This window comes from Grampus griseus, assembly GCF_964374135.1.
Source record: "Grampus griseus genome assembly, chromosome: 12".
Classification (NCBI taxonomy): Eukaryota; Metazoa; Chordata; class Mammalia; order Artiodactyla; family Delphinidae; genus Grampus; species Grampus griseus.
The window spans coordinates 50,655,911-50,800,089 of record NC_139006.1 but is presented as its reverse complement, the minus strand read 5'-3'; the positions used below and the strand labels follow the sequence as shown (position 1 = coordinate 50,800,089).

Sequence of the window (144,179 nt, the reverse complement as noted above, 5' to 3'; positions counted from 1 at the left end):
TTTCTTTGCTGAAGTCAAACCAAGTCATGCATTGGTTAAGGAGGACTGGATTTCCATCCTTCTGGATTGGATCCCCTTCCAGCGGCCCAGTGCACAGTGTCCTTGGTCTGGTTTGGCACACAGCTCAGTGCAGCTGCCCTCACCACAGGCACCAGCCTTAGCAGAAGCAAATGATGAGAGCGGCGGAAGGGAAAAACCATCTGTTAATGCCATCTCTGTCAAGGTGTTATAACTCCCCAACGAGGCAGGCAGTTTAGACATGACAAAACAGAGGCCTGGAGAGATGAAGGGCCTTGCTAAAGGTCCCTCAGCTGACAGATGGCCCACTTTGGATTTGAACCTATGATTATCTGACTTCCAAGCCTGTGCTCTTTCCACAGGGCCACTGTCTCCTTTCATAACTGACCGTTTCACTTTGGCCACTGAAATGGCACAACTGTGTAGAGACCGTGTCCCTCTCCTTCTCCCCTCTCTTGACAGGATGTGCAGTACAGTATTGCCTGATGTCTTGAAAGTGAAGGTTCTTCCTGGCCTATGAGGCAGGAGCTGAGGCCCTCAGGGTGGCCCCTCTGCCCAGGCTTATAGGGAAGTACCTATGTGCAACCCAGCCCTTCTGCCTTGGGACCTGTAGCAGCTCAACCCCAGAGTCCAAAGGTGGGAAGGGGGGGCTTTTGAGGGATGTCAGCCTCTCCCTTTCCCAAGTGTGTCCCCCTAGGGTAGAATGGGGTGCTTGCCTGAGGGGAGCCGGGCACTGGCCCTGCACACCCTGCTCATCTGCTTAGGTGGTGGACTTACTGGGGTTCCCTCCACCACGTGAAAAACAGAGAGAGAGTGTATGGTGAGAGCTGCCTGCGGAGAGGTCCCTAGTTCCTAAGAGTGAAGAGGCAAGATGGCAAAGGAACCCACCGCCTGGGAGCTGGCTTCAGAGGGCAGTTCCCACCCGACGCTATTGCTATGAGGTATATTTATCATTACCGTTGCTCTTTGTTCCCTTTTGTAGATCTGAATGCCTACCTGCTACCATTTCCTTTTAGTATGAAGAACTTCTTTTAGCATTTCTTACAGTGCAGGACTGCTGGCCACAGAGGCTCTCAGGTTCCATTTATATGAAAATGTCTTTATTTCACCTTCGATTTTTTGCTTACTTGTTTATTTTTTAAAGTATACAATTCGGTGGTTTTAGTATATTTACAACGTTGCGCACCATATCCACTATCTAATTCCAGAACATGTTTATAATCTCAAAAATAAACGCACATCCATTTCCAGTCGTTCCCCATTCCCTCTTCCCGAACGTTGTGCCAACCACTAACCTATTTTCTGTCTCTGGGTGCCTAATTTGAACACTTCACATAAATGGAATCATAAAATGTGTTCTATCTGGCTTCTTTCATGCAGCATATTTTCAAAGTGCACCCATGTTGTAACATGCATGAATAAGTACTTAATTCCTTTTATTAAAAAAACATTTTTAAGAGCAGTTTTTAGGTTCACAACAAAATTGAGAGGGAGGTACAGAGATTTCCCATATACCCCCTTTCTCCCACACATGTATAGCCTCCCACTTCACTCACCATAGTGGTACATTTGTTACCAAGGGTGACCCTTCATTGACAAACCATAATCACTCAAAGTCCATAGTTTCCCTTAGGGTTCACTCTTGGTGGTGTAAATTCTGTGGGTTTGGACAAACGTATAAAGACATGTATCCATCATTATAACATCATACAGAGTATTTTCGCTGCCCTAAGAATTCTCTGTGCTCTGCCTATTTATTCCTCCCCCCGACCCTTTCCCCTGGCAACTACAGATATTTTTATTGTCTCCATAGTTTTGATTTTCCAGAATGTCATATAGTTGGAATCCTACAGTAGGTAGCTTTTTCAGGTTGGCTTTTTTTCACCTAGTAATGTGCATTTAAGTTTTCCCCATGCCTTGTTTTTGGCTTGGTAGCTTTTATTTTTTAAGGGCTGAATAACAGTCCATTGTTATAATGTCCCACGGTTTATCCATTCACCTTGGTTGCTTCCAAGTTTTGGCAATTATGAATAGAGCTACTGTAAACATCCGTGTGGAGGTTTTTGTGTGGACGAAAGTTTCCAAATCCTTTGGATAAATACCAAGGAGAATGATTACTGGATGGTGTGGTAAGAATATGTTTAGTTTTGTAAGAAACTGCCCAACTGTCTTCCGAAGTGGCTGTACCATTCTGCATTCCCACCAGCAATGAATGAGAGTTCCTGTTACTCTGTATACTCACCAGCATTTGGTGCATTCCTTTTTGTGCGTGTGGTAAAAAACACATAAAATTTACCATTGTAACCATTTTAACTATACTTTAGTGTTAAGTATGTTCACACTGTTGTGAAAATACCCATTAAACTGCAACTCCCTTTTCCCCCCTCCCCCCAGCCCCTGGTAACCACAATTCTACTTTCTATTTCAATGAATTTGGTTACTTTAGATATTTCATATAAGCAGAAACATATAATATTTGTCTTTTTGTGAGTGGCATATTTCACTTAGCATAATGTCCTCAAGGTTCATCCATGTTAAAGCATGTGTCAAGATTTCCTTCCATTTTAAGGCTGAGTAATAATCCACTGTGTGATTATATCTATATCTGTCTCACATTTTGTTTATCCATTCACATTTGTGTTGCTTCTGCATCTTGGCTGTTGTTAATAGTGTGCTATAAGCATGGGTATGCAAGTATCTCTTGGAGACCCCTGCTTTCAATTTTTTTGGATATATGCCCAAAAATAGGATTGTGGGATCATATGGTAGTTCTATTTTTATTTTTTGAAGAACTTCCATACTGTTTTCCATAATGGTTGCACGATTTTACAATCCCACCAACAATGCACAAGTTCCAGCTTCTCCACATCCCTGTCAACACTTGTTATTTTCTGTCTTTTTGATATTACCCATACTAATGGGTATGAGGTGATATCTAATGTGGTTCTGATTTGTATTCCTCTGATGATTAGTGATGTTGAGCATCTTTTCATATGCTTTTTGGCCATTTATATATCATCTTTGGAGAAATGTCTATTAAAATTTGTGCCCATTTTTTAGTTACGCTATTTTATTTTTTATTGATATGTAGGATTTCTTTATATATTCTGGATATTAATGCCTTTTTCAGATATGCACTTTTGCAAATATTTTCTCCCATTACATAGTTTGCCTTTCACTTCGTTGATTTTGTCCTTTGACACACAAAAGTTTTTAAGTTTGGTATAGTCTATTTTTTTGCTCTTGTTGCTTATGATTTTGGTGCCATATCCAAGAAATCATCGCCAAGTCCAATGTCATGAAACTTTTCCCTTTTGTTTTCCTCTAGGAGTTTTATAGTTTTAGGTCTAAGTGCCTAAGTGCTCTAGCTAGGATTTCCAATGCTATATTGAAAAAAATAAAAGTGGTAAGAGCAGATATCCTTGCCTTGTTCCTGATCTCAGAGGGAAAACTTTCAGTCTTTCACCCTTAAGTATGATTGATAGCTGTGGGCTTTTCACATATGGGCTTTATTATGTTGCAATAATTCTTTCTTTTTTTAGTTTGCTGATTTTTTTTATCATGAAAGGGTGTTGAACCTTGTCATATGCTTTTCCGCATCAGTTGAGATGATCCTTTTTCTTCCTTCATTCTGTTATTATGGTGTATTGCATTAATTGATTTTTATAGGTTGAGCCATTTAAGCATTCCAGGAACAAATCCCACTTGGTCATGGTGTATACTCCTTTTAAAGTTCTGTTGAATTCTTTTTGCTAGTATTTTGTTAAGAATTTTTGCATCAATAGTCACCAGGGATATTGGTCATAGTTATATTTTCTTGTAGTGTCTTTATCTGGCTTTGGTATCAGGATAATGCTAGCTTCATAGAATGAATTTGGAAGTGTACCCCCCTCTTAAGTTTTTTTTGAAGAGTTTCAGGAGAACTGGTGTTACCTCTTTAAATGTTTGGTAGAATTCACCAGTGAATCTATCTGGTCCTGGGCTTTTCTTTGTTGGGAGGCTTTTTTTTTTTTTTTTTTTTTTTGTGGTACGCAGGCCTCTCACTGCTGTGGCCTCTCCCGTTGCGGAGCACAGGCTCCAGACGCGCAGGCTCAGCGGCCATGGCTCACGGGCCCAGCCGCTCCGCAGCCTGTGGGATCTTCCCGGGCCGGGGCACGAACCCGTGTCCCCTGCATCGGCAGGCGGACTCTCAACCACTGCGCCACCAGGGAAGCCCTGTTGGGAGGCTTTTGATTCCCTGTTCAATCTTTTTACTCAGTATTGGTCTGTTTAGATTTTCTGTTTCTTCATGATTCAGTCTTGGCAGTTTAAGTGTTTCTAGGATTTTATTCATTTCTTCTAGGTTAACTAATTTGTTGTACAACTTGGTGTACAATTGTTCATAGTATTCTTCTATAATCCTTTTCTTCCTGTCATTGTAATGCCCTCTTTCATTTCTAATTTTAGTTATTTGAGTCTTCTCTCTTTTCTCATAATCTAGCTAAGGATTTGATAATTTTGTTGATCTTTTAAAATTCAACTCAGTTTCATTCATTGTTTTCTATTTTCCTGTTCTCTAGTTTATCTCTGCTCTAATCTTTATTATTTTCTTCCTTATGCTCCCTTTGGATTAAGTTTTTTCTTCTTTTTCTAGTTTCTTGAGTTGTAAATTTGGGTTGAGGTCTTTCTACTTCAGTATAGTACTCATTTATACCTGTAAATTTCCCTCTTAGCACTGCTTTCACTGCATCCCATAAGTTTTGGTATGTCGTGTTTTAATTTTGACTTGTCTCAGGTATTTTATAATATTCCTTGTGAATTTCTATGTTGCATTGGTTGTTTAAAAGTGTATTGTTTAATTTCCACATATTTGTGGATTTTCCAGTTTTCCTTGTGCTGTTGATTTCTAGTTTCATTCCATTGTGATGGAAAAAGATACTTTGTATGATTTCAATAGTCTTGAATTTATTAAGAGTTGTTTTGTGGCCTAATATGTGGTCTATCCTGGAGAATGTACCATGTGCACTTGATAAGAATGTACATTCTGCTATAGTTGGGTAAAATGTTCTGTATATGTCTGTTAGGTCCAGTTGGTCTACAGTGTTGTTCAGTTCCTCCATTTGCTTGCTGACTTTCTGTCTGGTTGTTCTATCCATTATTGAAAGAGGGGAATTGAACTCTCTTACTAGTATTGTGTTTCTGTCTATTTCCCCCTTCAATTCTATCAAGGTTTGCTTCATATATTTAGGAGTTCTGAGGTTTGGTACATAAATATTTATAACTGATAAATCTTCTTGGTGAATCGACCCTCTTATTATTGTACAATGTCCTTCTTTGTCTTTTGTAATAGTTTTTGATTTAAAGTCTGTCTGGTTTTAGTATGGCCACTCCTGCTCTTTTCTGGTTACCGTTTGTATGGAATATCTTTTTCCACCCTTTCACTTTCAGCCTATGTGTGTCCTTAGATCTAAAGTCTCTTGTAGACAGCATGTAGTTGGATCACTTTTTTAAATCCATTAAGCCAATCTGTGTCTTTTGATTGGGGAGTTTAATGCATTTACATGTATTTAAAGTAATTATTGACAGGGAGGGACTTAACAATTGCCATTTTGTTCATCGTTTTCTGTATGTCTTGTAGCTTTATTGTCTTTCATTTCTTACTTTGTGTTTCATTTTTTTGGTAGTGATACACTTTGATTTCTTTCTCATTTCCTTTTGTGTATATTCTATAGATATTTTCTTTGTGGTTACCATTGCAATTAAATATCTTAAAATTGTAGCTTTCTGTTTTAAACTGATAACAACTTAGCTTCAGTTGCAACTCTATTCCTTTACAGCTTCACCTCACACACTTTGTACTATTGATGTCACCAATCACATCTTTAAATATTGTGTAATATAGATTTATGGTTATTTAAATTTTTGTCATTTAAATTCTATGCATTAAAATTACAATAGAAGAGGTTACTATATTTGTTCATGCACTTACCTTTATTGAAGAGCCTTATAATTTCAGCAACAGCTTCATGTTGCTGTCTATTATCTTTTCACTTCAACTTGAAGGACTCTTTTAACATTCCTTGTAGAGTAGTTCTAGTGCTAATGAAATCCCTCAGCTTTTATTTATCTAGGAAGGTCTTAATTTCTCCTTCATTTTGAAGGACAGTCTTGCCACATACAGTATTCTTGGTTGAGTTCTTTTCTTTTAGTACTTTGAATATATCATACTACTCCCTTCTGGCTTTCAAAGGTTATGCTGAGAAATCTGCTGATAATCTTATGGAAGCTCCTTTGTAAATGATATATTGCTTTCCTCTAACTGCTTTCAAGATCATCTGTCTTTGACTTTAGACAATTTGATTGTAATGTGTCTTGATGTGGTTCTCTTTGGATTTACTCTAGTTGGAGTTCTTTAAATTTCTTAAAATCTGTATGTCTATTTTCTTAGATTTGGGAAGCTTTTGACTGTCATTTCTTCACAGAAACTCTTTGCCCCTTTTTCTCTTTCTTCTCCTTCTGGGATTTCCTTAATGTGTACATTAGTCCCCCTGAGAATGTACCATAAGTCCCTTAGGCTATCTTTGGTTTTTTTAATATTTTCTTATTTGCTCCTCTGACTCAATAATTTCAAACGACCTGTCTTCACTTTTGCTAGCTTGGTCAAGTCAGCTGTTGAACCCCTCTATTGAATGTTTTTTTTTTTCGCTACGCGGGCCTCTCACTGTTGTGGCCTCTCCCACTGCGGAGCACAGGCTCCGGACGCGCAGGCTCAGCAGCCATGGCTCACGGGCCCAGCCGCTCCGCGGCATGTGGGATCTTCCCAGACTGGGGCATGAACCCACGTCCCCTGCGTCGGCAGGCGGACTCTCAACCACTGCGCCACCAGGGAAGCCCTATTGAATGTTTTTAAAAATAAATTTATTTATTTATTTTTGGCTGTGTTGGGCTTTTGTTGCTGCATGTGGGCTTTCTCTAGCCACGGCGAGCAGGGGCTACTCTTCATTGTGGTGTGTGGGCTTCTCATTGTGGTGGCTTCTCTTGTTGAGGAGTGTGGGCTGTAGGCACACGAGCTTCAGTAGTTGTGGCACACAGGCTCAGTAGTTGTGGCTTGTGGGCTCTAGAGCACAGGCTCAGTAGTTGTGGCGCACAGACTTAGTTGCTCCACGGCATGTGGGATCTTCCCAGACCAGGGCTCGAACCCATGTCCCCTGCATTGGCAGGAGGATTCTTAACCACTGCAGCACCTGGGACGTCCCGACTCTATTGAATTTTTTGTTCAGTTATTGTATTTTTCAGCTCCAAAATTTGTTTGCTTTTTAAAAAAAATAGTTTGTCTCTTTGTTAATATTCTTATTTTGTTCATTCATCATTTTCCTAATTCAGTTTAGTTGTTTGTGTTTTCTTTTAGTTCACTATCTTTATAACAATTATTTTAATTTTTTGTCAGGGAGCTCATAGATCTGCATTTCTTTAGGGTTAGTTTCTAGAGTTTTATTTTTTTTCCTTTGACTGACCAACATTTTCCTGTGTCTTTGTATGCCTTACAATTTTTTTCCTGAGATTTGAGCATTTGGAAAAAATAACCACCTCTCCCAATCTTTGCATACTAGCTTTACACAGGGAAGACCTTCACCAATCAGCCTAGCTGTAGGTTCTAAGACCTCTCGATTTTTTATCTCTTGGTCCCCTTGGTGTCTTCCTGCAAAGCTGCTGCTCTGATATGCTGCTTGCCTCTGATTTCAGCAGCTTCCCAAATTCTGGTACTGATCCTGTTAAACGCTCTGAATCAGGCAAGACAGAAAGCAGTCCCTCAGGCTGCTCCCAAGCAAGCCAGAGTGTTGGCTACATGGTCCATCTTTTGTTTCTATCCTGAGGGAGGAGCAAGGATTTCCTCTATGCTGTGCTACATAAAGGAAGGGGCATGAACAGGTGCATCAAACGTGAATTTTCCTACCACTTTTGCTGGAGTTCCTTCTTGATTTTACAATAGCCTGGTGCCGTAGCTTCTCAGTTGGTCTCTAGAGTTCTCAGAGAGGTTCTCTGTATATTGTTGTTAACTCAATGTCTTTGTGGGGGAAGGTGGACCTGTAGCTTCCTAGTCCACCATCTTGCTGATGTCACTCTCCAGTGGTTAATTCTTTTTTGTGACTGAATAAAAAAGAATTGTTGTATGGAGATATATTTTATTCATCCATTCATCAGTTGATGGACATTGGGTTATTGCCACTGTTGTATGGAGATATATTTTATTCATCCATTCATCAGTTGATGGACATTGGGTTATTGCCACTCTTTTGCTATTATGAATAATGCTGCTATGACTGTTTATGAACAAATTTTTGTGTAGACATGTTTTCAGTTCTCTTGGGTATAAACCTAGGAGTGAAATTACTAGGTCTCTTGCAGCAACATGGATGGACTTAGAGATTGTCATACTGAGTGAAGTAAGTTAGACAATCAGAAAGATATCGCTTATACGAGGAATGTAACAAAAATGGTACAAATGAACATATTTACAAAACAGAAACAGGCTCACAGACTTAGAGAATGAACTTATGGTTCCGGGGAGAAGGGTGGGTGTAGGAAGGGACAGGGAGTTTGGGATTGTCATGTACACACTGCTATATTTAAAATGGATAACCAACAAGGACCTACTGTGTAGCATAGAGAACTCTGCTCAGTATTATTTAACAACCTAATTGGGAAAAGAATTTGAAAAAGAATAGATACATGTCTATGTATAACTGAATCACTTTGTTGTACAACTGAAACTAACACATTGTTAATCAACTATACTCCAATATAAAATAAAAAGTTAAAAAAAAAAAGAAATTACTGGGTCTTATGATCACTCTATGTTTAACTTTTTAAGGAACCTGCAAAATGTTTCCCATGGCACCTGCACCATTTTACACTTCTACCAGCAATGTATGAAGATCCTGATTTCTTTATATCCTCAGCAGAACTTATTGTCTTTTTCTTAATAGTCATCCTAGTGGGTGTGAAGTGGTATCTTATTGTGGTTTTGATTTGTATTTCCCTGATGGCTAATGATGTTGAGCATATGTTCATATTCTTATTGGCCATTTGTGTATCTTCTTTGGAGAAATGTCTATTTGATTCTTTTGCCCATTTTTTAATTGGATTATTTGTCTTTTTATTGTTGAGTTGCAAGCACTTTTCATATATTCTGGATAAAAGTCCCTTATTGAATATATGATTGACCAATATTTTTTTCCCATTCTCTGGGTTATCTTTTCACTTTCTTGATGGGGACCTTTGAGAGCACAAAAGCTTTTCATTTTGATGAATTTCAATTTCTGTATTTCTTTCTCTTTTTACTGGTGCTTTTTAGTTTCGTATCTAAGAGATCGTTGCCTAATCCAAGGTAATGAAGATCATGCTTATGTTTCCTTTTAAGAGTTTTATAATTTTAGCTCTTACATTTGGGTCTTTTATCCATTTTGAGTTAATTTTTGTATATGGTATAATATACAGGTCAAACTTCCTTCTTTTGCATGTAGACTTCCAGTTGTCCCACTACCATTTGTTTAAAAAACTACTCTTTCCATTAAATTTCCCTGGCACTCTTGTTGAAAAATCAATTGACTATAAATGTAAGAGATTTTTAATGGACTCAGTTCTATTCCATTGATCTGTTTGTCTGTCCATATACAAACCCCACACTGTCTTGATTACTGTAGCTTTGTAGTAAGGCTGAAAATCAAGAGGCTTAACACTCCAACTTTTGTCCTCTTTCCAAGATTACTTTGGTTATTCTGGGCCTTTTGAATTTCCATATGAATTTTAGGATAAGTTTGTCAATTTCTGCAAAAAAAAGGCACCTGGGATTTTGATAGGGACTTATTGAAATTGTAGCTCAATTTGGGAAATATCACCATTTTAACAATTTTAAGTCTTGACTCATGAACATGTGATTTTTTTAGGTTCTCTTTCAGTGATTTTTTAAAAAAAGTTTTCAACGTGTAAGTCTTGCACTTTTTTGTTAAATCTATTCCTGAGTATTTATTTATTTTTGATACTATTTTAAATTAATTGTTTTATTAATTTTATTTTTGAATTGTTCATTGCTAGGGTATAGAAATACAACTGATTTTTGAGTATTGATCTTGTCTTGCAACCTTGCTGAACTCATTTATTATTTCTAATTTTTTTTTTTAGTGTACTCCTTAGAATTTTCTATATAGGAGATCATGTCATCTGCAAGTAAAGATAGTTTTAGTTTTTTCCTTTTCAATCTAGATGTTTTTTCTTGCTTAAGTGCCTTGGTTAGAATCTCCAGTACAATGGTGAATAGACATGGCAAGACTGAACAACCTTGTTGTTTGTTTTCCTGATCTTAGGGGGAAAACATCCAGTCTTTCACTGTTAAATATCATGTTAGCTGTGGATTTTTCATAGAGGCCCTTTGTTAGATTGAGGAAGTTCCCTTCTATTCCCAGTTTGTTGACTGTTTTTATCATGAAATGGTGTAGGATTTTATCAAATATCTTTACTGCATCTGTTGAAATGATCATGTGGTTTTTGTCCTTTATTATATTAATATGGTGTATTACATGGATTTCATATGTTGAACCAACCTTGCATTCCTACGATAAATCCCACTTCATCATGGTGTGTAATTATTTTAATATACTGCTGGGTTTGGTTTACTAGTATCTTTGGTTTACTAGTATCTTTTGTTGAAGATATTTTCATCGATAATCATCAGAGATATTTGTCTTTAGGTTTTTTCCTTTCCTTTTCTTGCGATATCTTTGTCTGGATTTGGTGTCAGGGTAATGCTAGTCCCATAAAATGAATTGAGGTGTTCCTTCCTCTTCTTTTATGGGACAGTTTGTGAAGGATTTGTGTTAATTCTTCTTTAAATGTTTAGTGAATGTACTGATTTAAAATAGTGTTTCCCCAAAATTCACATCTACTCAGAATGTCAGAATGGGACCGAATTTTGAAATAAGGTCTGTGTAAGTTTCCTGGAGCTGCCATAACAAAGTACCACACACTGAGTGGCTTAAACAACAGAAATTTATTGTTCTGGAGTTTGGAGCCTAGAAGACCCAAATCAAGGGGTTAGCAGAGTTGATTCCTTCAGAGGGTTGTAAGGGATAATCTGTTCCTTGCTTCTCTCCTAGGTTCTGTTACTCTGAGGTATTCCTTGGCTTGTAGATGATGTTCTGTGTCTTCTCATCATCTTCTCTCTATCTGTGTCCCTCTCTGTGTTCAAATTTCCCATTTCTATAAGGACATAAGGCATATTGGATTAGGGCCCACCCTAATGACCTTATTGTAATTTGATTACCTCTGTAAAGATGCTATTTCCAAATAAGGTTTATATTCTGAGAAACTGAGGGTTAGACTTTAACATATCTTTCTTGGGTGGACACAATTCAACTCATAACAGTATTGTAGATATAGTTAGCTAAGAGGTCAAATTAGATTAGGGTGGGCCCTCAGCCCAGTATATTTAGTGTCCTTTAAGAGGAGAGACACAGACGCAGTATAATGCCATGTATAGAAAATGGCAGAGATTGGAGTGATGCATCTACAAGCCAGGGATTGCCAGCAATCATGGAAGTGAGGAGAAAGGCATGACACAACTTCTCCCTCAGCCTTCATTCTCTGTCTTACCTCCTTCTGAGTATCAGATGCATGTGCTTGATTATCATGACTTTTCCTCTTTTTAAAAAATATCATTTTATTAAATGATATGTATAAATTTTTTATAATTACAGATTTTTATTAAACTGGCCACCTAATGAAGAACTAAGAAGAAATAATATTTTTCTGCAAAGTGCCTATTTATTACAGAACAATAGAAACAAATAAAAATTATTGGTTTACTCTTTCAACAAATATATATTTATTATCTATGTTCCAAGCACTATATTTGTCACTAAATTCTATCATGAGGTTTGGTTGTTTATACAGCTTATCATTTAGGGGTAAGATAGGGTAAACATCCAACTAATTATATGATGAAACATTTTGTTAAGAGCAACAAAGGAAAAGATTATATAGTGAATAAAAGGGGTGCCTGTTTGGAATTGTGTAGTCAGGGAAGGTCTTGATAAGGAAGGGGCATTTATTTAAGGTATGAATAATAAATGGAAAATAGCTGGTGTGTGTCGGACTTTTTAGGAAAATCAAGGCACAGCACATGTAAAAGCCTTCATGTGAAAAAGAGCTTGGTTTGTTGGAGGAACTGAAAGACAATGGTGGTTGGATCATAATGATCAAAAAGGAAAGAAACTGAAAATGATGTTGAAGAGGGAGATAGGCTTTTCTATAGATGATGCATTCTATTATTAACACAATTAGAAGCCACTATTTTTTTTAAAAATAATATTTTATTAAGTAAAGTTATAAATTTTATAAAAATTTTTCTTTTTATTTTTCTATGTATAAGTCTATCAAAATTTAGCAGTCTTTTTACAGGGCTTTTGGATGACGTTTGTTTCATTTACAAACTTAAACACCTTCAAATATTTAAAATGTCACTTGATAAATATTTCATTTTAATTGAATTATATAGTTGATTTACAATATTATATTAGTTTTGAGTGTACAACATAGTGATTCAAAGTTTTTATAGCTTATATTTCATTTAAAGGTATTTTAAAATATGGGCTGTATTCCCTGAGCTGTGCAATATATCCCTGTAGCTTATTTCTTTTATATATAGTACTTTGTACCTCTTAATTCTCTACCCCTCTCTTGCCCTTCCTCCCTTTCCTCTCCCACTGGAGAGGTAGCTAGGGAGGTAACTGGTAACCACTAGTTCTCTATATCTGTAAGCCTGTTTTTGTTTATTATATTCATTTGTTTGTTTTGTTTTTAGATTCCACGTGTAAGTAATAACATACAGTATTTGTCTTTTTCTGTCTGACTTAGTTCACTAAGCACAATGCCCTCCATGTCCATCCATGTTGTTGCAAATAGCAAGATTGTATTCTTTTTTGTGGCTGAGTAGTATTGCATTGTATATATGTATGTGTGTGTATGTGTGTGTGTGTATATATATATATATTACCATAGCTTCTTTATCCATTAATCTATTGATGGGCACTTGCTTCCGTATATTGGCTATTGTGAATAATGCTGCCATGAACACTGGAGTACGTGTATCTTTTTGAAATTAGTGTTTTCATTTTCTTTGGATCAGATTGCCTATCTCCAGTGCATTTACTTCTTCTGGGGTTTTATCTTATTCCTTTGTTTGAACCATGTTCCTTTCTCCTCATTTTGCCTAACTGCTGTTTTTATTTCTGTGTTATTTGTTAGGTTGGTTACTTTTCCCAACCTTGGAGAAGTGGCCTTTTGTAGATGTCCTGTGTGTCCGAGCAGCGCATTACACTCTCATCACCAGAGCCATATGCTCTAGGGGTGCCCTTTATGTGGGCTGCTGGTTGGCAGGGCTGGGACACGAGGTGGCGGGGTGCCGCACTGTTGTGGGGTGTTGGTCCTGTGGCTAGTGCTGGCCCACTGGTGGGCTGAGCTGGGTTCTCGGGTGGGTGGTTTGGGGGCCGGGCTTCCAGGATCCAGTATTGGCCTTTTGGCAGGTGGGGCCAGTTCCTGACATGGTTGGCTGCAGGGTCCTGGGTGTCTCAAAGCTGGTGCTGGTTTGCTGCAAGTGGGACCGGGGTGCCCATGGAAGGAGGTAAGCCCAGGGTCTTCCTGCTCTGCCATCTTGACAAAGCCCCTGCCTCTCAGACTGTCTCTTCCTCATCTTCTTCACTACCCGTGGTTCAGTTTGAAAAAATTTTATTGACTTGTGTTCACTGACCCTTTTTCTATTGTGTCCTATTTGATATTAATCTCATTCAATAAATTCTTTGATATTTTTCAGTATTAGGATTCTAATTTTCTCTTTTCTAATTTCTATATCTTCTGAAATTTCCCAATTTTACTATAGCCATTTTTTCAATATCTATTTTAAAAAAACACATACTTATTTTGAAGAGCTTGGCTGCTAATTCCATTATATAGGTTATCAGTGGGTCTGCTTTTCTTGACTATTTAAAAAAATAAAGATCACTTTCTTGTCTCTTTATCTATTACTTTTTCATTTTGTACTGAGCACTGTGACTGATGTATTGAAGAGATTCTGTTATCTTCCTCAGAAGACTATTGAGTTTTGTCCAAGAAGTCAATTAAATTATTGGCAGATCAACTTGATGTTCCAGAGGCTTGGTTTTACACTTTGTTGAGCCTGGTCTTTTCCCACTTGGTTCTTGGCCCTGGGAATAGCTCTAAATCCTTAAGAAAAATGGTCTTTATTCCTATGGCTCTTATTGGGTTTCAACATAAAGTCTAAAGTGTTTATCAGGCCCCTGGAAATTGGAAGAATGTGAACTTGAAACTTTGTATTCTTGGTACCAAGCAACCTCTAAGATCTCTGCTCAGATCTTCTGCCTTCCAGCTGTTTTCCCCTGGGCTTCCTGGAGTTTCATCCTGTACACACTTAGTTGAATAAGCCAAGGATTTGAGGAAAATTTTGTATGCAGGTTTGGGGGTTCCCCTATGGCTCCTTCCTGTTGGGATTTCCTCCCTCCATTTCCAGCCACTCTGTTTCCTTCTAAATAAGATCTCTTACTCCTCAGCGTAAGACAACAGTCACTGCCTGTATGAACACTACTTTAGTGAGCTGTGTGCATTGGGGATCCTCTCTGTGGAAAAGCTATATATATGTCATTTTATCCAATGAAGGTCCTGCTAAACAAGCGTCAAATCCCCTACTTTTTCTGTCTTTTGTTCACTCTCCAGGGCCTTCAAACTTTCTTTTTAAAAATTGTCCTGGGGAATTCCCTGGTGGTCCAGTGGTTAGGACTCTATGCTTCCACTGCAGGGGGGGCCCGGGTTTGATCCCTGGTTGAGGAACAAGATCCCACAAGACAAGTGACATGGCCCCCCTGCCCCCCCACCCCCCGCAAAAAATTGTTGTCCAGGGTCATTAACTTATTGACTTACTGGGAAGAGGTTTAGCCTGACCCAAGCTACTCTCACTTTGCCCGAACTTTTTTTAAATTCTTTTTTTTGTTAATTAAAGTGTAGTTGAGTTACAATGTTATATTAGTTTCAGGTGTACACATAGTGATTTGATATTTTTATAGATTATACTCCATTTAAAGTTATTACAAAATATTGGTTATATTCCCTGTGCTACACATTACATCCTTGTATCTTACTTATTTTGTATCTAGTAGTTTGTACTTCTTAGTCCCCTTCCCCTATCTTGCTCCTCTCCCCACCACTCTCTCCACTGGTAGCCACTAGTTTGTTCTCTGTATCTATGAGTTTGTTTCTGTTTTGTTATATTCATTCATGTGATTTATTTTTTAGATTCCACATATAAGTGAAAACAGCGTTTGCCTTTCTCTGATTTGTTTTACTAAGCGTAAACCCTCCAGGTTTATCCACGTTGTTGCAAATAGCAAATTTCATTCTTTTTTATGGTTGAGTAATATTCCATTTGTGTGTGTGTATGTGTGTGTGTGTACCACAGCTTCTTTATCCATTAATATGTTGATGGGCACTTAGGTTGTTTCTATGTCTTGGCTATTGTAAATAATGCTGCTGTGAATATTGGGTGCATGTATCTTTTCTAATTAGTGCTCTTGTTTTCTTCAGATATAAACCCAGGAGTGGAACTGCTGGATCATATGGTAGCTCTATTTTTTATTTTTTGAGGAACCTCCATTGTTTTTCATAGTGGCTGTACCAGCTTACATTCCTACCAATAGTGAAATAGAGTTCCGTTTTCACCACACCCTTGCCAACACTTATTATTTGTTGTCTTTTTAGTGATAGATATTCTGACAGGTATGAGGTGAAATCACATTGTGGTTTGTTTTTTTTTTTAAGAAGGGTAGTGGCTTTAAGACATTTAAGAGGCAATCACCACCAACTATTATATTTTCTTTTGTTTTATTGGAGTATAGTTGCTTTACTATGTGTTAGTTTCTGCTGTACAGCAAAGTGAATCAGCTATATGTATACGTATATCCCCTTCTTTTTGGATTTCCTTCCCATTTAGGTCACCACAGAGCATTGAGTAGAGTTCCCTGGGCTATATAGTAGGTTCTCATTAGTTATCTGTTTTATACATAGTAGCATATATATGTCAATCCCAGTCACCCAATTCATCCCACCCCCCCTTTCCCGCCTTGGTGTCCATACATTTGTTCTCTATGATATGCATTAATATAGGATATTTGTTTTGCTCTTTCTGACTTATTTCACTCTGTATGACAGTCTCTAGGTCCATCTATGTCTCTGCAAATGGCAAAATTTCATTCCTTTTTATGGCTGAGTAATATTCCATTGTATATATGTACAACATCTTCTTTATCCATTCATCTGTCAATGGACATTTAGGTTGCTTCCATGTCTTGGCTATTGTAAATAGTGCTGCAATGAACACTGGGGTGCATGTATCTTTTGGAATTATGTTTTCTCTGGGTATATGCCCGGTAGTGGGATTGCTGGGTCATATGATAGTTCTATTTTTAGTTTTCTTAGGAACCTCCATACTGTTTTCCATAGTGGCTGTATCAATTTACATTCCCATCAACAGTTCCCTTTTTTTTTAAGCAGGTTCCCTTTTCTCCACACCCTGTCCAGCATTTATTGTTTGTAGATTTTTTGATGATGACCATTCTGACTGGTGTGAGATGATACCTTATGGTAGTTTTGACTTGAATTTCCATAATAATTAATGATGTTTAGCATCTTTTCATGTGTGACCCAAGATGTGATCTATCCTGGAGAATGTACTGTGTGCACTTGAGAAGAAAACGTATTCTGCAGCTTTTGGATGGAATGTTCTATAAATATCAATTAAGTCTGTCTGGTCTAATGTGTCATTTAAAGCTTGTGTCTCCTTATTAATTTTCTGTCTGGATGATCTGTCCATTGGTAAGTGGGGTGTGGGGTGTTAAAGTCCCCCACTATTATTGTGTTACTGTCAGTTTATCCCTTTTTGGCTATTAGTATTTGCCTTATATATTGAGGTTCTCCTACGCTGGGTGCATAAATATTTACAATTGTTGTATCTACTTCTTGGATTGATCCCTGATCATCATGTAGTGTCCGTCCTTGTCTCTTGTCACAGTCTTTATTTTAAAGTCTATTTTGTCTGGTACGAGTATTGCTACTCCAGCTTTCTTTTGATTTCCATTTGCATGGAATATCTTTTTCCACCCCCTCACTTGCAGTCTGTATGTGTCTCTAGGTCTGAAGTGGGTCTCTTGTAGACAGCATATATATGGGTCTTGTTTTTGTATCCATTCAGCCAGTCTGTTCCTATTACCATTTTCTTAATTGTTTTGTGTTTGTTTTTGTAGGTCATTTTCTTCTCTTGTGTTTCCCTCCTAGAGAAGTTTCTTTAGCATTTGTTATAAAGCTCACTTTGTGCTGCTGAATTCTTTTACCTTTTGCTTGTCTGTACAGCTTTTGATTTCTCCATCGAATCTGAATGATATCCTTGCTGGGTAGAGTAATCTTGGTTGTAGGCTTTTCCCTTTCATGACTTTAAATATATCCTGCCACTCCTTTCTGGCCTGCAGAGTTTATGCTGAAAAATCAGCTGATAACCTTATGGGGATTCCCTTGTATGTTGGGTTTCCCTTATTCCCTTTCTGGCCTGCAGAGTTTATGCTGAAAAATCAGCTGATAACCTTATGGGGATTCCCTTGTATGTTGGGATTCCCTTATTTGTTGCTTTTCCCTTGCTGCTTTGAATATTTTGTCTTTGAATTTAATTTTTGTTAGTTTGATTAATATGTGTCTCTTATGATTGTTTGGGTTTCATTGATCTTTTCTATTGTTTTTTTGGCCTCAATTTTATTTATTTCCTTGCTGATCCTTATTATTTCTTTCCTTCTTCTGGCTCTGGACTTTGTATTTCTTTTTCTAATTCCTTTTGATGGTAGGTTAGGTTGAGATTTTTCTTGTTTCTTGAAGTATGCCTGCATCACTATAAAGTTTCCTCTTAGAACTGCTTTTGCTGCATCTTGTAGACTTTGGAAAGTTGTGTTTTTATTTTCATGTCTCAATGTATTTTCTGACTTCCTCTTTTATTTCTATACTGACCCATTAGTTTTTTATTAGAATGTTGTTTAATCTCCTAGTGTTTTTGTTTTCCCTGTTTTTCTTCCTGTAATTAATTTCTGGCTTCATACCATGTGGTTGGAAAAGACGCTTGATATAGTTTCTATCCTCTTAACTTTTTTGAGACTTGTATTGTGGCTTAACATGTGATCTATCCTGGAGAATGCTTCATGAGCACTTGAAAAGAATGTGTTTTCTGCAGTTTTTGGATGGAATGTTCCATTATGTATCTGTTAATTCCAACTGGTCCAATGTGTCATTTGAGGCCACTGCTTTCTTATTGATTTTCCGTGTGATGATCTCTCCATTGATGTAAGTGGGGTGTTAAAGTCCCCTACTTTGATTATATTATTGTCAGTTTCTCCCTTTTTGTCTGTTAATATCTGCTTTATATATTTAGGTGCTCCTATATTAGGTGCATATTTGCTTACAAATATTATGTCCCTTTCTGTATTGATCCCTTTGTATAAAGTCTTCCTTTGTCTTTTTTATAAACTTTTAAAAAAATTATTATTTTTGGCTGCATCAGGTCTTAGTTGCGGCACATGGTATCTTCAGCGTGGCACGTGGGCTCTTCGTTGTGGTGCGTGGGCTTCTCTCTAGTTGTGGCGTGCAGGCTCTCTAGTTGTGGTGAGCAGGTTCCAGAGCGCATGGGCTCTGTAGTTGTAGCACATGGGCTCAGTAGTTGTGGCTCGTGGGCTCTAGAGTGCAGGCTCAGTAGTTGTGGCGCACCAGCTTAGTTGCTCTGCGGCATGTGGGATCTTCCTGGACAAGGGCTTGTCTCCTGCATTGGCAGGTGGATTCTTAACCACTGTGTCTCCTGCATTGGCAGGTGGATTCTTAACCACTGTGCCACCAGGGAAGTCCTAGTCTATTAATATTTAAAGTGATTTTTGATAGGTATGTTCTTTTTGCGGCACGCCATTTTGTTATTCACTTTCTGGTTGTTTTTGTAGTTCGCTGGTCTTCTTCTTTTAGTCTCTTCTCTTGTGGTTTGATGATTTTCTTTAATGTCATGTTTGTGTTCCTTTCTCTCTAGGTTTTCTATGTCTATTGTAAGTTTTTGATTTGTGGTTAGTGTGTAGTTCATATATGTTGACCTGTAACCTATAACTGACCTATAACTGTATCTACTTGATCTACTTGTTTAAAAATGTTAAAACACATTCTAAAAGCTCTGCATTTTTTACCACCCCCACCTTGTTTCATGTTTTGTGTGGGTTTTTTTCTTCTATTTCTATTTCTTGGCTGTGCCATGCAGCATGTGGGATCTTAGTTCCCCAACCAGGGATTGAACCTGCGCCCTCTGCAGTGGAAATGCATAGTCCTAACCACTGGACTGCTAGGGAAGTCCCTTGTTTCATGTTTTTGATGTCATATTTTACATTTTCATGCTTAGCCATTAACTGTTTATTGTAGTTATAGTTAATTTTACAGTGTTTTTGCCTTTGTACTAGGATATTTAAGTGGTTGATCCACAGACTTTACTATATATTTGCCTTTACCAGTGGGATTTTTCACTTCCTATAATTTATTTCTTGTTGTGGCTTTTTCTTTTTTACTTAAAGAAGACCCTTTAACACTTCTGTAAGGTCAGTTTAGTATTGATGAACTCTTTTAGTTTTTACTTTTGTGAGAAGCTCTTTCTCTCTCCTTCAGTTCTAAATGATAATCTTGCTGGGTAGAGTATCCTAGCTTGTAGGTTTTATCCTTTCAGCACATTAAGTATATCATGCCACTCCCTTCTGGCCTACAAAGTTTCTGCTGAAAAGTCAGCTGATAGCTTTATGGAGCTTCCCTTATATGTGACTCTTTGTTTTTCTCTTGTGGCTCTTAGAATTCTCTTTAACTTTTGACATTTTAATTATAATATGTCTTGTTGTAGGTGTCTTTGGATTCATCTTGTTTGGCACTCTGTGTTTCTTGTACCTGGATACCTATCTCCTTCTGTAGGTTAGGAAGTTTTCAGCCATCATTTCATCAAATATATTTTCTACCCCTTTTACCCTTTCTTCTCCAGCTGGGACCCCTATAATGCAAATCTTAGTATGCTTGATGTCCTAGAGGTCCCTTAAACTATTCTCAATATATATATATATTTTTTCACGGTACATGGGCCTCTCACTGTTGTGGCCTCTCCCGTTACAGAGCACAGGCTCTGGACACACAGGCTCTCTCAATCACTGCGCCACCAGGGAAGCCCCTCAACTTTTAAAATTTGTTTTTGTTGTTCTGATTGAGTAATTTCTGTTATTCTGTCTTCCAGATTGCTCTGATTTCTTCTTTTTTTTTTTGCATCTTTACTGGAGTATAATTGCTTTACAATGGTGTGTTAGTTTCTGCTTTATAACGAAGTGAATCAGTTATACGTATGTTCCCATATCTCTTCCCTCTTGCAACTCCCTTCCTCCCACCCTCCCTATCCCACCCCTCCGAGTGGTCACAAAGAACCAAGCTAATCTCCCTGTGCTATGCGGCTGCTTCCCACTAGCTATCTACCTTACATTTGGTAGTGTATATATGTCCATGCCTCCTTCTCGCTTTGTCACAGCTTACCCTTCCCCCTCCCCATATCCTCAAGTCCATTCTCCAGTAGGTCTGTGTCTTTATTCCTGTCTTACCCCTAGGTTCTTCATGACATTTTTTTCCTTAAATTCCATATATATGTGTTAGCATACGGTATTTGACTTTCTCCTTCTGACTTACTTCACTCTGTATGACAGACTCTAGGTCTATCCACCTCATTACAAATAGCTCAATTTCGTTTCTTTTTATGGCTGAGTAATATTCCATCATACATATGTGCCACATCTTCTTTATCCATTCATCTGATGATGGACACTTAGGTTGTTTCCATCTCCGGGCTATTGTAAATAGAGCTACAATGAACATTTTGGTACATGACTCTTTTTGAATTATGGTTTTCTCAGGGTATATGCCCAGTAGTGGGATTGCTGGGTCATATGGTAGTTCTATTTGTAGTTTTCTAAGGAACCTCCATACTGTTCTCCATAGTGGCTGAACCAATTCACATTCCCACCAGCAGTGCAAGAGTGTTCCCTTTTCTCCACACCCTCTCCAGCATTTATTGTTTGTAGATTTTTTGATAATGGCCATTCTGACTGGTGTGAGATGATATCTCATTGTAGTTTTGATTTGCATTTCTCTAGTGATTAATGATGTTGAGCATTCTTTCATGTGTTTGTTGGCAATCAATATATCTTCTTTGGAGAAATGTCTGTTTAGGTCTTCTGACCATTTTTGGATTGGGTTGTTTGTTTTTTTGTTATTGAGCTGCATGATCTGCTTATAAATTTTGGAGATTAATCCTTTGTCAGTTGCTTCATTTGCAAATATTTTCTCCCATTCTGAGAGTTGTCTTTTGGTCTTGTTTACGGTTTCCTTTGCTGTGCAAAAGCTTTGAAGTTTCATTAGGTCCCATTTGTTTATTTTTGTTTTTATTTCCATTTCTCTAGAAGGAGGGTCAAAAAGGATCTTGCTGTGATTTATGTCATAGAGTGTTCTGCCTATGTTTTCCTCTAAGAGTTTGATAGTTTCTGGCCTTACATTTAGGTCTTTAATCCATTTTGAGCTTATTTTTGTGTGTGGTGTTAGAGAGTGATCTAATCTCATACTTTTACATGTACCTGTCCAGTTTTCCCAGCACCACTTATTGAAGAGGCTGTCCTTTCTCCAGTGTACATTCCTGCCTCCTTTATCAAAGATAAGGTGACCATATGTGCGTGGGTTTATCTCTGGGCTTTCTATCCTGTTCCACTGAACTGTTTTTGTGCCAGTACCATACTGTTTTTGTGCCAGTACCATACTGTTTTTGTGCCAGTACCATACTGTATTGATTACTGTAGCTTTGTAGTCTAGTCTGAAGTCGGAGCCTGATTCCTCCAGCTCCGTTTTTCGTTCTCAAGATTGCTTTGGCTATTCGGGGTCTTTTGTGTTTCCATACAAATTGTGAAATTTTTTGTTCTAGTTCCGTGAAAAATGCCAATGGTAGTTTGATAGGGATTGCATTGAATCTGTAGATTGCTTTGGGTAGTAGAGTCATTTTCACAATGTGGACTCTTCCAATCCAAGAACATGGTATATCTCTCCATCTATTTGTATCATCTTTAATTTCTTTCATCAGTGTCTTATAATTTTCTGCATACAGGTCTTTTGTCTCCTTAGGTAGGTTTATTCCTAGATATTTTATTCTTTTTGTTGCAATGGTAAATGGGAGTGTTTTCTTGATTTCACTTTCAGATTTTTCATCCTTAGTGTATAGGAATGCCAGAGATTTCTGTGCATTAATTTTGTATCCTGCTACTTTACCAAATTCATTGATTAGCTCTAGTAGTTTTCTGGTAGCATCTTTAGGATTCTCTTTGTATAGTATCGTGTCATCTGCAAACAGTGACAGCTTTACTTCTTCTTTTCCGATTTGGATTCCTTTTATTTCCTTTTGTTCTCTGATTGCTGTGGCTAAAACTTCCAAAACTATGTTGAATAAGAGTGGTGAGAGTGGGCAACCTTGTCTTGTTCCTGATCTTAGTGGAAATGCTTTCAGTTTTTCACCATTGAGGACGATGTTGGCTGTGGGTTTGTCATATATGGCCTTTATTATGTTGAGGAAAGTTCCCTCTATGCCTACTTTCTGCAGGGTTTTTATCATAATTGGGTGTTGAATTTTGTTGAAAGCTTTCTCTGCATCTTTTGAGATGATCATATGGTTTTTCTCCTTCAATTTGTTAATATGGTGTATCACGTTGCTTGATTTGCGTATATTGAAGAATCCTTGCATTCCTGGAATAAACCCCACTTGATCATGGTGTATGATCCTTTTAATGTGCTGTTGGATTTCTGTTCGCCTGTGAAGCCATCTGGTCCTGGGATTTTGTTTGTTGGAAGATTTTTAATCACAGTTTCAATTTCAGTGCTTGTGATTGGCCTGTTCACATTTTCTATTTCTTCCTGATTCAGTCATGGCAGGTTGTGCATTTCTATGAATTTGTCCATTTCTTCCAGGTTGTCCATTTTATTGGCATAGAGTTGCTTGTAGTAATCTCTCATGATCTTTTGTATTTCTGCAGTGTCAGTTGTTACTTCTCCTTTTTCATTTCTAATTCTGTTGATTTGAGTCTTCTCCCTTTTTTTCTTGATGAGTCTGGCTAATGGTTTATCAATTTTGTTGATCTTCTCAGAGAATCAGCTTTTAGTTTTATTGATCTTTGCTATCGTTTCCTTCATTTCTTTTTCATTTATTCCTGATCTGATTTTTATGATTTGTTTCCTTCTGCTAACTTTGGGGTTTTTTTGTTCTTCTTTCTCTAATTGGTTTAGGTGCAAGGTTAAGTTGTTTATTCGAGATGTTTCCTGTTTCTTAAGGTAGGATTGTATTGCTGTAAACTTCCCTCTTAGAACTGCTTTTGCTGCATTCCATAGGTTTTGGGTCATCGTGTCTCCATTGTCATTTGTTTCTAGGTATTTTTTTATTTCCTCTTTGATTTCTTCAGTGATCACCTCATTATTAAGAAGTGTATTGTTTAGCCTCCATGTGTTTGTATTTTTTACAGATCTTTTCCTGTAATTGATATCTAGTCTCATAGTGTTGTGGTTGGAAAAGATACTTGATACAATTTGAGTTTTCTTAAATTTACCAAGGCTTGATTTGTGACCCAAGATATGATCTATCCTGGAGAATATTCCATGAGCACTTGAGAAAAATGTGTATTCTGTTGTTTTTGGATGGAATGTCCTATAAATATCAATTAAGCCCATCTTGTTTAGTGTATCATTTAAAGCTTGTGTTTCCTTATTTATTTTCATTTTGGATGATCTGTCCATTGGTGAAAGTGGGGTGTTAAAGTCCCCTAATATGAATGTGTTACTGTCGATTTCCCCTTTTATGGCTGTTAGTATTTGCCTTATGTATTGAGGTGCTCCTATGTTGGGTGCATAAATATTTACAATTGTTATATCTTCTCCTTGGATCGATCCCTTGATCATTATGTAGTGTCCTTCTTTGTCTCTTCTAATAGTCTTTATTTTAAATTCTATTTTGTCTGATATGAGAATTGCTACTCCAGCTTTCTTTTGGTTTCCATTTGCATGGAATATATTTTTCCATCCCCTTACTTTCAGTCTGTATGTGTCTCTAGGTCTGAAGTGGGTCTCTTGTAGACAGCAAATATATGGGTCTTGTTTTTGTATCCATTCAGCCAATCTGTGTCTTCTGGTGGGAGCATTTAGTCCATTTACATTTAAGGTAATTATCGATATGTATGTTCCTATTCCCATTTTCTTAATTGTTTTGGGTTCGTTATTGTAGGTCTTTTCCTTCTCTTGTATTTCTTGCCTAGAGAAGTTCCTTTAGCATTTGTTGTAAAGCTGGTTTCGTGGTGCTAAACTCTCTCAGCTTTTGCTTGTCTGTAAAGGTTTTAATTTCTCCATCAAATCTGAATGAGATCCTTGCTGGGTAGAGTAATCTTGGTTGCAGGTTTTTCTCCTTCATTACTTTAAATATGTCCTGCCAGTCCCTTCTGGCTTGCAGTTTCTGCTGAAACATCAGCTGTTAACCTTATGGGGATTCCCTTGTGTGTTATTTGTTGTTTTTCCCTTGCTGCTTTTAATATGCTTTCTTTGTATTTAATTTTTGACAGTTTGATTAATATGTGTCTTGGCAGATTTCTCCTTGGATTTATCCTGTATGGGACTCTCCGTGCTTCCTGGACTTGATTAACTATTTCCTTTCCCATATTAGGGAAGTTTTCAACTATAATCTTTCAAATATTTTCTCAGTCCCGTTCATTTTCTCTTCTTCTTCTGGAACCCCTATAATTCAAATGTTGGTGCGTTTAGTGTTGTCCCAGAGGTCTCTGAGACTGTCCTCAGTTCTCATTCTTTTTTCTTTATTCTGCTCTGCAGTAGTTATTTCCACTATTTTATCTTCCAGGTCACTTACCTGTTCTTCTGACTCAGTTATTCTGCTATTGATCCCATCTAGAGTATTTTTAATTTCATTTATTGAGTTGTTCATCGTTGTTTGTTTCATCTTTAGTTCTTCTAGGTCCTTATTAAATGTATCTTGCATTTTGTCTATTCTATTTCCAAGATTTTGGATCATCTTTACTATCATTATTCTGAATTCTTTTTCAGGTAGACTGCCTATTTCCTCTTCATTTGTTAGGCCTGGTGGGTTTTTATCTTGCTCCTTCATCTGCTGTGTGTTTTTCTGTCTTCTCATTTTGCTTATCTTCCTGTGTTTGGGGTCTCCTTTTTGCAGGCTGCAGGTTCGTAGTTCCCATTGTTTTTGGTGTCTGTTCCCAGTGGCTAAAGTTGGTTCAGTGGGTTGTGTAGGCTTCCTGGTGGAGGGGACTAGTGCCTGTGTTCTGGTGGATGAGGCTGGATCTTGTCTTTCTGGTGGGCAGGTCCACGTCTGATGGTGTGTTTTGGGGTGTCTGTGGACTTATTATGATTTTAGGCAGCCTCTCTGCTAATGGGTGGGGTTGTGTCCCTGTCTTGCTAGTTGTTTGGCATAGGGTGTCCAGCAGTGTAGCTTGCTGGTCGTTGAGTGAAGCTGGGTGTTGATGTTGAGATGGAGATCTCTGGGAGATTTTCGCCGTTTGATATTATGTGGAGCTGGGAGGTCTCTTGTGGAGCAGTGTCCTAAAGTTGGCTCTCCCACCTCAGAGGTGACTCCTGGCTGCAGCACCAAGAGCCTCTCATCCCAACGAATTTGGGATGATTCGTTGTCTATTCATTTATTCCACAGATGCAGGGTACATCAAGTTGATTGTGGAGCTTTAATCCTCTGCTTCTGAGGCTGCTGGGAGAGATTTCCCTTTCTCTTCTTTGTTCTCACAGCTCCCGGGGCTCAGCTTTGGATTTGGCCCCACCTCTGCGTATAGGTTGCTGGAGGGCGTCTGTTCTTCACTCTGACGGGACGGGGTTAAAAAAGCCGCTGATTCGGGGGCTCTGGCTCACTCAGGCCAGGGGGAGGGAGGGGTACGGATGCGGGGTGAGCCTGCAGCGGCAGAGGTCGGCGTGACGTTGCACCAGCCTGAGGCGCGCCGTGCGTTCTCCCGGGGAAGTTGTCCCTGGATCCCGGGACCCTGGCAGTGGCAGGCTGCACAGGCTCCCCAGAAGGGGGGTGTGGATAGTGACCTGTGCTTGCACACAGGCTTCTTGGTGGCGGCAGCAGCAGCCTTAGCGTCTCATGCCCGTCTCTGGGGTCCGCGCTTTTAGCCGCGGTTCGCGCCCGTCTCTGGAGTTCCTTTAAGCAGCGCTCTTAATCCCCTCTCCTCGCGCACCAGGAAACAAAGAGGGAAGAAAAAGTCTCTTGCCTCTTCTGCAGCCCCAGACTTCTCCCCGGCCTCCCTCCTGGCCAGCCGTGGCGCACTAACCCCTTCAGGCTGTGTTCACGCTGCCAACCCCAGTCCTCTCCCTGCGCTCTGACCAAAGTCCGAGCCTCAGCTCCCAGCCCCGCCCGCCCCGGAGGGTGAGCAGACAAGCCTCTCGGGCTGGTGAGTGCCGGTCGGCACCTATCCTCTGTGCAGGAATCTCTCTGCTTTGCCCTCCGCACCCCTGCTGCTGTGCTCTCCTCCGCGGCTCCGAAGCTTCCACCTCCGCCACCCGCAGTCACTGCCTGCGAAGGGGCTTCCTAGTGTGTGGAAACCTTTCCTCCTTCTCGGCTCCCTCCCACTGGTGCAGGTCCCGTCCCTATCCTTTTGTCTCTATTTATTCTTTTTTCTTTTGCCCTACCCGGGTACGTGGGGAGTTTCTTGCCTTTTGGGAGGTCTGAGGTCTTCTGCCAGCGTTCAGTAGGTGTTCTGTAGGAGTTCTTCCACATGTAGATGTATTTCTGGCGTATCTGTGGGGAGGAAGGTGATCTCTGCGTCTTACTCTTCTGCCATCTTCCCCTCTGAGTTCTTCTGTATCACTTAATCTGCTGTTAATTCCCTCTGTGTGTTTTTCATTTCAGTTATTGTATCCATCAGCTCTGACTGGTTCTTTTTATATTTTCTAGTTCCTTATTAAAATTCTTACAGTGTCAATTCTATTCTTTCCCCTAGTTCAGTTAGCATTCTTATTACTATTGCTTTGAATTCTTTCTCAGGTAAATTATTTATCTCTGTTTCATTAGGGTTTTTTTCCCTTGATCTTTTGTTTGAAACATATTCCTCTGTAGGCTCATTTTAACTTTCCATGTCTCTATGAAATTAGGTGAAACAGTTACCTATCCTGGTCTTGAAGGTGTGTCCTTGTATGGGAGCATTCTATGCAGTCTGAGTGTGCCCAGTAGCTTTGGCGCAGAGCTGGTTCTCAAAAGAGCAAGAACTGCCTCTTTCCCTGGGGTGTTCTGGGAGCCACCTCTTTGGTGGGAGGTAAGAACGGAATTGGAGGGGCTAGAGCCAGAGCCAGGTGCAAGCTGGGGCCTTCCTATGCTCAATGGCTGTAACTGCTCTACTGGGGCCAGGGCTGGGGCCTAAGGGGATGGAGCTGGAGCTGCAAGGGAGTTGGGTTTCTCCCAGGTGTGGTAGCAGCCTCCACCTTGGTTTGGGATATGGCTGAGGCCTGAGGACTTGGGGCTACACTTCTGTGGTTTCACTTTTTCCCTGGTGTGCACGCCTTGGTTAGAGGCTGGGTTGGCGTAGGAGGGGTTGATGCCATGCCACTGAGCTGGCCCAGCCCCCTCCCACATGTATACAAAGCTCCAATGATGCTTCTCTCTGCCCTGGAGCTAGCTTCACTCCCTTCCGAGTCTGCGCAAGGACTGGTGCTCTCGTGATGGTCTCCACCCTGGAGATAGCCTTGCTCGCTCCTGTGTGTGTGCACCAAAGGGCTCGCTGGCAATGGCTGGCCAGAGGCAGGGCCGGGTCTGAGCTGGCTCAGTTCTCTCCAAGTATGCATACGCTCATTGAAAACTACAGCTTCTGCCTTAGTGGCAAGCAGCACCAGAGCAAGGGGGACTGGAGCCAGGAGCCCAGTGCAGGCTCGGGAGTGTGCTAGGGTGGTCCCGGCAAACTGGCCAGAGCCCCAGGCAGTTTTCAATCTGCTGCCTCCACACTGTGATCGGAAGTAAGCAAGTCCACGCATATGTTCTTCAAGAATGGGGTCTCAGTTTCCTATAGCCCTCAGGTAAGCCCCACTGGTTTTCAAACTCACTAAAAGCGCTCATCTTCCTGATGTCAGGCCCCTGTGCTGGCGTGCCTAGTAAGTGGCTGGAACCCCTCACTACCCGGGGAGGATCCCTGAGCCTGTGATCTCTCCCTCCTCTTCTGTATCCCCCACTAGGGGTGCAGGTCTCCACCAGATTGCTTCTTTTCCCTTCCTACCAGGCTCTGTGTGGATCTTTCTTTACAGCCTTGGTTGTGGAAGAGCTGTTCTGCTAGTCCCCACGCTGACCTGAGAGTCGCTCCATATGTATTTGTAGTTTTGATGTGTTTGTGAGGGGAGGTGAGCTCAGCATCCTCCTATTCCACCGTCTTTGTCTTCAGCAAACTTTTTTTTTTTTTAACATTCATACTGGGGACTCACTTCCTCTTTTATATAGTGATTTCATAATTTGTGGAGTGTAGGGAACTGGATATTTTTCAAAAAGACTTGTATTCTAATGATTCCCAGCAAAGGCCATAAATCTACTTTTTCTTGATCTGCAGACCTCATGAGTGTGGCATTAAACCCTTGATCTGGGTAAAAGCAGGCCTTATGATTACAGAGGTGGCACCATCCTCATCACCATTTACACTCGCAAGAGGGGCAGAGTTAGTCAACCACTTTTTGGTTTCCTTCACGAGGTGCCAGACTTCTTTACCTATCTTTAGGTGTAACTCCTCTGACTATCCCAGCTTTATGCATATCTTTAATTCTCCAACTTTGTTCAGGCCTAAGCTCCTATTCCCCAAACTCTCGTTACTATATTTTGTCCTTGGAGAGGAAGGGCTTTCATGTTTAGCAGTTACATCTGTGGCTTAAGTTTATGTATCCTTTTTTTCCCCCAGACATTAGGGATTTTCTATATTTTCTTCTGAGCTCAGCATCCCAATAGGAAATATGTTAGTTGTAATTTATTCAGCCTCTGGGTGTTTTGTAGCAGTGAAGAAAATCTTGCTATCTTCCTTATTTCCCCCAGTACTTTATTGAGGTATAATTCACGTACAATAAAATGCATATATCCTAAGTACACAGCTCAAAAAATTTTTAAAAGTTTATGCATGTTACCATCATCTAAATCACTTTATAGAATACTCCCATCATTCCAGAAAGTTCTCTCATGCTTGTTTCCACCCTGTGCTCACCCAGAGGTAACCACTCTGTATTTGCTTTGCCTGTTCTTGAACCTGATATAAATGTAACATGTCTAGCTTTCTTTGTTCAACATTTTTTAGACTTATCCTTGTTGTTCTATCAGGAATTCACTTTTTAAAATCGCAGACTAATATCCCAGTGTATAAATGTACCATTAGTTTGATTATCCACTAACTTGCTGATGGATATTTGGGTAGTTCCCAGTTTGGAACTATGAGAATATTCTTGCACAAATCTTGCTGTGGGCCCATATACTTGTCTCTCTTGGTTGTATCTGTGGACGTAGAGTCACTGAGTCATGGGGTAGGCAAATGTTTACCTTTATGAGGAACTGGCAAGCTCTTTCCCAAGGTGACAATACCAATTGACATACACCAGTTGCTCCACATTCTCACCATTCAGCAGGTACGCAGTGTGATTTCCTTGTGGTTTCATGGTTTCATCTTGCATTCCCTGATGACTGATGTTGGGCACCTTTTCCTGTGCTAATTGCACATTTGGATAGTTTCTGTGAAGTGTGTATTCAAGTCACTGATTTTTATATTGTGTTACTTTTGAAATGGCTTTTACAAGTTGTTTTTCTGCATATGAATCCTTTGTCATTTACATGTATTGCAAATGTTTTCTCCTTGGTCATGGCTTGCCTTTTTACCTTAATAGTATCTTCTTGATGAGAAGGGTTTAATTTTGGTGAAATTTATCAGTTTTTATCTTTTATGGTTGACATCTTTTGTGTCCTAAAATACCTGCCTATCCTGAGAGTCATGGAGATACTGTTTTCTTCTAGAAGATTTGCTTTGCCTTCACATTTAGGTCTCTGATCAATTTTGAATAAATGCACATTGCATTAAAGCATCAATGTTTGGTGTTTTCTCATACAGGTATCATTACTCCAGGTCCAACTGAAATCACATTCCATAACAACTTACTGAATTGCTTGGTGTTTTTGTTGAAAAGTCAGTAATTACATACGTGTGGATCTATTTCTGGACTCTCTATTCTATCCATTGATCTACGTCTGTCCTAACTCTAGTACCACACTCAATTTCTGTAGCTTTAAAGCAAGTCATAAAATCGAGTAAAGTCTTCCAACTTTTTTTTCTTCTTCAAGATTTTCTTGGCTATTTTGGGTCTGCTGCATTTCATGTATATTTGCCAATTTCTACAAGAAAGCCTCATATTTTGATTTCATTGGATCTGCAGATCAATTTGTGGGCAATGAGATCTTAACAGTATGTAGTCTTTCAATTCATGAACATAACGTATCGATTGCAGTGTTCCACAGTTTCTCTCAGCAATGTTTTGTTGTTTTCCGGGTAGAAGTCTTGCACCTCTCTTGTTACCTTACTTTTGAGGTATTTGACTTCTTTGATGATAAATTATATATTTAAAATTTAATTCCCAATTGTTTGTTGCTAGTGTATAGACAGTACAACTGAGTTTTGCCTCATATCCTGCAAAATTATCAGTTCTGATAGATTTATCAAGCAAACACTTCAAGAAATGATTTTCTGAACAGTAAAAAGTGATTCACTCTTTGTATACCTCTTTTTACAGTTATCACCTCAGAAATACTACCTTCTTTCTGATTTCCTTCTCCTTTGCAGAATATGTAATTCTGGAGTTAAATTTATTCTTGGTATAGTTCTTAAAAAATGGAGACAGCACCAAATCTTTACAGAGAAACCTTTGTTTTTCAGCTGAATGTAGAATAGGGAAATGAGGACATGACCTACATGCTGCCTTTTATTTGCAGAACGGTGAACAAAGTACTATTTTTCAAGATCCCAATTAGAACAGAAAGACATATTAAAATGGGTTGGGATTGGAGTAGGGTGAACAGATTGGTGAGATTCAAATTGTCCTTAACTGTCACATTTACGAATTATTCACTAGTCAAGTAATAATCCCATCTTTTCATCCTTTGCTTTCTTCTTCATTCATTCCTTTCTTCCCAATTTAATTTTTAACAGTGTTTAGCACACTGCCTAATCTACAAAGAGCTATAGAGAACAGAGATCTATTTTAACTTCAGATAAAACCAATGTAAAGCAAAACTATTCAGGAATATTTTATATTTTCAAAGTACTTAGGAATTCTTTAATTAGAAAAATAAAGGCAATGGGATTATCTATTGGATTCTAAAAGTAACCAAGAATTAAATCACTCACATCCCCCTCTTAAAAAAACACAACAAAACCTTAAATTACATTGCTGTTAAGTTTTCTTACAGTAAGAAATAAGACCAACCTACACTAGAGTACAAAAACCTGAAATTCTGAGCATGAAAATAATTTATTGATTAGACATCTGGTTTATTCAAGCATAAGGCCTACCAAAGATAGCATTAACACAGCTCATGGAATAGGAAAAAAACCCCATCCAGCACCTCCTTTGTCTCAGATTTCCTGGGGACAAAATTTGTGCATTCTGTACTACAGCCTCACCCTAAAGCATCCACATGTGCTTGATATTAACGAATAGGATATGAGAAACTTTCTGTACACTCAACTTGGCAAGCATCATTAGTGATGCAACAACATTTTTAGGCACAAGAAATAGCACTGCCTGCAGTGAGAGCCTTTGACAAAGAAAATATCATTAAATATAATCTTACAAATAGGAAGAAAAATATATGCACTTTTGCCAATGGACTGCTTTACGTATCAGGAAAAATGTCACAATCAGATTTTCTTTCGATAATTAAAACAATTTAATTGATACTCAACTTTAATCAATACTCAGGTTATCTTGTATTAAAAATCAGAAAAATAAAACAGATTTAACCTAAATGCAATTTAGGGAAGAAATGCAGGACTAATAATATGGAATAATAGTTGCACTTCTTCAGCTAACTCATTAAAAAATGCCAATTAAACATTTTCAGTCAAATTTTATTTAAAAAAAAAGCAGCAGATCAACATTACAATTCAAGAACCTAATCTAAATATGCACTTGACAATGAAGCACATCTGAGTATGGAGTGAAAAAAGTTTTTTCCAAAAAACCATCAAAGGTATCATCTCCAAATACCCAAATAATAAATCACTTCTGCAGGCCGTCTATTGAGTGGAATCATAAACAAAGAACAGAAGATTTATTGCTGTGAAAACAAATCTGTAGTACAGTAGTATGAATCTTGGGTATTTATTAAACATAGTCAGTTGAATCAAGTTAGGAAGTTGAAAATCTAATAAGAAATTTGTGTGTGAGAGAAAGTCTATAAGCCAGTTGACCCAAGAGCAACTGAGATATCAAACTTGTTCAGTGAAACCAGACATTATTTTAAATCTCCATTTTTTGAAGGCAATTAAAAATTACAATTCCAACAGCCCACAAACCAAATAAAAAAAACAACTGTAGAAAGCAATTAAAACTACGTTCAAGGAGCCACTTTTTCAGCTCAATTTCAGCACCCCAAGGAAAAAAAAAGCATCCATGACTATCACAGATGAAAACAGAATGAAATGTCATTGGAATCAGTTATTTTCCCCCACTGAGGTATAAAATCTATATAGAAATTTGATACTATACTATAACAAATTGTACTTCTCATAGTTCTGTTTTAATTTCCTTTAAACCCTGTTTAATATAGTCTTTTTAATTGTAAAAATGTTTTCATGATTCTGAATCTGGTTCCAGTTCTTTTTCATTTATTTTTATATCAATATTTAATATACTGGCTACCAGTTCTAATCAGAAAAAAAATCTTGGACATCTCTTCATTATAACAGCACATTCAGCAGAAATGACTGATGTGCAAGCAAACCATAAAAGGTGCAGCTCTCTGGAAAGCACATTTCGTAGATTGTTTCAGTCTGAATATTCTTTACAATGATTCTTGATGAAAGACTCTTAATCTTGTAAACATCAGTGTGCACAATCTCGCTACTAACGTAGTTTCACGTCCTTGGACAGGAAGGCCGGTTCACAGCTAGTGAAAGAGAGAGCAGTTTAAGTTTTAATGGCTGATAAACCTTAGATCCTGCAGGAGGAAAGCACTTTTCCTTTTTTGCTACTTAAGAATGTGGCAGAAATGTATGCTGAGGTAGCCCAGTCAATCCTTATTTTTTTCTTTGTTTGTAAATTTGGTCTCAGAATATTTCTGGAAGGGTTACATTTCGAAGAAGCCACTGCTGGGACCGGCTTCCATTGCAGTCTCTAATGCTGGGCACCTGGCTGTCCTCTTCTGTGGCTTTATCCAGGCACTGATTACTGTTCACATGCTGCAGGGTTAATTTCTGAAAATGACAGGAAAGAAGTCTTAATATGAAAGTGGAAAACAAAACCAAAACACCTCAACCATTTTTTGTGATTATGAAATTCCTCTGTAGAAAAGGGATTACTTAAGACAATGGAGAAATGTACCTGTGTAAAGACAGCATTAAGAGCTATGTCGGGGGAGAAAGGCACTGGGGGTACAGGGCATTCTGCTGGATTTGCAGTCAGATGACCTCAATTCTAAGTCCCAATTCTGCCATAAGCTCTGTAATACTGTGAGAAATTTTACTTTTTTGTGCTTCAGTTTCCTAAAAAAGTGATCAGATTAGTGATTTCTAATTTAGGATCCTCAACCTATTTTCAAAAAGCTATCTCAAAACTGCTTCGTTTTCCCATGATAAGGCTCTTCAAATTAATTCTGTGATTCCAAGTTTCAAGTCTTTAGAAACTCAGGTCTTTTTGAAGACTCGAAATCGTAAGATTTATACAACAGTCCTTAATAAGTGGCTGACAGATGTGGCTATATACCTTCCTCTCTACTTGTCTGCATTCCGGACTTGATGCTGTCATGCTGATTTTTAGGATAATTTCAAAAGAACATGACAGATGAGAGTTAACAGACACATACTGACCATACTAATGAATCCGATACCAAGCCCCGGTCAGGTGGAGAACTCCAAAGCAGCTATGTAGGCATCTGCATTAAGCGTTATCCTAATAAGTATGTATGTAACTATAAGGAAATATGTTTATTCACACATTTTTACTCACGGCTCTATTGTAATGTAATTCTTTTATCTCATTTAATTTTCATAAGGAACATTTCATTTTTTTTTTTTTTTTTTTTTTTTTACGGTATGCGGGCCTCTCACTGTTGTGGCCTCTCCCATTGCGGAGCACAGGCTCCGGACGCACAGGCTCAGTGGCCATGGCTCACGGGCCCAGCCGCTCCACAGCATGTGGGATCCTCCCAGACCAGGGCACGAACCCGTGTCCCCTGCATCGGCAGGCGGACTCTCAACCACTGCGCCACCAGGGAAGCCCGGAACATTTCATTTTCATAAGGCCTCTTTTGTACCTATTTGAACTTCAAACAAAGCAAAACCTAATGACTGTATACAGTACAGCTACTTTAGCTTTCAGTCACTTCTGTGTTATGCTCCATGTGGAAGCTGGCAAAAGGCAGTGCACATTCGCAGATGTCACAGTTTACTCTCAACACTGACTTCAGTAATATCGAAGGGTCAGTGTTAGATACTTTACTTTAGCTCCAATAAATGCATAACAAGAAGACCGGGAAGGGCTTCCCTGGTGGCGCAGTGGTTAAGAATCTGCCTGCCAATGCAGGAGACACGGGTTCGAGTCCTGGTCCGGTAAGATCCCACATGCCACAGAGCAGCTAAGCCCATGCGCCACAACTACTAGGCCTGCGCTGTAGAACCCATGCTCTGCAACAAGAGAAGCCACGGCAATGAGAAGCCTGCGCACCGCAACAAAGAGTAGCGCACCGCAACGAAGAGTAGCCCCCGCTCTCCGCAACTAGAGAAAGCCTGTGCAAAGACCCAACGCACCCATACATGCATACATGCATACATACATATATAAAAAGACCGGGAAAAGTCAGCATGGCTGGGGCTGTTTTTACTTTTATGCAGATGCTGTGTAGTTTGTTTTGAGGGGATGCATTTTGCAGTCAGACATTTCTGTAGTGAACCCCAGATTTGTCACATGTCAACAATATGCCCCTGAGCAAAAACCTCTCTCAGCCCCAGGTCCCTCATCTATAAAATGGGGACAAGAATGCTTCTAGAGCTGTGCGGAAATGTTAAGATAATGAACAGAAAGTGCCACCCAGCTCAGAGGCACTCATACAACATCCTGAGCAGCCACGGACACAGTCTGGCAGCCCCGAGAGCGAAGCACACAGCTTGCTGCTAAGGCCTTTGGTCATTTGTAAGACAAAAACAAAGCACTTTAAAAAGAACCCCCCAAACATTCCAGAAGGCCCTTCAAAGCTTCTCTGAGTGGCCAACTTCATCAGGCCCACTGTCAGTATTAATAAAAACAAAGAAGCACAACAAAAAACTTAGTTGGGAAATTGGTCTTTATCACCCTAATTTTTAAAAATGTCATTATTTCACTTATTGAGAATCATTAAAATAAACTTGTAACAAAGACAGAGGTTATTGATACATGCTGGGTATTTAACTGCTCAAAATTAAGACAGAATCCCTATAATTTCAGGAAGCTAACATCCCTTCAGGAGACCAGGACTCTGGTGAAGAGCCCTGTTCCAGACACAGCTCTCTGGCTGCTGACAGCAGGGGCACAGTTCTGTGGCTCGTGACTCTGTGGGGACTGTGGTCACCGTACTCAGCGGAGGATCCATCAGCATGGACTAGTTTCCACACAGAAAGAGTGTAACTAAGGCAACAGGCTAATTGTAACCTCTGAAAGGAGGATGAAAGCTATAGTTATCATTGCATAAAGTCCACCTGCAACCTAGAAAAAAAATAATTTGCCGCCCTCTACCCCTAATCTCTAGATATAACTGTGTTAAAATCTACATTTTCATTCCAGAAAGGACAGCTACAAGTAGTCAAAGCAAAAGAGCCTGGTGTCGTAAACTCTCTGCAATGTATACTATAAACAAGACAAAGATATAATATACAAATTTAATAGAAGACAGTATGGTATTGTGCAAAGAATCCTGGATTAAGAATCCCAGGTCTGTCTGAGATCTGGTAACACCATTTACCTGCTCTGTGACCTTGGGCAATTAACTTCCATTCTGGGCTTCAATGTCCACATGTATTAAAAACAATGTCCTGAATTTTATTTCTAGGGTTCCTTTGAAATCTAAGATTTCATGACTTTAGATTATACATTACTGACATAAGTGTTATTCTTCCAGACTGCAGTTTTCAACTGATGGAGGCAGGACAACTCTGATGGGCCGTCCGGAGCTCCCTGTGCAGTCAGCTCAGACTGTGGGACCCACATCGCAGCTTGACTCCTCCCTCTGCCAATTCTTCTGTCTCCCTTTTCACAGGTGTTGATCTAAAGGATGCTCCCTAATAAACATCCTGAATACGAACCTTGGAGTGGAGTCTGCTTCTGGGAGAACCCAGCCGGCAATACTAGAATTTAATCTCAGTGAAGACACCTTGCAGAGTGCTCCAGGGGTTTTAAAACTTTACACTCATAACTGGTTCTTTCAAAATATCCTAAATCACTTCTAGCTCCTTAATTTCTAAGCAAACATCTACTTCTGAATAACTGCTGTGGTAGACTGTGTATCTTATACACAGTCTGCCAATGGCCATTCCCACTCCCTGTCTCCTGGCCACATCACACCATAAAGACTGGAAATGCAAATGCCTGCTTTCCCAGCCTCCCCTTATGGCTGGGGGATCACTATGAGATGAAGTTCTGGCCCATGGGGCACAGCAGAGCCTGCTGCAGGGGATCCAGGAAAAGCTTTGGCTTTCCTGATAAAGAGCAATTCACGCAGTAGTGCAACATTCCTCTTCCCTTCTTCCTGTCTTGAGTTGGGTGTGATGGTGAGCACTGTAGCAGCCTTCTAGAGGCTACAAGAAAAAGCCAAGAATATTGCTGCAATGTTATCCCTGACATCACTGTATCACTGAATCCATGCCAGAAGCCACTTACATCCAGACTTAAGAAAAAACTAAACCACTATTTGTTCATGCTACTATAAATAGGTTTATATTACCTAATTAAACATACCATCATTCTTCAATGAACATATACAATTGGGAGGCTTTTTAATTTTCAAAATATTTTGGCTTCACAATGACTGTGGGGTGCCACTGGCATTTACTGTCTGGACTCAGAGATGCCATATATCCTGCAGGACCTGGGGCAGCTACATCCAAAATGGCAACGGCATGCACCATGGAAAACCCTGCAACAGAATATTCAGGCCACTTCCAACAGTCATATTAACTGAGCTACTGCTCGCTCGCTCTCTCTCTCTCTCTCTCTCTCTCTCTCTCTCACACACACACACACACACTTTTTTTTTAACTATAGTTTGATACTGTGAAGGGAGACCCAGGATTTATAAAACATGGTCTTTGCCCTCCAGGATCTAACTAATAGTGGAGAAAAAGACTGGTAGATAAATAACTACAAAGAAGCACAGAATTACAGGGGTCAGAGACAATTGTAATTAAGACAGAGAGAGCTAATTTCTGGCTGCGATCCACGGAAGTGATGTCAATTCTGGGCTCTCAAGAACAGGCAGGATTTGTTAGGCAGATGGAACTGTATGATCTTAAATGTAAAGTGGGAAAGTACAGGATACGTTCAGGGAATAGCTGGTCGAAGATGAAAAGTAGACCAGGGTTTGTATGTGATGCAGTATACGGAGAAAAGACAGCCAAAGTCACAACTTGGTTTGGGCATCTCCATTGAGGGGGTAGAATGAAGCAGCAGAGTGAGCCAAGCAGACAAAAGAAGTAGAGAAAAAGCTAAGAGAAGAAACTAAACAGTAGTGCATCTAAAGCCAATGGATACAAGGATTTTAAAAGAGCATCTGCTTAGCAATAGTAAATACTACAGAGAAGTTAAGAAAAAGAGACGAGAATGTCCTGGCTTTGCATCCAGGGGCTGTTTCTATATAGTGTCAGACCAAGGCAGAAGCCAGGTTGAAGAACCAGAGGCACAAGTGCCAGCCATTCACTCGCCATCATACGGCACAGGAGAAAAGTAGGATGGTATGTACAAAATAAAATAGGCAAAAGTCTGTCCCAACATGAAGAAGAAAACCAGTGCTTGTAAGCGGAAGAAAAAGAACCAGAGAAAGATATATTGAAGATGCTGGTGCTGGTTCCAGAACCATAGAGCAAAAAAGCATAAGTTGGGAGGTTAGCCAGGTATGAGGAAAGGAAGAGAGGTTTACTGGAGATGCTTTGATTGCTTTTAAGTACCGCTATTTGAGTACAACATATAGCAGGTGGGGAGAGGGAGTGGCTCCAGAGGAAAGCAAAGACAAATAGTTTTATTATATATGTCACTGAAAAATCACTGAGCCAGAGAATTTCGTTAATTAAATCTCACCTTTTACCTCAGTGTTTAATTCGGTAATTTTAAAAGCCTACTTAACCGTTCCATTTCTACCACAGTGGCTGGCAAAGCTTAAGGACATACGGAGGGAAGAGTGATTACATAGTAACAACAAGGACCCAGGGACTGGAGGCAATTCTAATTTAATTACTGGAGAGATTAAAACATGTTTATTTTACGTATATTGCTTTTCCTACCTGTCAATTCTTGGAGTATAAGAACAATTTGATCCATATGCAGATTCCACAAGAATTCACTCTTCTAGATATAAAATATTTTATACAATACACCCAATGACACCCAATTTTATTCCTATATTCAACTGGATAACTTACCACCGGATCATACTCCCAAAGCTGGTTGCCTTTTAGGTGGTGGCATTTGAGCATTGTGACTGGGCCATTAAGTTTGGAGACATCCAAGCAAAGGTCATCTGTTCTAATTTCTTTGTTGGCAGTGTAAGAGAAAACCTGAAAAACAAAAATGCACACATATAAGCTTTAACAGCAAAATAAATTAGCGTTTTATATGCCCAAGAATCTGGCAGAGAAAAAGACAAGTATTTCAAGATACATGCTTTTTGAACTTTATTAGTGTAATGGAGAATAAATAACTCAGAAAAGACACCACTATTTTTGCAGAGAGGAAAAAAAAATGATCTTAAGTTCTCTGTATATACGGAGTGTACTGTCAAGGGTTGTCATCTGTTTGACTAAAAAGGGCAGAATAAATCTCACGTACAACAATGTAAACACAGTTCTCAGAAAGGGCCTTTTACAAATGTTTCATTTAAAAAATAATCATTAGATTGAAGGCTCTATTCTCCTAAAGTCTTTATTATTTTCTCTTTAAAGGTAGGAAAATATTTCCTGAATGATGTCATGAAATAAAAAAGGAAGAAGATGAAAACAAATCCAAAAATTACCCCTTTAAAGCTTTACTAAAATACTCACCTGATTACCTCCCATACCGTGACAGTTAAAAATTCCAACTTTTTCATTCTCTTTTCTAGCCATGTTATCTAGACACTGATTTGTTTCCACATTTCGTATCTAGGGGGACAATGAATAATGAAAAATATCACGAGTTAGAGAGGTTAACTAGACAGACACATACATATCTAACACACACATTAAAATCAATCTAAACTTCCCACTAAATCTCTTAATTCCTTAGGTAAGGGCTATGAGTTGGGAGGGAAAAAAAATCACTGTCTGGCTATCTAAGATTCTGTGATCTAGAAAGGTCTTACTATTTATATAAGTAATTTTTGTGTTTCATGGAGAAATCCTTTAAGTTCTTTCTTTCTTTCATCCCAAACTGTTCTTCTATGATTTGTATTTAACTCAGTAAGCTCTAGTTTGCCTAATAATATAAAGCAACTTAACAGCTCCCTGTGGACACTGTTTGCCACCAAGATAAGGGGGCATTACTATTGATAACTACTTTGATGACTTTTTAGGAGGCTCAAGGTGGGTATTTTCTTTTTTTTTTTTCTTTTTTTTTTTTTTGCCGTACGCGGGCCTCTCACTGTTGTGGCCTCTCCCATTGCAGAGCACAGGCTCCGGATGCGCAGGCTCAGCGGCCATGGCTTACGGGCTCAACCGCTCCGCGGCATGTGGGATCTTCCCGGACCGGGGCACGAACCCGCATCCCCTGCATCGGCAGGCGGACTCTCAAACACTGCGCCACCAGGGAAGCCCAAGGTGGGTATTTTCTAAGCAAAGAACCTGGAACTTGGCTTAACTGGAAAGCCTAAGCATGGTGTGTAGTGTAAACACCATTCTTCCATTAGGTACTTGTCAGTTACATAAAAAAGTTGAATCAGTCATCTGAATTAGGAAGAATATTTTAAGCACTGATATATTTTTTTCCTCTGAACCACTACAGTTTAAAAGCATATGGCAAATTAATAGACATTTGTAAAGTTCTAAATCTGTTGTCATGGGTGGTACTGTCAGCAGGTAAGCCGGAAGGGAGAAGTGGGACAAACTATATCTGTCATGTCATGTAGATAGAAAAGGAGTAATTGTGTGTGAGAGAGAAACTGGGGGGAAAGTTAAAACCACAAATAACCCATTTATTTTTATAAACATGTATAGTCTACGTATTATTCCACTATTTTAATAAGGCACTAACAAGTCCAGACGCATTTTTTTCTTATAAAGATACAATAGCATAAGTATGAATAACTGTATTATTCCCAGAGGATCAGAATAAGAACTGGGGCTTTGGCAAAAGAGAGGCCTGGGTTTAAGTCCAAATGATCCAAACCCTCTGAGGACAATTTCCTAAGAGAGACTAGTCAGCTCTATGTTGAGGTTGGGTAAGACAGTGCATCCACACGCCTACTTCGGAGTCTAGCACGTAGTGGACTCAGAAACGGTAATAATTCTGTGCTGCCACCTTATCGCTAGTCAACTCCATCTGGCTATTCCATCAAAACCTCAAACTCAGTTCATGCAAAAACAGGATTTTCCAACTCCTTAATGCTAATACTTCTTCACCTGAATATTTCAACATACCCCTGCCACTCCACCCCTGACCCTGAGGAGTGCTACCTAAAACAAACATCCATCTTCATTCCTCCATATATTCCCCCCTTCCCCTGATACCCCTAGTTTTATTAATAATCCCACAAGCTGTCAAATTATTCAAGCTGGAAATCACAAGGCCTTTTTTTCCTGGGTGTGGCATATCACATCAGTATCCAGGAATTCTTTTACCACGTAATGCACATCATCTTTTTATCCGTTATTTTAAAGCAGAAACCTATTACCTCATAAATAGATTTTACAAAAGGTTTTATAGTTAGATACAATTTTACATAAAACACACCTTTCTGCACCTTAATGGATAATCAATTAATACTTGATGATCATGGCTATCTTACTTGACAAAAAATTTAGTTCAAATTTTGACAAGGTGAGTCTTTATCTCATATATTCATATAAAACAATTATCTCCTTATACTTTTGAAAAAGTTACAAACTCCCCAGTCCTTTGTTTTCATCAATTTTTTTCTTTCAAATATAGATGTAGAGGTTTCTCAAGAAAGGTGATAAATGTCACAGAAATGATTAGGGAAGAACCAACATTATCGTCAGCTTCTCCCTCTCACATGGAATGGGTTTTTTTGGTTAAATAATTATCTTTTATCAAACTTAATATAATAAAAATTAAAAAAATAAAATTCTCGGGCTTCCCTGGTGGCACAGTGGTTGACAGTCCGCCTGCCGATGCAGGGGACACGGGTTCGTGACCCGGTCCGGGAAGATCCCACATGCCGCGGAGCGGCTGGGCCCGTGAGCCATGGCTGCTGAGCCTGCGCGTCCAGAGCCTGTGCTCCACAATGGGAGAGGCCACAGCTGTGAGAGGCCCGCGTACCGCAAAAAAATAAAAAGATAAAAAATAAAATTCTCCCCAAATGTAATTGGACTTCCTATCACTCAGTAACTATCTTATAATAAATCAACTTTGGCTATTCTGTTTCCATAACTGATGTTGCTAAAAATTACAGCAAATAAATTACACTTACTCTGCACTAGGCATTGTTCTATGAGTTTTACCTGTAACAGCTTATACCACCCTTACACCATTCCTATGAACAATTCTGGACTGTTTTCTGACATAAGAGATCTGAGCCTCCAACCCTTGAGGATACTACTGACAACTAGATGTTAAAAGTAGAGTTCTCCAAGGATTGGAAACCATTACTTCCCAACAACTGTTTTGGTGACAATGAACCTTGATCAGCAAGACGTGGCCCAGCTGAGACGGGTGGTCAGAGAGTGGGTGGGCCTCTGGTGGGGCCTGATGGCACTTCTCCAAAGTGCAGGGGAGGGGTGGAGAGAAGCCCCGCACACTCGGTGAGGAAGGACCTTCTGTAGAAGGGGAGCTGTGATGTTTGGTCCCTGGGCAGAGAGGATTCTGTCTGGCTCAACGCATAAAGTGGCATCTTTGAGCTGCTCTTCAGGCTGGTTTTTCCACATGTTAGATTGCTAGCGAAGACAATTTTCAGGGAATATCCCCCTCCTTTGTAGTAATACATGTGGGCTACCTCACCTACAGAGTGTGTGAGATGATTTTTGAAGGAAATGAAAAACCAGGATGACTAGGGGTGAGTTTTGGGAACAATTCTGTTCTTTATGATGTCAGGAGGCAGGAGATCATTTAATAGGTTTCTTTGGTGGGAGTTAACTTTGAAGAGTCTTTGCGGAAGGGAAAAATTAGGAACATTAAAAAAAAAAGTTGAATCAGATGTTCAAAATGGTAATTCTATACAGCTTTAAGGCTATGTAACCAATTACCGGCTTTCTAGTGAACTATGGAATGGTGGTGATAATACTTGTTTCAATGTTCATATTGGAATGGAAATAGGTACCAGACTTGGTTACTCAAAATCTGACACTTAAAAAAAGTCATAACAATATATGAACGATGCAGTCAGGAGAAAATAGCCGCACTTTCAAGGTGTCTGGAGGCAGATGGGTAGGCATGAGAGCTCAGGGTTGGGAGACACGCAGAGCTGGGCCTCACGCCCGGCTCCACCTGCCATGTGACCTTGGCAGGTCAGTACTCTAAGACAGTTATTCCCAAAACCATGATTTGAACAACTGAATAAACTGTTTTTCAGTATCTGCCACTGAAAAAATGATTTTGTGATCAAGTATGTTTGGGAAATACCAGATTAACAAATTTGAATAGGTTTTCTTTACTGAAGGACTTCTCAAAGCCTTTTAACATAGACTCTTGGTAGGGATGGGGACTGATAGTACAGAAGGATATAATGCTGCTTTTTATAAAGCAGCATTTCCCAAACATTTTTGGCCATAAAATCCACCCCTCCTCCCCTATCCCTTGCCTTTCTAACAAGCACCTTGAGAGATATCAGACACCAGCATTCTTTAGAACATAGTAAGTGGGAAATGTTGCTGCACAAACCTCATTTTCTCATCTGTAAAACAGGGATAACACTCTCTCTCACATTTGCTGAGATCCCTTAGTGAGGTAACACATACAGAGACCCAGCAGAAACCGACACCTAGTAGGTCCACAATAGCTGTTGGTTCTCCTTAACTCAGGTGTACAACAGCTGTCACTAAAATATTATTTTCAACCTTATGAGTTGATGATTGTGAATGCACTCATTCCTGGGAAACCAGGAATGAAACCAGGCAAGAAATCAGAGCCTAAGTTTCTTGGTTTCTGCTATAGTCTCCTCCAGAATCCTGGCACCTTCATTAGGGTAGACAATGTAAGCAGTTAAAGGATTCTTAGAATCTACTATTACGGAATCTAGATTTACTTTTTCCCCTTCTGCCGTGAGGGTAATACTTGTTAGATACGAGAAAGGGTATGAGTGTTAGTCGTTAACAGCACAAGCTCTCAAGCCAGACTGCCTGTGTTCAAATCCTGTCTCTTCCATTTTGTGGTTGTGACCTGAGCCACGTTGCTTAAACCATTTATTTGTGCCTTAATTTACTTACCCGTGAAGTGGGGGAAAATAGCACCTATCTCAGAGTGCTGGGAAATGAGCTAATATTTGTAAAGCATCAGACTGGTGCTTGACATAAAGTTCATGCTCAGGAAATTTTAGGGTGGAAAAGTAAATGGTCATTCCATAAGCCTGGCTACACTGTTAAGAGTCTGGATTATTTGCTTTCTGTGTCTGCTGTTTAGACAATTCACCTCTTGGATTAACAACAACTAGATATCACAATGAAACACATTTATTCAGTTCCAGGTCCCTACAGGAGCTATGAGAGCCAGACTTTGTGGAGCCAGACGTGCTAAATGTACACATTCCGATTTCCCTTTCTGCTCTAAAATCCTATGACTTCAGGTTTCCCTGGGCCCTTGTAACATGACAAGAGGTACCTGATAGGCTAAATTCCAGTCCTAGCAAAGGAAGGCTCACAGAGGTGGAGCTATCACAAGCACAAGCTCCCTAGCTGCACTTTGGCTGGTGCTCGAGAACAACCCCAGTCCCAAAATCAGAGCTTCGACCTGACAGTGTGGCCTAGTATTAAGGACATAAATGCTTAAGACCAGCTGCTTAGTTACTAAGGTAATAACAAGCAGGCCACAGAGGGTAAAATCTGTTTCTTATATAGAAAGCCGGCTGGCAAGAGGCAGGTAAAAGGCAAGCTTGCCTAGGCAATCATCTACTGTGTGTTAGACAAGTGGCTCTTTGTAATATGCCTATATTCTGACCTAGCTAACAATGCCTAGGTGTTGTCCAAAATTGGGTCAGTTCTGAAAAAAAAAAAAAAAAGCTCCTCATTCTTTATTCTGAAGGCAAGCAACTGCTATCAATCTTCCCATGGCATCACCCACGCTGGGCCTTTCTTGACTGGAATGAGGCCCCAGCAAAGGGAATGGATACTCACTAATGAGACAAGGAACTCCGCATACCCTCGCTTGTTTGAGGTGACTTCCTTAAACCACAACAAAGTTCAGAGGCAGGGAGCTCAGGTCAACCATGAAGTAGCCTTAGGAACTACCAAGGACAAACAAGGAGTCTGTGCTCGCTCTGGCACTGGAAGACACTGCAACCAGGCTGATCAGTTTCTAACTCACCACCGCGCAGCTCCCCGCTGTGATCTAGCTGCTCTACCGCATCCTACTTTTCCACGTTACATCTCCTCCTCTTTCCCCCATCACCAACACCCGCTCTTTACTCTCAGCCAACGATCTTGTGTTCAGCTGAAGAAACAAAGCTCACCAGAGAAGTCCCTCACACTCCCACCTCAAACTACCAGCCTCCAGCTCTCAACCCACAATTTGCCTGACTTGGCCCCGGCCCCCACTTCCTTCCAGCTGCGTGGATGAACTGCCCACCCTCCAGCCTCTACCTCCACTGTGCACCACAGCCCGTTCCCCCACCTACTAAACGTGACTCCTGGACTCCTGCAAGCGGTGGCTCTTTTCTATCTTCACATTTTCTCTTTTGTGTCCTTGGCATCAGCACAGTTTCATCTTAGTAAAAATAAACAGAAAAAACCTTCTTTAACCCCATTTACCCCTCCAGCTACCACTCATTTCTCTGTTCAGCTTTACAGCAAAATTTCTTATCCACACTCATGATCTCCACTTCCTCTTCTCCTGATCTCCTGTGAAGCCATCAGAGATTCCGTCCCTACCGATCTCCACCGGAACCCACTTGACACAGTGAGATGGAGCCTCCTGACAGCGTCTCCCTCACCAATCCAACGGCTGGTTCTCAGGACTTGTCTCCCTCCTTTCTCTGCAGTGTTCCACACGATGGATCACTTCCCTCTTTCTTGAAGCAAGTCCTTCACTTACTGGGGCATCACTTTCTTGGTTCTTTTCCTATTTCAGAAATAGTAACTGTTTTTTTTTTTTTTTTTGGCCATGCCATGTGGTTTGTGGGACTTTAGTTCCCTGACCAGGGATAGAACTTGTGCCCCCTGCAGTGGAAGCACAGAGTCCTAACCACTGGGCTGCCAGGGAATTCCCTCTCTTCCTATTTCAATGCTCTCTCCTTCTCAGTCTTTTTGGCTGATTCCTTCTCACCTTCACAATTTCTAAATTGTGGAGTTTTTTATGGCTTGGTCCTCAGTCCTCTTGTCCATCTACAATACATTCACTCCCCCCGCAAGGTGCTCTCATAAAGTTTTGTGGTTTTAAAAACCACCTATATACTGCCAACCCCTAACTTTAGATCTCCATCGCAAACTTTTGTCCAAGCTGCAGGTTTTTTAATGCAAATATCTATCCACTATCTTTACCTGGATCAAATGTTAACATGTCCCAGACTGCACTGCTGAGCGCCTTCTGCACCTGCTCTACAGGCCTTCCCATCTCAGGAAGGCCAACTTCACTGCTCCAGAGTCTCAGTCAAAATCTTAATATAATCCTTGGCTATTCTTTTCCTTTCACCAATACACCAGTTCTACTCTTGTTCCCACAGAGTTCTTTTTGACATAGCAGACAATCTGATCCTTTTCAGTGAAAGTCTGCTCATCTCTCCCTGCAACTTCCCACCTCAGAACAAAACCCAAAGTCCTTACTATGGCCTACAAGCTCTATGTGATTTGGCCCTCACTACGTCTTGACCTTATCTTCTTCTGCTCTCCCCCTGCCCACTATACCCAGACAACTGGCCTCTCTGCTGCTTCTGGAATGTGCCAAAGTACATTCCTGTCTTAGGGCCTTTGCACTTGTTTTCCTTGTGCCTGGAACACTCTTTCCCCAGAAATTCATCTGACTTGCTCCTTCACTTCCTTCAGATCTCTGCTCAAAAATCACCTTATAAGAGAGGATTTTTTCAACTACTCCACATAAAAGAGCACCACCACTCCCGCCCACAAGTCATTCTATTCCCTTTGTCCTTACCACCACCTGACACCGTGAATATTTAAAAAAAAAAAGAAAAATCTGTCTTTCTCCAGAGACTGTAAGATCCACAAAAGCAGAGACTTTATTTTATTCACTGTATTCCCAGTACTTAAAATAGTATCTATCAAATAGTCCGTATGCAAATATTTGTTGAATGAATGAAAGGAAGGAAGAAGTGACAACCTCCTGCAGATCGGGGGTGGGGGGGCCGACTTTTCCTGAATGTCAGGAAGATTCAGTCCTGGGGTGGGACCTGGAGGTGGCCCTGTCCACACAAATCAACATTCCCTGTCGTGACTTACAAAGAAAATTTTGCCCTGCTATCAATTCCTGTCACAGAAGTGTTGAGTTTTTCTTTTTTTCTATTTGGATTCACATGCCTTCAAAAAGTCAATTTTATAATTTAAAGGTTTATAAAGATTTGCAATGAACTGCAGACAGACCCAGTAAAAACAAAGTTTCTTTACTATAAGCAATGCACTTTCATACAGTATTTCCTAAGCTATTAAAAAATGTTGGCCATAAGTAGCTAAATTGATTTATAAACCACTTCTGGGTTGTAATCAGAAAATTGAAAATCACTGCCTTGACCTAATAAAAAGAGGGACCTTGGGGAATTAGAAGATTATTAAGAAAGGAGAACCAGAATCTTTATGGCCCCCTGGCTTGAGGTATTGCACTGTAGTAAAGAAGAGGAAAAGCACTTTCTCAGTAGTAACACATAGTAGTCCAACACTTCTGCTCCAACAAGTAGAGGGAAAAACAGCTAAATTGCAGAAATCCTATTTTTGAGTCTATTAGAGAGCAATGGAAGCAATTAGGGTGAGGTGAACTATAATCCCAGAAAGGGAAGAGCCCTCCCTGGGTGAGCTGACAATCACCAGATGTCTTCCTCAGTAAGGACATTTGCTGATGGTGCAGGCTGAGAACAGGGTGTGGCCCAAAAGGGCCTTTTCCTTAAGGAAAGAGCACAGTGATGCTGGTTATGTGAAGGCTAGCATGACAAAATAAAAATCAGAGGAGCCCCAAATACGAGGCCATTCCCCTCATGGGACGTTTGCTGTGCTGTCAGTGGATGGGAACCTGTGGCTAAAAGTGAGAATGAAATCCTCCACATCTCAAGAGGGAAAACTGTCATTATATGTAGATGCCATGATACTATATATATAAAACCCTAAAGACTCCACACAAAAACTACTAGAACTGATGAACAAATTCAGCAAGGTAGCAGGATAGAAGATTAACATAACAGAAATTGGGTGCATTTCTTTACACTAACAATGAAATATCAGAAAGGGAAAGTAAAAAAAAACAATCCCTTTCAAAACTGCATTTAAAAAAAACACCTAGGAATAAACCTGACCAAGGAGGTGAAAGACTTATATGCTGAGAACTATAAAACATTAATAAAGGAAACTGAAGATGATTCAAAGAAATGGAAAGATATTTTATGCTCTTGGATTGAAAGAATTAATATTGTTAAAGTGGCCGTACTACCAAAGCAATCTATAGATTTATGCAATTCCTATCAAATTACCCATGACATTTTTCACAGAAGGAGAACAAATAATCCTAAAATTTATATGGAACCATAAAAGACCCAGAATTGCCAACACAATACTGAGGAAAAAGAATACAGCAGGAGGCATAACTCTCCCAGACTTCAGACAATTCTACAAAGCTACAGTAATCAAAACAGTGTGGTTTTGGCACAAAAACAGACATATGGACCAACGGAACAGAACAGTGAGCCCAGAAATAAACCTACACACCTATGGTCAATTAATCTTTGACAAAGGAGCCTAGAATACACAATGGAGAAGAGACAGTCTCTTCAGCAAGTGGTACTGGGAAAGTTGGACAGATCGCGACATGTAAATCAATGAAATTAGAACACACCGTCATATCATACACAAAAATAAACTCAAAATGGCTTAAAGACTTAAATGTAAGACATGATACCATAAAACTCTTAGAAGGGAATATAGGCAAGACATTCTCTGACATAAATCATACCAATGTTTTAAGTCAGTCATTCAAGGCAATAGAAATAAAAACAAAAATAAACAAACGGGACCTAATCAAACCTACAAGCTTTTGCACAGCAAAGGAAACCTAAACAAAATGAAAAGACAGTCTATGGACTGGGAGAAAATATTTGCAAATGATGTGACCGACAAGGACTTCCAAACTGTACAAACAGCTCATACAACTCAATAACAACAACAAAAACAGCAAAAAAAAACCCAATCAAAAAATGAGCAGAAGACCTGAATAAATATTTCTCCAAATAATACATACAGATGGCCAACAGGCACATGAAAAGATGATCAACATAGCTAATTATTAGAGAAATGCAAATCAAAACTACAATGAGGTATCACCTAACACTGGTCAGAATGGCCATCATTAAAAAGTCTACAACTAACAAAGGCTGGAGAGGGTGTGGACAAAAAGGAACCCTCCTACACTGTTGGTGGGAATGTAAATTGCTGCAGCCACTATGGAAAACAGTACGGAGGTTCCTCAAAAAACTAAAAACAGAGTTGCCATATGATCCTGCAATCCCACAACTGGTCATATATCCGGAGAAAACTATAATTTGAAAAGATACATGCACCCCAGTGTTCACTGCAGCACTATTTACAATAGCCAAGACATGGAAGCAACCTAAATGTCCATAGACAGATGAATGGATGAAGAAGATATGGTACATATATACAATGGAATACTACTCAGCCATAAGAAATAATGCCATTTGCAGCAACATGGATGGACCTAGAGATTATCATTACTAAGCAGAGTAAGTCAGAAAGAGAAAGACAAATACCATATGATATCACTTATATGTGGAATCCAAATTATGACACAAATGAACTTATCTACAGAACAGAAACAATCTCACAGATATAGAGAACAGACTTGTGGTTGCCAATGGGGGGTGTAGAGGAGGGATGGATAGGGAGTATGGGATTAGTAGATGCAAACTATTATATATAGGATGGATAAACAACAAGGTCCTACTGTATAGCACAGGGAACTATACTCAATATCCTGTGATAAACCATAATGGAAAAGAATATGAAAAAGAATGTGTGTGTGTGTGTGTGTGTGTGTGTGTGTGTGTATAAATGAATCACTTTGCTGTATAGTAGACATTAACACAACACTGTAAAGCAACTATACTTCAATAAAATTAAAAAAAAAATCTTCCACAGCTCCTGGTGCTTAGGAGACAAATTCCTGCTAGACAGAAGACCTGAAAAAATAACAACTGGTTCCCCCCACTGAACAAGGTGGGAGGCTAAAGTATACTAATCTCAAAACCTCAGAAAGGCAAAACTTTCAGGGTTGAGGAGACAGAGACCCCTCCAAGAAACATACATGAGCCAGAAGTGAACTAAGTCTTCCCTAAAACTGCAACCCAGCCCCACCTAGCTCAATCTTTGTTATGGATTGAATTGTGTCCCCACTCCAAATTCACATGTTGGAGTCCTAACCCCCAGCACCTCAGAATGTGACATTATTTGGAGATAGGTTCTTTACAGAGGTAATCAAGTTAAAACGAGGTCATTAGGGTAGGCTTTAATCCAATATGACTGGTGTCCTTATAAACAGGGCAAATTTGGAGACAGACACGTACACAGGAGAATGCCATGTGAAGATGAGGGCAGAGATCAGGGTGACGCTTCTACATGCCAAGGAACACCGATGACTGTCGGCAAACCACTAGAAGCTAGAAAGAGGCAGAGAACAGATTCTTCACAGACCTCAGAAGGAACCAAACCTGCCCACACTTTGATCTTGGCTTTCCAGTCTTTAGAACTGTGAGACAATACATTTCTGTGTTTAAGCCAGAAGTGGTATTTTATTATGGCAGCCCTATGAAACTACTAAAACCCCTGACTTGATCAGACCCCTGGACTAAAGAGAAGGACCCATTTAGATTTCCTACACACAGAGCACAGCTTTGGCTGGGAACCAGAAAGAACGGCTATCGACATTCTAGGAAAACAGTGGGACAGGGCACAAGAAATACTTCCTTGTGACCATCCTGGTAGTTATACCAGAAGATAAGAAGGCAAGACTCTCTCACACCATACCCTATATCGTGGGCACCCACAAAGATTAAAAAGGCCAAACTCCAAAGCACAACTAATTGTGTTGGCTAATTATAAGCACTAATAAGTAAATTATTTCAGTTTCAAGAAGATCTGCTGCTGAATTCTAAGAGCAATGACTAAAGGCATCATCAGAGATAAGTATGCTAACCAACAGTCTTTGCAACCTCCATGCCCACACTGAGATTTCGGACTCCCAAGGGAAAATAAATGGGTGTTAAAAATACAACTTATTATAAATGGTCTTTCAAGTTTCCTTGTCAGTTCTTTACAATTTATCTTTACTTTGAAGTTCCTCACACTTTAATTTGGGCTAATTAATGCTAGGACATTAGCTTTAGGAATATATGGTTTCAACTAAATGGGCCAGTTTGTTAAAATAAGAAGTCTATCAAAGACACTAATATACTGTAACAAAAGTCCAACTGTGAAAGGTGAGAGGTAGAGCATTCTTATTTTAACAAAAATATAACATGATAAAAAATTAATAAGTAGACTGCTTCAACTAACAAGAACTTTCTCACATTTGAGGTAACTTTAATATGAAGGTACTCCCTTGTTAGAAGTGTAACCTCTATTCTTTTTTATAAATCAGTGAGAACATAATAACCACACAGAATACACACACACACACACACACATATTTTTTTTACCTCTCCCAAAGAGAAATAGTGACGTGGAATCTGAGAATCGGGATAGATATTCTCTAGGTACCAAGAGAAAGGTCTGCATTGAAGTTTGTGTCTTAGACCAAGTCTTGATGATATATCTCCATAATCTACCTTTGTAACACCTGTTAAAAGAAATAAGTGACTGAATTATTAATGTTCCGTTAGGTAACACATTTCTATTTATATATTGCATCTAAAAAGCCAAACAGGAAAAGTAGTATCATTTTGGTGATGTGTGACTACACAAGTGACATACCATAAATCCACCTCCCAAAGTATAAAACAAGGAAATATATGTGTTTTTCAAAGAAAAATTAAATTTATCTGAGAATGATATATATGCTAATAATATTACATACAAATGTAAGTTATATGGGGTCAGAAAAGTTTAATATTTGTTAAGGCAAAAACAAAAATAAAGACCAATTTTGCCCAAATATGAAACAGAGGTTAAACAGAGCAATTGTTTCCAGTCAGGTTTCTCTCTCACAGCTCACTGAATTGTGTGCGCTACCACTGCACAGTCTTGTGGTGATTGAAGAGGATGGAATGGTAACAACGCCAGGCAGATTTATAGCTGATGGAACAGCTGTTGCCACAAAACTCAGAAGAGCAGAGAAAAACTTCTGGAGAGAAGTCCCTGGAGGCATGTTACAGGGCTCTGCACTGGCCTTCAAATACTTGACGCTTTCATATACATGTTAAATGTTGCAGTTAGGTTTAAAAAAAAAAGAACATGGAAAGCACCTGGACCAATAGTGACTTCTGCAAGACTGGATCGTGTATTGTTACTGTTAATGACATATACCAGGCATTCTGCTAAGCACCTTCTATACGTATGTGACTTCCTTTACTCCTTACAACAACCTATGAGGTAGGTGTCTGGCCTCTGCTCAGAGGTTCTCTTCCACTCCTTCTTATCTCTATTCAGAATGCATTAGGATCAGACCAAGAAAGTTAGTTTTGTAATTCTAATGCAAGATAATGCTAACCTGGAGAAATTATATAGAAGAAATTCTTGAATTCATCCATCCACACTTCTGCAAGTCGTCTGTTATTTTTATTGATAATCTGCCCTGTGCCTCCTGGAAACGTGTAGGGTGTAGCTTTCCGAAACACATGTCCAACATGTGAGCAAGTAACAATCTCCAAAGTTCCTCCACACTGCCAAATCTGAAAACAACAGCAAAGAAGACCAGTTTTAAACACTGATAATTATAAAAAAAAAAAAACGGTTCACATCTTATTGAGTTTCATAGCTGGAATTTCACAGAATCAAGGGCGTACAGTGGAGCTCCTGCTATATGGTCCCAAAGCCAGTGCTTCCTCAATTTTTGGTTCTGATCAGACCAGAAGTTGAAGGTTAAATTCAGAAAGATAGGTAAATGCAAAATACAGAAAAGACTTGAGGTCCACAGCAGTATTTCTCTAACTGCAGGCCGTCACTCTTACAAGGGTCATAAAATTCAAATTTGATGAACTGCAACCAGTACTAACAAGGATATACTGTTTCATGAAATGTTTATATTATGGGTTGTGTGTATATTTATTAATATGGTTCGTGGTCAAAAACTCTGACCATGCAGTATTCAGCCAGAGTCCTATCTGTTCCTCCTTCTCCAAACCTGTCACAACCTGTACATTAAACAGAACCTAGAAATCTAAACTTGATTACTCGTGAGTTATTCAGTGGACAGTGAGAGCACACTCTATGGTGTTTGTGAGAATGAAAACAAAAAAGGGGTAAAAGAAAGATCATTAACTGGTTTCACATCCTTAACGAAATTATCCTTTCAAAATACATTTTTCCGTAAGTCAAACATCTATTTTCAATTAAAATACATTTTGAAAAATTTTGATTTTGTTAAATATTGTGTGCCTGCCTTAACATTTTCACAGGATCATAAAGTGATACAGCTAAGTAGGATCTCCAAGATGATCTGGAGTTCAAACCTCTCCTTTTATAAAGAGCAAAGCTATCTACCAGGAACACAGCAAGCTAGCTGGGTTAGACTTCAGTGCAGTTCAGTGTGATTTCCACTATAGGCCATGTGTCTAAAGTTCATTATTTTCAGAAATACACTATGTCATTTTAAAAATATGTTGTTTTTTGTGAACAGGAAATGCATAAGACTTAAGGTTGACTGGGTTACCATTCATTTAGAATAATTTCAGAATTCTTTTGCCTTTTTCTTTTTTTTTTTTTTGCGGTACACGGGCCTCTCACTGTTGTGGCCTCCCCCCATTGCAGAGCACAGGCTCCGGACACGCAGGCTCAGCGGCCATGGCTCACGAGCCCAGCCGCTCTGTGGCATGTGGGATCTTCCCGGAACAGGGCACGAACCCGTGTCCCCTGCATCGGCAGGCGGACTCTCAACCACTGCGCCACCAGGGAAGCCCGCCTTTTTCTTTTTATGGGGAAAAATATAAAGCTGGTAAAGTGACCAGGTTTAAATAAGAGAACAATTTTCAAACCAGAAGGACAAAGCATATTAAAGAAAGTGAGATTATGTTTTTGGCAGTTAAGTAACAAAGTAGCATCTACAAACTATGTGTTATTTTTGTTTATTTTTAGAGTTTGAATCACTTCCTTGAAAGTAACAAATTAAAGACAACAGGGGAATCTTGTATAAGTTTTACAGGTGGACTAGTAATCTAACTAAATTATTTGCTTAAAATAGTTTATAATGAACCTTTAATAGTATCACCAAACTTTTTATGGGCTGAAGGCTGTGAAGTCTGATTAAACTCATATTAAATTCACTTTTTAATTTTTATTTAGAGATAACATAAATATTTAAAGCATATCCATATTTGAGGTTATACAGATTACTTTTTTCAAAGGGAACTTACCCTAAAGGAAATTTCTAGGTTTTCTCCTCCCCAAATATCCATTCCAGCATCATATGTTCCAATTTCCTGAAAGTAATCTCTGTCTATTGAAAAAAGGCCTCCTGCCATTGTAGGTGTTCTGAAATTCAATCATAATACTATACCGTTAATTGTAACAATTTAAAATTTACTATCAGTTTTTGTTTTTAAAAGTAGTTTTATAACTGTTTTTAACTACAGAATAAATGCTTATTCTCACACTCTGCAGAAACTTTCACAGGCTCCCAGGGCTTTCTTTGTTTTTGTGCTGGACCTGCACCCCAGTTGTGCTGCCACAGCTCCTACCTGGACATCCTTCTCTGCCTGGACACCCTTCCCTGCCCAGTCCCAAGGGCTCTTACTGTCTTCAGTACCTTTCTTGATCCTCAGGTCCTGACTGAGCTTCTACCCCAAACTCCTTAAATTGAAGCTATTTCTCATAATCCTCTCCATCTGACTGTGTATCTACTCCATAGTTCCAAGCAACCATAAATGCAGTTGACCACATTAACCAACTAGACTCACGTTAGCAGCTCTAACACGCCAGGTTCTAAGGGGTGGCAAATATTGCAAAGATGTAAGACTAAACAGGAGGAAAGCAATGAAGCCCTTTCCCTCAACCTTTAAGGAAGGAGATGAAGTACAGAATAAAATCAATATACTCCTCCTAAGTAAGGAGTTCATCATCCTCACCAAGTATGGTAAATTCTCTGCCTCAAAACATGGCCTACGTATGTAGAGTGGGTGGGAATAGGTAGAATTAAGCAGAGAAATGATAATGAAGGAGGATTTAAATAAATGAATACCAAATATTGGTTTCCTTAAAGAATGAATATGGAGAAAAATTGGGTTCCAACTAAGAGACCGTAATTAAGTTCCAGGGACAGAGGACACTATGGAGATCATATTTTAGGATGAACTGGCTACCTATGTAACCCTAAAACATACTCATTCCATGCACTGGTGAGGGTGGCAGCATTTGCTTTTCCAGTAGAAACAGTTGTTTCCACAAAGAAGTTAGGACTTACTTTGATTTTAGAAGAGAAAAAAGAATGAGAAAGTCTATTATCTTAGGAGTCAAAGGAAATAAATAGGCTGACACCCTGCATTATCATTTAGTGCAGCGGTTTCTTGACCTAGGTTTGGGGATCTCTCTAAATTTCCTAGACTTGTATGTAAACCCTTCTGTTTGCACATGTGCATCCCTGCCTCCCACCCCCAGTCCCACTTTAGAGAAGACTCAAAGCTTTTATCAGATTTTTCAAAGAAGTCAATCATGTATGGAATGTTTAGTGACCCCTGGTTTAGATGGTGATTTGAACTGTCACCAAAAGAGTGGAAAAGTCCCTTTACTAGGAAAGGACTCGGGCTGGCTAGGGAGAAAGAGCATAGAGTTAGTGAAATCTCTCTTCAACTTTGTCAGAACTGGACTTAATTCAAAGGAAGACAGATCTGGGAAGCCTTCTCCTCTCCTGGAGAGGAGAAGGCTAAAAAGCCTGGTGCTGCAGGAACTCTCAATTACTACAGAAGCAGCAGGCTGATGCAACTGGAATCCTAGGATGGCTCAGAAGGCTCAAGGTCTCTATCTAAAGGTCCTGAATAGCATGAAGGTTTTTATCCCTTTCTGAAAAAAATCTATATAAGACCAAATATAGAACAAAAGAAAAAGCAGAAATGCATTAATGGAAATCCTTTTTTATACTTTTGTCAATTCTAGTTATTTTTATATTTGAAACAAGCTTTTTCTAACCTTATCAGATGGTACATATCTGAATTTAAAATCTTACATTTTACTACCCAGTTTTAGGTATTATTTTCACATATTGGCACTTACAATTAATTAAGGGATGGTTTAAGTTAAATATTATTATCCCTAACAACTGAATTAAAGCATAAATTACAGATGTGCAAAACATTGTTCATATAGGAATGAAAACATATGCATGTCACTATCATTTCTCACAGGAACTAGATTTATAGAAATGAAAAATTCGAATTTTATTAATTCATCAGAGGAAAAAAATCCCTCTTTGAAATAATGATATACATGAAAGATGGCTCTTAACTACATATATGGTGCACAAATCCTTCATGTCTTTCAAAATACACATATAATCCTTCTAATATGATCCCCAATGCTTCACAATCCCCTGCCAATAACACATTAGGGAAAATGTTTGACAAATCAGTTACCTCACAGGAAGAGTTCGATCACCTTTCCTTCTGTCCATTTCTCTTTGGGGAACAGGATACCAGCGAAAATTGAGCTTCCAGTTGAATCCACCATAGGTCATGTCAGAACCTGCCATGTACTCAAAAGTATCATCACTGATCACATCAATGATAGGACAGACCACTGTCTTCCTAAAATCATAAAAGCAAATTAAAAATCTTTTAAAACCTTCTTTTTTGAGGGCTATGGTAACAATTATATAACAAGTGTATACTAAGTGTTTTTAAAATAAAAATACATTCTATTATGTTAAGGACAATGGTGAAAAAATTCCCTGCTATATCCTACCAAGCTAGCATCATAATTATTTATCATATTTATTTATAACTTATTGAAAATAACCTTTCATCCCTCTTCCATTCATACTTTTATATATTTGCCACATGTAAAAGTACTTCAAATATTTCTACAGTATTCAAAAATAACTTTTAATGACTATATATTTAATAATTCTAATGACTACATATTTAATAATTTTAAGCTAACAATTTTCTTAATAAATGACTTCTGGACATTTGTGTTTCTTATATATTTTTGCTATTAAGATACTAAGTGACCATGTTCATATATACAATATTTCACTTTTGCTTTAAGAGTGAACTTCCAGGAGTGAGATAAGTGAACTAAAGGAAAGAACTTTTTGTGGCACTACTCATAACTTCTTTCCAAAAGTGTTATATGTATATACAGATTCCTTATAATACTATCAACTTTGGATGTTATTTTCTTGCAATTTTGTTACTATAATAATGTTACACAGTATCTCTGGATTTAAAAAAATTATCTTTTCTAATCATTAGAAAGAGTATTTTTCCTGCAGTTTGTATTTCTTCATACAAATTGTCTGAACACGTACTCTGAAACATTTTCCTTTTGGTATTGTGATTTTTATAAACTTCAAAAAACACATATGCCCACAACCCCTTCTAAGAAACAGTGCCCTCTGCTCAGAGCCCTTGGGAGCCACATTTTAGAGTATGTGATATCCTCCCCATCTGACTGGTGTCTTATTTGAGAAATCTTTCCTTACTCCCAAATCATATTCTCCCATATTATCTTCAAAAACAATTATATTTTTGCCTTTCATGTTTATCTTTAATCCTTATGAAACTGATTTTGGGTATTACATGCAGTAAGGATCCAACTTCGTTTATTTTCCTTATGGATGACCAATTGTTCTAGCACTATTTATCTAACGGTCTTTTTTTTTTCTGCTGCTGTAATCATAAGTGCCTGCTCTGTCATAAATCAAGTTTTCATAGAAACATGGAGTGGCTCTGTTTCACTAGTCTATTTGTGAACTCCTGCATCAATACGTCACTGCCACAATTAAAATAGCTTTAAAATAAGTCTTGATGTCTAGTAGGGCAGGCCCAGTTGTACTTGACTCCTCTTTTTCAGGGGTATTTTAGCTATTTTTTAAAATGTGTATTTCCAGATAAATGTTAGAATCAGCCAGTTTCTCCAAGAAAATTCTGTTGAGATTTTCAATTAGAAACACATTGAATTTATATAAATCAATGTGGAGAGAAATGACATTTTTGTATTGACTTTTCTATCCATGAACATTATCCTTCTCTCCGCTCAGATTATTTTCCAATGAATTTCAACAGTTTTCTATTTCATGCATCATTTGTTAAACATATTCCTAATTATAGCCTATGATTTCCATTGCTATTATAAATGGTATCATTTCTTTTCTTCTTTTTACATTATATTTTCTAACTCTTCCTGCTGGTATGGAGAAGGCAACTGACTTTTCTATGGTGATCTTATGTTTGGCTACACTGCTAAATTCTTATTATTTCTACTACTTATAGTTTACTTTTCTTCGTAAAAAAAAAAATCATTTGCAATTGACAGCACTTGCTTTTTTCCTTTCCAATTCTTATACCCTTTATTTCTTATATTATTGCAAAATCTAAGGCTTCTAATAATACTGAGTAACAGTAATAATTCAGGGCATTCTTATCTTGTGCAATATCTTCCAAAAAATACTTTCTGCATTTCTCTATTGATATGATGTTTGCTAGTTAAGGGTGTGTGTGTGTGTGTGTAGCTAAATTAAATTAGTTTAGCATCTTAAATTAGTAAATTTACATTCTATAATAGTTTACTAAGTATTTCTAATCATAAATCAATGTTCATTTTAATCATAAATGAACACTTTTTTCTGTATCTACTAAAGTGATTAGAGTTTTAATGACAGGGTTTGTTTTTGTTTTTGTTTTTGCAGTACGCGGGCCTCTCACTGTTGTGGTCTCTCCCATTGCAGAGCACAGGCTCTGGACACGCAGGCTCAGCAGCCACGGCTCATGGGCCCAGCCGTTCCACGGCATGTGGGATCCTCCCGGACCGGGGCACGAACCCGCGTCCCCTGCATCGGCAGGCGGACTCTCAAACACTGTGCCACCAGGGAAGTCCTAATGACAGGGTTTTAATCACAGTTTCAGAAATATGTTAGCAGGGTATATTATGTGAATTGGTTTTGTAATATTACACTAACCAAGTAGTGATGATATGTTACATATATTGATATGTTATATGATATGCTTTACTTATATATATATATATATGTTGATATGATATTAATAAATCTCAGTTGGATTCAGTTTGCTGGTGCTATGAGATTTTCGTATTAGCATTTCTGAGTGGGTTTGAGTAATTTTCCACATCTGTTCTGGTTTCATATCAAGGTTATACTAGTCTCATAAAAAGAGCTGAATTGGTACCCCTTTTCTATGTTCTGCTTACAAATTCTTAGGGGAGATCCATTTCCCCTCCTCCACCCCATACCAAGGTTGAAACGGCCAAGTTGTCTTTGGTGTGGTGGGATTCATTTCTCGTTCTAACACAGAAGTACAGACATCAGGAGCCTCGCTTTATACAGGTGTTTGCTATTCGTCTTCCCACTGTAGGCGGGGCCCAGGCCTTGGCTCCCATCCTCCCATCTGTTTGTCTTTCAAGGCAGAAGCTCAGTGTCCCCTAAGTTCAGCAGAAACCCTACAAGTGAAAGCTGGCTTTAGTGCCTAGACTACTTTACTTGTTTGCACTTTGTTCTGAGATCTGCAGAATTTCTTACTTTGCTGCCAACTTGGTGAGGCACTTAAAAATGTTTTGGGGGGACTTCCCTGGTGGTCCAGTGGTAAAGAATCCACCTTACAACGCAGGGGACACAGGTTTGAACCCTGGTCAGGGAACTAAGACCCCACATGCTGCAGGGCAACTAAGCCCACACGCCACACATACTGAGCTCTCGCGCCTCTACTAGAGAGACTGTGTGCCGCAAACTACAGAGCACACGTGCTCTGGAGCCCATGCGCTGCAACTACAGAGAGAAAAACCCGCATGCCACAACTAGAGAGAAGCCCATGCGCTGCAATGAAAAATCCTGCGTGCCTCAATGAAGATCCTGCGTGCTGCAACTAAGACCCGACGCAGCCAAAAATAAATGAAATAAATAAATAAAAAATAAATCTTTAAAAAAAAATGTGTTTTGAATTTATCCAGCACTTAGCTTTTTCAGTTGGAAACATTATTCAGGATACCTAATCTACCACACAGCCCAACTGGAAGTTGTTGTGGTTGTTATTTCAGCCAATTTCCCTTTCATATTTCTGTCATCACCTCACATTGCTTTCTCTCCATGGGTCCAGGCTCCTGCTTCATAATGGTTACACATTGTCTTTACGCAAGCAAACACTTCCTAAATCAGTCATCTGTTACATATAGAAAACAATTTACAGAAATATCCTATTTCTTCTTCAGGCAGTGTTCTTCTTCCTAAAGCTACTGTATCTTCTCATTGCCCAGGCAATTCATCTTTGAAAGGGGAGAGATGGGGACTTCCTTGGCGGTCCAGTGGTTAAGATTCCACGCTCCTAATGCAGGGGGCATAGGTTCGATCCCGGGTCAGGGAACTAAGATCCCACATGCCGGGTGGCGCGGCCAAAAAAAAACTGGGCGTGGGGGGGCGGGCAGAGATGTAGGTCCAGCATTTGCTTACAAACAGAATAGATGCAATGACTTTGGCTCCCACTATGCTCTACGTGACTAGTAAAAGTTTACCCTGCTGAAATCTAAACCTTAATGTTGACACAGACAGCCTCTGGTTCAAACTTCAATGACAAGCAGAAATTCAACTAACATAGGTCTTGCAGACTGAAGTTAGGTTGTCTCCTCATATCTAGGAGCTAAGGCCAAGCCCAGCAGTAGGTAATTCTTTGAAAATTGTGCATCATGAAAGACTACAACCATGAGCTTGCACTGTTCCCAATATTCTACCTGTATTATCCAAGATTACAGTCCTTTTCCATAAACAATCAAGCATTTCAGGAGACAATGTGTTATCTCCCCACCCGCTTCTACCTTGTGCTATAGGCTAAGAGATACAGTCCCAGTAAGGATGCAGACAGAGAGGAGATGACCTGCTCGCGCCCCAGTGTCAGCCTTAGAGAGCAGGGACAAGTAAAGGGCTTTATCCTACCTTCCCTGAGATCCGTGTCTATCTGTTCTGCTCCCGTTTAGTGAAGACAGCATATAGTATACGTCCTAACATGTTTCCTAATCCATCCTCATTAACAAGACAGTCTGCAAACATTCCTTCCAGACTTTAGAACGTGGTCTTATTCATATTTGGTTTAGAGTACTCTTCATGGGTATTTTAAAGGAAAATATTTTTATATTTATTTAAAAACATGGAATTTTGCAACTTACCATAGTTTAGGACAAACTCACTGAAAACAATTTATAGACTCCAGAAAATTACCTGTCATGTTTGATCCTGGCTAAGAGAGGCTCCAGCCACCCCACTGTACATTCACAGTGAGCATCTAAAAAGGTGATCACTTGGCCTTTAGACACTGCAGCTCCTTTTAACCTAGCTCTGATCAATCCAGAACGTTGCTCCATTCGAATTACGTGAACTGGTACTTTTAATTTTTTCACATAACTCTCTAGAGGTCTTTTCAAAAAGTCTGAAAATTAATAAAACAAAACAAATTTTAAAAACTGCGAGCTGGCATTATCCAGATGGAAGGCAATTTTGGTTTGCAATATTCATTCAACACATACCTACTGAGTACTTTCAGTGCGCTCCCTGACTCACAAACCCGTTTCACTTAGGAAGCCTTTTTATTTCCTGAGAGAATGTACCAGAACTGCCTCTCCTTTGTTACACGAGGAATTAGGGGAGAGCCTCTGAGCTCAGGCTCAGTCAAAGGCACGTTACCACACTTCTCTAAGCAGCTCTCCGTCAGGCTCAATTCTCCTTTTCTCTAATCATGCTTAAGGATCAGGAACAGAAAGAAGGTAGTGCAAGAGAATTAAATCCAGACTTCAATAGAGAGAAAGAACACAATATGCAATAGCTGTTAGAGTTCGGAAAATTGTGGGGTTTCTTCAAAGGCAGAAACAAATTGTCTTATAGTTTATCACAGTCTCGGACTATGTAGTTCTTTTTCAGGAGGCGGGAAATGAGGTCAAGCTAGATGAGAATGCTGGACTGGAGCTATAAGACCAAACAGAACCCTTACCAGACAGGTCGGTCTAAGCAAAAAAGGTTTCCAGAGGGAAGGGCAATTGAAGAGGAAGAGAGAAAGGGAGAGTGAATGGGTGATGAAGTCAGCAGCTATCCTAGAGAGGTCAGATAGAGGTTATGCTCCTAAGCCAAGGAGTTCCTGCCTCCAAAGTACACAATTGATTTTAAAAAGCAGAAAAGGTTCCACTTCCTCAAACCAAAGACAGGAACCTTTTCAGATCAGGTTAGTTCATGGTGCTTATGCCAGAGAAGTGACAGATGGTGATCAAATGTCTTTCCAATTTGTCCCCATACCACAGGTACAAGGACAGTCTCTCTAGTGAAGGAAAAACTTGACATGGAGCTACTAGGACTCCTATGACTAGCTCTGTCCTGGGACCCCAGTAACGAAGGTCAGGGTGTAAGTATTAAGGGGCTCTTTAAATACTAAACGTGGGAATCCAAAGGGCTCCCTACATAGCGGAGAGGGAAAGACAAATAGTAGTGGAATGGTTCTGGCCCATTGGAACTGGTTAAGACCTGACTGATTCAATAATGGAATAATCAGGACTATGAAAACTGTGAAAGAAAAAAAGGCCTCTGTGTCCCACTACACCAGAACACCAATCATTTCCATGTCTGCTAATACACTTCCTAAAATATCTGGGCTAAAAAGAAAATCTGAAAAATATGTGGAGAACTCCTATCTGATCACCATGATTTTATGAACCAAACCTTAGGGTCAGAAACATATATAACTTGATTCTGAGTAAAAAAAGGTGAGGGTAGTGCCAACCCCAATGAAAAACAACATTTTACCACTTTATGCCTATTTAGTACAATGCCAGGTTCTTTACATATTTTATTTCATTTAATCCTCATAACAACCCTATGAGATGTCAATTAAACATGTTTTAGATATGAAACTCTAAGGCTCAGAATATTAAATGAACTGATCAAGATGACACAGCTTATTAAGAGGTAGATCCAAGATTCAAACCAGGTCTGCCTGACTTCAAAGCCCCTCTTTTCACCCGCAGCAAGAAATCCTAGGAGGGAACTACCGAGAGAACAATTCAGGACTGCGGATTCACCCAACCTGATCCAAATTTAAATTTCTTTATGTCTAGAGTTTGACAGAATCTCATGTGGTAAGGTGTGAGATATATTCTAGTACCTTAGACCAGTCAAATTCGGCTGTGTCACACTGGGTTGCCCAGTAAGTCTTCCCCAAAATATTAGACAGTTTAAAGTGCTTATTAAGAATCAAAGCAATCTAATCCCTGAATTCTGTATCTTTGAAAGTTATAATATTCTGTCCTGTCTATAACTAAAATGAAAAATGCATGATTCTCTGGTCTGGTAGTTGAAAAAAGTTGCTATTCAACAAATTTTCTTGGCATCTTTGTTTGATGTCTTTGTGGCTTTCAGGCAATATGGCTAAGAAATAGGTATCTTCCTAACACCTGATACAGAATTATGGACTCAGGGCTAGGTGGGGGATTAGAAACTATTTATTCAAACCTCATTTTACAAAAATGAAGCCATGGAGGGGTGTTAAGTGATTATGATTAGAAGGTACTATGTCATCTAAAAATAAGAGAGAATCTTATTAGAGTATCTTTATAGCTATTAGTCTATAAATGGATCCCTAGGCACCTCTGCATCAGGGAGTTGGGAGGCTGTCAGAGAGTGAATGTCAGGGAAAATTTCACTGCTCCTAGCAACATCTGAGAAATCTTAGCCAGAGCTGTAAAGAGCAGTAGAAAGAGCAAAGAATTTAGAGTGTAATAAATCTGACTCCTAATCCCTACTTAAATAAGAACCTCTGTTTCCTTTTGTGCAAAATGAAAAAAACAATAGTCATCTCAGATTCAGAACACTATATCAACTCTAAATCTTAACGTAACCTTCTGGGATGACAACTGCATAACTTTGAACATGAACTAGGGATTCATCCAGACTCCATCTTCATTACAGACCCCTTAACAGTAAAGTTATGACAGACATGACTACATAGCAGTTAAGAGGTTAAACCCTAGGTTTATGTGAAGTCTCATTTTGCTCAATCAATAAAATAGGGATAATTATAGCATCTACTTCATACTTAATAAATGGAGCTACGGACAACTCAGCAGGTTCACCGTGAAATCCAATACCCTGAGGCCATGAGCAGACTATGCACACTACACAACCTAGTTAGGAAGTCTGTGCAGACACGGAGTAGAAATAAGGATCAACTGACTGGTAGATTATTCTTTCCTTCATTCACTGAATATATTCTGGACTGTCTACTGTGCGATAGGCACTGTGGACACCGAGGAGATAATGGTGAGCAAATAGTCCTGATGGAGTCAATAGTGCCTGTCTGTGGGGCAGGGTTGGGGGAGACAGTCATTAAATAGACAAGTAAACAGGTTAATCTCTGGGGAGAGCTGTGGGAGTACAGAGTGTTCTGAGAGGTGCTCAGAGGGACATGACCCGGTTGCAGGAGGTCAGGAAAGCCTAAGTGTAACTTGATTCTGAGGAAACATACAAGAGGAACTAGGGGCTGGGGTGGGCAGGGAATGATCTGAGATATGTCTGGAGATGCAGGCAGAGGCCAGGTCCTGCAGGCCTTAGAAGGAAGGCTTCTTTTTCTTTTAATTGAAGTATAGTTGATTTACAATGTTTCAGGTGTACAGCAACGTGATTCAGTTATATATACATACATGTTTTTTTCAGCTTCTTTTCCATTATAGGTTATTACAGGATACTGACTATAGTCCCCTGTGCTATACAGTAGGTCCTTGTTTAGAGGAAAGGTTTTAATCAGAAAAGTGACACGGTCAGGTCTGCACGTTTAAAAGCTCCCTCTGCACGCAGCATGAACAGACAGGATCGGGTGAGAGTGTTTGTGGGGAGACTAATTAGTCTATTTCATCGGTCAGGTGAGAAATGACGGTGCCATGGCTGTGCCTCATGAATAGGAAAGAGCGGACTTAGAGAGCTGGCTCTGGTTCCTGGGCCCAAAGTTACCACCTAAACAAGAAAGTTAGATTAGATAATTCTCAATCTGGATAGCAAGACTGCAGTTATAACCACAAAAACACAATGCCCAGGGGTTCCCAAATATCAGAAGTGGTGACCCAGATGCCTGAGACTTTCCAGGCAGGAAGATACAGAAGAGCCAGGTCCCTGATCAGGGCTGTGGGGTGACGCTCAGGGTCCTGCTTAGTGACTAAGCCCGACGGGGCAGCGAGGCAGACACCTGCCCACACGTTTCCAATTACAGGTTTACAAAGGCTGGGGTGATTCAGAAGGGCCTACATGAGGGAGGTAAAAGAGAACCGGGATACGTGACTATCTTTGTCACTTCAGGCTGCAGACATGTTAAGTCTTGCTGGTTAGGCCACATCCTACAAAAACTTACTATTTCACAGCCTTCTCAGGCACTCAACAAAATAATGGAGAAAACAAAGGGGCGACTGGAAAAATAAATCATTTCATCTGAGGAAAAATATCTCTTCTTGAGGAACATTTAACAAATATCAACATATAAGTAAAAGTCACTTGCAGGATAGATGTCTGTATGAATCACTGCTAAAATTAACTTCAGCTAATTTTCTTAAAGAGGGATTAATTAACTCCTAGCTAACAATTATCCACGTGGGGTTTATGCTTCTGTCAACAGTAATTATTTAAGTGTGGTATTCTTAATTTATAACAGCTCTCATTCATTTTGACGTTAATTACATTATATATTATTATTAAATGTTTTATGTAATTATAAACTATCTCCTTGATTAGACTAAGGAAGTAAGCTACAAGGCCCTTGAAACAGCAGGGCTGTATCTTATTCTTCATTTGTACCTCTACAACCTGGCAAAGTAAGAAGATTTAAATTGTTATCAATGAGTAAATTATTCCCAATAATTAAGATAGGAAATGATTAAATTCATCACGGTTAAACATATGTATTTAGTGTGGGCACAGGGAGGAGAAGGTATAATACTTGACTAAACTATTTTAGCAGATGCAATGAGAGATAGGTGAGAAAGTTGAAGATAATAACAAAAAAGGTTGAAAAGATGGGTCATGAAGTTTAAGGCTGCCTAAGCAAGGAAGGAAGAGCCGTTTTCCGTAGTTCCCTCCAAATTTTTCTCATGTGAGTATAGGAATATTGGGGGAAACACATGACACCAATGATGAACAGCTGTGCTGTGAAAAAAAAGCCTGTGAAAAATTCTGAGATTCTTGGAAGAATGTCTGGGCAAGAGCCACTGTAGAGATTCATCATGAGATCAGAAACATATTATATACCACTTTTTCATAAGTTCCTTCGTCACCCTTTATGTACCTAGCTATAGATTATTCCTGAACTTAGGAATAGAGGAAACGGAAAACCTAAGAAGAATCTGGAGAGCTAAGGCTCAGCCAGCTCAGGCTCTGTTTTGCTGTCAGGGATGCTTCCCACTGTACATGGAACTAAATCTCTCTATTCATGGCTCTCAGTCAGAGCCAATCTTTCTCCACTGACTCAGGGCTGCAGCTTCCCACAGAGAAAATCCTGACAAAATTACGTGTTTTTTTTTCACTGTTCTGCATAAATTTTTATAGATTTCTTTTTAAAACAAGATTAAGATGTGACACAAACTAAATGCTAATTAAAGTAATATTTTAAGTTTCACAAGGGTGTAAATTTTTTGCATATGTGAAATGAGTCCAAACATTATAAATAACTTTTAGGATAAATTAGAAGTTTGTATAAAATTATTAGGTTAAAATGATAGCAACTAGTTTTTTAACCATAATGACAAAAGGTGTAGCATATTATTGGCATTAAAATGTAAAATTTACCTCTTTCACTGGCATCATCTACTAGAACAATTTCTTCTAGCATGTGTCTTGGTGAGCGATTAATGACACTATGGACAGTTCGCAGAAGTGTGCTCCAAGCCTCATTATGGAAAACAATCACCACACTTGTTGTAGGAAGATTATCTGGATACACCTTTGTTTTACACCTAGAGACAAAGCAAATGCCTTTGTAAAACTGTTACAATAGCATAATCAAGTAAGGGGTAACAGAAGAATAAGACAGGTGGCTCTAGTGGTGCAACTCTCAGTACTTCATTTATTTAAGTTTTGGTTAATGTTGCATGTTTAATAAAATAGTACCTACTTAAAGTTATATGGTTAGATTAAAACTATTTTTAAAGATGTTAATTATATTCTTAAAATCAGACACCTCTTTCCTGACATGTTTTCTGCTGATTCGTTTTAATGGGTAATGTACTAAGGCTACATTAATCCCAAAGTGAACGTATCTCAAGAATCCCATTAGACAAAAAATCAGAACCACTACAGTCTAACAGTTTAATAATCTAAGCAAAGGATTACCTTCCACAAAGGAAGTAAACTAAAATTTACTGAGTATCTATTATGTACTGGTCACTGAAACTTCCTGATAGTTCTGTGGGGTACGTGAAGCCACATTTCACAGATGAGAAGCAGAGGATGGACCAAGGGAGGGAGCGGCAGGGACTGACTGGGAGCTCCACAGTCTTGATGCTGCCCCCTCCACAATGAAATTTCCACATGCATCTTGTTTAGTAGAGACTATCTTTAGAAATGTAACCATCAGAAAGACCAAACACACCCAAAATACCTGCACACAGAATCAATATACTAATTCTACATGGTCTCTTCTTTCAATCTTGTTAGCTAGATGAAACCGCTAGAAACAGACTAACCGAGGGCAACAACAGCACTAAGTAACCAGACGTCAAGGCATCTGTTTTAGGACAAAACCTCTCCTAAAGACTGCATGTATTACTCTTTCTTAGGGACCCCCAAATTTTAAGAGTTGTCCCAGCCTCTATATCCACCTTTTTTTCTTGCTCTCGTAAACTCCTCAAACCTTGTGTGGTCTCTCCAATCTCTCTATTATTACCTGTCAGTGGGAGTGGAGAAAGGAGAGAAGGGGGAAGAATTGAGAAAAAATACCAACAAAAGCCCTCTTCTGAAGCTGCCACTATAACCCTACTTACTAAACGTGGCACCCTAGGGCTGCTGATTGGCAGCTGGAAGAAAAGGAAAATAGAAGAGGAAAAAGATGGCAAGGTAAAATAAAGGGGTTGAAAGAAGGAGAAACGAAGGAGACTTCACTAGGGAGCCCCATCAGCACTGGTCCCTCCTCCCTCCCAGGAGAAACGGGGAAACAAACAGCTTCCATTGTCTTTCTTCATTAAATCCCATTTCAGCCCCTCCCACACCTCTTCACCATTCCCAAGACTCCCTTTCACAGCACGTCTCCCTCTCCTCTCGCCAGTAACCTCACTGTCTATCCACCGGCGCCTGAGACCACAGCCCCATGTCCACGTCACAGTCCACTTCCCGCTCACCCTGTGTCCACACCAAGATCCACACAGCCTGCCACCCTCTCTACAGTCCCCTCCCTCCAGGTCTGGGCTGGAGGTGAAGTCCAAAAGACTAGCTGCCTAGGCTACGGGAAGGAAAACTGTGGGAAGGTTCTTGGCATTCCAAATAATACTATCTGAAAATAGTACCATTTTATTTATTATTATTATTTTCAGATAGTATTGATATAATAGCATTATATCAAATAGTCTTACTTTTGGACAGTATTTATCAGAACTCTGTTATAAATGGCGGCCACATTATAGATATCTCATTAGTACTATGCTTCAGGTACCTTGTAGGTGAGCAAGCCAAGACACTCATGTTTTCATGGGAAGGTGCATGCTGTATACCTGACCCACAGACTACTGGAGCAGGACTGTGAAGTCAGGAGTAGCTTGTGTACGGGTAAGGGGCATTCAGAAAAAGACTTTCTAATATTATTTAACTGAATCACATTAAGTCATATGTAATCCTTTTTCACAAATTAATCCTACTTATTATTATAGGAGAATTGGGAAACAAAACAGTCATGGTGACTGTAAAGCTGCTAGCTTACTGAAACAACAAAAAGAACAAAATCAAGTGAGACACAGAGATGATTAGGCAAATTCGCCATGTACCAACAGTACTGCTAGCCATGTGCATGGCTAGGGAGCAGACAGGAAGATGACGGAAAACTCCTGAGATGGCAGGGTCTGCAGAAGAGGAGTGATAAGCCAGATTTATTACTAGGATGACATTAAAGCATTAAATTCTGAGGTTGTATGGAAAGGAAGCAAGGCTATAGGAACACTGGAAATAAAGAAGACTAAAATGGAAATCATTCACAGCAGGATGGAAGAATAAGAGAGCAAAGCAAATTATTGGGACCCAGAAGAACAGATGACAAAAAGGAAAACAATTTCCTAAATCAAACAATTGAATTTAATCATTCAGAGAACATATAAATTCATAAATATTCTCTCAATGCAAAACAGAAAATATAGAGAAAATATGGGAAAATCTTCATAACTGCTCTCAAACAGGTAAACACACACATACTCCCCTCTACCTGAGAAAGCCATAAAGCACTCGAGAAGACCAGAGATGCTTTCAGCATTCTAGCTAAGCTTCTCCCAGGGAGGGACCACCTGTCCTTGTGGGGCTGGAGGTGAGGGATCCCTTTGGGGGTAGGGAGCACAGAGCTGAGGATAAGCACAGGCAGTACTATGAAGCAGTTTTCTTCCACCCTGTCCCAACTGAGTCTTTCATCCTCAGGGATGAAAATTAGCCAGTGTAAGGTTGTGCTACTTTAAAAGCAAACAAAACAAAGCAAAAACACCACACACAGATTTAACAACAGGATGTGGGTTAGGAAGAGAGGAAAAAGAAGAGTCTTAACTTTTTACTGAAATATAATATACATTCAAACAAGTTGACAACCATAAGTATACAGGTGAATGTGTTTCCACAAAGTGACTGCATCAAGGAGTCAGCACCCAGATAAAGAAACAGACCATTACCAACACCCCAGAGGCTTCCTTTCTGCCCCTTCCCAAGGTAACCACTCCTCTGGACCTCTAACACTACAGATGATTTTTACCTCTTTCTTTAAATGCTTATTTAAAAGAAATAATATAGAGCAGTGGTTCTCAAACTTTTTGACTCAAAACCCCTTTACACATTTAAAAATTGAGGATCCCGAAGTTCTTCTGTCTATGGGTTATAGCTATTAATATTTACATTATAAATTAAAACAAAATTTTAAAATGAAGAATCCACAAACACATATTACAGTAGCTATCAAAGAGATGATTTATCACTTTCATATAGTAACCCACTAAGAATTTATTGCCTCTTATCCCAAATATATCCTTCACTGCCTGCTCTGCGATAGTGTAACTGGCTCCTATAAGCATATCTCCTTTGCAGTCGGCAAGATGCATACATAAGCTTTGACAGTCGAGGGTGTTGGAGGGACACTGCCGGAGGAAGAAACCTCCCTTCCTGGTTCTAGCATGCCTCCATTTGTTTTCTTCTCCTTCCTATAGGGTGGCTGCTACTGGAGTGTGTGGAAGACACCCAAACGCATGAGTAGCACCCCACAGGCAGACTCTGAGTAAGTCTCCCAGGTACCCCAGCAGTTGGCTTCCCAGAGTTGGTTGCCTAAAGCCAGGAGCGGTGGTTGCTGTTTGGCAGTTCTGGCTCTGATTTCCTGCCCAAATGCGCTCTGAAGTGTATTTTATGCTTGTTACCCTGCCTTACCAGTCCCCATTCTGGAGGGTACTGTGAACCAGGTCTGGCCAGGGGTAACTAGCAAAGTTCTCTACCATCTACAGAAACTTCTCCAAAGAGGTCTGAATCCCAGCCTTATGGAGGGGGTCTCCCTTCCAAAGGTTTTCCTTCCTTAATAATTTTCCTTCCTTTACTACTATCTATACTCCCTTATAGTTAATCCCATTATAGTTAGTAATTATTTATATTAAAACGTCTCTGTTCAAATTATTGTGTGATTTCTGACTCCCACCTGGACCCTGACCCACACAGCCTCTCAAACTCCACTGCACACTAGTTGATTAAGAGCAGAAAGGGTAAATAATATCTTAGTAATATTATGAAAACTGTTTTGACCTTGCAGACTTCTTGAAAGGACCTCAAGGACCCCAGAAGTCTCAGAACCACACTTTGGGAGCTATCGATACAGAGCATCCTTTTATGTCTGAATTCTTTCATTCAACAGTGTGGTTATGTATCATCCATATTGTTGTATGCAATAGTTTATTTATACTGCCGCACAGTATTCCATTATATGAATACATAATCATAACATAATCATAACATATTTTTCCATTCACCATTGATGGACATTAGAGTACTTTCTAGTCTGGGCTACAATGAACAGTGCTGTGATAATATTCATGTGCATGTCTTTTGGTGACAACATGTATACATTTCTGTACTGTTGGGCAATAAAGGATATATAAGCTCAGCTTTAGTAAATACTGTGAAACAGGTTTCCAAAGAGGGTGTAATAATTTTCACTCTCACCATCAGTCTGTTAAGAGTTCCAGTTGTTCCACATACTCACCAACAGTTGGTATTATGTCATTTTTTTAATGACCTTTTTTTGGGGTGGTGGTGAAAAGTTCTATGAGTTTTAGTATGTGTATAGATTCATAAAACTATCACCAAAATCAGAAAACAGAACAGTTCCATCTCCCCAAAGAACTCCTTTGTGCTATCCTTTTACACTCACACCCTCCCCCTACACCTAACACTCCCAGCAACCGACATCTGTTCTCCATTACTATAGTTTTGTGTTTTCCTAAATGTCATGAATGAGGTGTATAATCTTTCTTTCACCCAGGACAATATCTCTGAGATTCCTTTAAGTTGTTGTACCAGAAGTTTGTTATTTTTTATTGCTGAATAGTACTCCATTCTGATATATTAGTTTGTTTCTTCATTCACCTGTTCTTTCCAGTTTTTTTGGCCATTATGAATAGGGTTGCTATAAATATTCATGTACAAATTTTCATGTGCTTTTATTTTCATTACTCTAGGAGGTGGGTCAAAAAATATCTTGCTGTGATTTATGTCAAAGAGTGTTTTTCCTATGTTCGCCTCTAACTTTATAGTGTCCGGTCTTACATTTAGGTCTTTAATCCATTTTGAGTTTATTTTTGTGTATGGTGTTAGGGAGTGTTCTAATTTCACTCTTTTACATGTAGCTGTCCAGTTTTCCCAGCACCATTTATTGAAGAGGCTGTCTTTTCTCCATTGTATATTCTTGCCTCCTTTGTCATAGATTAGGTGACCATAGGTGTGTGGGTTTATCTCTGGGCTCTCTATCCTGTTCCACTGATCTATATTTCTGTTTTTGTGCCAGCACCATACTGTATTGATTACTGTAGCTTTGTAGTATAGTCTGAAGTCAGAGAATCTGATTCTTCCAGCTCCGTTTTTCTTTCTCAAGATTGCTTTGGCTATTCGGGGTCTTTTGTGTTGAGATTAGGTTTGACATAAATACACTAGTATGTGCAAAATAGATAGCTAGTAGGAACCTGCTGTATAGCACAGGGAGCTCAGCTCAGTGCTATGTGATGGCCTAGCTGGGTGGGATGCTGGGGTGGGGGGAGGGAAGTCCAAGAGGGAGGGGATGTGTGTATGCGTATGGCTGATTCACTTCGCTATGCAGCAGAAATTAACACAACACTGTAAAGCAATTATACTCCAATAAAAAAAAAAACTTTTTGTGTAAACATGTTCTCATTTCTCTAGAGTAAATATTCAGTAATGGGCTAGCTGGATTACATGGTAAGTGTAACAATGTAAGTGTAACTTTTAAACTGCCAAACTTTTCCAGAGAGACTGTATTATTTTTGCATTCCCACCAGAAATATATGAGAGTTCCAATTGTTCTGCATCTTTGTCAGTACTTGATGCTGGCGGTATTTTTATTTTAGCCATTTAAATAGGTATAGAGCGGTATCTAATTATGGTTTTAACTGGCATTTCTCCAATGGTTGGTGTCTTTTCATGTGCTCATTTGCTATTCATACAGCATCCTGGGTGAAGTGTCAAATCTGCTGACAACTTTTTTATTGCATTCAATTTTTTTTTAACTGGGTTGAATTTTTTGTTTTTTTTAAAAGATGTTGGGGGTAGGAGTTTATTAATTAATTAATTAATTTTTGCTGTGTTGGGTCTTAGTTTCTGTGCGAGGGCTTTCTCTAGTTGTGGCAAGCGGGGGCCACTCTTCATCGCGGTGCGCGGGCCTCTCACTATCGTGGCCTCTCTTGTTGCGGAGCACAGGCTCCAGACGCGCAGGCTCAGTAGTTGTGGCTCATGGGCTCAGCTGCTCCCAGACCAGGGCTCGAACCCGCATCCCCTGCATTAGCAGGCAGATTCTCACCACTGCGCCACTAGGGAAGCCCCTGAATGTTTTAATTTAAAAAAATTGTTTTGGGCTTCCCTGGTGGCGCAGTGGTTGAGAGTCCGCCTGCCAATGCAGGGGACGCGGGTTCGTGCCCCGGTCCGGGAAGATCCCACATGCCGTGGAGCGGCTGCGCCTGTGAGCCATGGCCGCTGAGCCTGCGCGTCCGGAGCCTGTGCTCCGCGACGGGAGAGGCCACAGCGGTGAGAGGCCCGCATACCGCAAAAAAAAAAAAAAATAAAAAAATAAAAAAAATAAAAAAATTGTTTTTATTTTTTAACATCTTCATTGGAGTAAGGGTTGATGTTTGAGAGTCCTTTGTGTATTCCAGACACAAGCCCTTTGTTGGATATCCAGTTTATAAATATTTCCTCCCAGTCTGTTGCTTGTCATTTGATTCTCTTAACAGTGTTAACAGAGTGAAAATTTTAAAATTTAATGAAGTCCAATTTTTTCCTTGATGAAATCATGCTTTTGATGTCATGTCTAAATACTCTCTGCCTAATGTAAGGTCCTGAATATTGGTCCTAAAAATTATAATATTTTAGGTTTTAGATTTAGATCTATGATCAAATTTGAGTTAATTTTCATATAATACATGAGATTCAGGTTGAGAATCATGTTTTTGCATATGAATTTCTAACTGTTCCAACACCATTTGTTGAAGAGAAAATCTTTTCTCTATTGAATGGCTTTTTACCTTTGTCAAAAATCAAACAGCCTAGTCCCACTCCTGGGCATATATCTGGAGAAAACTCTAATTCAGAAAGATACATGCACCCCAATGTTCACAGCAGCACTATTTACAATAGCCAAGATATGAAAGCAACCTAAATGTCCACTGACAGCTGAATGGATAAAGAAGATGCGGTATATACATAAATACATACATATGTATGTATTTGTGTGTGTACATGTGTATTGTATATAATGGAATATTATTCAGCCATAAAAAAGAATGAAATAATGCCATATGCACCAACATGAATGGAACTAGAGATTATCATACTAAGTGAAATAAGTCAGAAAGACAAATACTACATGGTATCACTTATATGTGGAATCTAAAATATGATACAAATGAACTTATTTACAAAACAAAAACAGACTCACAGACATAGAAAACAAACTTATGGTTACCAAAGGGGAAAGGGCCTGGGAGAGGGGTATTATTAGGAGTTTGGGATTAGCAGATACAAACTACTATACAAAAAACAGGTAACAAGGTCCTACTGTACAGCACAGGGAACTATATTCAGTGTCTTATAATAAACCATAATGGAAGAGAATATGAATACATAAAAGTGAATCACTTTGCTGTACAACTGAAACTAACACAACATTGTAAATCAACTATACTTCAATTAAAAAAATAGCCATATTTATATGGGTCTATTTCTGAGTTTTCTGTCCTGTTCCACTAATCTATATATCTATCTTTCTGCCAACACCACACTGTCTTGACTACTGCAGCTTTATAGAAAGTCTTTAAATTGGGTACTGTATTTACTCCAACTTTATTCATCTTTTTCAAAATTATTTTATCTATTCTATTTCCCTTGCCTTTTCAAATAAAAACTTAAATCCTTTGCTGGGATTGTGAATGGAATTTCACCAAACATCTATTGGGGAGAACTGACATCTTTTATGTTGAGTCTTCCAACATAGTTAGAAAGCAGAGGCTTTAGTTTCCTCCCTCTGCTGCATACTTCCCAAGACTGTCCTGTGTTCCAGGTCACGCTGTCGGAGACAGAAAAAGAAAAGCAATGGGAATTCTACCCATGCTCCGGACACCAGAGTTGTTCTAGTCAGAGACAATTCCCCTCAGATGTTTAGTTGCTTCCCTGGCCACTGCTCATGGCTGTGCTGCCTGGCAATACTGCCTAGGGGCTGAGATTGTGGGGCAGGTAAAAAAAATTTTTTTAAAGAGATGGGTTAGGGGAGAAATAAGGGTTTTACTCCACTCTCTAACCCTTAAGAGACCCTCTTCTTGTATCCCAGCCCAGAGAGGGCTTCTTCTGGGGCTCTCCTTCTGTACCCACAGCACAGGTGCAAGTTTTGGACTGGTACAATTTTAAACAGAAGTGGAAAGTAGACATCCTTTCCTTATTTCTGATCTCAGGGGTAAGATTCCAGTCTTGTACCATGAAGTGTGATAACATTAGAAGCATAACCCGTAAAAGAAACAACTGATAAATACGACTTCATTAAAATTAACTATTTGTGTGCCATTAAGCACATTCTGTGCCTAAAGTTACCATTAAGGAAATGTAAAGCACAAGCCACAAACTGAGAAAATATTTGGAAATCATACGTCTGATAAATGATTTGTATCCAGAATACATAAAGAACTCTTACAACTCAGTAACAGGAAGACAAACAATCCAATTTAAAATGGGCAACATATTTGAAGAAACATTTCATCAAAGATATAAGAATGGCTGATAAGTACATGAAAAGATCCCCAATATCATTAATCATTAGAGAAACACAAATTAAAATCACAATGAAACACCAGTTCATACCTAGTAGAATGGCTATAGTAAAAAAAAGAGTCAAAAAGAAGTGTTGGTGAGGATGTGGAGAAACTAGAACCCTCATACATTGCTGGTGGGAATGTAAATGGTGCAGCCACTCTGGAAAATCGTTTGGCAATTTCTTAAATAGTTAAAGTTATCATATGACCCAGCAATCAGGAATTTGCCCAAGAAAAACAAAACTATATATCCACACAAACACCTGTAACACAAATGTTCTTAGAAACATTATTCATAATAGCCAGAAAAGGGGAACAATTCAAATGTTCATCAACTGGTGACAGGAGAAATAAATGTGTTTTATCCATACAGCTGAATAACACTGGGCAATAAAAAGGAACAAAGGATACATGCTACAACACGGGAGTATCTCAGAAACATTATCCTCCGTCAAAGAACCCAGACGCAAAAGACTTCATATTATATGATTCCACTTATATGAAATATCCAGATAAGGCAAATCTATATACACAGAGTACACTGGTGATAACTTAATCCTAGGGCTGAGAGTGGGAATGGAGAGTGACTACAAATGCACACCACAGACCTTTTTGGGGTGATGGAAATTTTCTGCAAGTGGTGATACTTGCATAACTCTGAAAATCTACTCAAAATCACTGAATTATTCACTTTAAATGGGTGCATTTTCTGGCTCCAGGAAAGATGGAGTAAGTGCACTCCACTCTGTTACTCCCAGTGGGTGGTACCATAACTCCTGGACAGAATACATGGAGCAGCTGTCTGAGGGGACACTGAAATGTAAATGGTAGCAGGTCAACTGGTGAAGGAGACTAGAATTTGAAGTTCCATCTAACCAGTGGTGAGTTTTCCATTTTTCCCCCTCTGGCATTAGTCAGGCTGCACTCAAAGGCAGTTCCACAACTGGAAGCATGCACTAGAAGCACAAAGAAGGAGTCCCAAGATAAGCTCTCTCCTTCTGGTCTGGGAAACTAGTAAGAGGTGACCAAAGGTCAGAGACAGATTTAATTCCACATCCACATTCCCAGCCTTATTTCCTTTCTCCCTCCTCTCCTACCCTAGCAAGTTTGAGAAGCACTAGATTGGAGTAATGAGTCTCTGGGAGGTGGGATGTCTGCAGAGATCAGAATTAGCTGAGCATCTTTATTTAGGTTTAATTTTGATCAAAGGACATGTACATGCTTAAAAAATAAGCTGTCAAAAGCTTGTTTAAAAAGGCTGTACAACAGAAACTAACACAGTATTGTGAAGCAATTCTACTCCAATAAAGATCTATTTTTAAAAAAGGCTGTTCCCTCACCTCTTTGCCACTTCTCCCTTCTCATAGAGCAGACATAATTCTAAGTACTATATCTGCATTTTTACTTCATTTTTCTCTAGTTGTAGATATAAAGTATTGACTTCTTACTACAGAATATGAGGATTTATCTCACTCCTATCTCCCCCAACACATACACTTGCTAGTCTCTCAGTCTCCCAAAATTATATTATAAATTTGGATACATCACTCCTGAATGTATATTAGAGCTATGTAAAATGTTATTCATAGGGCTTCCCTGGTGGCGCAGTGGTTAAGAATCCTCCTGCCAATGCAGGGGGACATGGGTTCGAGCCCGGGTCCGGGAAGATCCCACATGCCATGTAGCAACTAAGCCCGTGCGCCACAACTACTGAGCCTGCGCTCTAGAGCCCGAGAGCCACAACTACTGAGCCTGTGTGCCACAACTACTGAAGCCTGCGCGCCTAGAGCCCGTGCTCCGCAACAAGAGAAGCCACTGCAATGAGAAGCCTGCACACCGCAATGAAGAGTAGCCCCCGCTCACTGCAACTAGAGAAAGCCCGCGCACAGCAACGAAGACCCAACACAGCCAAAAATAAATAAATAAATAAATAAAAATTTAAAAAATGCTATTCATAGCTGAGTCATATATTATTAATAATTTTCCTCTTTCTGCACAACATTCCCCTCCACTTCACCATCGATTATCCCCCCACTCTTCCTTAGTTTTCTATATACTTGTCACTAATTCAAACCCACACTCTCTACAAACTGTCTAAAAGTCTCTTAAGGTGTTCAGAAGCACCAACTATCAATATAGTATAGGAATCTTCTTAAAGCAATCTCTCCTGAGGTTTTCTGGGCTGCCTCCCTCCATGCCCGCACCACTGTCATCTGAGGCTCTCCCTTTGCCGTCTGGCCCCCAGCCCTGCCCAGGATTCTGTTCTCTCTCTGCACACTGGATTTCCTCTCTTCTATACAGCATGTCTTTCTCTTAGTTTACTCCTTTGTTTTGGCAGAGAGCACAGACTGAGAAAGGATGAGGGGAGATGGCACGTGTTTCAGACTACACCATCACTTCTATAGTGGGCTGATGCTATTAATGGGAGTGAGTTATATACTAGAGTAGATTGAAAATCCCATTTTTATAATTTTTAAACAATGAGTGAAAACACGAGTGGTTTCATTTATGTCCCTATATACGATATTAATTAAAAGATGTCCTGCATAATGAGTACTCATTTTATAAGCGAGTGAGAGGATTACTGAATAAATTCTAATGCATGAAATTCACTATGTGGTCTGAGAGTTAGCTCGAGTGCCTGCCTGAGTGACTCAGCAGTGTTTCAGGAAATAAAGACATTAATAAAATTGCTTAGGATAGTGTTCAACTCAGCAAGACTAGGCTTACCAGAGAATCAATCCACACAAATACCTAAAAATTCAGGAATACAGAACAACAGCATTCCCTTGATAATTATTATTTCTATGATTTTTCAACAGTTAAAGTCCCACTGTACTTATCCTAAACCTCTTAGGGAGTGAAATGGCATTAGAAGTTTTATAGGCATTATCCCACTTTATCCTTACAACAACCCTAAGACAGAGGTATTATTCTCCCAATTTTAAAGACGGGAAAACTGAGGCTTACAGAAATGAAGTAGCTTGATTCCAAATCAAGGTGAATATGCACAAATAACCTATCCCTCATCTCCATGTCCCTTTGAGTATGATTTTCAGAGTATTCTTTGTCACCCACCAAATTTACCTGACACTACCATTTATCAACGACAAGTTAAAACACTGTCTGGCAGTGTTTGGCAATGTTACATAATTTCTCCTCCATGTACTCTCATTCAGGCAAGATCAATGAAGATCTAACCATAAAAGTGATGGCCAAGCACAGTGACTAAGATTACATGTTTTATCATTGACACATTTCACTTGAGTCACTTCTTGATCATACTTTTGCATAAATTATTTAATCTCCCTAAACTGAGTTTACCAATCTGTAAACAGGGTATACTACTACCATTTTGCTCAACTGTTTAAATAGGATAATGTGTATAGTCCTGGGTACATAATAAACACTCAATAAGTGGTATTATTACTTTTTAAGCATCTGAGACTAATTATATAGGATGGAATTGACAAATTAGGTGCTTTGAATTTGTATTAATCTCTTTCCCTAAGATTACACATTACAAAGAGAACTCTTTGTTAATTCTATTGAACTCTTCTTGACACTGGAACAGTGTTATTCTTTCCTCCAGCTGCCTTCAGAAATGTGCCCCTGGAGACCCTACAAGGCAGTAAAGGTTCTCACACAGGGTGATCTGGACACTCCAGCTATACTACCAGTTAACCCTACAGTTTAGAACAACCAAGGCTTTTCTGGATTCAGATAAGGGGGTGAAAAAGCTGCTCTCTAGGGGCTGTCCCACACTACTCCTTCCGCCTCTGGGAATCGGTCTGAAAACCACCTGCTGGCCAGTTTCATCCATCTCAATGTAGGGATATTTAAATATAGGCTGATAGTTCTCATTTCACATTTCATTGTGAATACACTTCAAAAGCCAGACAGTGGTGAGTGAAAAAGAGTGAGGATGGAAAAGCATGCCTGGAGTAAGCTTCTCCCGAGAACTACACTGGGACCAGGAGCTCATTCTCCCTGAACAGAGGCCTTCTCTACATCCTAGGACAGTGAGTATTCAAAGCACTACAAAGCCTCCCAGCAGCTCTTATTACTGTCCAGATTGTACAGATAAGGATCTTGAGGTACGGAAAGGTGAAGTAACTTGTCCAAAGCCACACAGCCAATAATGGCAGATCCAGACTTTGCCAGCATCAAGACATTAATGAGAAATTCACCTAGATACAATTCAAAAAAGGAGAAAAAATAAGAGTATACATTAAGAAGCTCTAGTATATGCACACGAGCAGTTCCAGAAGAACAGACCAGAGGGAATGGTGACACAGCAAAATCTGAGATTACAACTAGAAATGTTCTAGAAGTGAAGAACATGAATGCTCAGATCAAAAGTACACTATGTACACTGAGCATGTAGATGAATTCACACCTTGACAGACATTACAATGTGCCCAGGTCTCACCACTAAAGGAATAAAAATAAAATGTGAAGTTTCCAAACCAAGAGAGAGAAAAACATGAATACTAAAAATGTTATCAATTAGCAATGCAGGAAAGGAAGAAAAAAAATGATGGTAAACAAAAAACAAGATTTATTTAGATGGAACTTTATAAAGCTGTCATTTTCATAGGTCAAAAATGAATATCAATTTCATATGGTTCAACCTAAAAGAAATAAGTCTAAATATATCAATAGTCACAATAAATATACATGCATCAAACTCAACTATTAAAAACAAAGATTATATGATTTAAAAATATAAAATTCAGCCATTTAGAGATATACCTAAAACAAAAATCATACAGATGCCTCAAAGTAAAAAAACAGAAAAAGAAAAAAGACATACCAGGAAAACGTTAGACTAAAAGTGATGTAACAATATCAAAATCAGGAGGAAGAAAGTCAATAAAGATATGCGAACACTGAGTTTAAAAAACACACGTGCACGCGTGCGTGCACACACACACACACACACACACAGTAAATTGTCTTAAATGCATCCAACGATTCAGCCTTGAAAAATAAACTAACAGAATGAGTTAGGGAAATTGTCAAATCCACGATCATAGTGGGAGTTCTTTTTTTATACAACTTAATCAGAATCTAATAGAGTATGCACACTAAAACAGAAAAAAACAAAAGTAACAGGCAACCAGACCATGTTATTTTCAACTGCAGAGGAAACATTTAAAAAACCCTGCACACTTTCTAGATCACAAAGGTTTCAACACATTTCAAAAAGATAATCTTTACTGATCATTAATCTAGGAATCAATAACAAAAATGAGAAAATCAAAAGGCAAAAAGAAATGTACATAGAAATTTTAAAATTTACTTCTAAGTCATCCTGGGTTGAATAGAAATCAAATGGAAATTACAAACTACTTGTAAATGAATTAGGATGAAAGTACTATATATAAAACTAGCAGGGTACACTGACATGATTCACAGATGTAAATTTAGAGTCTTTAGTGAATTCATTAGAAAACAAAAATATTTTAAATTAACAGGTTAAGCATTTAACTAAGCAAGTGAGAAAACAGATTAAACACAAAATAGAAGAAAGATAATTACATAGAAAACAAGTTTTAAAAAACTGAATAAACAAAAGGAAAAGCTACTCCTCTTTTAAAACTTAAAAACTACAAACCACTAGCAAGACTGCCTAAGGAAAAAAGAGAAAAGAAACAAACAGTATTAGAAATGAGAATAGACACATAATTACAGATCTAGTGAAAATGTTTTAAAAGCATTAGGTACTGAAGATAATGCTATGAACAAATAACAAAAAACCCAAGCCTTCCAAGTCATCGTGAATTACCCAAATTCTAATTGCGATTTGGCTAACTAAAGCTCATAATCTCTAAACCTTTCCACTGTGCTCTCTGGAATTCATGGTTACTGTCATTAGCAAAGTTCCCGAATATTCACAATCTATTCTCTGAATATTCCCTTCATATTCTACACTAATTAAAATATCACCAAGAATACTGCCTTCTGAGTGGTCTTTCAAGAGAAGGCTAGCTTTTCTTCAACATCCCTTGCACCACTGAGTCTGGAAGTGGGGGCAAGTATCTCCCTTGTTCCTCATCGCTATTTTAAGACTTATGTTTCTCCCTCTTCCCTAAGAAGCCTCAGGTCCTTTAAAGAAGGTGCTATCAGAAGTTGCCAACCCATCCTTGGTACAGTCATCTGTCACCTTCCCTACCAATTCCATCACTAGTCTTGTCATCACATTATCAGTCATTTTAGTTTCCATGCAGTCGATTTATCAACACTTGGCCTCTCAGATCTTTGCTCTGCTCTGCTCTCCTCCAGCATATCTCATCCACTTACTTCCATGCTATACCCTTAGACCACATCATTACCGATAATCTCCATTTTAAGCATCCCAATCTCTGGTCACCATTGCTCCTTCCACCTCCCATCCCCACTCCCTCCCCCCTGACATCCTGGCTTGTTCCCACTCAGTTACTCCAATAATCCCAGATCCTTAGCTTTCTTCATTGGGATCTCAAATCCAGACTCTTCCATCCTTTTACTTTCTGTGACCCTCTGCTTGTTTTCCAGGACTCTTTATTATAATCACTGTCTTGTATCTCCCTATTCTATCTCACTCGCTTGGCAATATCCCAATAGCTAAATCCAACTTTCTGCTGATTCTGCATCTGCACTAGGGCTGCTGAATATGGCTAAAGAAAACGTATGAGCATGCTGAATGGTCTCATTTTCAACTTACAAACCAAACCTCAAGGAGGCTCTCAGCGCTATCCAGTGTTCCCACTACATGTCCTAGTTAACCCCTGCAAACTGTTCCACATCTCCTGAGATTCCCAATACCTTTCTTACCCTCCTCACTCACAGGTGTTAACCTTGTTTCTAATTTCACTGAAAAAAGCCATCAGATGAGGATTTCCATACTCCCATCAACACACTGACCATCCTGTAGACATCTGTGATCATAAACATTGTGCCTTTTCCCCATTATACAATGTCTGCATTATCCCTGTTCCTGTCTGAAGCCAACTACATTCCTTCTCACCTGCTCAAGTTGAATGCTCTTGCTATAACACTCCCCTCTCAAATTTTCCCTCAATGGGATCATTTCTATCAACACACAACCATACTGTACTATATGCCATATTACAGAAGAAAAAGAAAATGTCTCCCCTGATTGCACAATCTCCCCAGCTAACTGCCTCATTTCTCTTTTTCCAACAATTACACCTCAAAAGCACTGCTATACTTGCTGTCTCCACTGCTTCCCTCCCACTTTGTTTCTCCCACTCTTTTTTCAAGTTGATTTTATGGGAAGCATAACAGAGTGCAAAAAACATAAATTTAGAGCAAATGAGATATCACAAGCAAATGCTCATGTAATCATGACTCAGGTGAAGAAATAGAACACGGCCAGCACCTCATTAAGTCCCTCTTGCTCCCAATATCTTTTCTTTCTTGTCAAAAGCACTATTTAGTTTCTCAGTATATACCTTTTGGATTCAGCAGATGCCTCTAGATAAAAAGTAGCCTCCAAATTCTATGCTCATTTCTCTGGGTTTCCATCTTCTCCCAGATGCTGGCTCTGTAATTTTTCACTACCTTCTAAGCTGTGCTTTCTAACCTCTGGATGTTTTCAAGAGGATGATTTTTCTAACTCTCTAGATGTTCTCATCTGGAGAGTTGGTCCAGATCACCAAGGCCACCATTACAGAAATGGAAAGTCTCCCCATTCTTTTAAGCCACGGTTTCATTGCCTATCACTCCACAGAAACAATCCTGTCCAACAGCCTCTCCACAAACTGAAACCGTCGGTCAGTCTAGAGATCTCAACTTAGCCTCTCAGCAGCATTTAACACAGCTGGCCACTTCCCCCTTGAAACATTACCTCACCTCTCCTCAGCCTCTTGGTAGATCTTCCTCCTGTTCTCAATCTTCGAAGGCTGGAACATTAGCTCCCTAACCCCTTTTTCACCTCATCCACTTCAGTGGCTGTCAACCAGTCCCGTGACTTTAAATTCTCTTATCCCTTAATGACTCCAGCTTCAACCCCTCCCCTGAACTCCAGGATTTTATAAATATGTGCTAACAATTCTTGATTTCTATTCCCATATTTCTACTCTCCTTTCCATCTTGGCAAGTATCACTTTAATTCAGATAGCTAATCAGGCCTAAATTCTTAACTTTTCCTTTTTTCTTTTACTCCACATCCAACCTGTCAGCATTCTGAGAGCTTCCATCTTAAACATACAATCAGAATTTGAAAACTTCACCTGTGCCAGCCTCTTCCATGCCACTATGATATCTCACTCATGCCACTACTATCCTCTGCATGAATATGCAGAGCAATGTAATCTCTCATCCACTGCAGCTTGAAAATGTAAACTGGTGAAACCACAGTGGGAGCAATTTTAAAAAACATCAAATGAAATTAAAAAGTGCATTCCTCTCAACACGATTATTTCGCATCTCCGTGCAACTGACCATAACACATGGTAACAAATACATTTTAAGTCACCCTAAAACATACATTCTGAAACAATGATTAATGAAAAAAACTTTTATTACATGAGATACACTCCGATATCTTCTATTTCACTAATTAAAATGCTAACAGGTATTCACATTGTGTATGAAATACCATAAAAAAAAAACTTCAGGCCTAAGGTCTTCTAAATTGATCTCATGATCCATTAATGACTAAGGGGTCATGACCTACAATTTGGAAAGCACTGTTCCACAGAAAACTGTTGCATCTGTACAAGAGAATACATGCTTGTTTAAACAGGATATTTATAGACATTCTGTAACTGTAAAGTATATACATCTAACCAAAAGCAAAATAGATAAATTATGGTGTATATTCCCACAATGGACTTCTACAAAGCAGTTAAAATGAATGACCTAGTACTACATGTAATGATATGGCCAAATTTCAAAATCAATGCTTGAACAATTTTAAAGTTGCAGAAGAATATGTGCATATGCTATGCTAGAATTTGTTGTTAAAAATATGAAACTATATATTATTTAGGTAGATAGATAATAGATAGATAGATAGATAAACATGCAGAGTAATGATAAATGCAAAAAATCAGACCTATGGTTAGAGAGGAATGGAATACAACTGGGGAGGGGTACACAAATGGTTTCAACAGTAGCTGTAAAGCTTTATTTTAAAAACAAAATATGAAGAGAATACGGCAACTTGTTAAAATTCAATAAAGTTAGTGTTTGATACAAAACTTTGTTATCTCCTATAGCTTTCTGAATGTTTAGACTATTTCATTCAAAAAAATTAATAGCTAAAATAAGGAAAGAGAAAGCTACGTTTTCCGAAGAATAAAATTTCTGAGAGATCACTAGTGAAAGATGGAAAATGCAAAAGAGGGCTTCCCTGGTGGCACAGTAGTTAAGAATCCGCCTGCCAATGCAGGGGACATGGGTTCGATCCCCGGTCTGGGAAGATCCCACATGCCGCAGAGCAACTAAGCCCATGCGCCACAACTACGGAGCCTGCGCTCTAGAGCCCGCGAGCCACAACTACTGAGCCCGCGCGCTTAGAGCCCATGCTCCGCAACAAGAGAAGCCACCGCAATGAGAAGGCCGCGCACCACGATGAAGAGTAGCCCCCGCTAGCCACAACTAAAGAAAGCCCACCCACAGCAACCGAAGCAGCCAAAAAAAAAACCACAAAAAGAAAAAATACTTCAAGATAAATATTTTAAGGCATATTTTTAAACTGCTAATTATCACGTGTGTCTTTGAGGCAACAGATAAAACAAAAAATCAGGGAACTCACTAAACTTGTATAACAAATTTACATTTCATGAAGCAGGTAGAAATCATACTATAAGAGGATAAATACAGATACAAAGAGTAAAATTTATGTTAGAATATTGTTTTCAAAATTGTATTTAACGGAAACAAAATACATATTAGCCTTAGAACTACCAATTACTATTTATAGAATTATAACAACGTTACTGAAAACACCTAAAAGATTATAAAACCGTTAAGTCTTAAAAATTATAAGCAGAGCAACTCCCAGAAGTTTATCCAAATCATCTAGAGAAGCTTATCTAACATGAGAAAATAAGCAGAATTCTACTAAATACATGATTTTAATCTGTTTCCAGAATTTCATCTAACATTAAAAGTAATAGTTAAGAAAATGAGAAAAAAATAACCTTTAGCAATTAGGCAGAGAAAGAAGGGAATTAAATGTCAGAAGACCTGGATTCAAACCTGATTCAATTGTTCTGGGCTACAGCAATCTCTCTGAGCCACTTAACAGCAGCCTGCCTCATGGGACTGATAATTTTGTAAACCAAAGTTAAAATTACTTTAAAAACTAGAAAGATTAAAATGTTACATACTAAACATCTCACAAATATTTCTGTGAATAAAAAAGTTAAGTTGCAGGGTTTTGTGTCTGTATCTTTAATTCAGAAAACAACAGCAACGACTTAGTAATTAAAAATTTAACAAATAAAAAATTCAAAAGAATAGCTGAAAGGTAGCCTAGCATTTCTCCCTGGAAGTAGAACAGAAACATGAGAAAAGATAAAAATAAAAGGGACTAAGAGAATCAATGCAAGCAGTCCAATGCCTGGCTAATAGGAGTTTCAATGATAGAAAACAGACTGATGGGACATATAATAGGCCTGTCTAATAGGTCACAACTTACTTGACTTCAAGGATATTGGTACAAAACGCCTTTAACCTACCAATCTACAGGGAAGAGAGGAAACAGAATAACACAATCAATGGCACCAGCAATCAGCAAAATGCAGAGTCAGGAAAGATATAAGACGCTCTACCTCGTATTCAAATAATAAACTGTAAGGGAAAAAAGAAGACGGAACCTACAGACTAAGAGACACTTGAGATAGATACCTACCTGTTGCAATGTGTGCACCTTATCTGCATCCCGATACAAACACTCTTAAAAAAGGAAAATATATGACATAACTAGGGAAATTTAACTGGATATTTCATGTTATCAAGGAATCACTGTTAAGACTTTTTTTAGGTATGAAAAATGGTATCATGATTTTTCCCTTTCCTTTTTTTTTGTTCTATGAGTCCTATCTTTCAGAGACAAATATTGTAATATTTGCAAATGGTTAGGTCTTTGCCTGAGGTTGGGAAACCTGCTTCTAATCTCACTCACCTGGTTGATCCCCAAAATCCACAAACCATGTGGGCTTCTCCACAGGGCCATTCCTGTCATGTCAGCTGGCTTACCCCGGGGTCAATGATCCAAGTGAGAATAAAAGACCAAATTGGAAACCACAGTGTATTTTATAACCCAGTCCTGAAAATGACACTCCATCACTTGTACTGCTGGCCATACAGACCAACCCTAGCACAACATAGGAAGAGACCACACAGAAGTGTAAATACCAGGAGAAGGAGATTGTTGCAGGACATCTTAGAGGGTATAAAAGAGAACTTTTAGGAACTGTTGAAGCAAGGTGATGCATACATTAGGGTTCAGACTATTATCTCTATTTTTGTATATATTTGAAAATTTCCATAATAAAAAGTTTTTCAAAACTTTTTAAAAAAAAGGATAAAAGCACAGAAATGGAACAAGAAGGCAAAAAATGGCTATTCAGTGGTAGTAGTGACTTTGTGCCACCCCATGAAGCAGCCCTATCCCAGAGACCCAATGGCTGGCCAGAAGGACTGCGTATTAGCAGCTGGACTAGCAATCCAGCACAAAGCAGGATTTTTTCAAGTCTGAGAAGTCCTCATCAAGCCCAAAATTTGGTGCACAAGCACACGTATCACACCATTTAAACACTGATCTTTATATCATGAAGTTGTTCACTGTGCAAAAACTAGTGTTTATAATATATTTAATATACTTATAAGCTACTCATTAGTAAAAGTATCTTCAAGAACCATGTAAAAGATTTTAAAAAATAAACAATGTGTTGAGAGTGGTGATGTATTTAGCGGAATTATTAAAAGCGCAAAAACAACTCTACTATAAACAATAATAGTTAAGGTTCTTTTTAATGGAGACATCACTGAATTTAACTGAGACTTCCCTGAGGAGTCTAGCTTTCTTCAATAATTCTTAAATTACTCAGGAAAGTACACAGTTTGTGAAAATCTAAGTTTACAATGAAGCTTCTCTTGACTGATGTCCACTTAACCAATTTGCTGGATGAATACTCTATACCCCCTCAGTTTAATTTTTACATGCACAATATTCAATGGTTACCTTATTATGACTTATTCATAGCTGTGCCATGTAATAAACTATGATTACCTTTGCCTTCTCTGAACGACTTTAAAAAATTTTCCCTGGATTTAATGATTGTTTAATTTTTTTCTTGCGATGGTTTTCTATGTACTTATTACTAATTCAATCCCAAATTCTCCATCAATTGTCTAAATCCCTCCAAGACATCCAGCCTTATCAGGTATGACTTCAACATCTCCTTGAAGTCTCTCCTGGTGAGCATTTTCTGAGCTGCTCCCACCTGGGCTGGCTGCCTCTCTGCCTGCACAACTCTCACCCGTGGCTGTCCTTACACCATCTTCCAGAGATTCCCACCATCTCTCGCACATCAGATCTCCCGTCTTCTACATCCTGTGTCAACCTTTTCCTTGATTTAAGTCCTCTTTTGGTGGAGCACAAGCCAGTAACTTCCCAAGAAAAGATATGTGGTGGCAGTTCAATGTTTTGAGACCTTGCATTCCCCAAATGTCCTTATTTAACCTGTGCACTTTATTGTTAATTTGGATGCATACAGAATTCTAGGTTGGAAGTTATTTTCCTTTAGAATTTTGCTCCTTTGTTTCCAGAGTTGCTGCTGAGAAGTTTGAAGATATTCTGATAAATAATCCTTTGATTGTGATCTGCTCTCTTCTCAAGAGAAACTTATAAGAGGTCTTTTTCAGGGAATGATTGCCAGTGTTCTGAAAGTCACAATGCCTTGGGGGTGCAGTCTGTTTTCATCTATTGTCCTGAAAACTTAATGGTCTTTCAATCCAAAACCTGTGCAGTCCAGTTCTGGAAAATCTGGTGGATAAATTTTCTCCTTCCCACCTGCCTATCCCTCTCCTCACCTTTTTTGTTGTTCTCTTTGAGACTCCTATTAGTCAAATATTGGTCCTCATTGATAGTCAATTCAATTTCATAAGCTTTTACTATTGTCCATCTCTTTGATCTATTTTTATGGAAGATTTCCTCCCAACCTGCTATTGAGTTTTGTTTTGTTTTAATTCCCAAAAGCTCTTTTTGGTTCTCTCAGTCTTTTTTTTTTTTTTTTTTTTTTGCGGTACGCGGGCCTCTCACTGCTGTGGCCTCTCCCGTTGCGGAGCACAGGCTCTGGACGCGCAGGCTCAGCGGCCATGGCTCACGGGCCCAGGCGCTCCGCGGCATGTGGGATCTTCCCGGACCGGGGCACGAACCCGTGTCCCCTGCATCGGCAGGCAGACTCTCAACCACTGTGCCACCAGGGAAGCCCTCTCAGTCTATCTTTTGAATGGTATCCTATTCTTGTTTTATGGTTGTAATATGTTTTCTTATTTCATTGGGATTACTAATTATTTCTTTTTAAGTTTTCTTCCCCCTGAATAGTCAGGCTTTGCTTCCTCCAAGTTGCTTAAAGTTTTGAATTATACTTTACATGTTTGAGGGTTTCCTGTGATGTCTAGTATTCCTTGGTCATCTACTACTAAAAATGGAAGGCCAAAAAACTGAATATAAGCTCTGAATATTTAAGTGAGGCTTACTGACTATGAGTATACTCCACTGGAGTGATCAGGCTATGCTATTAAGTTGGAGAATCTCTGATGTCAGTGTTTGCAGTTGTTTTGCTTTTCTCTAGGGCTAGTCCAATTCTGCTGATAAAGATCTTCCAATCTCCTGCCTGGAGGGATAAAGCCTGGCTGCTGGCATTAATGGGAGCCCCAGAAAGCAAGGTGGCTAGGGGGTCTCAACAGCTAGAATGTATATGTTCACTTGATCTACCTTTCTCTGTACAGTTCCCTTGCTTTTAACTGGGCCTGTTGTCCTCTAGTCCAGATACCTTGTATTACCTTCTTCGTATGGCACAACTGGGCCTTATATTGCTGGTAGGAGTGTAAGTTGCTACAACCATCTTGGAAAAATGTTTGGCAGCACGTGCTAAAGCTACTTAAGTGTATACCCTATTTCTTTCCCCAATACGTACACCAAATAGAAATGAGAGCTTAAGTCTTCCTAAAATGTGCACAGAAATGTCACCATAGCCTTTATTCACAATAGTCAATAAGTGGAAACAACACAAATATCTATCAACATGTAAATAAACTATGGTATATTCACATAACAAACCACAACACTGCAATGGACAAGAATAAGTTTCTGACACATGCAACAATATGGATCTCAGAGACACCAAAGAATATAAACAGTATGGGTCCATTTATAAACAGTTCAAAGAAAGACAAAGCTAATCTATATTTAGAGATCAAAACAATGGCTGCCCCTGGGGGTGGGAGTACTGACTGGAAAGGAACACAAGAGATCTTTCAGGGGTGATGGAAATGTTCTATAAGTTGATTTGGATGATGGTTAGACAGGTACATACATATGTAAAAATTCAGTAATCTGTATGCTTATGACTGTATACTTCACCGTTTTAAGTTACACACAACTTAAAAGAATCTTGTAAAAAATTAATTATATACACCAAGGGGGGAAAGTGGCGGGGGTGGGTGGGTGGGATGAACTGGGAGATTGCGACTGACATGTATACACTAATATGTATAAAACAGATAACTAATAAGAACCTGCTGTATAAAAAAAATAAAATAGAATTCAAATTAAAAAATTAACTATATAAATGTTTTGTTAATGAAGTTTAAAATCCCTACTAATCTATCAAGATAAACAATTATCTTCCAAAGCCTGAAATATATAGTCCCAATGATCACTAGAACTTGAGGTATTATTTTATCAGCATTTAATTATTTAAGTGGGGGGGTAAGTAGTAACTTAGTGATGTAACAATCACTTTAAGAAGAGTCAACACTAAAGTGCAATTTATTGGGAATTCATAACATACTTTTCATTCATATTAAATACTATTAGGACCACACTAGGTACTTACCCTTCTAACCTAACATCTGGTAAAGATCTGTTGAGTGCAATCATCTCACTTGCCATTAAATTGAACTGATTGATTTTAAACATCTCTTTCATCTTTTCTTGATCCTCTTTAGGAATGACGACTGGTTTCCCCATTTCTCCAGGACCTTCATGAGGCTTTTGTACTGGCTCTAGAACTAAGAATAAGGAGGAAACTTAACTAACATTAATTGTATAACAATTGATTCATGTTTCTGTTTAATAACATTTGAGTTTAAACTATGTCCTCAACAACCAGAGCCATTTCTGAGCCCATCCTCTCCCAGTCTGAGACACGGCCTAGGGGCCGCCTTTTCCTCCGCTTCCACACCTCGTCCTGACTCAAGACCTCCTCACTTTGCACCACTCACCTGAATCACTTCATGGCCTTGGCACTCCCATCTCGGATATCGTTACCACATTAATCTCCCTAAAGCATAGCCTTCATTGTGTTATTCTCATGGTCTCCTAGAGGCCAATCTCTTTAATAGGAAATTCAATCTAACTTCCCAAACCCACCACTTGCTGGGGTCTCCACCTCCCACCCCCCGGATCCTCATCCTCCAGTCCAACAGCACCCACTACTTTCCTCCATGTGCCTCATGTCTTCTTGCGTTGATGCCTTTGCTCACACTGGCCCCTCCCTTGTCTTCTCCTTCCTACCTCTACCTCTGCAATACCAAACTCACACTTGTCCTTCAAGGCCCAGCTAAAACAGCTTCTCTCCTGCAGCTTTTCTGCATCTCTCTAGAGTGACAATTTACTACTCTTGACTACTACATACATCCAGGGCTCTATGTCTCTAATCAATAGTTCTCTCTTATTATGATCGCTAAACCTGCCTATGACACCCTCCCCTAACTAGATTATGATCTCTTTTTTAGCTGGAGTTTTTTGTTCATTCATGTACCTTCTGTGGAGTTTAGCATTGTTTTACAGGCATTTTATAACCATATGCTAAATTAATATGTGAGTAAAAGTGTTATTCAAAATAAGTCAAAATGAAATCCTAGAATTGACAATAGTAGACATTATAATAAGCATTATGCAAGGTGGAGCATCAAGAAATATAATTCTTGAGAATTTCTTTTATTTTGACTTTCTTTTATGCTTTGAGCTTTTTATTTGTTCAAACATTCATTGTAAACTTTTTTATTTTATTGCACTTGTGAGAAAATACAGCCTTCCAACAATAAACATTTAATGAACACCTACATCATAGCAGCCACTGTGCCAGACACTGAGATCAGTGCAGACAAGACATTACATGTTCTCTACCCTCATGTGGCTTAAACTTCCTACCTTTTGAAAGGTATTAACATTTCCTTTGTGGGCTAGAAAAATGCTTCATTTTTAAAAATGCTAAGTGGAATGTGTTAAAATTATGTATTCCATATATGTAGATTACATATTTGAAATATATCTAGTAAATAACCTTATTAATGAAAAAAAAGAAATATAATTCTAATCAGAAGTAATGTTATCTCGTAATATACAGTTGTCCCTCAGTATCCATGGGGGACTGGTTCCAAGACACCACCCTCACCCTGCCCTGCAGATACCAAAATCCACAGATGCACAAGTCCCTTATATAAAAAGGTGTGGTACGGTCAGGCCTCTGTATAACCCACGGATATGGAGGACCGGCTATATTAGTAAAAAGAATAATATTCCTGATCAGCAATTCCCAAACCTTGTTCCTTGCTATATGCTTTTGAGATGCTGAAAAGTGTTCCAAGAAAAATATGTTCTAGAATATATTAAATTCGAAAAAAATTGTTAAACTTCCCATCTAAGAGGGATGGGTAGAAAATGAGGTAAGGATAAGAATGGGATGAAAATATCTGTTTTGTACATTACCTGTTTATTTTTAAAGCTGAAAGTTTTATTCTCCTACAGTTTGTTTTTTAGGCATCCCCGAAAGTCTCTGGACAAAAATGAAGACATCAAGGCAGTAGACAAACCAGCTCATTTCAGCCTAGCTTCATCTGCCCAAGAACAGCTCTAGTTGGTAAAGCTGACCTACAGGATGACTGTTCAGATGGGGTACAAAGCAACCTACCAATACCAGAGCTGCAGAATATTATTCACTGTGTCTTCAAAAACTCTGTCTAGAATATAAAATCTATTCTAGAGGACTATCAAGGAAAAAAATGGGGGATAATAACTTTCCCCATTCTCACAATGAACTGTGATTCCAGGAAGGAAGTTAAAATATTAGGAAATAAATTATAGGAAACTCTTATAATACAATGTTTTCGGGGGTTTTTTTTGCTTTACGCAGGCCTCTGTTGTGGCCTCTCCCGTTGTGGAGCACAGGCTCCAGACGCGCAGGCTCAGCAGCCATGGCTCACGGGCCCAGCCGCTCCGTGGCATGTGGGATCTTCCCGGACTGGGGCACGAACCCATGTCCCCTGCATCGGCAGGTGGACTCTCAACCACTGTGCCACCAGGGAAGCCCTATAATACAATTTTTAAAAACAAATCCCGGCTAATTTTTGTCAAGTAAGCTCTTTAAATATAAGAATTAAAAAATTCTCAGTGACAAAAATTTTCAATGCCAAGTGTAATAAAAACTGTAAGTACAGAAGTATAATGCCTATATAAGCTTTTAAAACTTTAAAAATCATAAATTATAAAACTCTCAGAGTCAATTCTTACTTACCTGTCTCTGAAAATAAAGAGTAATTAACAGATTTGGGGGTTGGGACATTCAGGGGTCAGTATGAAGCAGTGCAGTTCTAGAGGTAACAGTTATTTTATCTGCATGGCACAGATAACCTGAAGAGTAGGTGGGAGACATCTAGTGGCCCTGATTATAAATATCCTTCAGTTACCTGTGCCCTATTTTAGCATAAGATGATGCTTTAAAGAAAAGTTAAAATGGAAACATTTTCACACTACTCAGTTTTTTAATTGAATATTAAGTTATACATAACACCATCTATAACATATTTTTGCTGGGGGCAGGGTGGGGTAGATCCTGAATCTGATCAAGCCTCTGGACTTACTTACCAATTCACAGGAAATATAGGGGACAGAGGAAATGATAAAAAAAAAAACATTAAAGGGATGCAAATCCTGACTGTGGGAAACTGGAGAAAACAAAGAAAGCAATTTCTTCTTCTTCAACACAACCAAAAATGGGGGGTGGGGAGGACAAAAAGAAAGAGGTATCCATGTATCTATGCCACAAGACTAGCTTTGAGTTGATAACTGTCGAAGCCAGATGATGGGTATATGGGAGATCAATTTTCTATTTTTCTCTACTTTTGTTTATGTTTGGAAATTTTCCATGAGGATTGGGGGAGCATGAAGGAGCACTCAAGAAATTATTACTGTAAGAACCAGTAAGTATAAACTTGATTGCTTACAGCCTGAGAGACTGTTATGACCAGAAAGTTAAAATCCTGCCCCATCACAGTGAAGTAAAACTCTAGCCTTGAGGTCTTAAAGAATTAGGCAAAACTGTACAACATATAAAATTCTCCTGGCTGCAATATTTTACAAATTTGGTCACCTGGTACTTACTAATAATCTAAATATCTGGTATAATACCCACATTATATACTTTAACCTACTGATACACATGAGATCTCAGAGCCGCATTTAAAATGGCCATTAATCAAAAGTTATATGACTACTGCATGACTTACAGAATCCACCACAATACTCTAATTTAGAAATTATAATATCCTGAAGAATTACACCAACCAGTAAACTAATTTTCTTTGGCAAAGATGCCAGGATAAAATGCAACTAGCTAGTGAATATTTTTACTACTAATACACTTGCAGTACTAAAAAGCAACTAACAAAGAAGATAGTAAGCATTAACTTTCCTTGTATTCTACTTACCAGTCTTTCATGTAAATTAAAAAAGAGTTCAGTGAAACTTGCTTGAAAGCAAATGAAATGGGTTTGGATATTATCATTTCCTGAACTGAAAAACAAACTTTCATTGCCATAAAATTTTATAGGCAGATCATTTCTAAAAATCAAATCAACTTTGACAAGGGGGTGACTAAGGTGTTATTCCAAAGTATTATGTGAGAACATTTTATTATGCACTTTAAACTTCATTTACATGACAATGTACAGAAGTTTCATGTTTTAGAAAATTTAATTTTCGAAAAAACTACAGGTTCACTCTGAATGCCGCCAAATAAAATTCACATATACAAACCACATGACATACCTATGAATGTGTTTTAATAAATCTTACAAATTTCTAGTTTGTATTTTTCTCATGGAAGTGGAATAAGGAGGTATAAAGTTACATGATACCCATTTGGGGAAGATGGGGAAGATAAAAGGCTAAAATCATTTCTCCCAAACAATTTTCTTACCTTATTATACAACTATCTTTACTATTTTTATGCACTATATTTCACTTATTCCAAAATATTTTTTCCCATATTTTAACATCTCTGAAATTGGCATGTGGCTTACAATGATAACTGAAATGTTTTTGCTTTCTTAGTGTATATAATATGTATTCTATAAAAAAAGCAAATTACCTGATTTTTTAACATCAAAATATTATTGCATATAACAAAATTCATTGATAACTCTCTGCTACCTCAACACCTGTCAGTTTCAACCCTCATTCCAATTTTATATTCATTTGTAATGTGTTCAGATAAAACTCTAAGCACACTAAAAGTCTGTAATAAAGAGTTTCTGAAAGCCTTTACTAACAATATTTTTAAGTTTTTAATCATCAGAAGTTTCTTCTATAAAATATGTTCTCAAACTTTTCCTACTGTTTGACAACTGAAATAATTCTAGCAGAAGTACATGAAAACTTGAATAATCAACATTTTAATAATCTGAAAATCAAGTACAGTGCTGGCAGAAAGGATTAATTCCTACTTGAAATTGCATCTGTAAAAATATTGAATAGTCTATGCAACATCCAAATCCATAAATTGAATGAATGAGTTAATTCTAAAAAGCAGAAGAGTTGCAAAAATATTCCCAAGACATAACCCACACTAACCGTGTTTTTTCAAAGGGAATCTAATCTAATCCTCCAGCAACAGAAGAATTTTGCTATTCTCAGATAGTCTGGGGTATAAAATACAAGAATAAAACTATGAGAGAGAATGCTCAGGAAAATAAAATAAAACAAAACAAAACCAACCCTCTGAAACACCAAAGACTGGCCTGTTGTTACCTGACGCAGGCAAGTAACAAGTAAATGTAAGAATCCTAGAAAACTAAATATATCAACGATAATCTTATAAGCATTATCATAAGGATAACGAATCCATTCTGCTTAAAAATAAGACACCTTTTTGTACACAATAGTATAAAGAACAGAATTTGGTAAATTTCACCAAATTGGCACTGTAAAGCAGTTCAAAGAAGTTCAGAAATGAGGTCCTTACAATACTGAGACAACTGCTCTGGAGTGTTCTATCTGCTCATTATTTTTTTGCTTTTTTGTTTTGATTTGGTTTTTCAAATGCCATAGAAAACGAATATCCTGGAGACCTTATGTGTTCTATCAAAAGAGACCTACATTCCTCTAGGTCACTGACTGTACTTGCTAATTCCACTAAGAAGGTCCACATCCTTGATGCCATCACCTATCAACCCTCTCCCAACAATTTTAGTGAAAGATCTGTTCAGTGGCACCACAATTCCTCAGCAGCCTTATGTTGAGAGCCTTAACAACCTTAGGCCTCTGATGCTACTCGAGACCTCTCAGCGCCCACTGCACTGAAACTTCACATCAGAGCAGATTTTTCAAACTGTTCTTGCTTAGCATCAATTGTCCCCCTTCCCTAAATCATTTCCTCACTCTTTCCCTTCAATGCCTTAAGGCTACATGGAACACAGTTTGAAAAAATGGATGCTCTAGGGCCCCATCTGGAACCGCTGGCCTCTCCAAGTCTCTCCCTTCAGCTATTAACTCACCTCTTGGCTTACTGCTCAGTGCTTCTCTCATTCTTCCACTGCTCACGGCCTTCTCAGTCTGTCCCACACAACACCCTGATGCCCCCAGGCCATTATAAAGCTTCTATCAATACGTCTTGTCTCAACAGGGGCCCCATCTACCAGACTTAAATCCAGCTCTTCCCCAGAGCCCATTAACCTCACAACCCTCAACAACTTTCATTCTCTGTCTCCCAGGAGGTAACGACGCTCTCTCATAACTCCACATTGTTACTTTCACACCATTTCTCCTTTACTTTGTACTTCTGTACTTTGTATAAAAGCTACTCCTTTTCCTTGATGCTCATGCTACTAGTGGTTTTCCAAAACTGTATTAACCTTAGAATCCTCTTCAAGGATAATCCTTTTCTTATGGTTGACACCACACTGTCTCATCTGCTGAGAATTGGCTCTTTCAAGTATTACTTCATTACTTTATATCTTAAACCTCTCCCTCAACATACATAAAAAATACATACATTCATAGAAAACCAAATTTGGCTCCATTCCTTTCTTTTAAACTACTGTACTATCTCTTTGTGTGGAAGCTTCCCAAAAGGATAAGTTACACATCAGTAATATCAAATCCACTGGCACTGAAATGGCACTTGCTAGGGTCACAAGAAACCCCCTGCTGGGAAACACATCAGAACCACTTCTTCATCTCAGGTAAAATCTCTGAACAAACATCACTCCTGGATTTCCATGACCCCACTCCCTCTGGCTTCTCCCCCTACTCTGACTTCCAGAAGCCTTATTTCCCTTTGCTGACCCTCCATGATCCTCTCCAACACTGGCCTGTCTCTTCCAACATCCACACACTGCTGGAGCCCACACTGCTGCCCACATGCTCTACCCCAGCCACCCTCTGCTGCAGAACATCCCTCCCAACACCCCAATGTTAAATGCTCCAAACGTAACTCATCCTTCTGCCTTCTCACCAAAGCCACTCCACCTCTGGGGGCCCCACCTCGTATCAATTCATCCAAAGAGGAAGACCTAAGAGTCATCTTAGACTTTTCACTTTCCATTATTACCTACATTCAGTGACTCCCCATGCTATGTAAACGCCACTATTTACAAACTTCTCATATATTTTATTTCCTCTCCATCTCCAGTGTCATTTTAGTGTAGGCCCCAAGAACTTCTCCAAACCTTCCCAACGGCCTCACAACCAGTCTCTGCCGTCTCACTCCCTTCTAGTATTGGGTTGGCCAAAAAGTTTGTTTGGTTTTTCCCATACGATGGCTCTAGTAGTGCTTAGTTGTCTTTAACTTCATTTGAAACATTTTTTTTTTTTTTTTTTTTTTTTTTTGTGGTACTCGGGCCTCTCACTGTTGTGGCCTCTCCCATTGCGGAGCACAGGCTCTGGACGCGCAGGCTCAGCAGCCATGGCTCACGGGCCCAGCCGCTCCGCGGCACGTGGGATCTTCCCAGACCGGGGCACGAACCCGTGTCCCCTGCATTGGCAGGCGGACTCTCAACCACTGCGCCACCAGGGAAGCCCCATTTGAAACATTTTTGTTAGACTGTATTGTGACAGCTGTCATATGTCATGCATTAAAAAAAAAAACTTATCAAAATCTGTGCATTTTTGTGTAGCCATTTTAATATTGAAGACAGAAGAAAAAAAAGCAACATTTTTGGCATATTATGCTTTATTATTACAAGAAAGGTAAAAATGTAACTGAAACACAAAAAAATATTTGTGCAGCGTATGGAGAAGGTGCTGTGACTGATCGAACATGTCAAAAGTGGTCTGCGAAGTTTTGTGCTGGAGACTTTTTGCTGGACGATGCTCCAAGGTCGGGGAGACCAGTTGAAGTTGATAAGGATCAAATCGAGACATTAATTGAGAACAATCAATGTTATATCACGTGGGAGATAGCCAACATACTCAAAATATCCAAATCAAGCGCTGAAATCATTTGCACCAGCCTGGTTATGTAAATCGTTTTGATGTTTGGGTTCCACGTAAATTAAGCGAAAAAAAACCTTCTTGACCGTATTTCCGCATGAGATTCTCTGCTGAAATGTTCCGTTTTTAAAACAAATTGTGACAGGCGATGAAAAGTGGATACTATACAATAATGTGGAATGGAAGAGATCGTGGGGCAAGTGAATGAACCACCACCAATCACACCGAAGGCTGGTCTTCATCCAAAGAAGATGATGTTGGGATTGGAAGGGAGTCCTCTATTATGAGCCCCTTCCAGAAACCAAATGATTAATTCCAACAAGTACTGCTCCCAATTAGACCAACTGAAAGCAGCACTCGACGAAAAGGGTCCAGAATTAGTCAAAAGAAAATGCATGATTTTCCATCAGGATTAACGCAAAACCACATGTTTCTTTGATGACCAGGCAAAAACTTTTACAGCTTGGCTGGGAAGTTCTGATTCACCCGCCATATTCACCAACTGCACCTTCGGATTTCCATTTATTTCGGTCTTTACAAAAGTCTCTTAATGGAAAAAATTTCAATCCCCTGGAAGACTGTAAAAGGCACCTGAAAGAGTTCTTTGCTCAAAAAGATAAAAAATTTTGGGAAGATGGAATTATGAAGTTGCCTGAAAAATGGCAGAAGGTAGTGGTACAAAACTCATTATGTTGTTCAATAAAGCTCTTGGTGAAAATGAAAAATGTGTCTTTTATTTTTATTTAAAAACCGAAGGAACTTTGGCTTTTAAACACCAAGCCAATACATCAGCCACGTGACCACCAAACTTCCTTCTGAAAGTCTGGATCCCATCAGGTTACTGATTTCCTTGTTTAAAATCCTTCAGTGGGACTTCCCTGGTGGTCCAGTGGTAAACAATCTGCCTTACAATGCAGGCGACAAGGGTTCAATCCCTGGTCAGGGAACTAAGATCCCACATGCTGCAAGGCAACTAAACCCTCACGCCACAACTACTGAGCTCGCGGGCCTCAACTAGAGAGCCTGCATGCCACAAACCACAGAGCCCACGTGCCTTGGAGCCTGCGCACCACAACTGGAGAGAAGCCCGTGCACCGCAACAAAAGATCCCGCATGCCGCAACTAAGACCTGACGCAGCCAAAAAAATCCTTCAATGTCATGCCTCACCTACAGGATTTAGTCCAAAACCCTTAGCATGTCATAAAAGGCCTCCTGTGATGTGGCCTCTGCTAACCTCCCAGCTTCGTCCCATGCTCTTTCCTCACATTCTCCTATCCATCAACTCTGTCTCTCACTTGCTTATCTTGCACATGCTTCTCTCCTTTGCTTGGAAGGTATTCCCCTCACCCATCAAACCTAACAAACACCTGCTCACCCTGATACTACAGCTTGAGCATTACACTTCCTTGCTGCACCTTCTCAGATGCCCCACGGTGTTCCTTCCTCCTGCTCTCATGCACATCTCTAGTATGCTATCTATCATATCACTATTTTACCATATTCTTTCTCTCCTGTTGGATTGGGATTCCCCAAAGGGAGGAACTTTTTTGTATTGTTGAAGTGTATGTCACTAGCACGTAGCACACTGCCCAGCACATATCAGAGTTTAAAAAACATTCACTAAGTGTGTCTTCACCTACTACAGAGGTCCCAGTCTTTCTTACTTTTCATGCCTTTGCATTTAAGACAGAACACCATGAGCTCCCACTATAAATGGTAACGAATTAAGGTGGAGTGAGGGTAAAGTTAATCTGTTCCATTTGGGACAAGAATTATGCTAGTTTCTTACTGGTGAATGGCAATACCTTTGATTTGATTTAAATGTTGATAGAGTTATAGCTCTTGTCACCCAACAAACTTACTAAACAGCAGGGCCATAAAGGAAACCAGGAAAGTCAACAATAGGAAAAAAATGATGGGGAAGGTGAAAATTAAAAAGTCAGGGGTTAGCCTAGGTATTACTAAAGTCCAGTGTTAGCAACTGAGCCTAATTTTAGGCAGATTTCCCATGAAATAAAGAGAACTGGTTACACAATCCCATCTGTAAAAATTACAATAAGTAGGCACACCTACCAATACAAATAAATAATTTTAGATTGTAAATTTTAAGGGACCAGGTGCTTTCATTATAAAAGTGCAAGATATTTAAATGTGGTTACATATTCAAATAAAACAGTAATCATTCACAAATAATTCCTAAAAATAGAATTACTGTTTAGCCAGATATTCTATAACTAATCACAGAGAGTTCAGAGCGCAGAATAGCTGAATTACTGATTCACAATGCAAAGTCATTTTCATTTTGTTTAAAAAAAAATAAAAGGCAGCATTTGTTTTTTTGGTTTAAACACAGAGAGTCTAAAACTGAATTTTTCAGGTGTCCTCTGTCAAGAATGTCAGTCTTCCAAACTAGGTCCTTCATATTTGTGTTTCCTTCCTTTCCCATAACAGATACTGCAGTGTTCTCACTGCAGCCCAGATTTTATAGCCTGATCTTTTCATAAGCTCTCCCTAAAAGTGCTAACTGGAGCTATCTACAGCATTAACAAAACAAACTCACCAGACCACATCTACCTAAAATGACTTCTTCCCTTAGGACTGAGATGGGAAGGCTGGAGAACTCTCTCTCATACTTGATAATGCAATTTTAACGCTCCACTCAGCATTATGACACTAGACTAGTCTCCTGTACAATTTTGGTAGTTCCAGCTATGAGATTCCCTACAGTATTTGGTAATATAACTTCCAGAAAATTAACTACATTTAACATTGAACACACAAATTGAATTCAGCAATTCTATACAGGATACTTTAATACTTTTAACTGTTAGAAGAACCTACTGGAGAACTGATGGAAATATGATCATCATATATAGGAAGCCAGGGATTACTATTAATCTAAAAATGTTAAAATTTTATAGTTTCCAAATTAGTACAAACAAGTGACATATATATCAAAACAGGTCCACTATTATAAAATGTCACTCACCATCCCCAGCAGGAAGTCCTCTCTCTTTTTTTTCATCACATTTGTTGCATTCACTGAAGTAAAGCAGCAGGAACATATCCAAGAGTACCCAAATCAAGGAGGTGGCTAGGACCACCTTGCAATATGCAAATTTTCTCATGGCACTTTAAGTCAAATGCAAAATTTTAAAATATATATATATATAAATATACAAAGATCATGAAAATTATTCCAATCCAGTTTCATCAGAAATCACGTTCATAACCTATAGAAAGAAAAAGAAAAGATTAACTTAAAAATTCAGAATCTAAAAAAGAAACAATGGATTAATTCAATATGAATATGAAATTTTACTATGAAGAATAAGTTTTAAATTCAGACTTGAAAGAATACTTGTAAAATATATAAAAATAGTAACAAGAACATGCAAATAACTCCTACAAATCAATATACACAATCCAATAGAAAAATGGGTAAAGGACTAAACAAGCACTTTGCAGAAAGGAAACCTGAATAGCCAATAAACAAGTGAAAAGGTGCTCGATTCATTACAATGAGGAAAATTAAAATTAAAACAGTGAGCTACTATCTTATATCCATCAAACACATGGGGCTTAACTGCCTTCTATTCAATTGCTGTATTAAACACTAAAGCAAAAGCTAAGCCATTAACTGTCACAGGAGTTTAAGAAACCAGTAATTCCCAGTCCATTTTAACCACTCACATTCAGGTCCCAGGGTCCAAGGATTTATATGAGTTCTCCTAGTAGCTTTTCTAGAGCAGTTTAATTGGAATGATTCTTATCCCTCTGACCCAACTGAATCCCATTCTAAAAATGCTAGTCACCAGACGTTCAAAAACAAGAGTCATGGAAAGTATAACAGAAAAGAAAAGGGTATCGAAAGATCTGAGCCCTAGTCCTGGCTCTGACAGTAATTTTACAGACTTCCCTGATGTTTAGTTTCTATCCACCCCCCCCCACCCCCAAATATCATGAGAAAATGACTGGAGGAACTGTCCTTTGGGATAGCTAGACCAGAAACACTTCTGACACATACGGCACTCATCTGGGGGAGCTCTGGAGCAGCCCAAGGGACCTCAGAGAGGTAAGGAGCCATCCCACCGAGCCGCTGACACCGAGGCTCAAAGGTCTGTGTCACTGCTGTTCAGGAGATAGATGAGCCAGGTGCATTCAGGGGAGTGGATGGAGGAAACACACACTTGGCACAGGTGAAAGCCAATGAGCAGAAGCTCTGAAGGGCTGGGCTGATGGGCAGCATAGCAGCTTCTAACAAGGGCAGTTTTATGTAGCATGTTCCATGGTGGGCAGTAGAGATGTCTCTACCTAAACAATTCAGGGCAGGCCAGAGAGTTTATTTATGAAAAAGATACAATAGTTCTTTCCTAATTCACAAGGTGGCTAAACAGCAACCTGAAAAGCACCCCAAAATACCAAGTAATACTTATAAATGTAAAGTATTATTTCTGTTCATCTCTCTGGGGACTTTGATCTCTTGCCTATTGGCCTCCTTTCATCAAACCAACACTTCCTGACTGCACAGTGAGAACAGGGATGCTACTGTCATATTCTTGCCTCAAAATCATACTTACTCAATATCTGTCACATGCAGTGAGCAACAACTGACATCTGTGGTGACTAGGGTGAGGGGAAGAGCAAAAGCATTATAATGCACAGTGTCATGGACCAACAGTTCTCTCCAGAGAAGCGAGATACATATTATATATATATATATTTCAAGCCACTTTACATGAAAGGCTACCTCTTTTGGTCACTAGCAAAGCAAGCAGTCTAACTGCCAGTGCAACAGCTGGGATTCAAATGTAGTTTTGTGTTGTCTAAAATCTGCTGATTGTTAATTTTTTCAATGCTTACAGCCCAGAACACTTAAATGTAAATCTTTATAACTCTGTACTCATTCCTATTTAATTTTTCCAAGGCAGCACAATTAGATTCTAAAAGTGAAGATGAAATGCAGTGGGTGTGTGTGTATTTGGGGGAGTGGTACAGAGAAAGCAGGAGGTGTAGGGAGAAAGGAGGATAAAGAGGCAAACATCTTTGAGACCCTGAGTTATGTAGAGATTCCTTACATGGTAACAATAAAATGCACAAATCATTTAAAAAGACTGATAAGTTGGACTTTATAATTAAAATCTGCTCTTCAAAAGACAGTTAAAAAAATAAAAAACAAGTCACATATTGGGAGAAAATATTTACAAATTACATATCTGATAATTACTTATATACAGACCATATAAAGGACTCTCCAAATACAATTTTTAAAAATCCTAATCCAATACAATGGGCAAAAGGTTTGAACTGTTGCTTTACCAAAACAGAGATACAGGTGGCAAAAGAGCACAAGAAAAGATGTTCAACATCATTAGCTATTAGGCAACTGCAAGTTAAGACCACAATGAAACACCACTATGCACCAATATAAATAGTGAAAGGAAAAAAGAAAACTACCAAGTGCTATCGAGGAACTGCTGCAACTGGACCTCTAATACATTGCCAGTGGAATGCACAATGGTACAGTCTCTCTGGAAAACAGTTTGGCAGTTTCTTCCCACAAGAATCTGCAATTCCATTCCTAGCTATTTACTTAAGAGAAAGGAAAACGTACGTCTACACAAAGGCTTGTACACAAATCTTTATAGCAGCTTAACCATAATCATCAAAATCTGGAAACAATCCAAATGTCCATCACCTGGTGAATGGATAAACAAATTGTGGTACACCAAACAGTGAAATACTACTACCCAGAAATCCAGCAATCAAAAAGAACTCTTGATATATACGCAATAATACTGATGAATCTCAAAAGCTTTATGCTAAGTGAAAGTGGTCAGTCACAAAAGGCTGCATACTGTATGATTCCATTTATATGAGACAAATTAGATCAGTGGTTGCCAGGGGCTGTGGAAAAGTAGAGGACTGCTCTCAAAGGGCCGTGAAGGAACTTGTGATGATGAAAATATTCCATCTCTTGCTTGTGGTGGCGGCGGTCATTTGTCCAGACTGGTACGACTACACCTAAAAGGGTGAATTTTACTGTACATAGATAAATACAGGAGAGGTGAGGATCCTTCAAAGAAACAATTCCAATTTTAGGAGAAAAACTGTTGTGTATTTCTTCAAGTGATACATACCAGAATTTATCTTGGAAATTATTAAAAGCTCAGAGTTTCTGTCTCAACCACAATAGATTAAAACCTTCCATATGAAATGCATTTAACTCCTTAATTATTTTAGAAGGTATAAAATCTCAATTAATGTCAAAGTACAGTGATCAATTATAACAGTAAACTTCTGATTCTATCCTACGTGTCATATGCCAAGTTTTTCCAAAGGTTGATCAGTATTTTCTAGGGCTAAATAATTACTTTCTCTTACTCCATATACTTCTAGCCAAGGCTCTCCAGAAATTTCAAGCCTAAAAAGGGAGTCTCAGCTCAAAAACAGCTTTGGAGAAAATAGAAGCATCATTCTCTTGGACCTAAAACTTCAGTCTTCTGAGTATGTTAAGGTGCTTATCTCCCCTCTCCCAAGAAAACTGAATTCTCAGGCACCTACACCTAGAATGACTAATTTTGCACTGTACTGACCAGGCAGAGGTATGAGACCCTTCAATAGAACTATTCCTTTAATTTGTAGCTGAAATTTCTGCCAGAAAAACTAAAAGACTTAAAAAAATGATATTTACCCTCTAACATTGTAAAGAGAATCAAGATTATTTTATTTACTAATTATATATTCCATTTGCTCTATTTCTCAGAACTATAAAGAAACCTATTCATTCATTTATTATTATTTCATACATTCAAAACACACAAACTCAGTAAATGTAGGGAATGTGTCAAATGCAAGGAATAGAAACATGAACAAAATATTCCTTCCCTTACGAAGTTTAGAGTTGTCTCCAGGAAAGCAGGCATTAGTCAAACACTCACATAAACGTGAAATTTCAATCGTGATAACTGCTTTGGAGGGAGGTACCTAGCACTATACACATCTGTAAAAGAGATCTGACTTTGTCAAAAAGGCTTCCCTGAGGAAGACATGATTTGAAGAGAAAATGAGCATTTGGGGCAGTGAGTAGCAAGGATTCTATAGCAGGAAGGAGGAGCCCAACACTCAAAGGCCAGTGGATCAAAGACAAAAGAGGTGAAAACTGTGATTGGGACAAAGCTGGAGCTGGATAAAAGTGGGGAGATTCAAGAGGTATTAAGGGACAAACTCAATGGGATTTAAGGATGAGTCAGGTGGGGATAAAGAGGAGGAAATCCTGGCCTATACAAGTGGATGTAGAGTGTTGCCAGTCATAGAAACAGGGACCAGTAAAAGAGGACCAATTTTTGGAAAGGAGGAAAAGATGGGAAGAAATGTAAGTTTGACTTTGTGGACATGCTGAGTATGAGGTACCTCTGATACCCTCAAAGAGATGTTAACCACAGCTGAGGACACAAAAGTTTGAGGCTCAAAGTGGGGTTCTCTGTATATCTCTGTAAAGATATACAGATAGAAGCCCCTGCTCTTGTGCAACTTTGCAGGGGCAGACAGACCAAAAAAAAATCAATACATCAAGTTATTTTTGTGGAGTGTAATTTCCCTCCTAAAGTGTGGGTTGGACTTAGGGACTTGCTTCTAACCAATAGAATATGGTGGAAGTAATGATGTGTGATTTCAAGGCTAGTCATAAAGCACAGCTCTCTTCCCAGCTCTCTCAGATCACACACTCTGGGGAGAAAGCCAGCACCACGTCAGAAGGACACTGAAGCATCCCTATAGAGATCCATGTGCTGAGAAACTGAAACCTCCTGCCAACAAAGAGTACTCTCTTGCGAGGCATGGAAGTGAACCACTTTGGAAGCAGACCCAGTCAAGCCTTCATCTTGACTGCAACATCATATAAGATCCTGAGTCAATACCGCCTTGCTAAGCTACTCCTGCATTTCTGACCCAAAGAATATATGAGATAATAAATATTTATTGTTTAAAGCCATTAAGTTTTGAGGCAGTTAGGTAGTTCATTACTCATCAATAGAGAACTTCACAGAAAACTAGGACTAGAAAGGAAATTCTTTAACTTATAGCAAACATATTTAATGATGGGATTCCTGATGCGTTTCTGTAACATTGCAAATAAGAAAAGTTACGCATCCTCACTTCAATCTGATATTGTATTGGAGGTCTAAACAATATGACAAGAAAAGGAATAAGAATTAGGGGATTAAAAAGAGACAAAATTATCTGCAGATAGCATGTCTTCTGTATAGAAACTCTAAAAGAAATCAATAAATAAACCATTAGAGTTAATTCATTATTTCATCAAGGTTGCTGAATACAAGGTAAACATATAACATCAATCATGCTTCTTCATGATAATAACTAATTACAATATATAAAGGAAAACATCACATTCAAAGCAGCTATAAAAACCCTAAGGTATTTGGAAATAAACTTAACAAAATTTGTGCAAGACATGGAGAAAATTGTGGAGCTTTGTCGAAGGACATAAAAGAACACCTGACTGATGGATAGATGTACCATGTTCAGGAAAAACAAACAAGCAACTTCTTCCTAAATTAATTTAATTCTAATCAAAACACAAATGAAACCTTTAGGAACTGGATTTATTATAAAGCAGAAGTATCTACAGCCATGTGGTACCCCAAAACAAACCTAAACGTGTGGAAAATTGGAAAGGTGATACTATAAATCAGAGCAGAAAACTGATAAAGGAACAAACAGCTTTCCAAATGGTAAAAAATAAATTTAGATCCTACCATATACCAAAAACAAGAGTAAATCTATGAATAGATAATAACTCCTATAAAATTTACTGGCTGAAATGTTTTAATTTAGAGCATTCAGTGTTCGGTATCTTAAGTGGCATGCCAGTTTCCAAGGTGATAAACAGACTTAGCTCCTAGCAATACCTTTAAAAGTAAATATTTTTCCTAGTTACAAAGTAATATATGCTCAATACAAAGAACCTGGCAAACACAGAGAAGTAAAATAAAAGATACAAAGCCATCTATAAACCCCCATCCCACTTAAACACTATTACCAGTGGGATAAGTGCCCTCCCAGTCATTCAGAATAGCTCATAGATACATCGTTTTAAATGTCTATTGTAATGTCTATTTTGACTCAAACATTTTAATGTCTTAAATGTCCCTATCAGGGGGAAAAGAATGGAATGGCTGTGACTATAAAAGGGTAGCAGGAGACACCTTTGTGGTGATGCTGTTGTGATTTTTTTTAATTGCAGTAATACGCTCAACAGACATTTCTAACCTCTCTTTCCACCCCAACCACTGAGTATCCTGTCTTAAGCAATAAATGTCTTAATGGTCACTTCAAAATAGCCCTGATATCCACAAAGCTATGTCAAAAAGCCACATATTGTTTTATACTTAAAGAACAGACATAAAATAGACACAAACCGAGGTGGCTTCCTGGCTCATGATTCTGACTTGTGCTCTCCCCACTCTCCCCCAAGGGTTTCTTCTGGTAACAGATCTAGCCCCCTGGCCACAGGATAGCCAAATGACCTGGCCAGGTCAACCACAAGACCTCACCCCTTGGCTTCCCGAGTCACAAAGCTGGAAGCCTGTGCTAACCTAGCACTGCAGTCAGCTATACTGCCCAACATGTAGAGAAAGCTGACCTGCAGTCCAAGAGGATGAGCCCAGAGGCACACAGGATGAGAGGCAAAGGTGACGGAGTCCCTGACTCTACTTTGGCTTTTGTGAACACCCAGGAATCCTTCTATTAATCCCCTTTTCTGTTTATGACAATTTGAATTGGGTTCCTAACACACATCTGGGATGGCCACTGGGGGGATGGGTGGGTAGGGGACAGAGGAGACCTACAGGTAAAAATCAAACAGGTTCTGGTCCACTGGTGAGGTTCCCCTCTACTAGTAATAAACAATTATACATTATGAGGCAGACTATACTATTTGAAAAGATACTTTTTAATGCCCCAAATCACAAAAACATATCAAGTATCAAAAGTAGGTATAAAACAAATCACAGATATAAAGGATCACAACACAACATACACATGTATCCACCACTCAGTTTAAGAATAAGAACATCACCTTTAAAGTTCCCTCTCCAATACCATCTCTTCCTAGTTCCTCAAAGACCACCTCTATTCTGAACTTAATATTCTTTCTTTTCCTGATAGTTTTACCTCACTGTTATCCTTAAAAATGCCTTGTTTACATTTTCTGTTTCTGAACTGCTTATAAATGGAAGAATCTGAGACCTGCTTTTCTTCTAACACTACGTTCCTGAGAACCATCCATTTGTTGGCATGTAGTTGCAGTCAGTTCATTTTCACTACTGTCTAATATTCAATTGGCTTATAATTATACACTATGAGGCTTACCACAGTTTATCCCTTCTACCCTTAATAAACATGTGGTTATTTCTAGGTTTCTGTTATTACAAGCAGTACTGCTATGAATATTCCTGAACACGTTTCCTGGAACAAACGTGCCAGGGGTCAGCAAACTTCTTCTGCAAAGGGCCAGATTGTAAACATTTTAGGCTTTGCGGGACATAAGATCTCTACTGCAACCACTCAAATCTGGTGTTGTACCACAAAAGCAGCCAAAAGTGATATGTAACCAAGAAAGTGTGACAGTATGCCAAGAGAACTTTATTTATGGACACTGAAATTTGAATCTCATTTAATTTTCATATTACAAATTATGAAATATTATTTTTTTAACCATTTAAAGATGTTAAAAACCTTTCTTAATTCATGAGTTGTCACATCAACCCTGATCTACAGTACATACCTAGGGGAATTAGGTCATAGGGTATACATATTTTCAATATGACTAATATGGCAAATTTGTTTTCCCAGGTGTTTGAAACAAATTAGAAAGAAAAATGAGGGCTCTGGATGTGTTACATCCTTGGCAACAGTTATTGATGTCAAACTATTTTATTTTTTGACAATCTGGTAAGTGTGTAGTTGTTATCTTAATATAGTTTGAATCTGCATTTTCCTACCATCTCTGACGTTACTGGTCATTCCATTTCCTCTTCTCTAATGTACCTATTGAAGTTTAGTCCATTATTCTATTGGGTGGGGTCGTTTTGTCTTTTTCCTATTAGTTTGTGAAGATCTTTATACAGTCTAGATTCTAATCCATGTCAGTTACATGTACTACAAGTAACTTTTCCAGTTTATAGCTTATCTTCTTAACAAGAGGTGTCTTTTATTATTTTATTTTCTTCTTTCTGGCTGCGCCACACAGTTTGCGGGATCTTAGTTCCCCAACCAGGGATTGAACCCAGGCCCTAAGCAATTAGAGCTCGGAGTTCTAATCACTGGACTGCTAGGGAATTCCCAAGAGGTGTCTTTTATAGTTCACATTTTCTATGTCTTAAGAAACTCTTCTCTATCTAGAGATCATTAAAAATAATGTTTTAAGGTCTAAAAATTTTAAAGTTTTACCTTTCCAGTTTAAGTAGAGATTCAATGTCATCTTCTTCCACGTGGATAACCAATTGTCCCAGTACTATTTATGGAAAAGTTCATCCTCTCCCTAGAAGTGTGCAATGCCAACTTTGTCATAAACCAGGTTTCTGAGGTTCTATGTTCTGTTCCATTGGTCTGTCTATCCCTACACCACATGGCTGTCTTAATTATTACAGCTTTATAATAATTTTTTTTTTTCCAGACGCGCAGGCTCAGCGGCCATGGCTCACGGGCACAGCCGCTCCGCGGCATGTGGGATCTTCCCGGACCAGGGCACGAACCCGTGTCCCCTGCATCAGCAGGCAGACTCTCAACCACTGCGCCACCAGGGAAGCCCTAATAATTTTTGATACACAGTAAAGCAAGTATTCTCACCTTTCACTACTTGAGGAGGGCCTTGGCTACTTCTGACCCACTGGCCTTCCTTAGCTATGACGACCATTTAATTACTTAAAATGATATTCCATCTACTGCAAAAGAAATCTAGTAGTTAAAAGTGCTTACATGTCTATGGTAGACAAATTCTACTGTTCTGAAAAAATAAACCAATTACAAATTCATAAAGGTCATAAATAAAAGTTGGAGATGAAAAGAGGAATTCAAGGGAAGTCTATGAGAAAAGTTCTAAAAGTGTTTTTCAAATGACAGCACTATTAAAATAAATGCACAGCGCCTAACCTTTACGTCTACTATATTGTTATTCCTTAAAAAAAAATGGCTTCAGTATTTTAGAGTCACAATCATTCCATGCTGTCTGGATATTTATTGAGTCTTAGCCAACTACGTTCTTGCTACCATGTCAGACACTGTAGATGGTAGGAGCATGAAGGCAGTGATCCACACCACAGAAGCTCTTATCACACTATTAAATACCAGTGTAAGAGACACGCCATTCACATTACAAAAGAGAAACATCAACTCAGGAAACCTGGCAGGAAAAAGACATCCAGATAGGGAAGTTTCTAAATAGGTTTTATCAGGCAGTGTAAGACACTAAACTTTTCTGCAACAAGGTTTTCTTTAAATTTTTTTCTATAGTTGTTTTGTTTCTGTCTCTCCTTTAGCTAAATCCCTTTAAGGGCTTCCCGATGTCCTGTTATTTTGCTCTAAAGAACACTGCTTGCAAGACCACAGGGAGAGTCCGCACTTAAGAAATTCCATGGTCAAATAAGTTAGGGAAATGTTACATACTCCATTCGCTGTCCATCACTGCACCAAAGGTTCTGTGAAGTCCTGCAATAGGGAAAGCTATGCAAGTTTGTTAACTCAGAACTTCTCATATTCAAGCATGGAAACTTCCCCATCTACTTTGTCTTTCTTTTTTGCATAACACAAACCAGGTTTCAAAGAGCAATAAATAAACTAGTAAAGATTGGTTCCAAATCCTGGAACCAGGCAATTTTTAAATTATGGGTTATTTTCTTTCTGCAAAACTGTTATTTCTGTGAATCTGCAAATTGCATAAAAAAGAGATCCCATTGTGTTTATAAGCTTCTCATGAGGCAGACCTTCAGAGAGAAGGTTAATTTTGTAATACCTTGATTCAACTAATTTAAGTTCATATTTCTGTATCGTTCTTTAACATAACATATACCTGTATATAATACAAATAATTGTGGAGAAAAATGGGAAATCCAAAAGTCACCATTATATAAATCCCTAAAAGAAAAGAATCTACAAACCTCCCCTCAGGTAAGTGAAATTTGCAAACTATTTCTACTATCAATTATTTTTTCTAAGTATAGAGTATCATATTATAAAAATATATCATCATTAAATTTTGCATTCAGCAAATGAAGCATTATTTCATGTAGGAGTCTGAGAGGAAAGAGTTAACAAAGAGTCCTACCCAGTCCTTGCTAAACCCTGGGGGATGCCTACAGCCATGGCAATGACCCCTGGCCACACTCTGAGAACTAAACTCCTGGAATGTTCACAGTCACTGGTTAAGGATGTTAGAGGTGATGAGTCAGGATGTACCAGGCTGTCAGCATTGTTTAAAGTAATCATCAAGATTTATGATGAGCACCTGGTATCTGGTCTGGAGCCCTAAGTTTCAGTTGCCATGGCTGGCCACATGGCAGTAGTATGCCTATGTAACCAGCTTCCTATAAAAACTCTGGACTGGAATACTCATGGGCTTCCCTGTCCGACACATCTTGTACGTGTCTCTATCACTCACAGCTAGAGGGGAAATCGTGTCCCTGTGATCCTCACAGAGGGAAGATTTAGAAGTCCGTGCCTGATCTCTCTAGCAATCACCTACATATATCTTTTTCCTGCTGTTCTTGCACTGTAACCTTTGCCGTAATAAAAAAACTTAGCCATGAGTACAACATTATGTTGAGTTGTGTCAGTCTTTCCAGCAAATCAAATAGTGGGCAGTCATGGGACCCTCAAAATAAACACCACTAAAGAACTTCGTTTGCCATAATACCTACTTCTCTCATTACTTTTCAGAAGCTAAATGATCATAAGAACAATATCCTTAAATGAATAAATCAGTGTACAGGATAAAAGCTAAGATGTAAGACTGAGATTACTGTCCTTAGAAAGGCTTGGTTGCAAGGTTAGCCCTTGGCTGGTGTCTGGGAACTTGAAGGGTAAACAGTTCCCTACAATGATATACAACTTACCTTAAATGATAAGTGGGCCTCACTGTGCCTAAACTGTTTATACAAACATTATGGTTTATGCAAAACATGTTTTCCTTCTGGGAGCCTGAAATTTTGGTACATGATAGGTGGAAGGTGGCTCCATTACCAGGTCCAATAAAAACATTGGCACAGAGTCTAATTAGTTTCCCTGGTTGACAGCACTTCACATGTGTTGTCAAAATTCATTGCTGGAGGAATTAAGCTCATCCGGTGGGAATCTACTGGGAGAGGACTCTTGGAAGCTAGTGACTAGTCTCCTCCAGACTTCACCCCACGCACTTTTTCCCTTTGTAATATTGCTGTGTATCCTTTTGCTGTAATAAATCTTAGCCATTATTATGATCATATGCTGAATCCTATGAGCCCTCCTAGCCAGTCACTAAACCTGGGGTTGGTCTTGGGGACACCCAACACAATCAGCATTTTAAAACAGAAATGAGGGTCTGTTAGGCCAAATGCTGAAATTCAAATTTCAATTCCAAAACGTATTAGTTATGTGATCCTAACAATTGTACTTTATTTGCATAAATCTGGGCCTTTTTATTCCTCTGAATGAGAAAAACATACCCACCTTATAGTCCCTGAATTAAATGAAGTAATGCACAACACACTCATAGTAAACACTCAGTAAATATTAAATAGCATTTCTAGAGGCTCTTTCTTAGATGAAATGAAAAATCAGGAATCTTTTATATTTGTACTGATGCAATGAGAATTCAAACGGCCATTTGGAGTACTGCAACGAGAAGCTCAGAGACAAACTTTAACCCTCCATCTCCATAACACTGGTGCTATGAGTGCTTTCCAGTCCACATGACAGGATTATTGGTTGAGCGCAAGCAGGTTAAACCGTATATAATAAGTATCTTTCTATTTCTAAACCTGGTCTTCATTTAGTCTTCAAATTGACCTCCTGAATGAGAAGTGAATGCATGAATATTAATTAGTACTGTGGCTATGCTTGATGGTTTTATTTCTCAAATTACTACACTAGGATTTTAGTACAAGCCATTTTCTTGTGTGTATATGAGGCATAAAGTCCAATGAACATAAGTTTGAACCTACATCACAGTAAGAGCAAATCCCAATGTAAAGAGAAGTACAACCCTCAAGTCATTTACTCCCAGCTATCAACTTACCCCAAAGTGGTTTTTCAAATGAATTCATATCCCAAATCCACATGTCCCACATCTCCTGTTGAAAAATAAATTTCCTAAAATCAGTTTATTACAGAATAACTCTCTCCTCCCCCCATTACCTCAGCCACCCTATTCCACTGGACTATACACCAGCCACCACCTGAGGACAAGGACCAAGTCTTACCAGCTACTTCCCCAATGCTGAGCACAATACCTGGCACAAAATATGTGCTCAGTTAATGTTTATTACATGAATAAGTGAATCAGTGAATAAAGTATTTCTGAGATCCAACACCAAGCTCAGTGGAAATACTGTAGAAAGTATCTCTCCTCCTCTTAGAAATCTATGAGGATATTAACTTCCCAGGTGGGAAGGCCAAGGACACACAGACAGCACCTGTGGCAGATACTGTTTGTTCCTTATCTCCCACCCCATGTTTTTCATGGCATTAGACCCCTAACTGAATTCAAGTGATCATTCTCTGCTAGACTACCTGTTCTTGATTGGTCCAAGTCAACTGTGACTGTTCTACTCCTCTTGCCAGTGTAAGTAACCAAATCTCAACCAATAGGATCTTAGGGGAAATCTATTGGGAAGCATTCAGGAAAAGTTATGCTCCCTCATAGAGATGCTGAAGGAGAAACTATACTTTTCTGGCTTTGGATATTGTTTGCAGAGCATACTTAGAAGTGCTGCAGCCATCTTGAGGTCATGAGGGAAGCCAACATCAACATGCTAAGGATGACAACATGGAAAGCAAAAGGGACCCTGTTGTATCATGCAGCCACTAACAGACTAGCCCTGAAATCTCCTAGGTCTAGACTTCTTGTTACCAGAGGGGATAAAGCCCTATTTGTTTAACTGGGTATTCTGCTACTATAGTCAAAAGCATGCCAATACATCACTCTGCAACCTACAATTACTGATTTAGATAGGCACATATCCTGTGAAGAAAAAAATGAGATGTGAACCAGTGGAGGATCCAAATTAAGGAATCTACTTTTACAGGAGACTGCATAGGAGCAGAATTTCAGTATAAATTTAACAGCTGCAAAGTAGAACCTGGTGTATAATATGCCCATTCTTAGCATTATTTAAGCTATCACAGAATCACAAATCCCTAATTCATTCAAACTTCAATAAATATCAAGTATGTACAAGACACAAAACTAAGTAGTTTGATGTACATAAATATGAAGAAGGCTCAGTTTCTTCCCTCCATGAGCTTGTAGTTTAGGAGGATATATAATAAGTTTTTGTGGCACTTTACAATTTACAGAATGCTTTTCTATCTTTGCAACAGGTGCCAAGCTACAAGGAGCTATAGTGCACAAAGGAGAGAACCCGGTGAAGGAGAATGACGGGAATTGGTTTCAATTAGGAAAAGGCAAAAGGATATTTCAAGTGGACAAAACAACGTGAGCTAAAATAGGAAGGCAGGAAAATCAAGGGACATCTAGGGGACAGCAAACAGAGAAACTGGGAGATATGGTTGAAAGGGTGTGTTCAGAACAGGGGAAATCTTGACTCTCACGCTAAGGAGTTTGAGGAGCAATAGTCACGGGAAGTTTTCCCATGTTTTTAATTTTATCTCTTGAATACAAATGACAAATCATTACAACAGAACACTGAGGTTTCAGAAAATTTACATCTTTCCTCCCAACCATGAACTGAGATACAAGGAAATACACTGCCACCATCAGCAATGGAAAACCCGAGAGATCCTGGGGAGCAGTTTCTGGCAAGTAAAGGATCCAGCAGAAACCTCCTCCAGGCCAGAGGCCCATTTTATTTTCTGGCCAGAGAGTCCCTAAAGTCTCCAAGGTTTTGTTCTGTATTTTTGCCAGAATACCAACCTTAGCCCTGAGTTCTTCCCCTCAAATTATCACTCTCTCTCTCTTCTTTCCTTTACCACCTTCTATGCAAGTAGTGTTCATTCTGACTCCAATTTCTCAACTTCTCAACTCAGTGTAGTCTGGCTTCACTTTAATGAAACTGTTTTTGATCAAGTCACTCTAATGTCCTAACTACCAAGACAAGTCTCTTTCTCATACTCCTTCTACTTGATGTCTCAGCCTCTTAAATTATTTGCAGAATAGGCAGGCTATAAGTAAAACATAACCTCTTCTTTTCTTGGCTCCAGGGTCATTCCTTGTTCTCCCACTTTTTTGACTATGCTTTGCAGTCTTCTTCTCTGGCTCATCCCACTCTGCCCGGGATCTGTCTGGATGCTGCCTGACACTGTAACAGCCTCGTTGGGAAATCCACCAGTTGTAAAGCATTACCCACCATGTGCTGATGGCTCCCACATCTGTAACTTCTTCCTGTGACTCTGGTTAGAATGCAAGCTCCTCCAGCAAGAGAATCATGTTTTTCACACTTGAGTCCTAAAAATCTTATCAAATGTCTGAAGACAGCACAAACTCATATATAAAATAGCATCTCCACCCCAAGTCATTCTTTATTTTTGTCCTAATGCTTTACTTTCCATTCTAGCACCAAACACTAATTTACAACATAATATATCATAATTAGTTTATTAATTATCTTGTAAGCTTCATGAGGGCAGAGCCTCTATTTTGTTTAACGCTATTACTACAGCACCTAGAAGAGAACTTGGCACATGGTAGAAGAATTCAATAATTATTTGTAAATGAATGAAAATAACAGAAAGAAATGCCATGTAAGAAGGAATAAAGGTAACTGAAATTAAAGCATTTTAAGCTTGCTGTGTTTAGGTATAGAGCAGAGATATTTGATTAATTTTAGACTTTTTTAAATTAAGTATTTTTTTAAATTAAAAGGTAACAACTAGTTAAGTAAAAACAGTATGTGTAATCAAAAACCAAACTGCAAAAAGGAGAAATAAGAAAACCAATCAATTCGGAATAAAATGGGAAGGAACTTAAAATCATTTTAAAAATCCAGGGCTTCCCCAGTGGCACAGTGGTTAAGAATCCGCCTGCCACTGCAGGGGACATGGGTTCGAGCCCTGGTTCGGGAAGATCCCACATGTCACAGAGCCCGCATGCCACAACTACTGAAGCCCACACGCGCCACAACTACTGAAGCCCGCACACCTAGAGCCTGTGCTCCGCAACAAGAGAAGCCATCGCAATGAGAAGCCTGCAACAGCAACGAAGACCCAATGCAGCCAAAAAAAAAAAAAAAATCCTAATACAAAAAACCCACAAATATAGAAAGCACAAAACAAAATGGTAGAAAAAATTCCCCATACATAAGTAATTTAAATGAAGATAAAAAGGTTAAATGTATTCATTAAAAGTTATCAGATTGGACTTTTTAAAATAAAAGCTATATGCTATTTACGATACATACATCAAAAACATAAGGATTCAGAAAAGTTAAAAGTGAAAGCAACCTCACCAAAGATATAGAGATGGCAAATAAACATATGAAAAGATGCTGCACATCATACATCATCAGGAAAATACAATTTAAACAACGAGATACCACCACACACCTACTACAATGGCAAAAATCCAGAACACTGACAACACCAAATACTGGCAAGGAACTCTCATCCAACAGAAACCATCATCTACTGCTGGTGAGAATGCAGAATGGTACAGCCACTTTAGAAGACAATTTGGCCGTTTTTTACAAAACTAAACATATTCTTATGATACCATCCAGCGATCAGGCTCCTTGGTATTTACCCAAAGAAGCTGAAACCTTTCGCTCACATAAAAACGTGCACAGGGATGTTTACACAGTAGCTTTATTCATAATTGCGAAAAACTGGAAGCAACTGGGATGTCCCTCAGTAGGTGAATGGATGGACGAACTGTGGTTCATCCAGACAATGGAATATTAGTCAGTGTTAAAAAGAAATGAGCTATCAAGCTATGAAAAGCCATGAAGGAAACTTAAATTACATTACTGTGAAAAAAGCCAATCTGAAAAGGTTACATACTGTATGATTCCAACTATAAGACATTCTAGAAAAGGCAAAATTATGGAGCAAAAAAAAAAAAAAATCAGTGGTTGCCAGGGATGGGAGCTGGAGGTCAGGATAAATAGAGGATAGGATTTAGGGGGCAGTGAAAATACTCTGTATGATATTATAATGATGGATACGTGCCTTTATATATTGGTCCAAACTCAAAGAATACACACCTCCAAGAGTGAACCCTTAGGCAATCTATGTACTTTGACTGATTATAATGTGTCAATGTAGGTTTATCCTTGGTTAAAACAACAACAAAAAAATGCACCACTCACCACTGGTGAGTGATGCTGATAATGAGGAGGTTATGCATTTGTGGGGGCAGGGGGCATATGGACTGAAATCTCTGTACTTTCCTCTCAATTTTATGGTAAACCTAAAACTGTTTTCAAAATAAAGGCTTTTTTTTAAAAAAAAAATTGAAAGCACAGAAGATTTACACACATAAAGGTTGAATAGCTTATACTGGACTAACCCTCCCACAAACAACAATCATAAACTCTGGCCGAAAGATAAAAACAACTAAACGCACTGGAGAGCAATCAAAGGCAGAAACTAGACAGAAGCCAACCCTTGAAAGAGGGGAACTATGCTAGGTGAGCTCTGCCTTTATACAAGTGCATGCCTGAGGGCAGATACCAGCCAACACTGTGTAGAGAAGCTGAAGTTCAAGAAGGAATTCACAATCACATTGGTTCATGGCATCAAAATATGAAGTCCGGAGCTAAAAGAGCAATAGGAAAGTGAGGGGAGATATCCTAGAAAAGAGGGAACCCCGAAATACGTATATAACCTCCACCACAATCCTTAGGTAAGCCCTGGACCATACAACACGGAAGAGACTCCAGAGGTCCAAAATGAAAGCAACAGCCAGACAGCTGTAAGAACTGAACAAAGAAATCAGCTATTGCCCAATGCAGGGTAAACAGAGCTTGGAGTTTAGGTCTAGTCAGTTGACTGCCTGCTAGAGCAACAAAGAGTCAATAATCGTTCAGACAAAACAGAATTGCAGGTCACAAAAACATATCCACAATACCCAGTATACAATAAAAACTTACTAGACATGAGAATAAACAGGAAAATGTGACCCACAGTCAAGAGAAAAAAGTAGTCAATACACACCGAACGCAAGATTACTCAGACGTTGGAATTAGTTGACGAGGACTACTATAAATACTATAAAGTGGCAACTATAAATATGTTCAGGAACTTAATAATAAAGAGAGGGAACTCTCATCAGACAAATGAAAACTACAAAATGGAACCGTACAGAACCATGTAGAACACAAAGATACAGTCTGAAATGAAAAATTTACTCGGCAGGTTTAAAGCAAATTAGCAACAACAGAATACAGGGTCAGTCACCGTAAAGACAGATAAAAAAAACAATAACCTAATCTGAAGATCTGAGTGGAAAGAAAAATATTTTAATAAACAAAGAGCCTCAGTGAGCTCACTGAGCAGAGGTACAGAACCATAAAGTTTAACATAAGTGAAACTGGAGTCCCAGAAAGTAGGGCACAGAGAAAATTATGCAGAAAAGTATACATAAAAATAAGAGCTGAAAATGTCCACAGTTGGTAGAAAACATAAAATTGCAAATCTAAGTTCAGTGAACCCTAAGCAAGATAAATACAAAGAAAATCACAACTAGAGCACATCACATTCAAACTGCTGAAAATTAAAGATTCAGAAAAAATCTTGAAAGCAGCAGAGAGAGGAAAAAGACATATTAAATACAGAGAAAAAAAGAATGACTTCTCATTATATGAAACAAAGACATTTTCAGATAAAGAAAAAGCCAAAACAACTCATGCCTCATAGACCTGCACTACAAGAAATGCTAACAGAAGTTCTTCAGGCAGAAGGAAAATGACACCAGATGGAAACTCAGATCTGTAAGGAGAAATGAAAAACATCAGCAATGGTAAATATCAGTAAATACAAAAGCCTGGTTTTTTTCCCTCCTGATTTCTTAAAAGACATGGCTGATTAAAACAAAATTTATAACTTTGTATTGTACAATTTATTAATATGAAGACATAATATATGACAAAATTAGAGCCAAGGATAGAGGTGGGAGGAAGCTTAACTATATGGTAGCAAGGGACTTAACATTTTATGTGAAATAATACAACCTTGCACCTATTCATGATATTTAACACAAAAACAAATGAATGCTAGGAAACTAGAAATAGAATGAATTTTGTTAACCTGAGAGAGGATATCTGCCCTAAATCTACAGTAAACAAAATACTTATTGATGAAGTGTTGTAAGCATTCCCTTTGAAGTTAGGAAAAGGACAAAAATGCTTTCTATCACTTTTCCCTTCCAACAATGTACTAGAATTCCTATCCAGAACAGTAAAACAAGAAAAAGAAACAAAAGATTTAAGAATTGGAAAGACGAAAACAGAAAAACAACAAAAGAAATGATAGCAAATCCAAGAAAATAAAGGCAATTAGAACTAATGAGAACTTGTAGCAAGGTTGCTGGATTCAAGATCAACATACAAAACTCAATGAATTCTTGGGTTTCCCTGGTGGTGCAGCGGTTAAGAATCTGCCTGCCAATGCAGGGGACACGGGTTCGAGCCCTGGTCCAGGAAGGTCCCATGTGCCACGGAGCAACTAAGCCCGTGCACCACAACTACTGAGCCTGCGGTCTAGAGCCCATGAGCCACAACTACTGAGCCCGCATACTACAACTACTGAAGCCCGCGCGCCTAGAGCCTGTGCTCTGCAACAAGAGAAGCCACTGCAATGAGCAGTCCGTGCACCACAACGAAGAGTAGCCCCCGCTTGGGGCAACTAGAGAAAGCCCGCACGCAGCAACAAAGACCCAGTGCAGCCAAAAATAAATAAATAAATAAATTTTTAAAAAGATTTAAAAAACAAAATTCAATGAATTCCTTTGCCAATAATAACTACAAAAATGCTTAGAAAGACCTTTTAAAAAATGAAGTAAATTCTCTTCATATTAATCTATATGACTACAGCTCCAGTCAAAATCTCAATGTAGTCTTTTATAAAACTTTAAAAGCAGATGCTAAAATCATACTGAATAGCAAAGCCATGAAAACCAATAAGATTTTGAACAACAAGGTGAGGGAACTCTGTCTACCATATATCAATCAAGCTACAGTAATTAAGTCAGTGTGAATCATGGGCAGAGACAGATTAAAAGACCAGTGAAACAGAATAGAGAGTCCAGGATCAGACCTACATGAACATACAAACAACACATGACACAGGTGGCACTACAAATCAGTATGAAAGGGATGGGCTATTTAATAAATGTTCGTCCATATGTAAAAATAAAATCCCTACCTCACACCATACAAAAAACCAATTCCAGGTGGATTAAAGATTTAAGGATACAAATCTCTAAAACTTTAAAAGAAAATATAGGCAAATATCTTTATGTCCCTGGTTACATAAGAATTTCTTAAAGAATACTCAAAAAGCACAAACCATAAAAGAAAAAATAATTACTACATGAAAATTAAAAATTTTAATATAACCAACATCATAGACATTTAAATGATAAGCCAGAGACTGGGGGAAAATATCCACAACAGAAATAATCAGCAAAAGATTAGTATCAGAATGTATTAAAAACTCCTCCAAATCAAAACAAACAACAACACACAAGTGAAAAATAGCCAAAAGGTATGAACAGGCAAATCACAGACAAGGAACCATAAACAGCCAATGAACATATGAAAATATACTCAACCTCAGCAGTATTCAGGGAAATGAGTTTGACCTCAACAGATGAGCAGCAACACAAGTGTCAGGAAGGAATAAAAAGCCACTCCTACAATGTTGTTATAAGTGTAATCTGGCACAGCCACTTCAGAGAGCAATCTGACAATATCTAGCAAAGCTAAAGAAAGCACTACCCTATCACTCAGTAATTCCACTTCTAGATATACACCCAGAAGAAACTCTGCACGTACTTATAAGGAGAAATGTACAAAGACTGCAGCATTGTTTATGATGGGGGAAAAAAGGTAACAACATAAATGTGCATCAAGAGGATACATGAACTGTATAATACTACATACTAGTTAAAATTAAACTAGAACTATGTGCATCTATCTGGGTAAACAATGCTGAATGAAGAAAAAAGCAATCTGCATATGCACAGTATGTTCCATTTATATAGTTTCAAAATATATTAAAATAAGACACTTCATGGACTTAAGTATGTACTGTAAAAGGTAAAATAATATGCATGAGAATAATGTACCAAATTCACATATGGTTAACTCTGAGGAGGAAGGAAAGCGCTTCAATAGGAACTTTTTTATATATAAAAGACCTAAATTGTGGCAGGTTGTTAGTTCCTCACTGAATATCTACTTTCCTCTTCTTTCTACAAATCAAACTGCTGTATTAATGAGTGGCAATTTACATATCCTGGCCTGCCACACAGATTAAGGTAGCTAGTAAGATCAAACCAGAAATCACTGGGTGGGGTATGGGAAAGGTATTGAAAGGGAACTGACTTCACGCCCAAACATGAACACAAAGGATGGAGCTACAAGGACATTCTTTGCAACCATGAGAAGACCTTGAGAAAGCAAGCCACAGGCTAAGGACTGAAAAGCAGAAAGATAAGAGGAGTAGGGTGCTTGATGACCACACAGCTGCCATGTCCTGGGAGGAAAAAAACTCTCTTTAAAAGCACCTCTTTTTGGGGGGAAGAAGGGAAACATATCTTTTAGATGCAGCCAAACCTAATACTAACTGAAAGAGAATCAAGTAGAGAAAAATGTAAAGATAAGACACAGGGGAAAGGTGAGTTCATGACCGTTCCTGGGCTTCTGCTACTGTACTTTACTGTATGTTTAAAATCTTTTATTTAAAAAATATATTTTACTTCTCAGATTTTAAACAGAGATTCTCAAATGTTACCCACAGATGGCTGTTGGCCCACAGATCAAGCCAAAATGCACAGGCAATGTATATGTGCTATGAGGTGGCCAACCAGAGTGGATAAAGAATCCACTAGAAACTGGCCAACCACACTGAGAATGCAGACAGTGCTACGCTATTACCACCAGCACTGCTACCGCCAGTTTGGATAACAAACAAGACTGTAAGATCCCACAGTCTCTTGGCTCTGGGCTTGGGATGAGAAAAACCAAAAACAATTTGCAGACTAAATGGAAATCTCTGTTGTCATTCCCTTTTCCCTATTTTTCCTTTCTCCCATGCACTCCCCAGAGCTCAGTGCCATACTTTCTCCTCCTCCTCCACTGAATCATCTGGAGACAGAAGGAAGAAAAAATATCAAAGGACGATAGTACCCTCAAATGAAATTTGGTTGTCTTTTACGACTGCAAACATGAAGGGTCTTTTGAGAACTACTTCACTTAAACACTGTCTTACGTTACTTGGAGGTTAACTTAAGTGACCTTTTGGGATTGAAAAAGTTTTAAAATTTGCTCAACAGACCAAATGAAAACAAATTTGGGATGGGGGTAGATATCAGATTTTGGTCCAAGATAATGGTCTGAAATATTTAGTTAGGTCTGAAATATTTACTTAAAAAAAAAAAAACAACCCTTTGTTCATTTATTAGCATGTTACAGAAAGATGGTACTCTAGTTAGTCATGAATTCTACTTCATAGACTTATCACAGGTACCACACACTACCAAACACTCTTCATCTTCTTCCTTAACTAGTCAGCAATCTGGTACACTGGTTTTGGTTTTTGTGGGTTTTTTTCCTCCTAATTTGGTTACTCTCTAATGCCACTTAACTTCTTTTCTTAGCTTATATTGTTTCTGCATTCTCTCTTGCTGTTTTTACTCAACTTTCTGGCCCCTTGCCTTTTGTTTTTGTGAATAGCTATTCTCTACCTCACTGCCTCAATTTAGTTTTCTCCTAGTTTCACATGGCTTCTGATACTAGTTAAGGACTTCTGCACTGACACTAGGTAAGGTCCATGCTAGGAGATAACATCCCAAGTGCCTTTTCTTGGAATTTTTTCAGCTCTTTGGGAGTAGACATAGGATTTGCTTCCTGCTCTCAGAAACCCTCAAAACCACTGCAATTAGGATGTTATTCACTTAACAATATAATAGAAAGTTAACAGGAAAACTGTTGAAAAAGTCCCTGAAATAATCCTGTTATTTAATTCACATCAGTAACTCAAAACATTACTTCTGCACTATTTTTTAAAATTCCACTTAATTCTCAAAATTGCATTCTTCTAAAACCTCTAAACACTTGGGTAATTATCTTCCCTTATTATACACTGAACAGTTACACATGTTTTTCTTTATTACCGACAAAAATACCATAACTAAAAGATAAATTTTTTGCAGATGACATTTCTCCGTTTCAGCTTTAGAGTATGTAAGAATTAAGTTCATCCGTGAGCAGATTTTTCCAAATACACATACTGTGTTACAGCCTAAATTTAGCCTCCTCCATAAAACCATAAATTCAAGAAAAATTACTGTAAAATATTTAAGATATGTTTAAATGTTATCAAAGAGCATATACATTTTAATGAACATAAAATAATTTTACAGCCTTAATGAAAAGTCCTAACAGTACTGCAGAGAACAGTTAAATTTAACAACCTTCAGTCTCGCATTTTGCTGTGCTGTTAAGTGCAGTACTGCCCTATACACGTTAAAGTGCTTGATTAACAAAAAAGAACAGCAAAGCAGTCTCAAGGGAGATGAAACATTTACCTAAAATTGCAAAGTCTCTGGTTTTATTATAAAGAACCCTAATCTTGAGGGAGAGTATTTAAAAAAAACAAAAAGAAAGGGGGGTGAGAAATAATAAAAACTAGGTATTGCTTTATCTCTTCATAAGAAGAGTTTTTTCATGAAAACCAAATGTAATGTGTGGATTTGTTTGACTTTTGAATCAACAAACCAACTCAAACAGACACTATAGGGACCACTGGGAAAATATGACTATGGACTGGGTAGAAGATGATACTAAGGAATTATTGTTAGTTTTATTAGGAATGATAACATCATTATGGATAGATTTGAAAACGTTCTCACTTTTAAAAGATCCACACTGAAGAATTTTAGAGGTAAAATAGCATGGTGTCTCATATTGCTTTAAGATACTTGGGCTCCTAACACGACAATATAAATCAACTACACTCCAATAAAAACTAATTAAAAAAAAAGATACTTGGGGTTGGCAGGAAGGTGATGGGAAAGATGGAGAAGTGAAGCACATGTGGCAAATCTTAACCTCTGCTGAATCTGGAAGATGGAAACAGGTTTCAGGGGGTTCATTTTAGTATTTCCTCTACTTTTACGTATGTTGGAATTTTTAGAATATAAAGAAATAACTTTTAAGTTTGTTTCAGCTAGCTAAAAGCTACTTTAGGGTTACAAACAGATTTAACATCCTACTTTGGCAGGCCAAATATTGCAAACACTGGTGTTGTATGAACAAAATCAAGGCATGAATACATTCATTCACTTAACTTCAATATAATCAGCACCTATGTACTATATGCCAAGCATGCTGCCAGACCCTGGGAGAACAAAGATGAGTTAGACAATGTCACTATCCTTAAAGAGGAGACACTATAAACATCTGTGATCAGGGTGGTATGACAGAAAGTTATAGAGAACAGAAGCCACACATAGAAGATTGAGGGGAAAATTGTCTGAATGGGTTTTATCTTCATTTTTCAGCTGAAAAAGCTGATAAGTCATGATTTTAGGGGTGGGCAGCATTTAGAGAACTGAAAGGTCTAAGAGGTCAGAGAAGAACCTGGAGCGTGGCACATGCTAAATGCTACAGAGGAAGGTTAAGTGACACTGGAAACTGTTTCTGTCAGGTATTTAGCAAGCTACATGGAGTTTGGTGATCTAAACATGACACTAAAACATCAGAGGGTCTCAAACACTGTGCTAACTGAAAGAAATTAAACCTTATTCAAGACTTCAGGGTGAGGGTATTTCAAGCCTTACTGTCAGTCACGTTAACTACAGGCAGTGCAAGGCTGGATAAAAAATACCTAGAGTTCCCAAAGCAAGAAAGTTTATCCTTTCTTTTAATAGGAATGTAAATTTTAAAAGGAGAATAAAGGCATAGCAACAATTACTGAACTTTTAACTTTGTGCTAAGCACTTTTAGGGGCACTATGTAAAATAATCTTCCCAACAATCCAATGAGCTAGGTACTATTATGCCTATGCCCATCATCTTACAGATAAGAAAACTGATGCTTTAAAAAGTTAGGTACTTTGGCCAACATCGATTTTGAGTTCTGGCCTTGACAAAGTCTGTCAAGTTCCAGTAACCACGGTAAAACCCATAAATCTGTATTCTTTACAGTCTACCTTTGGAATGTACATTCATGGAATCATACTATAATGTATGTTTTGCTACCTTTGTAGTCTAGTTTGTAAGACGTGTCCACGTTTATGTATTAATAATTCATTATCTTTGGTGCCACAGAGCAGGGGTTGGCAAACCACTATTTTTATACATAAAATTTTATGGCAACACAGCCACACCCATTCTATTTGTTTATGTATGGTTTATGGCTACTTTTGCTCTACAGCAGCAAAGCTGAGTAATTACAACAGAGACTGTACAGCCTGCAAAGCCTAAAACAGAAGGTTTGCTGACCTTGGCCACAGAGCATTACAGGAGTATGCTGGGTATTATTCAGCTTTTATAATTCTGTCAATGTAGTTTTAATTTGCATTTCCCTGTTGACAAATATTCATTTTTTTCTACGAAAAGCTTTTCCTCTCTATTGCCCGTTTATCTTTTCACATTGACATATGTATGTGCATGGACATATATACATATATGTGTATATATTACTGTGATTTAAAAAATCTTTGTCAGCTGTATGTGTTAGAAATATCTTCTATTTGAGTACTTGTGACCTGTCTTTACACGCTCTTTCTGTTTTAAACAAGAAACAAAAGATCTCAGTTTTAATATACACAAATTTATTAACCTTTTCCTTCAACAGGTGTGCTTTTGGCAACTACTTAAGAAAGCCTGAAATCATAAAATACCCTCTAATATTTTATTCTGAAGGCTTATATTTTGCCTTTCACAAATTTTTAATCCATCTGGAATTTTTTTTTTAAATATGGTGTGAGGTAAGAAACCATCCTCTCCCCTGCCTTCTAACAATAAATCCCAATACCGTTTACAGAGGATTCCATCTCCTTATTTGATCTGTAACACCAGCTCTGTCATATATCAGATATCCATGTATGTAGAGTTCTGTTTTGTTTTTTTTGCCTCAATTTTTTTTTACTGTATCTATTTGTGTATCCTTGCCCTAATACTACACTAACTCAATTTTTTTTTTTTTTGCGGTACGCGGGCCTCTCACTGTTGTGGCCTCTCCCGTTGTGGAGCACAGGCTCCGGAAGCGCAGGCTCAGCGGCCATGGCTCACGGGCCTCACCGCTCCGCGGCCTGTGGGATCTTCCCAGACCGGGGCACGAACCCGCGTCCCCTGCATCGGCAGGCGGACTCTCAACCACTGCGCCACCAGGGAAGCCCTAACTCAATTATTAAAGCTTTACATTAAGTCTTAAAATCTGGTAGGACAAGTACTCTTCAGAAATATCTTGGCTATTCTTAGACATTTCCTTTCCAAAATAAATTTTTAAATTAACTTGTCAAGTTTCACAAAAACAAACAAAACCATACCCTACAGGGTTTTTATGGACATAACAACGAATTTATATATCAATGACAGGTTAATTGATATATTTACAAGAAACAGTCTTTCTCCCTATGAACATAGTGTGTCCCCACATTTATTTAGGTCTCCTTTAACGTCTTTCAATACATTTTTTAAACTTTCTATATATAAAGATCTTGTTACCTCTTTTTATATTTATTCCCATGGAGCTTTTTTTTTCACTATTGTGAAATTTAAAAAAAAATTTTATTGGAGTATAGTTGATGTGAAAATCTTTAATTACATTTTTATTGTGAGCTGCTAGTTTAGAGTAACAGAACTGATTTTACTATATTGATCTTATATTCAGCGACTTGCTAACTATTATAAATCCTAAACATTTATCTGTGGTCTGGTGAATTTTCTATGAGAATATTCATACTGACTCTAAGGATGACCATTCTGTTCATTCTTTAAAGCCTGTAACCTTTCTTGCCTTACTGACTAGCAGCTCCAGTGCAATGCTGCAGAAATGAGGTAACAAAGGACATCCTTACATTGTTGCTGATTTTTAAAGGAATACTTTTAATGTTTCTCTATCAAGTATGATGTCAGCTGTAGGTTTTTTGCAGATGCCCTTTGTCAGGTTATGGAATTTCTCTCCTATCCTTATTTTGGAATGAGTTTGTATCCTAAAAGAATGTTGAATATTATTAAATGCTTTTTCTGTATCTTTTAGAATACGTTTTTGTTTTTTTAAAGCTTTAAACTGTTCATGTGGATAATTACATTAACAGATTTTCTAACACAGAACCAAGCTTGTCTTCCTGGAGTAAACTCTTTGTTCAATATACAGTATTTCCTTTATGCTCTGCTGAATTCAGCTTGTCTAATTATTTTTGATAGCCTCTTGCTCCTTAGCTATATTTTTATACTATCTGAACACAGTAAACATTTATTTTATATTCTATATCTAACAACTAGAATATCTGCAGTTTCTGGTGCCTGACTATATGGTTTCCTAGTTCCACTGATTAACTCATCGTAGCTTATTTGAAGAGCTTTTGATTTTTTTTTTCAACTGTGAGCTCATGTTCGTAGAAACTTAACTGTATCAATTCTCTGAAGTATGTGTTCCTATATTCCTCCAGAGAGGATCTGCTTTGCTTCTCAGTTCTAACAACCTGAGATCACCTTTCACTAACTTCTTGGCTTGTTTTTCTGTTAGTTTGTTTGCTTTGTGCCATTCAGGTAGCATGAGCTCCAATCCCAAACCCAGTGAAGAGTGGACTTGTAGTTATCATTTCTCAGGGAAGACCGCTCACCTTCCCAATGAAAGACAAGCTGAGACAGGCAATCCTCCTTACCGTACTCCTATTGTCCCCCACCCCTGCACTGTGGTACAAGTTTTTAAATTTTTTCCTAGTTTATTTACCAACACCTTTCAGGGAGTTTCAGCTTTCTACCAGAGTCTCTGGACCTTTCACCTTGCTTGATCCCAAGACTCTGCCTAGTACCCCATGGTCACCCTGCAAAATCCAAAGCTCTAGGCCTCGAGGGATCTACAGATACCAGCACCCCCAGCATAGCGCCACATCACCATTAGCTTACCTCCCTGGATTCAAGAGTTCTTGCTTTTGACCACTGAGGCATTTCCTTACTTGCTTGTCAGCTCAACTATGGGTTTAAAAGGTATGAATATCTGGCCCAGTATTTGTGATGTTTAATAAGTGGAGACTTTTTTTTTTCCACTCTCTAATTTGCCACACTGCCAGAAACTGAAGCCTCTAAACACTTTGAATAGTTTGCTGAGTATTTTTCCCCAGAAGAAATGTACCTCTACTTCTAAAAGCCAAAGAAAAAAATGATTCATTTGATTAACAAATATGTACCAAACACTGTTCTACGCACTTGGCATGTATCACTAAACTACACAAAGATTAACGCATTCAAAAACCCTATGTGGTACAGCTGGCCAACAAACACATGAAAGGATGCTCACCATCACTAACCATTTGAGGAATGCAAATCAAAACTACAATGAGGTATCACCTCACACCAGTCAAAATGGCCATCATCAAAAAATCTATAAACAATAAATGCTGGAGAGGGTGTGGAGAAAACGGAACCCTCCTGCACTGTTGGTAGCAATGTAAATTGATACAGACACTATGGAGAACAGTATGGAGGTTCCTTAAAAAACTAAAAACAGAACTACCATATGACCCAGCAATCCCACTACTGGGCATATACCCTGAGAAAACCAAAGAGTCATGTACCGCAATGTTCATTGCAGCTCTATTTACAATAGCTACGGCATGGAAGCAACCTAAGTGTCCACTGACAAATGAATGGATAAAGAAGATGTGACACATATATACAATGGAATATTACTCAGCCATAAAAAGAAATGAAATTGAGTTATTTGTAGAGAGGTGGATGGAACTAGAGTCTATCATACAGAGTGAAGTCAAAAAGAGAAATACAAACACCGTATGCTAACACATATATATGGAATCTAAAAAATAAAAAAGTGGTTCTGAAGAACCTAGGGGCAGGACAGGAATAAAGACACAGAGGTAGAGAATGGACTTGAGGACACGGGGAGGGGGAAGGGTAAGCTGGGACGAAGTGAGAGAGTGGCATGGACATATATACACTACCAAATGTAAAACAGATAGTCAGTGGGAAGCAGCCACATAGCACAGGGAGATCAGCTTGGTGCTTTGTGACCACCTAGAGGGGTTGGATAGGGAGGATGGGAGGGAGATGCAAGAGGGAGGAGATATGCGGATATATGTATATGTATAGCTGATTAACTTTGTTATAAAGCAGAAACTAACACACCATTGTAAAGCAAGTATACTCCAATAAAGATGTTAAAAAAATAAAAATAAAAATATTATGAGAAATTATAACACCCCCCCCCAAAAAAACAACCTATGTGGGAAGAGAGGTACAGACAGCAAACAATAAACTAAGTAAAGTGAATTGTATCACAGAAGGTAGGAAGAGCAATGGAAAGAAAAAATAGGGATCCTTTAAGTAGAAGGATCAAGAGTAAGGTGAAGGGACTGCGAGCTTAAACAAGGTAGCTATTACTAAAACATTATTTCCCCCACATATCACCAATTAATTTTTATTAGACATACAATTATAAGAAATTATGAGTATTTTCCTCTTCTCTTGATGTGAAGGAGGATGATGAGCAGTCTACAGATATGTTAATACTATATGACTCCATCCACTTCAAAGAAACACAGGCGCACTTTAATATTAATAACTGGAGATGCTGCTCAGAAAGTTATGATGCTACCTATTCAAAAAATTAAAATAAATGAAATTTTAAAATAAACTTATGATACGATCAAAATAGACTTGAATATTTACTGAGAGAATGGTTAAATGAGAATCATCCCTCATATTTCTAAAGATAATTAGGAATTTATTGGTATTACTATTAGGCAGTTCTTTTGAATGTTAAACCTAATTTACAAGGTAATTTGCCCAATTATATCTCATTCTACCTTTTATGGAGATGTGCCCTATTTGTAACTCTTTAAAACAGATTTTTCTCTTTTCATAAGAAGAATCATGTATGAAGTTGAATAGTAACTAAATCACACCTTAAAACATTTAACTCCAAAACCAAGACTGTACTTTTCAGTCCTGCAATTATTTTCATTGCTTTTCTCGGTATCCCTCAATTTTCCCTTCCACCTCTTAAAAGGTAGAAAATAAAGCTAGAGTTTGTATTCTATATAAACATTGTGTTATGATTATACACAACGGATGATCTCTCTCTCTTTTTAATGATACAGGTAATGATGATGGTAATTGATTAATGTTATAACATGGTCATTTTATTTTGTCTATTGGATAAAACTCCCAAAGAACAGAACCTACAAAATGTAGACAGGATTTACTTGCAAAACCAGAAGCTTTACAGGAAACTTGTGATCCTTTTTCAAGATAAAAAAAACATTAGAAACAGTTCCACGTAGTCACAAAATAGGCCAACTTGAGGATGTTTCCTGAGGCAAATAACTGCATTTTAAACACAGCAACATACTAAAGCCAGCCAGTGGTGATGCTGCTTACAGCACCTGTGCAGGCGCCAGTCTGACTCTGGCCAGCTGCCACTCTCCTCCACTCTCCCGACCGTGAGAATCCCTCCTGTATTTGGCAAGTAGAATTAGACCACTTCTACCTCTTCACTTCTGTCTGATTACATATTGGGCCTTGACTGAATTTTATTTTACATACTCTCAGATGTGTAAAGAAGGCAACTTGTTTTTAAAAACCTGAGTTAGGTAATGTTTACTGACATAAATATTTCTATAAGGTTCCTGCAAATTTCAGTAAAGTTTCTTAAACAAAATTGGAAAAGTAAACCTCAAACAAAATAAGGTCTCTGATTGCAATTAATTTTTTTTTATGAAAGCAAACCAATGATCGTGTATTTACGGGAAAATGGCCTTTATAAGATACTAGTAGTTCACGCAAAAATACAGTAAGCTATGATATATTAAAAGCCATTAAATAAAATACGTACTGAAATTTAACTATGGTACCAAGTGGTAAAGAGCTCACCTGCCTTACTCTCTCACACAATGTTCCCACCCTGGAGGTACCATTCCTTAGCCGAGCAATGAGAAAGAAAGGGAATTCAGGGCTCCTGGGACCTAATGCCCAACACAGATGCACTTTAACCCAAACAGCTCTATCTTTAGCTATACATTGGAGCTTGGTAGAAGATATTATTTGAGAACATACTCTTGCTACTAAAAAGTTAGAAAACCAACCACCTACAGCAGCAGATCTTCAAATGGTAGCCTGGGGACCACATCTGGGGGTCTTCAAGATCCTTTCAAGGAGCCTGCAAGGTCAAAACTAATCGTATACTAATATCAAGTCATTATTTGCCTTTTTACTCTCATTCCATCATGAGTATGTAGCTGAGTTCCAGAGGCTACATGACATATGATATCATAAAAGACTGAATACAAAAGAAAATCTGAGAATCCAGCTATGAGAAGTTAGACAATGAGATCTGCACAAATATAAAACACTGCCACACTCCTCACTAATTTTTTGCTTTGGAAAGCAGGTATTTTTAAAAATATATTTATATCAACATGTAATGGATTTATTATTATTTTAAATGAATTAGTGTCTAAAATGTCTAGGTTTTTATCTTTAATATAATAAATATTAACAAACATAACCCACAAAACAAAAAAATCTTTGAGGTCTTCAATAATTTTTTGGTATAAAGTGGTCTAGAGAAGAATAATATTGAGAGCCACTGGTCTATAGAATAAAATCCAAAATTCATAGTAAAACATTCCATACTTACATTGATTCCACAAACATTTATCAAATGCTAGTTTTATGCTGGGTTCTAGGTGCTAGGGATACAGCAATAAACAGGACAGACCGGGTTCCTGCTCTCATGGAACTGTAGCCAAGTGCTGGGACACGGACAATAAACAAAAATAAACAAAAAGTGTCAGCTAGTAAGGAGCACTCCATAAATAAATAAAAAGGACAGGTGCTGTGTTAGCAAGGGTGTGGGCTGTTCCTCTCTGCCAGGTGATCAGGAAAGGCTTTTCTGAGGCAGTGTTGCTGAGGAGACGGGAAGCCACAGAAGAGCCCGTGGAAGAGCGTCCCCGACAGAGCCTTGGGGACAATGCCCAGCATGAGCCGGCCACGCATCCGCACCTCCTTCAGGGGCCCTGCCCTGCTAACCACGCCCAGGCTCCAGTGTGCCATGCTGTCTCTGGCTTCCACGTCTCCACATGTGTTGACTCCTCTGTCTGAAATGGCCTCTGCTTGTCCATCTGCCAGATTCATGTAACACTCAGCCCAAAGTTCCGTGAAGGCAGAGGCTTTGTACTCCCAGGACCCAGGGCTGTTCCTGCTGACATGCTGCTGGGATTCAAGGAACCGCTTCTCGCCTCCGCAAACCTCTCCCTCCACACACCTCTACTGACGTTATCACGCAGGTGTATTTTTGTATGCCAAGTCCACCCATTTGACTGGGGGTCCTGGAAGGCATTTTTGAATTCACCGTGCCGAGCAGTGTCTGATTCATAGCAGTAGGTGCTTAATAAGTATGAGACAAATGTCTAAATCACTGAATCGACTTTTATTCTAACTATAACTATTTTTATGTCTTACCTTTAACTACAGCAGGAATTAAGACGTCTTATCTTTCTATCACCCACTGAGTCGAACACTGGGCCTTATACATCACACACACTCCATAAATGTTCAGCAGATGACTGAATTTCATCTGTAAAGCATGTTATAAACTTCAGAGCCATTTTGTAAAGGGTAATGCTCTCAAACAGGCATATCCTCTATTCTGTTTCTCCCCTAATGGTGCAAGAGGTGGCTGGTATCCACATCACAGGTCTCAGCTCCTGGGTCAGCACTTAAGAGAAGCAAAAGCTCCTTGTTAGACACCAGACTGTAGGAAAAGTCAGCCAAAAACTGAAAGTTAAGTAAAGTGGATTCAGCATTGTAGCTGGCAATTGCACACAGCAATCAAAACAGTAAAACATGACCCCAAATTATTCAATGTAGAAGGGTGTTAGTTCTTACTGTTTCTGATCAACTGAGTTGATATCTGTTATGGGAGCTGAGAGGCAGCTCTACGAGCTGGTAGCTGTTTGCATTACAAACTCCCTTAACTCCATGATGTCCTAATTTTCCTGTGCCATGAGCAGTTGGTTTGTTCATACATTTTTTTAATAGTTCTCTTCTGTTGGCTATCCAATGTATTCTACCATGCTAGAAGAGCAGGTCTAATTCACATTATACCGTCTGTGAGTTTTATTAAAACACCATATAGGACTTCCCTGGTGGCGCAGTGGTTAAGAATCTGCCTGCCAATGCAGGGGACACAGGTTCAATCCCTGGTCCAAGAAAACCCCACACGCCGCGGAGCAACTAAGCCTGTACGCCGCAACTACTGAGCCTGCACACCACAATTACTGAAGCCTATGCACCTAGAGCCCATACTCCACAACAAGAGAAGCCACCGCAGTGAGAAACCCGTGCACCGCAACGAAGAGTAGCCCCCGCTCGCCGCAACTAGAGAAAGCCCGCACACAGCAACGGAGACCCAACACAGCCAAAAATAAATAAATAATGATTAAAAAATATATATATATATAAAATTGGGTAAGCTAATGAAACAAGGTACAAAAATGCCCCCCAAAGTAGCTATCAGAAGATCAACATTTAAGTTTTAAAGTGACGTGACCATGAATCATGCTCAAGGAGCTAGCTGCTTCCATTTATTTCTAACAGCAGTCATAATTAACGTGATTCTGCAAAAACAAAACAAAAACTATTTGATCACTAGTTAATAAAAATAATTTAATAAAAAAACCTATAGTGACAGGGGTATATACAGCAGACTTTCAATAACAAACACATGCTACTTAGTCTTCCATGTGTCCTGCAGCAACAGAATATCCACCACACTTACACAGGCACTGTTCTCAGTTTTAAGGGCTTGTTATCTACATTGTAGATTATAAATGCCCTCTGCTTCTCTTCAGTCCCCTTCCTGTGGGTCCCTTCAAGGCTCATTAGAACTCTTAGAGCATTTACAGGAGAATAAAGAAATCTAAATCTAAGCTAATAAAATTTGCAGCAGGACAGAAACTATGACAAAGATCTTAAAAAAGAAAAAAGAAACCCTGTTGGATGGAGAATTGGGAAACAATTTAGGATAAAATTCTGTGGGATTATTTATTTCAACTACCCATGCCATTATTTTTATGACCACTGGGAATACCTGATGGTAGTTTTAAATTACACTGACTAAAAATGCTTACAGAAACCTTCCGAAGCACCATTTTTAAAGGTTGAGGCTTTGGTCTTGCTATACAGTAATAATTTATCAGCATCTAGTTTCATATAAATGCTACACATCCTCATCTATTAAAGAAGCGGCCTACACTAAATGCATGCTAAGATTTCCTGGTAGGGCAGGCTTCACGCACCTGTGACCTGTGCAGTCACACAGGGCCCCACGCTTAGAAGGGCTCCACATTTTGGTTTAATGCTCTGCTCTCACGGTCTTGAAATTCTTAATGGTTTTTAATAAGGGGCCCCACATTTTCATTTTGCACTGGACTCACTCACATTATATAGGTGGTCCTATTCCTTGAAATTGTTAACACTCTATGATTCCACGGAAGGACATATCCACGGTTCCAGACACAATGCAGATTAAAAACAAAAAAACAACTGAAGTTACATAGTTCCATATGTTCCAATATGAAGTTCCATAAGTTTCAGTATAATGACTTTCAGAACAATTTTCTACGTCTATCAAAAAGAATCAAATGTACACTGAAGATCATTCAAACGCTAGGGATTCATTTCACTTTTATATACAAAAAATATTTAGTATTATTTGAGATGTCATTATTACAACATATGCCTTCAAAAAGAGAATCTAAAGGGATTAATATGAAGCAAAGAGCAAGCAGCTGATTATAATCAATATAAAAATATGAATTCACTTTGTCTCAGCCACTGCTCTCTCCCAAATGCTTCTGACCATATCTGTCTTTCCCACCTTCCCTATTAAAAAATAATTCTCTTCCAGGAAAAAATTCTTAACAGTCCCAGTAGTACCTATGATGGCAAGAATTAAAACAAAACTTAGAGTTATAATTAATCCAAATAAACTATGATGCATAACAGTGCTTTCAACTCATAAACTTAACACATAATCTAACAGAGCAAACAGAGAAGAGTTCAATGGTAGCAACGGGCTCTAGGTAAGATCATCAAAGAGAAAACACCATTTCAGAGGAGAGGTCTGAAAAACAGCTATTTCCACATCCCAGGAGATAGGTCGCAGGAGCAATGCTGTATTAATCTTATGTTATCTCCTATATTCTGATAAGCTGACAGCGCTTTAACTGATCTAAATTTTTTTGTATAAAAATTCCATTTCAACCTAAGATTACTGTGTATTCCCTAAAGCACCATTAATGCCAATCAACGATCAGCTTTCTATAGACAGATGCAGACAAAAAGTAAATGGGGATAAGATTTAAAGTAAAACAAAAACACCACTGGTAAGTCAGTCAACAAAGACTGTCATGTAACAAATGTCCAAAAGAAATACCAGTTTTGATAAAACTAGGTAACTGGATTTCTGGATAAATGAGGTTTGTGGTAAGAAGAATGTTATATGACATAAAGCACTGTACATACAGTTATACGTGTATTATATACTCTGTATATATATTGCTCTTTCCTGTAGTAGATTCAAGGATTTGCCGTTAGAAAGCTTTTACTCTGTCCACGGATAGGAAAAAACTGGGAAGTTCTTATAGGAAAGAGTATCTGAATTTGGACTGACAGTGCCCCTACCATGGCTAGTGCTTAGTTAGGGCCAGCGTGTGGGCCTTCATTTCCTGCGTCTTGAAGAAAGAAAGAGGGGGAAGATGCAGCCAGCACGCTTCTTTGCCATCCTAGCAGGTATACTTTGTATCTTCCACGAGGGTCTTCATCACTGCATTTATCACACAACAGCGCGACTATTTACTCACACATCTCTCTCTGCCAAACTGTGAGCTCCTTGAGGGCAGAGACCTCGTATTAGTTCATTTCTGTGTCTTCTCAATACCCAGGACTGTACTTGGAGTGCACAACGGACACTAACAAAAGAACATTTTAGTAAATGAACAAATGAAACTTTGTTTAGTTTGGCTGAAACAATCAGTGGAGTACGTACAAACAGGCATGAAATGAAAGAAGGACATTCTGAGAGGTGACTTAGATGCCTTTCATACCAAGGCACAGAGACAGCCTCAAGCAACAGAGTTTACTTTCAAGATACACAAAGCAGATTGTGAGGTGTCTATTGTTCGTGCCCTCTTCTGCAGTTACAGAACCCACAGTTTTTGCAAGGCACATGGACAGCTAGTAAAAGAATGTATTTCCCAGTCTCTTCATCAGTGAAGATCTAATTGATATGAGAGAAGTCTTGTGTACAACTTCTAGAGGTGTCCAAAAAGGACTGGACAGAGCATGCCTTCTCTTCTACTCTTCCTCCATCCTGCTGCATGGAACGTGAATGTGCTGACTCAGGCCACGAGGATGAAGACTAGACCCTGGGATGGCAGAGGAGAGAGATGGAGCCACCAAGATCCCAGAGGACCATGGAGCTGCCACCCCAGCCATGAGCTGTCTATGCTCTGACTTGGACACGAAAGAGAAGTAGCTCTTCTTGCCTCAGCTACCCTTGTTTGCGGTCTCTGGAACAAGTACTCCTAACTAATCCTATCCTACAGAACATGCAATCCCAAGGCCAAGCTGGGCAGAAGTGACCACAGGGCTGGGGGCTCACAGAGGGAAGCAGAAATGCAAAGGCCCCCAGCAGCCAGAATTGATCATGGCTTTTCTACTCTCTCATGGCTTCCTAACAGGCTCAGCAGCCTCAGTCTCAGTCCTGGAAGTTAAATTCTCTACATGAGAAAGGAGCTAGCTGGCCTCACTTATCCTTTCAAGCCAAGTCTTATCACAGTAGCTGCTACTGGTCTGGCTGCCTTGCCTTGGTCTGGTGCATGTTTCTGAGGGCTATAAAGTTATGACCAACCAAGAGCATGTTTGAGCAGAGACTGGGGGGCGGGGGGGGGGGTAACACAGTTTCCTGCAGAAGGTCATATAAACATGGCCAGTGCTATGACTGACATAACTCACACAGGATAGTCAGAATGTGTTGTTTAAATCCCAGCCTCCAAAAGCAAAAGATATAAACAGAGATCTGATATCAAATCCTGAACCCCAGTTGAAATATTCCAGGGGTCTGACCCAGGATTTTACCCATGTCAGAATGCAAATCCAAAATGCTACTTTTTGAAAGATGCAGGGCAAAGATGGGAAAGGTCTTGCTCTAATGGAAAGTGAAGCAGCTCCAATTATCCTGCTCCTTCCCTGGTCTACTGCATCACCTGAGAGAAGTGAAGAGTCTGTATCTTCCAGAAAAAGTCAGGGATCCAATCTCAAAACTGGTATTTCCTCTCTTGAGGACTTTTTCTAAATAACTGGTCTGAAAGTGCCTTTTAAATAAACAAGAGCTAATAAAACAATGAGGCTAATTTTAATACCATGACCTATACTAAACTTGTTCCATGAGAGTAAACAAGATTTGAAGCCTTGGCTCTTACATATAAAGTTGAAAGGCAGAAGAGATTTTATATTTGTCATGATACTGTGATAATCATTAATGCTGTCCACCAAATATTTCTGGTTCTCCTGGCAGGCACATGGTAGATTTGCAATTTTCCATCCCCTTAAAATATGGGATAGGCATATGATTTGCTTTGGCCCCTGATATGTGAACAAAAATGACACAAAGAAGCTTTAAGAAACAGTGCACAGGGCTTCCCTGGTGGCGCAGTGGTTTAGAGTCCGCCTGCTGATGCAGGGGAATTGGGTTCGTGCCCCGGTCCAGGAAGATCCCACATGCCGCGGAGCGACTGGGCCCTTGAGCCATGGCCGCTGAGCCTGCGCGTCCGGAGCCTGTGCTCCGCAACGGGAGAGGCCACAACAGTGAGAGGCCCGCGTACCGCAAAAAAAACAAAACAAAACAAAAAAACAGTGCACAATTTGCCCTGCTCTCTTTCCCTCTGTGCCAGTGCTGGCAACATTTAAGACGGTAACTGCTCCCTCAGCTTGGGTGTCAGAGCGGGATGAGGCAGAGCAGAGTCCCCAGCCAACCAGTATGTAAGCCACTGAGATTTGGGGGTTGCATGCTAGTACAGCATAACTCATCCTACCGTGACGTGTACAAATATAAATGCCTAAATATTCATAATTGTTTGAGCACAATTGCTAATATAAAGACTTGTTTTCACAGTGTTGTAACTGCTTTTGATGCTAAAAAAAAAAAGTATTAAATAAACATACGCAGACAACTGAAACCTTAAAGCAAGGGAGACCTAAGTTAGCTCCAAAGTTTACCAGGGAAAAAAGTGTCTGCTAGAAGAGCCAACTATATAAGCATTTAAAAGCTACTGGTTTTAAGACTGTCAAAATGTTGATAATTCCTGAGGTAAGAAGATGAATATATGGGGATTCATTACACTATTCTACTTCCATATACATTTGAAAATTTCCACAGTAAAAAGAGAGCATATGAACAATCTGAAGAATCTTAAAGAAACCAAAAAAAATTTTTTTAATAAATAAATAAGCTACTGGTTTTAAGTCCTTGGGGGCGGGGGGGGGGAGTTTTTAAAACACTGTTAAAAACTTTACTACTGCTACTTACATACAAGCTGTAGAAAGAGACTGCCTTGGGGCTACTAAATTATAATAAAAATCTGAGATGGCTCACTGTTTTCCAAAAAAAAAATCTCCTAATTCCTAATTAAGTTTAACTAGATATTTGTTGTGGGTTCCAAAACAGAGGATATTTGAGATGAAAAGTACATTACAGCTTATTCAGGGCAACCTTCTTGTTATTGCTAATAGGGAAATTTAGGTCTGTGACATAGGTTCTTAATGTCAAAGCAGAAACTATAACCCAGGTCCTCTGAGTCTAATTCATGCAGTTTCTACCTTGCCAGGTTAGGGGACCAGCCTATTTAACAGTATCTTGATGATTTTACTTTGAACATCCAGCAGAAGGAATCTCGTTACCTCTTTCCAGTGCAATTCTGCATTATGACATCTGCTGAGATGCCGTTAGCTGTAAGTGAACAGAAATCACACCTCAAACTGCTTAAACATAAGGAAATTTACTGGCTCACATAACTGTTAGTCCAGGGGTAGGGTGGAATTCAGAGTTGTCAGCCTAGCAACTGTCACTCCATCCCTCTGCAATACTTGCGGCCACCTTCTGGAGCTGCTTTCCTCCTTGAGTTTAACAAGATTGCTGCAGCAGCTCAGAGCCTCACAGTCAAATCCGACAACGTCTACACAAAGAGAGTGGCCACTTCCCCATGCCTTGGGCAAGGAAAAAAGTCTTTTCCAGAAGCTTCAGCAGATTTTCCTCAGCCTAAAATTCTAACATGCCTATTTCTGAATCAATCCCTAGCAAGGGGGATGGACTAGCATGATTGCCTTAGATTACTCAGGGCCACCACTGATGGTCACACAGTGGGGAGAAGAGAAGCCATGACTGGGAGAGAACTGCACATCAATACAAGGATAGCCAGTGATTCCTAATCTACAGCCAAGAAGCCTCGGGAAGCTGAAGAACTGCCTCACTACCTTTCTGAATAAATTACATCATTTCTGTGTGTGTGAGAAAGAGATACATGGTACTACCATTTAAAAATATGCACATACAATAAAATTAATAAAATTCAATTTTATTTAAAAGCATTAACTAATTTTTTAAAAAGCACAGAGGCAATGCAGCACACACTACCTAGGTTTGCACCTGGCTCTCACACCTATTATGGGGTAAGTTCACACAAGTGGTTACCCACATTAAAAGATTGTTGTGATGATTAAATAAGCAGCGTGTAAAGGGCTGATATCAGACACAGTATAAATTGTATTGAGCAAAGCACTAAATAAGTTCTAGCTATTATTTGTCTTATACAAGTAATTTACTACAGTGTGAAGAATTACGAAAAAAATTTTAATTGAGGTAACATTGGTTTGTAACATTATATAAGTTTCATGTGTACAACATTATATTTCTACTTCTGTATACCCTACAGGGTGCTCACCACCAAAAATTTAGTTTCCATCTGTCACCATACAGTTGATCCCCTTTATCCATTTCACCCTCCCTCCACCTCTTCCCCTCTGGTAACCACTACTCTGTTCTCCACATACATATGTTTTGTCTGGTGTGTTCATTTACTTTGGTTTTCTGTTTTTTATAGATTCCACATATGAGTGAAATCATATGGTACTCAGTCTTCCTCTGACTTATTTCACTTAGCATAATACCCTCAAGGTCCATCTATGTTACTGCAAATAGCAAGATTTCATCTTCTTTATGACTTAGTAGTATTCCATTGTGTATGTATTCAATATACCACATCTTTATCCACTCATCTGTTGACGGGCACTTAAGTTGTCTTCATATCTTGGCTATTGTAAATAATGCTGCAATGAACATAGGGGCACATACACCTTTTCGAATTAGTGTTTTTTATTCTTGGATAAACACCCAGAAGTGGGATAGTGGATCACATGGTAGTTCTATTCTTAACTTTTTGTGGAATCCCCATACTGGATCCGTAGTGTCTGCACCAATTTACATTCTTACCAACAGTGTAGGAGGGTTCCCTTTAAGAATCATGAAAATCTTTGATATTGAAAAGGAGACAATTCTTTTCAGCTGCCTAGCATCCATCCTAATTTCCTTTTGGAGAATTACCTCTCCCTGCCTTGTATAATATTGCAGAGACTGTAAAAACATATGTCTACTCAGGTTCACTGCTGCAATCTATACAAAAATATGAAGGGGGAGACTTTCCCTGTCTGTCTCTGGTGGAAACGCTTTTTCCCTAGTTCAGCACACTTTAGCATATAAAAGGTTCATGTTCATAATGAAACTCTATTATACCTCAATAATATGTAAGGGCAGAGATTATTCAGAGGTGAGAGAACAGTATAAGTTATCCAGCTGGCTTGGTTCAGGTTTAAAGTCCTCAAGAATTTTTTCCTGGAATTCTGTTTTTACTATCCTAGTCTACATCACTAGATCCCTGTCTACTTTGATTTGTCTTATTTCCACCTTCCTGCCCAATCTGAATCTAGCTACTGTTTTTAGTTCCCATTTTGAGTCTCTGGAGAAAAGTTTTTCCATTTCAGGGCTCAGATAAACCCATGCTAAGTGACTTCGTGCTTCTTTCTGCTCTGACATATCTATCCTAACTTCTATATCTAACACCCAGTGTCGTAAGTTCTCTCCCAAAGCTCTCCTGTTTCCCATTTCTCAAAATGTACCCCAAATTTAACTTCTTAAAAATGCCTACCGGAAAATCGCATCTAACTGGTGGTTTCTTTCCCCTCTAGCCTAGTTATTATATCTCTTCATAATGTTCTAATTTACAAAAAAAAAAAAATTAAGGCAACTCTCATCTGGCCCAGAAATATCTATGACTTCCATTTATTTGCACATTAAAAAATAATACTGGGGTGGAAGAATTACTTTCCACTGTATAACTTTTGGTACTGTCAGGGTATGTTACCATGTAAATGTCAACTTCTATTTTAAAAAATAGAAGTTACTTAATAATGCAAAAAAATGACCTTAGTCTCCTTACTCTTCCAGTAGTATTTTTATGCAGAAACATGTGGACATCATATGGAGAGAAGAAAGCACCCCTAAATTCATAATCATTTTTGTTTACTTCTGTTTGGAAGGTGGCGAGTAAACAGGCAGCAGCTTGCTGCCACAGGCTTACAGTCTGGTTACTAAACAAAGCCTATGGTCTTCCACTGCTGAAAGTTTAAGGGAAATATGAAGACCCTTGTGGAGCCCCTGACCCCTCAGAAAGTGATACTGGCAAGGACTTCTAGGGGTCCAGGTGACGGCATGACTGGGTTAGTCACTGCCACTTCTCACAAGACTGGAGCTGCTAGTAAATGAAAACAGAACAGGTCAGGACTGGCAATCAAGTATCGCTGTGGGTGTGAGTAAAGTGAACTGCAGGTGGACCCCCACTTTGTCTGCCCTAAAAAAATGGATCAGTCCCAATCTTCTTACATATTATTTTATTACATTTTTGTTATATATGAGGGTATTCTACATTTACCATAATATTAAAATAGAGTACTGTAATAGTTAAGTGTGAACTGTGGATTACTCAAAATATGCTACTTCATTTAGGCCCCACCTCCAAAATATGTAACCGCATATTCTGAGACTGATCTTCAAGACACCACCCAACCTCCCCCAATGGGTTGATGTCAGCACTGGATTGACCGCCTTTTCCTCACTTCCAATCCCCTCCATCCTCCATCAGC

The 144,179-nt window shown here is 38.8% G+C and overlaps 1 protein-coding gene across 1 annotated transcript; it reads right to left on the bottom strand.

Annotated features, from left to right (window-relative positions):
• Positions 1-31,513: 31,513 nt before the first annotated feature.
• Positions 31,514-133,641, bottom strand: GALNT1 (polypeptide N-acetylgalactosaminyltransferase 1). The gene is made up of 13 exons (XM_082668482.1): positions 133,561-133,641; positions 114,573-114,627; positions 102,270-102,513; positions 91,403-91,577; positions 67,360-67,526; positions 61,771-61,978; positions 56,963-57,133; positions 54,752-54,869; positions 52,891-53,071; positions 51,881-52,020; positions 39,696-39,794; positions 39,078-39,212; positions 31,514-33,671 (listed from the first exon to the last, which is right to left on the bottom strand). Exons 3-13 carry the CDS (start codon positions 102,406-102,408, stop codon positions 33,525-33,527), a joined length of 1,680 nt encoding a protein of 559 aa, XP_082524608.1. The 5' UTR covers positions 102,409-102,513; positions 114,573-114,627; positions 133,561-133,641; the 3' UTR covers positions 31,514-33,524.
• Between the last annotated feature and the right edge of the window lie 10,538 nt (positions 133,642-144,179).

Bases quoted from the DNA above. Each gene is read 5' to 3' on its own strand.
- GALNT1 (XM_082668482.1), bottom strand. From the start codon at position 102,408: ATGAGAAAATTTGCATATTGCAAGGTGGTCCTAGCCACCTCCTTGATT. The intron at 67,527-91,402 runs GTAAGTACCTAG...CTTTGTCTCTAG, and splicing joins CCAGATGTTAGGTTAGAAGG to GTGTAAAACAAAGGTGTATC. The intron at 33,672-39,077 runs GTAAGTTATCCA...TGTCATTTTCAG, and splicing joins TTTGGGAGTATGATCCGGTG to AAATTAACCCTGCAGCATGT.